Source organism: Labeo rohita, chromosome 14 (assembly GCF_022985175.1).
Source record: "Labeo rohita strain BAU-BD-2019 chromosome 14, IGBB_LRoh.1.0, whole genome shotgun sequence".
Taxonomy (NCBI): Eukaryota; Metazoa; Chordata; class Actinopteri; order Cypriniformes; family Cyprinidae; genus Labeo; species Labeo rohita.
In genome coordinates this window covers 32739639-32853725 of record NC_066882.1, presented here as the reverse complement: position 1 = coordinate 32853725, position 114087 = coordinate 32739639, and the positions used below count along the sequence as shown (strand labels likewise).

The window sequence follows — 114087 nt, the reverse complement described above, 5'->3', positions numbered from 1 at the left end:
TTTTCTATAAAAGTTATAGTAGAACTTTGACCATATTTATATGTCAACTCTAGATTGCCATTATTATTATTATTATTATTATTATTTTTTATCTTTTATTTATTAGAGCTTATATTTTGTGTACCTTTTGGATTGAATATTGTGGTGTAACTAGATGTCTGAAATCTAGGTATATTGTAAATTGTAAAACACCCAGCTATATACACTACCGTTCAAAAGTTTGGGGTCAGTACATTTTTATTGTTTTTTTTTTCTTTTTTTTTTTTTAGAAATTAATACTTTTATTCACCAAGGATGTATTAAGTTAATAATTAAAAGTTTATTAAAAGTTAATAATAAATAATTTACATTGTTATAAAATATTTATATTTTGAATAAACACTGTACTTTTTAAACTTGTTATTCATGAAAGAATCCTGAAAAAAAAAAAAATTACAGGTTCCAAAAAATATTTGGCAGGACAACTGTTGATATTATCCAACATTGATCATTCTAATAATAAATCCGCATATTAGAATGATTTCTGAAGGATCATGTGACACTTAAGACTGGAGTAACAGCTGATAAAAATTCAGCATTTCATCACAGGAATAAATTCTATTTTAAAGTATGTTAAAATAAAAAGCATTATTTTATATTGTAAAAACATTTTGCAATATTACTGTTTTTTTTTTTTTTTTTTTTTTTTAATTAAATAAATGCAGCCTTGATGAGCATAAGACACTACTTTAAAGACTATTACAAGTCTTACTGACCCCAAACTTTTGAACGGTAGTGTACGTGTACAGGTATAATATAATGATACAATAATAGTATATAATATACATAGAGGTAATATGCTGATCATGCTAATTTTGATATTTAGGCATCATACATTATATATATATATATATATATATATATATATATATATATATATATGTGTGTGTGTGTGTGTGTGTGTGTGTGTGTGTGTGTGAATATATAAATATATATAGCAGGACAAAAATTTTAGGCCAGGAAATCTCACACTCATCCAGGCCATCATATTCACTGATAACAAATTCCGAAACCACTGAAAACCCTATTTTTTGTATGGCCATCACATTTAAAAAAAGGTTTAAAATCTTAGGCTTGGGCCGTGCAAAATAATTAAAGGTTCTCTCTTGAACTGCACCTTCATTTGCATTTTCCTTTTGAGTCTCTTCATTTTCCATGATCTCTCTCTGCATCTCACTTTGTGTGTTTACTTTTTTCCACAAATTTTCTTGTAGCTGTCCCTTTTCCCATCAGTCATCTACTGTTATGAACAGAACTGTCTCCACCTTCCTGCAAAACATCCACCTTATTTTATTCGGTTTGCAATAACATAACTTTATTTTAGTTCAGTTTAAGGTATCACATGATGACCATGTGTTGTTTTACCATAGTTTAACTACAGTAATCATGGTTTTCGGTTTAAATTGTCTTAAAGGTTGTGTTGTGCTATCTGCCCATGCTCCCTCTAAATCTATTTTAAAACAATGTCTTATAACATTTGTTTGCTAAATTACTACTGTAACTTTACAGTAGATAATAATGATGTTCTTTAGCATACAGTATTTTGAGTGATGATGGTAATCAATTTTGTTTAGTCTACAGTAGCTATTATTAATCCTCTGGCTACTGCTAAGAGTTGCTAGCACTTAACTAAGTACACAAATACAAAACTACAGTAGCCTATTTACAGATGAAACTGACCTGCACTTAAAGTCCTGAACAGGTCAGTAGTTTTGCCTCTTGATTTTGCCTACTGATTTGATGATTCCTGTGCACAAGCTGGAAATAAATTCATTGTATTCTAAACTTAAATTGGCAATCAATTGTTAAAGGTGTGCTGACCCAAAAATCTTTTAAAAACCTGGGCCAAGTTTAAACCAGTAATCAGGCATCACAGCTGGCAAAGGGGCATGTCTGACTTTGACTTTTATATTGCCATTATTATGTAATCAAAATGAAAATTATTATTGCTGATATGTCATATATGATAATGTCACGTTACTTTAATGTATTTGCACCAAAAAATGATAGGAATTTATGTTGATATCATCCACCAGGGGTGTTCCCAAAGTTTTGGAGGGCAGTGTATGTAAATGTAGACCTTTCTACCTAAGAAAGAATGTTAAACTAAATTAAAAGGACAGAACAAATCATGACATAAGACTGACATCACACACAATGTACCAGTGCGTTACCCCTCATGAACAAATATAACGTCTGATGACATGCATACCAGTGCACCATTATGACATCCTTCAATACATATGATATCTAATGTTTGTATAGGTATACCAACATACCATGCATCAGATATGCAAATATAATTTTAAATACAGCAATTTCATTGGCTGATGTGCATGTTGTCATGTTAACATACAGATCTGGGCCCTTCTGCCTTACACTCCTAAACAGCCAAATGCACACAGTCAGTGTGGTCTAGTAGTGGGTTGGTTCTACATGTTCTTGAATCCCCTCATTATAACAAAGCATAGACACAATGTAAATAAGAGATTCACTGTGTGACAGAAATATGCCAAAATGCCTGAGAAGTCACATAAACATTGATGTAAGCACCGTGTTGTTCTTCACTCATGCACAAGTCATTCCATTTTGCAACTAGTTATATATTCTTTGTTACATTTTAGTTTGTTTTAGTTGTAATAAAGTTACTATGTTATTGATATGTTTTGCAATAATTAATAGTTATATATTCTTTGTTATGGCTCTTTTTTTAATGCATTTTATGTATTAAGTGATAAAATAACAAAAGGTCAGATGGGTCATATAATTGTATTGTAACCGAAAATATTGTTGTTGTGGTTTTTTTTTTTTTTTTTTTTTTTTTTGGGTTACTTCATTTAGAAGCTGCCAGTAAGTCAATAATTTAGATCTCAGCATGTGCCCAAACATACAGAAAAGTATATTTTGTTCCTGTGAATGTTACCTGTGAATACCTGCATATAAACAATGAGACTAGACTGTATAATCTATGTTATCGAATCTCAGCATGATGTAAATTTGCTTTGAAGACTACATACACAAAACACAACTATTTCAAAGGTCCAGACGGAAAGAATCATTGTTTTCAAGTCATAAATAACAGTATAACAATCAGTTAATCACTTTACATGATTGTTAAAAAAAAAAAAAAAAAAAAAAAAAAAAAAAAAAAAAAAAAACTGTTTCATATTGTAGGTTTGAGACTGGGAGTTTCATTGTTCCAGTCCTCCTCTGAGATCCTATTGGTGATTGGAAGTTTGAGAACAAGCATCTCCTCTTCCATAAGCAAAGGAGGAGTTCGACTGCTTAGACTTAGCAAGATGAGAAATGAAGAGATGAGACATGAACACAAACCCGCTCAGAGGACAGAAAGATGTGAGCTCTCTGCAGGAGCTCTGAGGAAGCGCGTGCTGCTGACACACTCTCGTCTCATCTGATCTCCGGTCAGAATGCAGCCGACTCACGCGCTCTCTGCGGATGCTTCGGGGAAAAGTTGCAAGAAGATGAAGGTGGAAAATATGAAGAATGAGAAGTTGCAATGCGTCTCTGAATATGACAGAGATGCACCGACAACAACTTCCATCGACACACAGGGTTAGTGTAGCAAAACCGAAAGGAAGAAAAAAAAATTGCAATGTTCGACAACTGTTTTAAGTATTTGTGTTGCATTGCCATTTATGTAATCCATGTCATTTTGATGACTTGTGAAGATCAGCGAAAAGACAAGAGGAAAAAAAGCGTCAAGTCAAGAAGGCCTGCAAGCAGAGAATGTGAAGCTGCGAGAGAAGTTCGAGTCGATCTTCAAGGATCTGACCTGTGGAAGAGTTTTCATGAGATCGGCACAGAGATGATCATCACCAAAGCTGGAAGGTAGATGACAATAAAAATCAATCTATTTAACAATTTAACTTTGCAGCAAATTACAATTACTACAGCTAGCCTACTAGAAACAATAAACTCGTGACCAATCAGAAGAAAAAAAAAAGTTCTGTTGTGAGGATTTAAAAGACGTCGTTCAACAAACTGGATCTGAAGAATGTGTGATGAAACAAGTGTGTAGCGCTAGTTTGGATAATGTTAGCCTACAGTTGTGTTGACCTCAGGTATGTTTACCTTTAAGGCTAGATTACACTAAAATGAGGCTTTTTGTTTGTTTGTTTGTTTCTGTGAGAGTCTGTTGTGTTTAGAATGACAGTCTGTTAGTATGTGATTCTTGCTTAATGTAGGGGAGACGGGGATTGCTGGTTAGTTGTAACACTGTCAGTCAGAAAGGAGCTGTGGTGATGTACCACATATCACACACTCCATTCACATCTTTAATGTTACAGGAGAAGTGGCATGTGAATGTGAGCAACATTGTAGATTTACGTCCAGCATTTTTTTTTTTGTGTGTGTAATATATATATATATATATAGTATAATGTTTTTGCCACTTTAAATGGTTTACTTTATTAAAAAAAAAAAAAAAAAAAAAAAAAAAAAAAGATTATTCTTTGTTTTGTTCTTCAATCAAGTTTTTGCATAAATTGGAAGTGTGGGTCTTATTTCAGCAAATTACTTCCCACTGTAACATCTGTCTCCAGCCTGTGTTACAACTCACACCAGTAGTGGGGTCGGTTGTAACAACGGAACTCTTTGTATTTGACATTAACTCACATAATCTGTGATTATGCAGTACACATCCAAGTGAGATTTATTTGTAGTAGACAAATGTGGCTGCCATATATCAAAGTTGGAGAGATCTAGCACAAACAAACACTGAGCTACTGATGCTCAAACAAATAAGTGTTATTTCAATCCCCAGTCTCCCCTACAATGCCCAGTTTTTCTCTTTAATTATTTACAAAATTGGCAAGCATATGATGCCTACTGCAAAATCTGCGTTTAGATTTTCAAAGTTGCATAGTGTATTCCAGCCTTGTTATCCTTTGACTGAATTAACTCTGAAGCAAAAAGAAAAAGAAGGAAAAAAAAACTGACTGCCCAAAAATCTTTTGGCAACTAGCATCAGCTTGGCAGCCTGAAGTTTATGTAGCAACTATTAGAACTATGCTAATTATATTAGACTATTCCGTATGTTTACCTGTAACTAGCCAAACTGCAGTAATGATGTTCTAAAGCGTTGGTTGTGTATCTGTCATCTCTTCAGGAGAATGTTCCCCTCTGTCCGAGTCAAGGTGCACAATCTGGATCCCGTCCAGCAATACTCCATTGCCATGGACATCATGCCTGTGGACTCAATGAGATACAGGTGGACTCAAATATAAATACATAGTGAATTACATTTGTAGAAAAAAATAAAAAATAAATAAATCAAAACTAGAGATAAGGTAAATCCTTGCTTCAAATGATGTATTGAGTTTAAGTTATTGTTATTATCATCTGTGTCAGGTATGTGTACCACAGCTCTCAGTGGATGGTGGCTGGAAACACGGATCATTCGTGTGTCCCTCCTCATCTGTACGTCCACCCGGACTCGCCGTGTTCGGGAGAGACCTGGATGAGACAGGTGATCAGCTTTGATCGTGTCAAACTCACCAACAATGAGATGGATGACAAAGGCCATGTGAGTCCCCTTTTTTGACATGACTACCTCGACACTACAACATAAAACAACAACAGTTACGATATATATGTAATGTGTTTAATGTGATTTGAAATTCAGATAATCCTGAAGTCCATGCACAAGTACAGGCCACGCATACACGTTATTCTGCATAGTCCTCTTGAACGCCTGTCACAGACTCTCGTGTCACTGCCGGCGGATGACGTCTACACCACCTCCTTCCCTGAGACTCAGTTCACCACTGTCACAGCATACCAGAACCAACAGGTAACTCATCTCAACAGTTAACTCTTTATTTGATCTTGGATTCATTGGAAATAGTTTTTTTTTTTCTTACTGCATTTATGTTGGAAAATTTGACACAGAGTGGGTAAAAGCCTGGATTTCCATACTGAAATTTTTGAGTTTTCTTTTTTTCCTTAAACCTTAAAAATAAACAGAAGTTTTAGAATTGTGTAATATGTGTATGACATATACGTATTTTCTACATTTCGAAGAGACTGACCCAGATGTAGAACGCTGATGAGTACAAATAATTATTTGTAGATTACATAATAAAATGAAGTTTTTTGTTTGTTTGTTTGTTTGTTTGTTTTTTTGCCATTAGTCATGTGGCAGTGTAAAATTATATATGTGTATGGAGAAACATATATTGACTGACAGTGAATTTTCTGGTATCTTTAAGATAACAAAACTGAAGATCGACAGGAATCCTTTTGCCAAGGGCTTCAGGGAACGAAATGGGTAATAAAAGTTATTGTCTGTATGACTGCCAAACTATAAAACATTTTATTGCCCTGACGTAACATTAGCAGAATAATCTGAAATAAGCACATAATAGATGATGATTTTTATGACTCTTGATGATGTTGTACATTTGTTAGCAGATTTCTGAAAACTCATCCTCTCATTCTTCTGCAATGCATTTCAGAGGCGTGTTGGATGGGATGCTGGAGTCGTACTCGTGGCACAGTCCCTTTAACCTCGATTTCAAATCTTTTGCTACGGAGCTACAAGGTTAAAAAAAATATCTTTAAATCTGTTATTTCAGTCTTAATAGTTTTAGCTGAAATGCTCATTATCAGAATAAAGTTCCGGTAAAAGTCATCATGTATTCATTTAATCTGACTGCAGGCAGATGTTATGGACCTCCGGCAAGTTTCGGTATCACCTCATCAGTGCCATCCTTCTTGCCCAGCTCCTTCTCTCCAGCAGCCCTTCCCATCACATTCACAAGCCCTCAATGCTGCAACATACTCCCTTCAAACAGTTTTCTCACATACAGAGCGTACTGCAGCATTTGCCTGAGCAAACTCAGTAGTTGCACTGCTCTGCGACCCGTGTTAGATCTGCCCTTCATGACGGCTCTGCAGGTAAAGAAAGGAGACAGCTGTAGGAGTCGCTGGCTCCAGGATTCTACCACCAGAAGTACTTCTGAGCATCCGGTCCACAGCATTTCAGCTGGATGGGACTCTGGAGACTATCAAGCTCAGAAAGACAACAGAGAGCCAGCCTTTGTGTCATCCTACAACTACAGTTTCCCCTTGAGCCATCACTTCCCCTTGAGCATGTTTACCAAATGCCCATGATCTGCTCTATCAGTTTCTGCCCCGACACCAAACATGTCAAAACAGGAACTCTAGTGCTCCAATACAGCATGATCTCATGAGCACACCTACATTTACTTACGTTTACACAGACGCTAAACTATAAATATTGACAGCATGTGAATAGTACCATTTTTGTACGATCAGCTTTAGAGAGATACAAATGTTTATGAATCCTTTTTGAATCTATGAATATTAAATTCATGGAATTAACCAGTTGTATTTGTATTATCAATTGTATTGTATTTATTATCAGTTAGATTAATAATGTTTTTAATGCTGTTTAAAAAAAACAAAAACAAACAAAAAAAAGATTGCATATTGCAACTATAATGTTTTGGTGCTACATTCAAAACACACTTTTAAACATGACTCATTCCTAAAATGAATCAAAATGAATCTTATCATGAATTTTTCATTTCTTTGATGTGGGACACAAAATGAGTTTTCTGAATATGCACTGGTCCAATAAACTGTCTATAAAATACACAGCACAAAACACTTTTCATAAAAGTAATTATTTTATATTTGTGGAACTGGTTGTGGCATGCCGTTATAGTAGAATTAGTAGAAGCTCAAAGGCTGGATACTGTCAGGAGTTAGCAGCCCTGCTCCTGGACGGCACCTTCCTGCAGACTTCAGTTCCAACAGTGTTCCCACCTGCCTGTTATTGTGAAGTAATCATGACAGTCTCAATCCAGACTGTCCTTCTCCAGCCACGCACAGATCACTCTCGCTGGACATTAATCTCCCGCACCTGTCAACAATTACAATCAAGGGCAGCTTCCAAAATCACCCCAGTCATTTTCTGCTCTCCGTCTTCAGCGCACAGACCTCCCTGATCCCTGTAGGTATATTTAAGTAACTCCCGTGATCATCTTCATCATCATGCCTGGATGAGAGTGTTCAAATCTTGAGATTTCTTTAACCCTGTGTCTGCTTCAACACCTGCTTAACCCTTACAAAAAATAAGTTTATTCAAGTGTGCTATTAGTATACTTCTTTTAAACTAAACATAGGAAAGTGTACTTGTAGTCTTCTTTTTATGTACTTCTCATAAATATACTTAAAATGACATTTAAGTATACTTAGAAAAAAGTACACTTAGAAAAAGTCTAAATATATTTAAGCAATATTGTTCTCTGGGAATCCATGTTTGCATTGTTATATGGTAGGGGGCGCTATTACACATCTTCTGTACAGAATTTCCAAAACAAGCAAAAAAAAAAAAAAAAAACAGATGCTTCCACACGTTTTTAACACAATCGTCATAAAACAGCATCAAAACTGTAACGTTATGGAATAAAATGTGACCCATTAAGAGGTAATAATGACTGTCAAGCTTTGGGGTTTTGATCAACTCTCTGAATACAGTTCATAGTCTTTTTTCATCTTTTTGTTTAAAATGTTGTTTATTTATTTATTATGATTTATGAAACTTACCCACATTCAAGTGTTTATAAAAAAGAATGCATGAAGCTAGAATAAAATGTTTTTGTTTACAAGCAGATACCCTCTTCTTTCTTTTGATATTTTGTATGTTCAGATATTCATATATACAAATTAATACCTAATAGGGACACAGTAGTATACTTAAAGTATGATGTAAAGTTCACTTAAAGGAACGCTCCACTTTTTTTGAAAATAGGCTCATTGTCCAACTCCCCCTAGAGTTAAACAGTTGAGTTTTACCATTTTCGAATCCATTCAGCCGATCTCGGCGTCTAGCGGAAGCACTTTTAGCATAGCTTAGCATAGACCATTGAATCTGGTTAGACCGTTAGCATCTCACTCAAAAGTGACCAAAGAGTTTCGATATTTTTCCTTTTTAAAACTTTTAATATCATTGCGCCTGCTGCACCCATGGTACGACATTATTATTCCGCCGGAATGAGAGTGTAGTTCCGAGTCATAACGGTCTAGAAAATCGCAACTTTTCATTTTCCGTCAGTCTTAGTACACGATGTAACTACAGAAGGGTCAAGTTTTAAATAGGAAAAATATCGAAACTCTTTGGTCATTTTTGAGTGAGGTGCTATCGGTCTGATCAGATTCGATGATCTCTGCTAAGCTATGCTAACAGTGCTACCGCCAGACCCGGAGATCGGCTGAATGGATTCGAAAACGATAAAACTCAACTGTTCAACTCTAGGGGAGTTGGAAAATTAGTCTATTTTCAAAAAAAAGCAGAGTCTTCCTTTATAGAAAACTTACGAGTATACTTGCAGTATAAAGCTACTAAACTAGTAGTTTACTGAAACTATACTTCAAAGTGAACTAAAAATGCTACAAGTATTTAATTAGTAAACTATCAGTATATCTATAAGTTCACTTTTAGTATAGTTGCAGTAATAACTAAAGCATAGTTAAAAACTAGTTGTGTACTCAAAGTTTACTACTGTTATACTTAAAGTATACTTAAATGTATGCTTTTATAATTGGGCCAAAGAGTATTGAAATAGTACACTTACAAGTATACTATTAGTACACTGATATTTGTATACTTACTACATAAGGTATACTTAATAATATACTTGAACTACTTAAGTATACTTAATGAAACAAACTTGAAGTATACTTCTTTTTGGTAAGGGAAGGCATACTGCTGTAAAGCTCCCACATCTGAGTTCACCATCTGAGTCTGGTTCTTCAGGATCACATTTTTACAGCTTAAAGTATTTATAGAGTGTTTTCGTGATGCGTCATCTATCGACCATATAGAGATTTATCATGTTACATCTTCAATCCAGAAGTCGACAATTGTGGCAGCACTGAACGTAAATGATGCCATTGAAGTGAATGGAACTTGTGCATGGGCTTGGCGAAAAAAAAACCAAAAACAAAAGTAATTCACTATGTTGGGATAAGAAACAGAAGGAAGAATATTGAAAGTAACTCCTAAATAATGAATTGGGGGTAGGAGTTTAAATGAACTATGTGTTTGCAGAAAAGTTTACATGTTGTCTTCTTTTCATCTAGCATATAATGCATTATAAAGCAGTGTTAATAAGCGTAGCACAGCTTTGTGTACACTAACGCTGCTTACCCTTACCAAAAAGAAGTATACTTCAAGTTTATTTGTAAACTTGTAAGTCAAGTTCAAGTATATTTTAAGTATACTTTATGTAGTAAGTATACAAATATCAGTGTACTAGTAGTACTATTTCTATACTCTTTGGGACTAAATTGGCCCACTTCCTAGTATATAAAAGTATACTTTAACTCTAACAGTAGTAAACTTTAAGTACACAACTAGTTTACATCAATGTTTTAAGCTTGCACTGCAAGTATACGAAAAGTGAACTTATAGGTATACTGATAGTTTACTAATTAATATTTGTGTGCATTTTTAATACACTTTGATGTATAATCTCAGTAAACTACTAGTTTGGTAGTTTTATACTGCAAGTATACTCATAAGTTTTCTATAAGTGAACTTTACATCATACTTTAGGTATACTACTATGTCCATATTAATTTGTATATATATGTTGTTTCATGTCTGACGAGTGTGTTTGATTACATGTGGAAGCATCTGTTGTTTCGGTGTCTTCTTCGCTTTTTTTTTTTTTGTAAATTCTGTACAGAATATGTGTAATAGTGAAAGTAATAAGTGCAAACCCTCTATCGTGTTCGTTAAATATTAATTTAAAGTGCCCTGAACAGTATAATATATCATAGTCTGTGCATTTATTCTTGCATTTAATTACAGCTCTCACAAGATGTAAGATATAACCATAATATTTGTTCATTTTGTTACATGTGATGGTGAATTGCAGCATGCATTTGTGGGAACCTTTGATGCTTTTACCTCAATGAGAGTGAAAACAGTCTGAATCAGAAGCCACAGTTGTGTTATTTATTTCATCTCGTCTGCTCCACTCCCCAGTACAGCAACACTTTTTCAGCAGTTTTAAAAGCTGTGCTAAAGTGCTAAAACAGTGGGTTTCATGACCCCATCTTCATGCCTTATAGTAAGGTTTCGAGCTAGATTTGAGATTAGATTTGCCATATAGTATATTTTGCTTGATGTGAATGTACTGTATGCATGTAGATAAAGCTGGATGTACTATGTATATGTCGCTTGCTGATAATAAAGTTGCAACAATATTAAGCAGCTGAGATTTTCTATATAGTATGTATAGCTTGACGTGAGCGTACTGTACGTATGTGAGTTTGTATTTGATGATGTGTATCACTGACACAGGTAAATGAGGCATAAGGGTAAGATTTTGATCATATCATCCCTAAGTAGTTTAACTGATGAGTTCATTCAAGTCATGGCATGATACTTTTACACATAGTAGTAAACTAAAAGTCCTGTTTAGTCCCCAAATGTGAAAGCCAAAGGAGACTGTGGCAAGAAATGAAAAACTTAATTTGATTTTGGATAATGAAAATAAAAAAACCTCAAGGTGGCAAGTTCCCAGATATAATGTTGGTAATCAAGTCGATATGTTACTACACTGATTGAGCTGTAAGATGAGATCTTAAGATCCACCCAGAATTAAACAGCAGAGTGCAGACTGAGTGTTTGTATTGTTTGTCATATTGATATTGCTTCGCTGTTGTGGATAAAAGGAAAATGATTTTCTGAGGGCACCTCGGCCCAGGAGTGCCTTTAGCCAGTTTATCCAGAGTCTGTCCGCTTCCTGTGTGTGACATTTATCCATTTGATCCATCCGATCCGCGTCGCTCTCGCTGGAAGATCGTGGGCCTCGGGATCAGGTGGCTGAGCCAAACAGGTGATTTAGAGCCGCTGCTCTTTGAAGCTCGTCTGTGAGGTCAGTGGCGTCAGGTGCCTGCAGATGCTGCTGTCCGTCTGAAAGCTGACATACAGGATGTGTTCAGCATGTCTCCAGCACCCCGTCCCCCCTGTGCAGGTAATTGATTTCAGGGCACATGCCCCCTCCCACCTCGTCCGTTGAGTGTTTAGAGTCCACAGCCCGGCCTGTGGTGTGCTGTCAACGCTAATTCAATTAGAGACGCAGGACTGTGACTAACTGCAACCTGCCAAGCATCTTTCCATATGTGTGCTTATACCCCTCTCTCTCTCTCACACACACACACACACACTCATGCTGAAATACCTTTGCATGCCACACTTATGCAGTGCTGAACATCTTGTCTTTTGTGGACTTTTTGCTTTGTGACATTATTTTTGACAAGTAAGCAAACCTTTAAGTGTTTTGTTTGTTTGTTTTTTATGAAATTTGACCCATACATTTATTCTTGCGATTCATCCAGTTGATTTTCACCTGACATCTGACATGAAATGCTATCATGGCCTGCTCTTTAATATCAGTGAATCTGCATGGGTTTAACAAGGAGCATCAATATGGCCTACAAAATGGTACATCTGGATTAGAATAATCTGGATTTGGAAATCCTGTGTTTTGCTATTTTTGTTTGGATTTGACACTTTTTCAGATGACCAAATCCAGAGGATTAGTTTACTTTAGATTAATTTACTTTCAAATAGTTTAAAACTGAAATTAAAATGACTAAAAACTAGAAATATAAAAAAATAACTAATACAAATGACATATATATATATGTGTGTGTGTGTGTGTGTGTGTGTGTGTATACACTGCCGCTCAAAAGTTTGGGATTAGTAAAACTTGTAATGTGTTTTTTTTTTTTTTCTTTTTTTTTTTTTGTTTTAAGAAGTCTCTTATGCTCATCAAGGCTGCATTTATTTGATCAAAAAAACAGGGGAAAAAGCTGTAATATTGCAAAATATTATGATATCAAATAATGGTTTTTATTTTAACATACTTTAAAATACAATTTATTCCTGTGATGCAAAGCTGAATTTTCATCAGCTGTTACTCCAGTCTTCAGTGTCACATGATCCTTCAGAAATCATTCTAATATGCTGATTTATTATTAGAATTATCAATGTTGGAAACAGTTGTGCTGACAAATATTTGTTTGGAACCTGTGATTTTTTTTTTTTTTCTTTTTTTTTTTTTTTTCAAAATTCTTTGATGAATAACAAGTTAGAAAGAACAGCATTTATTCAAAATATAAATCTTTTCTAACAATGTAAATCTATGCTGTCACTTTTTATTAATTTAACACATCCTTGCTGAATAAAACAATTTTTTTTTTCCCAAAAAAAAGAAAGAATAAAAATACTGACCACAAATTTTTGAACAGTAGTGTATATTGGGAGAAAACCTTTCTATTTTAAATAAATGCTGTTCTTTTTAACCTTTTATTGATCAAAGAATCCTAAAAAAAAGTATCACAGGTTCCAAAAAATATTAAGTAGCACAACCGTTTTCAACATTGATAATAAATAAGCGTATTAGAATGATTTCTGAAAGATCATGTGACACTGAAGACTGGAGTAATGATGCTAAAAAAAATTACATTTACATTTATTACATTTTTTTTTCTTTCTGTATTTTGATCATATAAATGCAGCCTTGATGAGCAAAAGTAACGTAAATTGACATATACATGTAAAAATTGACTTGTAAATTTAAAACAATTAAACCACTTTTGAGCGGCAGTATATAATAATACATATAATAAACTAAAAATAAACTATATGTGTGTATACCTGGGTAAACATATCAATGATATTAAAATAACACTGCTATGGGCTACGTATCACACATATTAGCTATGTAAAAGGCAACAGGTAGAATAGTCAGCATGGGGTGACTAAGTGTTTTTATTTGTAGAGATTAAAAACAACAATAAAACAAATCAATCAGTTTCTTAAACAGTCAGACCCCACATCTAACACAACTAAAAACAAATAATATCTGATGGAGTTATTAGAAACTTCTGGTTCATCTCTGATGATTGTGTCATTGTAATTAAAATACTAATTAAATATTGTTATTGATAGCTGTTTGAAAGGTTTTATGGGGACAAAACGTTTTTTTTCTTTGCTGTACTGAAAGGCTTAATAGGAGTCCTAATGCACTACATCTATTCTCAATCCACACTTCTCCTGGGATCTCTGATACACATACCCATGATTTGTTCCAAATCAAAACCAACATTGGATTATGATGTAATTCAGTTTCAGAATCCTTTTTTCTGTCTTTTCAACAACCCATTGTCAAGATTTGATCCAATCCAATAGCCGAAACCCGATCAGATTACTCCTGAACAGACACACAGACACCATCTTCCCATCAGACGTGCTCTCTGTCTGTCAGTGATACGACGGCGATGGGTTACCACCGTTATATAACCAGACTGTAGAGTAGGAATACAGAAAAGTTTAACCACAGTTACTGTAGGATGCATAAACTCTCATTCACACACAGATCCAGTGCATTCTGAAGTCAGTTCCAAACTATCAGACAACGCTACATTATTAAAGTTGAAAATATTGTGTTTGTTCTTATAAGTTGAATTCAAAGTCCCTTCAGTCTGGATGAGTGTGAGGCTTGCATTTGATGAAGTTTCTCTCTCTGAGCATGTGAGAGAGCAGGACGAGAGCTCAGCTCTTTAGCTGTGGACTCCAGACGCTTTGAAAGCGGGAAAGTGATGGGGCCAGCTGCAAAATGCAATAAAAACAAATTAGAAGCATTAGCACATATGTGAGGAAACACTGGCTTTGGCAGATGACAGTTTGTGTGTGTGAATGATGGAGGTTGGGGAAAGACTTTTATGGCGCTGATTGGACACACATGCCCCGGCAGATCAAGCAGAACCAATGCGCTCCGCTTCCTGCTCGTCTGACAGCCGTCAGCCTCAAGAAAATTGAACGCTTCAACAAGGGGGAGCAGGAACATGAGGATTCAAACCATCTGCCAGCAGGACAGCTGTATCATCAGACAGTACAAACACTTAGTAAGAAAGTATAACATTCGCCCCTGTGTTCAGTATCACACAGTTCATCCGTGCTGGCTCAAGCGTTAAATATGCACTGTTTGCAGAGCTTTCACAGCCAGATCATACACAACGATCTTTCTAAAGAGAACATACAAATACTATGTTGTCACAATTCTAAGTAAAGATTAAGCACATTCTTTCTGGTCCGCATGCCAGTGAAGTGCACAAAACGCTTAAACAGGCTTAAACAAACTAGCATTTCATCTGCTATGTGGATGATTGCAGTCCAGCAGAGAAGAAGTGATCACTGCTCTGATCAAGCCAAGCCCAGGGCACAGCTGTTCAAAAGATTTAATCTGGTTTTGCTGTCCAGGATCAGGTCATTTTTTGTGCTGGTTTTTCAAACCAGCTTTGGAGTGTATCAGCCTAAAATAGACAGAGACTCATTCAGAGTGCTCTACATGGGATCGCATATCAGCTATGTGGAAAAACAGCAGGTAAAGCAGTCAGCACAGGGTCTTACTCATCTCTGATGAATACATCATTATAATTAATGTACAGCAATAAATGTCCCTTAAAATCAAACTTTTACAATTGATTTTGACAGACATTTCAGGGATTATATTAGAGGGTAAATATTTATTCAGTTATTTAGTGAACTGCTAGATTTAATAGATCACCTAATGTCACTGTTCGGCAAATTAAATGCAAACCAGTTTGACCAATTTAAAGTTGTAACACTTTATTCCTGAAATCCTCCCTCAAGCCCCAGCTTTTTGCCCTGGATTAGATCAAATCTTGAAAGAAAGAAAGAAAGAAAGAAAAGAGGAAAAAAAGAGATTCTGAAACTGGACATTAAACATAATTCAGTCTTGGTTTTGATCTGAATCAAAAACTTGGTACTGGGATACATTTGAAAGAAACAAACAAAGAAGAAGAAAAAGAACATATCTGAATCCCCGGGTGATTCAGGTTAAAATACTGGTGCAAAATGTAATAAAAATGTTTAAGGTTCATTCCACGAAATCTGTTCATTTTCCACTTGGAAAAAATAAAAAATAAATTTTTTTTTTTGAATATCCATGAAATGAAGACACCTTAAAATGACAAGAAATTGTATTGTGCCATCTCAGGCTCAAATTTATCATTTGCCGACTATTTTTATACCTCATTTTTCAGTATTTTTTGTCAACCCTGTTACAGACAAAAGCGTTACTATATATTATAATTTTAATTAGAATTATGTGATAGTTTTTACATATATGAGCAGCATTTTAGTCCCTCTTTTCACTGGGATTGATTGACATTTTGCCTTTTTTAAATATTTTTACATTTATCATTAAGATGACCAAGAACATACTAATTTTAGACAGTGACCGCATGTCACTTAAGGAACGTTTATATTAAAATATAGAGATATTTTAAAAAAACGGGCTTTTTCCAAAATAAAATGTTGTTGAAGTTACAATGGAAAAACCTGGAAGGTTGTATCAAATATAATTTTCACAATTTTCACAATTTTTATGAAATGAATGACAGCAACAAGATTGACATCATAATCACAGGACTGACCAGAGTAACAGGGATGACAAGACACACATTCTTCAGCACACTGCACATGTTTGTTTACATAAAACTGTAAAGTATTACCATTTTAAATTGCATTATATTGTTTTGCACCTACTTGGCACAGTTGTATTAGTCAAGTCATGTATTTATTTATTTAGTGTGTTATACTGTACAAGACAGATTGTGTCAATATAATGTTAAACAGGAAAATAGTGCCAATAATGTGGGAGGACAATAGTAAACAGTCCATTTTTCATTTAAATGGGGGGGGGGGGGTAATAATAATAATAATAATAATAAAATGTTTTATTGAGACTGATCATCTTATCTAGGTCATTAACAACAACTATAGCAATAGTAACAATACCAGTTAACACTAATTAAAAACGTAACTGATGTTCACATGCCACAGGCATTAGCTCAATAATACACCCAGAGTGACCTTTACAATGTTTGAGTTTTACACAGACAATCATTAAAAACAGGGTGGCACCTAATCCATGTCATCCCTGTTACTCTGAAAAGTAACAGGGCTGACAGTAACAGATTTGATGCTAGCTAATAGTCATGTTCACAAAAGCTCTGTTTAAGTCTGGAATCCTGGTCAGCACCGATTGCCCAGTGGTTAGTGTGACGACATACAGCACAGCTGTGCTCCTGGTACCCGAGTTCAATTCCAGTCTCGAGGTCCTTTGCTTATTTCAAATAATATTTAATTGACTTTAATTTGATGTAATATTGATGAAAGCATACATAGTATTGTATCACAAATTATTTGTTATATTAATTCTATGTTTGATGATTTCTTAGGCAAAAGGCACTAATTTCATGGAATAACACTTAAATAGGTTAAGTACTAAAGTGAACATTTTAATAAACTAAACAAAACATTACAAATAAGCTTACTGTTTATATCATGTAGCATATATACACATTAACAATTTGTGCTTGATTTATCTTGATTTGACAGAAATAAAAAATGATTAATCCTTTCAGTACAAAAAAAAAAAAAAAGGAAGCACGACTTAAAATGGATAACCCTGTCCTGGACATCAAAACATAGGATTTCCTAATCTGAAATATTCTGATTCAGATTAGACTAGTGCCAGGATATTTTTCCCCCAATGTATTTATTTATTATGATCAAATGTCTTCCAATCTTACTAAAACATTTTGATCAACACGTACTGAAGGCATGAATCAGTACCAGTGCCAAGACTGAACTGCATTATCTAATTCCATTTCAGAACCCTTTTCTTAAAAAAAACAAAACAAAAAAAACAAAAAAAACAAATCTGATTAAATTAGTTTTGAACAACTGAACTTTGCATAACAACAGTTAACAAACTCATCACAGCGAAGTATCAGCTCATGCATCGGTCAGGGACTTTTGATTGTAATTACAAAAAAGAGGTTTTCTGGGAGCAGGAGGTTGTGTTTGTGTCCTGGCAGCACACAGGCAGCAGCTGAAATTGGTAGCAGATAGCACATAACGGTAATGAAGGCTTGGCATGCAAAAGACAGCTTCCGTCCTAGATGGGATGTTTGATTTTCATCTGTTTCTTATTGAGGAGCTGGAACTGAGGAAGGAAGGAACGAACAACAACTGTTATCAAATCTGACCATTTCAGTTCCTCAGATTTGTGAGAACAGATATATAATAAGTAAAATAATGCTACATGTCAGAAACAAATTCAAATTAGCATTCAGTGTTAGAAATACATATGCAGTATTTTTTATTGTTGTTGTTTTTTACAGTGGGTTTTCTGCGGATAAGCAACATAAAAAAAGGCAAACATACATTGCATACATTTAATAACATAAAAGAACGTGTGACAGTAAAACAAATTAAAAACTGATTTACTGAGTAGAGAAAAACCTGTCTGACTCTGCTCCATAATTCTGTAAGATTTAAAGTCTACAGCACCATCATGAGGCAAAAGGGACCATCTGCACACGTCTGTTGAGGTTTAGCACATTTCACATTCATATGGCACAGGCTTTTGATGCAAACACACAAAACATACAAATGTCTTTAAAAAGCGAACTCAACAACAAACAGTAAATTACAAAAAGCATGTGTTTGTGACTACTCTTTAAAAACACTGTGTACTTTAACATGATCACACTCTACTTCTGAAATGTATCTCAAGGGGTCTTTTGATAAATGTTGCAGATTCACTAACTCTTGCTTAGAAAAACAGCGACTAATTTGTAATATCTTAAGTGCCTTTGAAGACTCGGCCATGTGCATGAGTCACTGCAGCACTGATGCAACACTACAAATGCAATATAGCTAGACCTAAATCTGGAGGATCACTCATAGCATCGTTATATATTGTCATAGTACTTTACCACAGGGCAAGTTTTAAGATTGGGCAATAAGACAATATAGACAGCCTGACTTTCTGTAAAGATGCTTTGAAATATTGTCTATTATGAAAAATGTTCCATACATATACATATAAATATACATCATACATAATTTCCTATGCACACATCAGAATTTGTGCACCATTTGCACATTCTGGACCATACACTCATTCACCAACTTATTCTCACTTTCCAGACAACACAAACTAAAGTGTGGTCAAGCATCTTGCACAGCACTTTTCACATGCTAAAGGTGTGCTAGCCATCCCTATAATATAAAATTCTACAAAACTCTTGTTTTGCATATTTATTTTACAAAAGGTATTTGTGTCAGGAGCCCAGAAACCTCTTGTCCCTTTTATCTATTATAGGCATGTTTTCTTTTTAATTAACTTTTAGTGCAAGTATTCATTCATCCAGTCACCAAACCACTTCATCTCTGAAGGGTCGTGGAGATATCCCAGCGTCTTGGGCTTCATTTCACCCCAGCTTTTACATGTTCACCTGTACCACCTGTTCCACACACATTCATAAGGTTTTAAGTGTGGATGTGGATTCAGCCCCAGGCTCACATGTTCTTTCAATGTAGCCTGTGGACAGTAACGTGTACATAGGTGGAATTAAATGCATTGGGACAAAGTTATTTTTTTTAATTGGCCTTTTTTTCAGATAGGACAGTGGAGAGATGACAGGAAAGTATTAGGTAGAGAGAGGGGACCTCGAGACGGGAATCGAACTCGGGTCGCGTGAGCGTGCGTATATGTCGGCACACTAACCACAAGGCTATCGGCACCGACGGATTGGGACTTTTTGTCTGAGACAGTTTTTTCACAGTTTTTGAGTCAGTTTTTTCACTTGAATTAAAATTAAGAAAGACTGGTTGAACCTATACTCGTAATGCATGCACTCTGTTTAGCATGCGGTAAATAGCTCATTTCTGCTATAAATGCAAACAACTCAATGGAAAGTTGTTACAAAACATACAGTATTTTAACTTATCACCTAACATGAGTGCATAATACAATAAAATGACGATGAAGAGACAATGTCTATGTTGTCCATGGCCATGGAAATCCTGAGTGGAATCTGCCATACCCTTTTCAACCCTATTGACTTTTCTCAAAAGAAGAGAAACAACACCAAGAAAACAAAACAAAACATCACAATAACCTGATATGCAGATCACACAAGATACTTTAAATATGATGAAGATTGAAAACTACATATCCTGCCGATGAAAAAAGTAAAACTGCATTTTGTATGAATACTAAATAGACACTAAATAGACATTGCCTAGCTTTCTTTTATTCAGTCTACAGTATAATGAAAGTTAAAGAGTAAAAATCAAATTTACTTGTACCACAACCAAAAATAATGGTTGGAGGAACATATCATTCACCATGGGTCTAACAGCTAAGCAGACCATAGTCACCAAAGCATCGCAACTGAAAAAAATCACTGCACGTCCAAAGCACCCTCAGCTGGCCGTTTTCAGAAGAGTGCCTGGAATTTTTTAGCTGGTTAAACAAGGTAGAAATGACATGCTGAAGTACAGTTACAGTAATTTACTCACAGTAAAACTATAAATGCTGTAATAACAAAAAAATAAGCACATTTATCTCATTCAAAAGGCACATCCCAAACTTTAGCATGCTATCGTTGATCACAAGACATACTACATCCAATAACTCATCAAAGCTGACATAGGCTTCTTCAGGCAGCAGTTGTTTTATTTGAGAGTTGTAGCAGATGAGACAGTGATCCGATTTGGACCTGTTTCTGACACAAAGCAATTGTCTGGCCTTGAAGGACTTGAAATAGTTGTAATTTGAGATTTGTACCTGCCAATTTTAAACTGTGTTTTTATAGTGTGATGGTATTGGATCGGGTTAGGTGCACAAAATGTCTAATAGAATCTCAAAGAAATAAAATTTCTGTGGCTGTTCAAAATGAAGATCATTCCCCAATGATGTCATAATGACAAAGTGATACCCCATTATCTAATTTCAAGTTGATAAATTTCCCAAGCCATGTCTTTGCTTTGACAGAAAAACATTTTTTTTTTTTTAAATGGATGTGGAAACTATAGTGCCTTGTAAATCTCAGCTTGTAAATTATTTAGATGGGTTGTCTATGTACTGGTTAAACATAAGCATAAACAGAACCAATTGGCATGCTAAGCTAACATAGCATAGGACAACAAACACAGAATGTTAAACATGTAAATATCAAAAATCTCTTCAGTCTTTTCTGTGCAGCTCAGTTCATCAAGTTTATCTGAGCATTTGTTTGGACAACAAGCAGAAAATAAAATGTTTTTATACACTTAAATAAGGCCGATGAGAAAAAAAATGTTGTAAAATGTCAAATGAGATATAATTATAAAGTTATAAACTTTTTATTTAATCCTTACATCATCTACATGTGTCTTCGAACATTTCAGGTACACTGAGGATAAGCTGCCGCTGGTGTATACCAACTTCTGTGCTGATACACCAAAGTGTCTTAAAAATTTAGCAATTTACGATCATGGTGCTGATTAAGTGTACCAAGTTTCAAATCAATTGATCAAAGTATTATTGAGCTATAGAATCTAATTTCATTTGGGGTTGGATCATCTGAGACCATTTTGGTAAAAATCTGACAAAATTAAAAAAAGGAGTTAAATGTTGGAGGGTCAAGTTATGTTTTTATAATAAATATAAGAAAACAAGTAGCTAAAATAGAAATAGAATATGGAGGGCTAGTGTTATAGAAGGTAAAGTATTCTTTATAATACATAAAAATAAAACAAGTAGACAGAATACAAGCAGAATAGAGAGTGCTAGTGTTTGAGGGTGAAGTGTAGATGGAAGAGATGTAATCTTGAAATGGCTAAAGACCTAGCTGCTCAGATTGAGTTGGGCAGATCATTCCACCAGGAGGGAATAGTAAAAGGTAAAAGTGATTTTGTGCCTCTTTGGAATGGCACTATAATGTGATCTTATAGTGCCTGATCTTCCTGATGATGAAGCAAATCTGTAGGACCGGGCAGTTCTACCAATGTGGTCTGTGAAATTCAGCTGGTCATCAATCACAACTCCAAGGTTCCTGGCTGTCCTTTAAGAAGTTATGGTTGATGCCCCTGTCTGTGATAAAGTAATGGGTTGGCTGAAACCACAATCAGTTCTGTCTTGGCAAGGTTGAGCTGAAGGGGATGGTTCTTCATCCGGCAAGAAATGTCTGTTATACAAGCCGAGATGTGAGCAGCTATCAGCTATCATCGGGACAGAATGAGAGGTAGAGTTGAGTGTCATCAGTGATAGCAGTGATATGATAAGCCATGTTTCTGAATGTCAGAACAGACAGTGAAGAGAAGCGGTCCAAGAACTGAGCCCTGAGGCACCCCAGTATTTAGATGTTGCGACTTGGACACTTCACTTCTCCAAGATACCTTGAAGGACCTATCTAAAAGGTTAGACTCAAAGTCCAGTTCCTGAGATGCCCATTGGCAACAGGGCTGACAGGAGGATCTGGTGGTTAACCGTGTCAAAAGCAGCGGACAGATCCGGCCAGATAAGCATTGAAGATTTGGAAGCCACTCTTGCCAGTCTTAGTTTTTCTTTGTGAGAAAGACAGAGACTCAGTTAAACACAACATGTTCAAGTGTTTTTGCAATGAAAGGATTTTGTCTCAAGATGCACACCAGTAATGTTTTTTCTAAAGCATGTTTAAAAAAAATTACTTTAATGCCCTAATTGAACTATGGCCTAATCCTGGCTTAGTCTAAGCCCTGTCTGTGAAACCAGCCCTAAATGAAATAAATACAGACTGATCCTTATTAAAGCTACAAGTTAATAAAACAAGAGAATGAAGGAATTTCTCTTATTATTCTTTGATTAACATTCCAATCACTTTAAGATTTAATGCACTGATCCAATACACCGACACAAATCTAAAGTGTACAGAATGTGTGATGACTTTTCTTAGCATAGCATGTATCCACTGATACATTGTTTGTCACAATTATTAGATCCATTTTTCTGAAGTCTAATAGAAGACAGGACTGGAATTTTACAAATGGAGAGCTTGATTGTATCACTTTAAAAGCAAGAATAAAAAGCCTACACTTAAAGGAAGTTGTGAGTATAAATCTGCAATGCATCATTTCTAAAATGTCCATTTTATGATATAATTTTATAATATATATTATGATATAACTACCTCTGCACATACAAAGCAGTGTGTCATACTGGTGTTAGAAACACATTGCTCACTGTACTGAATACTGTACCAGCACACAAACACTTCTTAACCCTTGCAGCAGATCCAGTGTAATATCCAGTATAATATAATCTGGTTCTTTTCAGCAGGGAAGTTGCTCTTATATGAGCTTAAGGAAGATGACAATGTGCACACAGGGGGGAAAAAAGCTATATTTATATGACTTTTATTAATATACATTTATAAATTATACAGCATCTAATTTGGCCAAGCAGTCTTTCAAAAGTGCCTAGTCAGGTACAGCAACATAGGCGTGTTTCTTTGTTCATTTGTGCATGTTCCATCAAATTTACACTTCTGCAATCAAATAATATTTTGGTGAAGTTTTTCATAAACAAAGTTGTTACCTAAACTACTCATAGGTGATGTATTAATCACACGACATTATGCTTTTCATATGAATGAATCTTACTATAAATAAATTCGACTATAATTAGCAGAGAACAAAAGCAATCTTTTGTTTATGACTCTTTATGCTTGTGCAAAGCAAGACCAGAGTAATATTCTTTAAAACATTTATTTAAATAATTCTCAAACAAAAGCTTTGTGAGAGCTAAGGGCTTATGACTACAAAGAGATGGCATTTTAAAGGTTAACTGAGCTTTTTAATAATTTTAATACGCCCATTTACACAGATTGTAAACAAAACCCAGTCCTCTCACAGGCATTCTTATAACCCCGCCGAATTACACCGTCAGTACTGGAGTGCCAATTGCGCTTCCTCGATTGCCATTACTAGTTTTTTTTTTAATCAGAAACGCTTGTTTTGGTTTCACCGAGCAAAATCCAGCAGATACGTAACATCCGCGTCATCGACGGCGTCCTCCGTGACATCACGCGCATTTGGGCGGGAGCTCAGCGAAAGCTCAGGCGCCAACAAGACATTTTTAATATACTGTGCTGGAGTCCATTTAGGTACGAGCGTAGTGACGTCGGATTTATTTATGGAAATTCGCAAATCGCCATCATCTACTGAGAGCGCTTGGCTGAAGCACTCCTAATGTCCAGCAAAACGTAGCCATAAGTCATTAAAGATTACTGTTAGTGGAGAGGGAAGATGTAGATATAACCAATTTACAGGCTAGGCTACATATAAAACTCTTAGCAGTTTTTAAAGAAGAAAAAAAAAGTACAGTCTGTTTCGTTCCAGTATTACACATTGGAGTGTTTGGTCAGGCTGTAATCTATACTCTGGTGGGCTGGTTATGTCTAGAAATGTAACTAAACTAGAGTCTCGGTGAGGAGTGTCTAATACATTGGACATGACAAGTCTGCCCGGGCTTTCACTGCAGAGATCTATCCTTGACGTGTACCGGAGGGAGGGGTTGATTGATGCTCGGTTTTGCGTCTCTACATCATGAGAGCAAGAGAGGGATGAGTCACTAACTGGCTGATATAACATAGCACTGCAGCGCCTGTGCGGAGCATCCTCGAAGATCACTGCCAGTAAAGAGCCTCACACTACACGCATCTGTGTGAGCAATGAAACATCTACACTGGGCACATTCATCTGTTACGCACATTTGACCACATGATTCATATTAAACTATATTAACGGTAGTTATTATTTCAGATTTTAGCTGAAAATAAAGTGGGGGATGTTATGTTATATTGCAGAATAATCAATGACAGCGTGGGTATTACGAATCAGCTTTGTAAAACAATATCTAATTACATGTTTACAGTTAAAGATATCCTCCGAATTCCCTGAACATTTTACCTGTGTAATCATCTCTAGTTGCGCACAAGTCACCGAGGCTTGTCTTACTGCAAAATAATATTTACTTGACACAACAACCGCCTTCGCGCACTTACAAATGTAAACTTTGATTCCTCTTTGTCCTAGATATATATTTGTATATATTTTTCACAGGCCTAAGGACATAGTGGTCACCTGCTTTTATTTTAATGGACTTTTTTTTTTTTTTTTTTTTTTAAAAAAAGCCAGAGTCTCCTTAGTTAAAGACGCACTATCTCAAATGTCATTTTCGCTCAACGACACAACATGCACATACGTGTGCGCGCACTTGACACCTGTTAACTCTCGCTCCGCGGGCTTTTGATATGTGCCATTGTTGTGACTCGCACTACGTGGACTACCTCAAAACTCTGACGCCAGGTCGCCATGGAAACTGCTTTAAGCTCCGGGCTCTGAGAGAGCAGAAGGTGTGGGATATTTAAGAGTTTCAGAACCACGATCTGCCTGAACAGCGATCGGCTCCTGCAGCACTTCCCAGCTTTGGAATTCAGCCTAATGAACCCTAAACGATTGACCCAGCGACCAAATCACTGTCGGATTAACCCTGGAGATCAGCACTGACGCGCCGCCACTCTAACGTTTCTGCTCATCCAGCGGTGAGTTGAAGAGGTCCCATCTTTGTGTGGACTTGAACTCATTCGAATCGGCTTCTAATACCACCACATGACTAGATAAATCATTGTCATTTAGTGATGCATTAGCGACTGTCAAGTTTGAATTACAGTGCACTGTGTTCATTGGCAAAGTTTGAAAAACCCTCGAATGATTTTGGACTAGCAACGCAACTCTGATGTATGGAAATACCAGTCAAACAGTAAGTCAGTACTTTTAGGAGAGCCGAGTGATGACGACACCATGTTTACTAATACATTGTATACACGGAACATTTTTAATAAACACCGACACAAACACATAATAAAAACAATGTGCTAATCGCCGGAGCTGTTTGGTTTAACGCTTATGTTATCCATTAGTGTGTCACGCGCGTGAACTCCTCATGTCTGCTTTGCTTCCGACTGATCTGAACTTTAAATGTACTTGGTGTACATGGCGAACAAAGAGATGCTATATTCAGCACAATACAGGCAAACTGCGACTCAGTAGTTAAGTTTAAAATGTACCATACGCGTTAAAATGCACGAAGAGGCATTATGCATTAGGAAGAGTCTGCTTTTTTTCTGGAAGCTGCTGGCGTGTAGCTGTGAATGGATGAGCAGAAGTACTTGGATGACTCACAGCGGTTTATTTGCGGGAGAGTGCGCGCATGAGGGGCGGGGGAGGAAAACATCATCGTGCTGCAGCGTCACAGCCAGTGTCCACATTTATGTTTGTGTCTGAGAACAGATGGCACCAAAAATACGAATAAAGCTCTTTTGCAGAAGAGAAGTATAATGGGAAAAGCTATTTGCGATATCTGACTTTATATCTCCGTGGGATTGAACTGCCGTGACGTGTCGTTAATGACGTCATAGACACCGGGCCGGCGTCACGACGCCCCCTCACCCGGTCTATCCCGCCCACTCAGTCAAGATGAATTGCCAAGTTCGTTGGCTGTCTGGTGTAAACCGGCTACAGAAGCACATTTCAGTTATGGCCAGTTGGTTTTATTTTGATTGCTTGTCTGGTTAAGTATGTTCCCACACATTAGGATACACTGAACTTCCTGTGCCACTGTGACTGCAGCTCTGTAGAGCATTTCAAGGAGGTAAACAATGACGAAGAAACTACAGTGCTACTGCGCATGTCTGGTCCTGAACATTTTGGTTGTGGTGTTTTTTTATAACCCAGAATCAACTTGATAAGTTGTGATGTTAGGGTCCAAGCCTCTACTCGTTTCAAATAAGAATCTGGTTATGAGCACTGCTTAGGCTGTACACACATTTAAACTAAGCTTTTATAAAGTCTTTCAGATTTTTACAGTGGTATTACAGCACATTCTAGTTTATTTTATTTTATTTTGGCATCTGCTAGAACATTTTAACTTGGCAACAGTGACATCAGACTTAACAAGTGGATAAGGATGGCGAGGACGATTCATTTCAGCAAACTGGTTGTTTCTGTGGGTTAGTAAAAAGAAAAAAAAAACGATGATGACACTCATATGTTGTTTTCATTCACTTAAGTTACTGGTGTTTGTTGTCACAGTTTCGTTCTGTGATCCTGGCAGTCAACATCTTAAACAAGTTTTTGCACCTGTCGTAATACAGCACCATCCGGATATTGATGCACAAACGTGGGTATGTTCTACAATTCTAACCTTATAAATCTGCTTGATTTAGCTGAACAACTTTAAATATATTATGCATGCCTGACAAACTACAGTAACTATTATTTACATCTTTCAACAAAAAGGTTTTTAAATGTTTCAGTAAAAGTTCATTTAATAATACTAGTCATAAGCATATTTCCAGTACGCACCTCAGGCTCACATGTGCATAGCATCAACAACTTACTTCTCAGACTCCTTGAAAACATTGATATTTAGCAGCTCATTCAGTTCTTTTTGAAAAGGCTTGATTCGTTCATTTCAAACCAGTTCATTGGTTCAGTAACTAGTCTAGTGAGAGCTATGTTGTAACCTGCCTGTAAGAGTCCAGCTCATTCATTGTGAATTCTCAGGCTCATGGCAGCACACAGAGGCTCAGCGTTGCTGATACACCAATGATTTTTTAATGTCCTTTAAACAAAATCAGTCTTGTGGCATCCAGGAACAACGATGTCACTTTCCAAACCGATGAACACCATTGCTGGCCCAAGTGTTTAAGCGTCCGCAAGTGTGTGTAGAACTTTTGATTAACCAATGGGTCACACTTACAACTTCAAAAAGCAAGTAAAGTGCTGTAAAGTTTTACAGAGCTTTATTTACACATTTTTAATATTTTGTCCTTATATAAATAAACTTCTTAATGTCTGTTCGGTAGTTCCAGATGACACAGTTTAATTGTGCTACTTCTATTTAAGTGATTAAAAGCATTTTACATAACATTTTACAAAATGTGCATACTCATCTCTGCACTAATAGAATGTGAAACACCCATGTTTTACTACTAAATTACATCTAATTCAACAGGAAAGCTTTTCTTGAAATCTTGCCATTTGAGATAGTCTTGCAAACACACTTCTTGCCTTGTGCATTGCGCTCTCTAGTGGTCAAGATTGAAAGTGTGGGTATTGGGACAGGTCCTATAAAATGGTCTAAAACAGGGGTGGGCAATTCTGGCCCTTCAGATCCACTTTCCTATAGAGTTTAGCTCCAACTCTAATGAAACAACCCTAATCAAGTTTTATTTACAGCACATTTGTTTACAGCCAATCAAACATGTTGAGGAATGGGCCACATGTTTTGTTTTTTTTTTTTTTTTTTTTTTTTTTTTTTTTTTTTCCTAGCTGGGAATTCTTTGCATAACGTGACTAAACGTTTACATGACCCCCTGACTGAAACAAATCAATACACTTGAATGTATGTAAAATCACACTTGAATGCATATGTAATTTGTTGCTGTCTTCTACATTATAGTTTAAGATTTTTATTTAGTTTAGTTTAACATTGTGCTGCTGCAGGTGAATAAAGTAGGCAGAAAAAAGAACAGAGCTCCTGCATGTTCTGATGAAAAACTCACCGCCGAGGAAAGAGGAAAGGGAGAATGTGAGGTGACATTACTGCTGCGGTGCTGAAGAAAATAAAAGGCAGAAAAATATAAAGAGCACTCCTGCTGCAGCAGAGGAAGAGTTAACTATTACAGGAGCGAGGAAATGTAGAAAAAAAAAGAGAGAAACAGAGCTCTGATGGGAGTGGAGGGAGAGATCAACACTGAAGTAGTGATGAAATTAAAGATGAGAGAGAGAGAGAAAACTCCCATGGGACCATCAGGAGAGTTCACTACTGCTGAAATGACAAAATTAAAGACAGAAGAGAAAAAGAGAATGAGCACTCCTGCAGGAGTGGAGGAAGAGTTTACGAATGTAGTAGTAATGAAGTTAAAGATAGAAGAGAAGAATAGAAAGAGCCCTCCAGGTTGAAAGTAAAAGTGGTAGAAAAAAAGAGGCTGTAGTGGGAGAGAATAAAGCTTTTTACTGTAAACAGGCATGTTAGTCAGTTGCTATAAATAGAGTTTGTTGACTATAGACTCCTTTAACTCAGGTCATTAGAAGATTATGGCCTAAGCCTACTTATGAATCATAAGGATAATGCTCAAATGACCAAGCTGCTGTTTAAAGAGGAATCGATTATAGTTGTTGACGTCTTAGTCAGTGTTATTTCAATTACGTAAGATAGAACAGGGTTAGATGAAGTTTGAATTCTCACAATCTCACACTCTTAGCTAGTGAAGTGTGGAAGTTTAGCTTCCCAAACAATAAGCCACAAGCAGGCTACCTCTTGAAAGCAGTTAAGTTAGACTAAGGGCCAGATTCAGATTTACTAACAGCTTGTGTCAGCGCAAAACCTCCTTTAGTGTTAAAAAACTACTGTCAAGATTTACTAAAGATGCCCACTGACCTTACTGCATATGCATTTGTAGGAGTGTCCCTTTCAGATGCAACATTTAATGGGAGGAGAGTATTTAAATAAATCATGCAACATGATTTACTAAGGTTTCCTGTAGTCTGGTACTGTACCAGTACTGGTAGTCGCACCATTATTTACCACTCAAAGAAGCACACCTTAACCCACTTTACGCTTGACATGGCTGCGGTTGTTGCTGCCAGGAGAAGGTGACGCAGAGAACAGAGAGCACGCTGTAGAAGGGAGAGAATTCATTCCACTCGTATTAATTCATTTGGAATGCCAGAGAATGATCCAAATATCCTTATGATAATTTGTGCTGCTCTTAGTAGATTGTGTTGATCATCATGGAAATGAGGTGTTGCATCTGTGTTCTTTGATTTGCACATTGTCAGTAGCTCAACCGCAAAACTTTCCACTCCCATCGATGCACTCTCGGGCTAATTTACCTTGTTTAGTAAATCTAGCCCTATGTGTAGTACCCGACTATGTCAAAGCCGTTTAATGAAGCACTATTTCTGAGATCTTCTACCTAGTTCCAAGAGACCCACTGTCCTACAAATTTTATTTCCAACCTGCTTTAACACACCTGCCTGTGATTTTTCAAGCAGTCCTAAAGAACTTGATTAGCCAGTTTATTTGTATTTATTAGGGTTGGACCCAAACTCTGCAGGACAGTGAGTCTCCAGGAGCAGGGTTGCAGACCTCTGTAATAGCTTGTTAAATATAATAAGGTCTGGTAAAAAGGCTCTTGAAACTCATTATTTGGATGTAAAACTTCATTTGTGGTTAAGCACACATTAAGTGCTATTGTCTATGTGTGTGTATATATATTATAGCGGGCTCTTGCCATCTCTGGGCCCCAGACGCTTGCCTACATTGCCAATAGGACAAACAACTTTGGAAAACATTCAGGGCTGGCAGCTGAAATTATCTTTAGATTAACGCCAGAGATATATAAATACTGGATATGTCTTGGGTACAACCATTCCTGGAAGCAATGACGCCATATCTGTGGGTTGCCAGACCAGTCACCGCAGTGACAAGGGAGTCCCATCTCCCTTATGGCAAAGAGGACTCCTGTTATCAGAGAACTGGGGTTATGACAGTAATCTGAAATTCACTTTCTAACATGCTTGGTATCTTGCTATGGGCTATAGCCAACTCCCATATCGTCAGGTTAGGTTTATTTGTGTAGCATTTTTCACAATACACATAGTTTCAGGGGGAGATCCACCGGGGGGGTTGGGGTGCATGGTGCATGGAAAAAGTCTTGCCGCCCAATCTACCACCCTAGAATTATTCCAGCATGAAACACCAGTGTAAGCACCTTTTTTATGTACCTCTTTTCAGCAGCATTGCTTTAATGTGATGCCATAAAAATGGAGTTTGCAAAATAATGGCAAATAAGCTGTCATAGAATAATTAATCTAAAATAATTCTATCTGCACATGCATTTTTAAGGTAATACATAAGGATGTAAAAAAAAAAAGTGTGCATTGCATATGGTCATTCGGATTGATTACCATTAGTATAACCACAGGTTTGATACAAATGCCATAATTAAGCTATGTTTGGAGTAGTAAAACCATGGTTAAATTGTGGTTACTTTAGTTTAATTTTTTTTTAAAAAAATAAAAAAATGCATTTGTTGCATTTTAACTTTCTTATGCAGATTTGAGCTGTTTTGTCAAACCGTAGTTTCACGGGGTCAGTACCGGAGCTCTTCATCACTCAAGTGCAACGGCGTATTGCATGAGCTACCACTGGAAAACTCCTGCATATGAAGCTGTATATGTGACGACAATGTTCAAAAGTATCAGCTGTCAAATCGTGCAAGATGTTAAAATTGTCATAACATAATATTCTGAAAGTGTGTAAAAAATGGGCTTTATTAATCAAAACTCTATACCTTGTGTGAAAAGGAATAAAAGTTTTCATCATTTTACTGCCTCTAATGTTAATTTCAACTGGAACGTGCAGTACATATAGGCACTTTTTTTCAGTTTTTCAGAGCCTATGTTGTGTATTTCTCAGAGGATTTTACAGTTTGCCAAAAAAACAGTAGGTAATGTGCTCTGGAATTATTACAGATTAGGACAGGACTAAATTCGCAAAGTACATTTGTAAAAAACAAATTTCTCTAATGTTGCCCTGTAAAACAAGTCCTGTCCGAATAAGGCTTAAATGTCAGTGTCTAGAGACAATAAAGATTTTTTAAAAAATGGTATGGTATTGGTTAAACAATTTGAATGGTAACTCACACTCTGTTTGATGCAGTGTCTGAAGCACGTGTCCTAAACACCTGTAGTACACATCATAAGTTTCAGGAGCCGTCTTCAGTACCACTGTGGACAAACACCCAGATAGTGCTTTATTGGTATCTAGCCAAGAACAGCTGGATGTGGTTGAGTAGAGCAAAGATGTTATGAGTGAGCCCTCCTAGCCTGCCTGCCCCGTATATGAAGAGCTGTTAAATGTTTTGGCCCGTGCCACAGACAGACTACACTGACCTTGGTGGTGCGAGATACGGGAGTTCACCTGTGGAAGGCCTGATGAGCGATAACTGTCCTGCTCCTGTGAGTCTTCTGTTTTTCCCTGATCTCCACACTGAGGTAGAGAGATTGTGGAAGAAACCATATTTAGCTCACATTTATCCTTTTCAGCACACAGATTATGTGAAAGTGGAGGGACTCTGCCATCCAAGCTCTTACATATGACATCAAGTTTGAATGGCAGGGCACATGCGGCAAGATTTTGATCAGGGCCAGGGTTAACCCCAGTCTTGCCTGCAGAACTTTTTAAGTGACTGTAACATTGTCTACACACCAGCTGGCGTAAGACTGCCAATGTGTGGTTTTCGTTGGAAGTATTAGAGTCAATTGGAGACATGCTTGCAAACAGGCTCTAATCAGTGTTTTCAAACAAGTCACAAAAGGAACATTAACACTGTTTAAATTAGTTTTAGTGCATATCCGTCCTTGTTTGGATTCTTTACAGCTTGAGCTGTGTTGTCATAAAGTTAAGACTATGAAACTGTTTAAAGTCTTACTCACAAAAGATTACTGAACAGTTTGCCCTTCAAGAGAAAATATATGAACCAGTGTCTCAATCTCCCGCAGACCTGTTTTTGTACATCATGTGAAATATTGTACCAATGAAATTATGTGTATTTATACACTGGATGTATATATGTTGTTCTGTACCTGAACACATTTAATTTAGCATGGAGATAATTACTTAAAAAGACAACAAACAAATATGGACACTATATTGTATTATAGTGTAACATAACTAGAATGTTATATATGTTGTTCATCTTTAATCATTTTTTTTTTTTTTTGTCTGTATTCTTCACAGATATTGCGAACATAATAGAGATGGAAGATGACCGCCGGTTTCACAAACTGACACAAGAACAGGTGGAGACTTTAGACCAAGTTCTTACAGAGGTCATTCCCATTCATGGTAGGGGTAATTTCCCAACCCTTGAAATCAAGCCTAAAGACATAATCCATGTGGTTAGAGACAGACTGATTTTGAAGAAAATCAAGGTGAGAGATGTTCGTCTTAATGGCTCTACAGCCAGTCATGTGCTGGTCAAAGAGAATGGCACCAGCTACAAAGACTTGGATATCATCTTTGGTGTGGAGCTTCCCAAACCAGAGGACTTCCAGATTATCAAGGAGGTGGTTTTGGGCTGTCTGCTGGACTTTCTACCTAAAGGTGTCAACAAAGATAAGATTACAGCTCTCACCATGAAAGAGGCATATGTACAAAAAATGGTCAAAGTGTTCACTGAGCATGACCGTTGGAGCCTTATCTCCCTCTCAAACAATAGCGGTAAGAACGTGGAGCTCAAGTTTGTCAACTCTCTACGACGCCAGTTTGAATTCAGTGTGGATTCCTTTCAGATCATCCTGGACAGTATGCTACAATCTTATTTGGATGCTGAAAGGAGGAAGATTTTGGAAGGGCAAGAGGGCCGGGACTCTTCTTTAGCTTCGAGTCAAGGAATTCAGACAGCCCTAATGAATGAACCATTCCTCAGCTCGTGTGACACAGGGCATCACCAAGAAAGTGACACTGACATGTCCTGCAAAGCCGATGACATTCAGACTTTCTGTGACTCTCAGTGTTATTGTAAAATGAGTCAGAAAGAGCAGTCTAAATATTCAGATCAAGAACCACCTCTTGAAACAGACAATGATGCTGAAACAGAGATGGTTCAAACTACAGCTACGCCTATGGAACAAGTATCAGAGCACTCTGTAATGGTGCATGTGGAGGAAAAGAATGAACTTAATGAAAATGTGTCTTTGCCAACGGAGACGCTGCTCGAAGTAAATGCAAATGAAACAGGTGTTGACTCAGGGGAGGGAAATGAACTAGTTGGGGTAAAAACTATATCTGTTAAGGAAACAAGTCCTACCGTTAAAACATATATTAATGAAGCAGATTCTGACAAAACAGAATACATGTTAAGCATAGAGCCAGTTAAATCGCAACCATGGCTTGAAATGGTACATGCAGACTTTTCTTGTCTTTCAACAACAGGGACCTTTGGTGAGCGATGCACATTCCAACCTGCTCCTATTACATTTCTTTCACAATCAGCACTAGAATCATATGCGGAGTATCCTTTACCACCCCCTGCCAAGAAAAACAGCCAAAATTCACAAATGGTTGTTCTCAAGCATTCCTCACCCAAACCTCCTCGGAAAATGTCCAAAAAGACAACCCTTGTACCGTGTTCACCAGAAAAATCAGCGTCAGATAATTCAGATGTTAACACTTGTCAGGTTTTGCATCCACCTAAAGCTTACCCAAAAGAATCATTACCTATGCAGGTTAAATTGTCAGGTCTTACCACAAAAAGCTTTGAATTATCCAGTGCCTCAGAAAATGACTCTAAAGAGTCTAAAGAACTAGCCAATCGTACCGGAGCGTTTACTGTTGCTGCGCCAGAGAATGGTATGCATTCAGAAGAGACATTGTACACGAGTCTGTCACCAGAGGAAAGCCTTCAAAGTCAAGTGCAAACTTCAGAACCAGAAACTGGTGAAGCTACTCACGTCACTATTCTAATTCCTACGCCCAATCCCAGTAATCTCCCCAAAGATCAAAACAGGATAAACCAGCCTTTTAATGAAAGTGTTCAGACAGCACCGTGTCAGGCAACGGTACCTCTTATTAATGTGAATTCTGAGCCTTTACTTCAGGCAAATGACAGTCATGACCTCAACTCAGCCTCTCCCAAAAAGAAAGATACCGAGCCTTGTGCTCAAGTGGATGATGCCACATCGCCAAAATATCTTACTGAACCCTCAGAATCAGTCACTATGGCAACAAATTGTGCCTCTCAAATGTTAAAACCACTGTCTGCAGACCTTACTATTGACTCACACATGGTAGGGACTAATTCTGCAGGCTCCGAACATGTTATATCACCTCAAGTTCACAACTACCCCGTGTCCACTCTGCAGACTCAGGAACTTCTTGTGCCAAGTCCACCGACTGATGAAGCCCCAGAACTATTACCCCTTGTCTCTTTACCAGAAGTTCAAAGCCTCACAGAACCTTACCTAGAACCTTCCATATCCTCGACAGCAAATCTAGAATCTCCCACAGTCTCAGAGCCTATTTTAGAACCATCAGTTATGTCTCTGGACGTCATAGACCCCTCTGAAGTATTCTCTGAAGTTACAGAACCATCCGAATCACTTTCACAAGGTTTGCAACCTTCTTCGGTATCTATGTCACATGTCACATTAGAAACGTCCATGTCATCGGTAAGTGAGGAGGTGGTTTGTAAGATATCAGGCCCATCAGCCTTAGACATTAACGAGCCCATACGCGCTTCAAAAGAGCTGCCTTGTGTTATAGTGTTGGCTGAGAGCATGTATGGTGACTTTGAGCAGGCTATGGACCACCTGCGTTACAGGCTAATAGCAACACGTAACCCTGAGGAGATCAGGGGTGGAGGCCTGCTCAAGTACAGTAATCTGCTTGTCCGGGACTTCAAACCTGCCTGCGAAACAGAAATTAAGACGCTTGAGCGCTACATGTGTTCACGTTTTTTTATCGACTTCCCTGATGTGAATGAGCAGCAGCGCAAGATCGAATCATACCTGCGCAACCACTTTATCGGAGAGGAGAAAAGTAAATACGATTACTTGATGACCCTTCGGAGAGTGGTCAACGAGAGTACTGTGTGCTTGATGGGGCATGAGCGGCGTCAGACTCTCAATATGATTACCATTCTAGCACTTAAAGTCCTGGGTGAGCAAAACATCATTCCCAATGCCAATAATGTTACCTGCTATTACCAGCCTGCACCATACATGACAGACCACAACTTCAGCAACTATTACATTTCAAATGGCCAGTCCCCACTTATATACCACCCCTACCCGCTACACATACACATGCAGTCTGGATTAGTTTAGGTATAGTACGTAACATAGATGAGAAAATGCACAGGGAAATCTCTTAATCTTGCAACCTAAAATATCATCCACATATGATTTACCCTTGAGCATGTGTCCCAACACTTAACTGAAAAAAAAAAAAAAAAAAAAAAAAGGTAATTACCTAGGTGTTGAAGTGTTGAGTGTAAGATCTGGTTTGACTACAAACATTGGAGCCATTGCACTAGCAATATGAAGGTTAAAACAAAAAATGTGTCACATGCATTTACTTGAAAAAGACAATGGCAAGAAAAACAGTATGACGGAAAAGATGATATTTATATATATAGTAAAATAAACTATAAAATTAATTTTGACCTGCTCTTAAAATAGACCTGTTCTTGTCTCATCGGAGGTAGCTGAAAGTCCTGTTGTAACAAAGAAACAAACAAAACATTAGAAGCTTAGAAACACTATTTTCAATAATTTAATGCTTTATTGGCATGACAAAGAAGTGCAAGAGAAATAATCAGCATGCAGCCAATGCTTTTTACATAGTAAGATACTTTTGTTGTCTGAAACAATTAAACTGATTGTTCCCGTCTTGTTCTAAGAAAGTTCAGTAAGGTCAGTGTTCCATTCCTTTTTTCTGATTTCTGTTTGAATTAAGTATTTTATATGTTGTGATATTTCTTGGTACATCTACTGGGTGTCTGTATTTTTATTTATAATATATGCTTATTAGTAGATTATGAATGATGATTCCAGGGGTGTCCAGTCGTGCTCCTGGAGGGCCACTGTCCTGCAGCGTTTAGCTCCGACACACCTGCCTGGAAGTTTCTAGTGATCCTGAAGATGATTAGGTGGTTCAGGCGTGTTGAATCAGGACTAGATTGCCTTCCAGGAGCAGGATTGGAAAGCCTTGATGTATTCAATATTTTACAAAAATCATACGTCTTCAGAATACAAAAAAAAAAAAAAAAAAAAAAAAAAAAAAACTCCATTACTCATCGTATGATTAAATCCGAGATTTCAGGAAAAACTGTCTGCAGTGATCTACAAATGTCTGTTTAACCAAAATGTACAACATGGAATGTACTGAACTGATAAAAACAAATCTCAAATTTGACAGGTTTCTACCAAACTTGAACAAATACAAAAAAAGCAAACAAACCAACCAACTACAAAAGAAGAAAAAAAGGGCGTTTACTGGTGTCTTTTGTGTATCTATGGCGCACAATGTTGATTTTGTGTGGAGAGTAACAAGCAGTCTTCTTTAGTTTTCTTTTTCTTATATACTGTAAATGTAGCCTCAAACAATCCATGTGAGGACATTAGATGATGTTATTTAATATTTCTTTGTATTTAACAGAACCATCAGTGGTGCTGAAGACTTAAATACATTTCCACCCTTTTTTTACATCTTTGTGACAAAAATGCATATATTTTTCCAAGAACTTATGTGTAGAACTGTATTATAGCGTACATGAAAGATTGCACCAGCCACACATACAGTATACACAGATTCAACATGAAAAGAAACTGTAAAGGTCAGGACCAAATATATAATAATGTATATCGTTGGACATCAATATGGCATGAATTGAATCGAACTGAACTGTTGTCTTCGGTTGAGTGATTATTATCGCAAAATGTATTGAAGTGATTTGCCTAAAGTAATACATTTTTCAGAAGCAAGAGAAAAACACACACAACTTGTATGACACGTTGGCTTCACTGAAATTGTATACAGAAATTTTATTTTTAGGTTATCTTGAGAACATAGCAAAAGTATTAGCAAATGTCTGACCTTGACCTTAATAAAATGCAAACGTTTAATAGATCTTACAGAGATCTCATCACTGGTATAGTTATTCAATCTTGTGGAGTTCCTTTTTCCTGTGCAGACCTACAGTTTTGTAAAGTATCGGCTTGATTGTATGATGATTTCTAGTCTAACATTCTGTTTTCCTCTTATGTAATTGTCTACCTATGAAATGCAGCCAAAACCTGTAGTAACACTGTGGTTAGAAATAGGTTTAGACTGAAATTGTTTACCAAGATGATGTACACCCATCATGAAATACTTAAAGCCGTTTATATGACCAAAATTATTTTTGCAGGAAAACATCAGTGCCTCAATGAGCAGGAGAAAGCTGTAAAGAAGGTGACAGAAAGGACAATGCTCCTGCAAATGCAGCAGTCACTTTTTATTTTCAGGTGTACATTTTCTCCTCTTCTCATGCTATTTGTGTTGATGTCAGATGTAGTTCTTTGCTGTGGCTAGTTTTGTTCATTTAATAAAAAGAACAGAAAAAGACAGACCCATTTCATTGCAAATGAGTATTGATGTTCTGCTTATGTTAAATAAAAGATTATCAGTGTTGGGGGTGACGCATTACAAGTGATGTGAGTTACATAATAATATCACTTTTTTTCAAGTAACTAGAAAAGTAACGCATTACTTTTGAATATCTAAGAAAAGTATCTGAGTTACTTTTTTCCCCATTTATTGATTGACAAGTCTCCTGTCTGGAATTTGTGAGTAAACATGATGTTACTGTATTCTAGACTAAATGTGAATATGCTTTAATTCATCTCACTCACAAAAAAAACAGATTCAGTATTCCTCAAAATGAATAAAAACAGTGAAATACAAACTCAGAATATGATGCAACCCTGCAATAATTAACCAAAATGTAGGACCTAATGGTTAGAGAGTCGGGCTTGTAACCCAAAGGTCGCTGGTTCGATTTCTGCACGAGCAGGAATTGAAGGTGGGGATTGTGAATAAACAACACTATTTCAACCTTCAATACCATGACTGAAGTGTCCTTGAGCAAGGCACTGAACCCCCAATAGCTCCCCGGTGCTGGAGCAATGGCCACTGCTCTGGGTGTGTGTTCACAGTGTGTGTGTGTGTGTGTTCACTTCTCACTGCTGTGTGTGTGCACTCGACAATACGTTGTCACTTTCACTTTTCACTTTCAATAATTAAATATGTTAAATAACACAAATATCCTTTATGTATTTATTCCCATTTTATTAACCAGTGTCTTTGCTGCTGACCTGCGATGATGCAATTCAACCATACTAATAAGCAAAAATTACTTAAGATAAATTAACATTTGTGCTTCATTTTTTATAACTGAAGAGTGATCTCCTGCATAAATGTACTTTTCTTTCAGCCTGAGGTGAATTTATTTCACTTTTGGTGTAAAAGGGAAACAAGCCCCGCCCATTTAAAAAGTAACATAACACATTACTTTTCATAAAAAGTAACTAAGTAACATAATTAGCTACTTTTTTAGGGAGTAACGCAAAATTGTAATGCATTACTTTTAAAAGTAACTTTCCCCAACACTGAAGATAATGTGTGTGTGTGTGGCTCAGTTATACACTATGTTAAGGGGACAAACGTCCCCATAAAGATGACAATATCCAAAATGTTTGGATATTGTGGGGACATTTATGGCAGCTTATAAATCATGCAGAATTTAAAAAGGATTCACATTTAATTGTACTTAACTATTTAAAAGTAAACACTTTTCTTAGCTTTTTGAAAGACTTTTGAGAGACAGCGATCACAAAGATTTTCTCATTTTAGTATTTTTATCGCAAAACCTTTGTAAAGAAACCTGTCCAAACCATATCATTCTTTCTTATTGTTCTGTGTAAGACTCTAAAAGACATCAGGTATTCACATGTATACAGACTTAGATTTCCCAAAGTAATACGTAATGACTTTACCATCAGTCAAACTTGTAGCACTAATGCTATTACTCAAAAACTTCAAACCTCAGCCTTAGCAGATCCACCTGTCATATTCCTGCTGTTTCAAGGGCTGTGTCACAGCTTTTAAGATGGTGTCATTGGGATCTTTTCCGGATATGTGTATTTTTCCCTTTTCATCACAGAATTAGCAAATTGTGACCTATACAGGGATTTGAGGACAAGCTTAAGAAAATAAAAAAATACACCCACAACACTGACTGAGCTCACAGGACTCCCTATATGCATCAGAAGCACGTACCATGAAGCCAGCTAAACAAATGAAGTGTTACAGGATGGTTTTTAGTTTGATGAAACCAATAATGTACAAGTATGTGCACACGTACAGTAAGTTTGACGTGTGCCGCAAGTCGGATGAAAGAATAATATCCAAACAGCAAAACAAACTCAGACCATAGTTAAAAGTCCTCAGTGACGGGAGGATTTCAAACACTGAGGAAATTTCCTTTACATAACACCAGGATCATGTGGTTGAAATTTGTCACTTTATTTTATAAACTGCTATGAGCACATTGGAGATTACACGTCAGTGGTACGAGTACATAATGCTTTTGTTTGTTTCTTTTTAATTAATTATCATGTGAACTCAATACAATCTAATTTGTTAAATTCAATCAAGAGGTTCACAACATTTATCCTTATTTTAACTTTGTTACGCATTTTAATTCGCCTCAAAAGACTAAGATAACTTCAGTACACCTGCCACTGATTTGGACATAAATTGGACATGGATTATTAAAGTGGTTAACAGACAGACATTCTGTGCAACTGGGAATTCACATGGACTCGAATTCATCAATGCGCTGTTTGGTGTTTCCTTGTCGGATTTGCCGTAAGGTCTTGTATTTGTCCCTCCCTAACCTTACGTTCTCAGCATGGATCAGATCATTCGCAGTCTTCTTGCTTTCATCACGAGCATCTGCCAGCTCAGAGCTCAGAGCCTGCAAGGACATAAAGAAACAAATCATATTCATCATTTTAGTGGAGTTTGGAATTTGAATGTGTCCTTGGTCTAACGCATCATTTTTCTGCTTATGAACTGATCCGCTGTATTTGATTAGGAAGACACACAAAATGTGCAGTGTTAAGAGGGTATTGGAACAACCCAATGACAACTCCTTTCTATAAACATGACTGTCTCTTTTACTCACCTGCAGGCGCTTCTGCAGACGTTCATTTTTCTCTGTTTCTGTTACGCGCTGCTCTTCACTGCGGTCTCGATATGTTCCGGTGGACGTGAGCTCCGCGCTGGCCTCGGCACTGCTCTCGTCATTTTCATCATGGTCATTCTCCGTCTGGGATATTTCCTGGATGTGGACCCCAACTAGCTTAGTCTTCAACTCTTCTTTTGTCTTCTCCAGGTCTACCTCAACCATAATCGCCTGCCAAGACACTCATACAGAGAATGCTCAGTGAACTATCATGAGACTGCTAACGTGTTTGCTTCAGGCTAACCATATGAACCAGATGCAACAGTACATTTAAACTCTTACCCTTCTCTGCCATTTCCTGGCTTCATCCTCTTTCTTCTTTTTGGCATCTTCCAAAAGATTGATCTTGGATGTCAGCTCGGCCAACTCTGTCGCCTTTAAAGACATAAATGTTAATTCTGTGTAACTAAAACAAAGTGTTTCAGACAGAAGGTAAAAAGAGGTTCTGCAGCAAAGTGCAGTATGAGAAAAATAAGATGCATTTTGAACTTTATAATAATGTATATATTCATAATATATTCTAGGTGACTCCTAAATAAAACAATTAACTCATGAATGGGCACAATATGGACACTTCAAGACTGAAATTTGGAGTTGACCTCATCCATCCCCATTATATGGAAAAGAGAACAGTCTCCTTTAGAGGAAATAAAGATAGTCTTAAGTGTTTGGAATGTCGTGAGGGTGAGTAAATGAATGAACCATTTAAGATCATGAAGTATTCATATTCATATAAGATACATATTCCTTAATACCAGATTCTCCTGGTTCTTCATCTGGTTCTCAGATTGCTGCAGTAATGCTGACTTAACTTCTTCTGCAATCCTGCGGTCCTTGTCCAGTCGCTCAGCTTCCTCCTGAGCAAATTTCCTCTCCCGCTCCAGCTCCAATGCTCGCTTGGTCTGCTCTTCCAGTTCTGGATGAAACAACTATAATGTTATACAAATAAACTTTTCTAAAAAGTAAAACATGATAGAAATATTTAAGGTGTCTCTGTTCATTTGAACATCCAGCCTTACATGGCAACAATGGCTCAACCAATAGCTTCAGTGTGTGGTTGGATTATGTGACTAATCGCAGGACAGGTGGTGTATTTAGGAAACCTATTCAACAATAGCTACTATTTTTCCAATTTTATTTGGTAAAACTACACACTTTACTAAACCCATACACTATTAATGTGACATTTGTAGTTCTAGGTAGACATTTGTTGTTCCAACCCTCTTGAGCTTTTTTGGTCTGCTCTTCAATTTGTCGAAGTCTTTCCATGAGCTCCAACGTCTCTCTTGCAATCTTCTCAGTTTCTTTCTCTGCATTTTCTCTTCGTTTTTTCTCATTTTCCAGAAGCGCTCTAAAATTAAAATGCATTAAAACATTGTCACCTCTAGAAGAACATTATGCTCTGTTCCAAAATCTAGTGAGCTGTCTTTTTTCTAAACGTCCTTTCATGTTGAATACAAATATTACTTCCAAAAAGATTTTGATTTAAAATGTCTTGGTTACATATGTAACCCTGGTTCCTTGAGTAGGAAATGAGACTCTGCATCAGTAACTGACACTATAGGAACGCCCTAAACATCTGAAGCCCGAATATGACCATACCAGTTCATAGGCTGATGGCACTAGCACCATCCTCTAAGAACACACAACAAGAATCACACCTCATATTTCCATAAAGAAAGTCAAAACAGTAACTAAAAAGTATGGCCAAATTAAACAACATTCCCTACTCAGGGAACCAGGATAACATATGTAAGTGAGACATTACCTTTCATAGGTTCACTCAGTGCTGCATAGTAGGCATGTGGCTCCTATATAAAGTTCCTATAGCTCCTTCTGTCTCCTTCAAAAACACACATTTGGCAGAAATTTCCACACTGTCAAGTGAACTATTTATCTCCCTACTGGTTGTGGCACATAGAAAGTGCAGGCTAGCAGCCACAAGCTTCACACCTTCCTACATCTACCCACTCTTATGAGTCTACATAGATCCTCCAACCACCCCAGCTGACAGTGACAATGGAGGGGAGCATCTGTAATACACATTACATCACATACATCAGTTTAGGTGGGTTGCCCCAGCACACAGTGTAATTTAATGGATTAAGCGTTCCAGTGGTTCCAGAATCGGCCTTCCCAGCATGAGTTCTGCTGGTGTCTGTCCAGTGGTTTCTATTGGGCAGTGTTGATGGCATAATGGAATTCTGGTAGCCACTGGCCCCAGGTTTGATGTCGTTAACTCAAATTTTCACTATTTTCTGTGTCATGGGAACATTTCCACCCACTAAGTGTAATAATAAACAATGACAACAAGGAAAGTGTTGTGTTTTTAACTGCTGGAGAATGGACTCATTAGGTCCATCCCTAAAGTGTGTCCAGGCTCAGTGATCTGTGAGCTCTGCAAAAGTCCAGATGGTTTTGTATTGTTGGGTTTGTATTTCTGGCATACCTCACAGCATTTCTAATGGATGGGCACCATGCTACCTCTTAGATTTTCAGCAAGGTTTTCAAAAGCACCACTGACACTGTGTTCTTTGCTTGTTCTCTCTATATAAGTTATTCATTGTTTGAATAAACATGGAAATTAAATTAACAGGCCTAACTTACAATGTTTTTATTAAATTGTGATCACTTTAAATACAGTGCCGTCGTATTATAATCATTTCATGACATGACACCTGTTATCTGGTACTTGCCTAAAAAGACAGGTTTGACAGGTGATATGCATTGTTAACAGATTACACTAACATAAGGTTACTGGAATTGGGTCCAGCTCCACCTATGGAGAGAGAAAAAAGTTTCATACCCTGCCTCCCGGTAATGCGTCCACACAACCAGAGCTAGGCATTCTCTTTCAGAAGTAGTATAGTTATTTTCTGCTCCTGTTAAGGTCACATAAGCATATGCCACCACCTTTCACCCTCCTCAGAATGCTGAGTGAGGATGGCTCCCAGTCCTACATCACTCGCTTTAGTGTGGACCTGAAAGGGTTTATTGATGTAGGGTTGAATCAGTACAGGTGAGTCTTGTAAAGCTTGTTTAAGTGCATCCTTGTTATCCTGACACTTTGGAGTCCACTCCCACTTGACTTCGTTTTTGAGGTGGTTCAATGGAGCGGCAATGTCATTGAAATTATGATACCAGCCCACTAGGCCCAAAAAACGTTACAAGGCTTTAAGATCTTGAGGTGGGGGAAACACTACAAAGGCCCTGGACTTCTCTCAGTCAATCTCACACTCCTCTCAGAGACTACATGGCTGAGGAATTTGAGCTATCACTTGAAGAAGTTGCATTTCTTCATATTAGTGGGTTCTCTTGAGCAACACAACAAGATCTGGCATCCACAGCTGGTTTGGCCAATCTTGAACTATAAGCAGGACTCTGGCTTGTGACTCTTGAATCTTGGCCAGTAATGGTAGCGGAAGTGAAAAAGGGGGACAGGCATAAAGAAGGCCCAGAGGCCAATTCTATGCTATGGCATCTACCCCATTGTTCCCCTTGGGCCCACCACTTGAAACAGCCAATTTAGCCACGTGCCCCCAAAAGCTAATACATCATTATTCTTTACCTTGAATAATTCTGATCCCAAAAGGCCTCCTGCTGGCCTGGCTTTTAAAACCACCACATTATGGCTGAGATACACTCTGGATCCTTTGGCAAAATTCTCTGACCGTCTTCATGTGCATTCACTCTGCTACTTCTGAACCACTGTCGTAAAGGGGCCCCATGTGGAGTAGACCTAGTGGCACTACCTCAGAGGTTGCTGCCATAAGACCAAGAAGCCTCCGTCCACGCTTTACTGATTTTTAAGATTATCCCATTACATGGGATATCTTCTCCTCAGCAACAGAAACATCAGGACAAGTCTGAGTCTTTATCGCTTCTCACCTGCTGTTTGGCTAGGGCAAGGGCAACAGTCAGTCATCCAAGTAATTCATGAAGTACATTAAGCGCTTCACAACTTTGTAAAACTACAAGTAGCTAGAGACAGCCACAGGGAAGAACCTTGTACTATGACCTCATTTGCTTTCATCGATCTAAAAAGACATGAAAAATCTAGTCACCTACTTCAAACATTCTGGGCTGCAAGTTAAGCTGATTAAGGCTCTAAAATAGTCACAAGATGGAATTCTAACTCTGAAATGCTAGATTCTGTTTCAACAGTAATTGCAGCAAACCTGTTGGATACTAAACAGTACGACAAAGAAGGGTGCATCAACAAGATTCCTTAACTGTGTCAGTTACAGATGATTGATGATAATAAAAGGCAATCTGTGATCCATGCTGTCAGTGTGCTAGTTGATGAGTTGGGGTTTGATGAAGAAAACACAGAGGGAAACCTACAGCTGCCACCAGGAAAATAAAAAGGCTGCTTACAATGTATTTTACATTTCAGCAGGAGAGTGCTTTCAGTAGCTGTAGTGCACATGCCAGAGCAGAGACACATTAATCTAACTCCCTCATCTGTGAATGACATCACTGAATGACATGGACACATTAAGTAGGCCAACACACACACACACACACACACACACACACACACACATATATATATATATATATATATATATATATATATATATTGAAGGTAGGCCTGTTTTGTTATTAGGGCATATGAATAGTTATTGTTTAATGTTTGGATAGGCATGGCTAAAGGCAAATAGCCTCTATGTATATTCTTAAATTGTATATAGTTAAGGGCTTTTCTGTTACTAAAAGTTAAAGTGATAATTAATCATTTATTTTTGTTCTTAGTTTCTTTTTTATTTTATTTAACATGGCAACAAGTGGAAATGGAAAGGAGAACTGGCAGAAGTAAAAGGATCCTGAAGAATCAAGCCTATACATTTAGCTGTTAACTTTTGTGGGTGGAAGTGGGATAAAACGTGAATGTCATAGGTGGTAGTAGGAGAACGCAACATATTTTTGCAGAAGCAGGACTGAACAAGCCTAGAGAAAAATTAAGATGACCAGTGAGCACAATAACCTCAATTTTAATTGAAGACCAATGTCTTTTTATCTTTACAGATGGTCTTGAGGCACATCAGTGCAGTAGTTGTAGTTATCCTGGCAGAAATTTCTTGCCTGGACCTTTTATCAGAGACAATCACTTCTAGGTACTTGAAGCTCTGCACAGACTTGAGTGTTTGCCTGTGGACTCTAATGTCAGTATTAATGACAGTGATGTTACAGATCATCACTTTTTCACTGCACCATTTTATAGGCTCGGGAGAGGAGGAAGTGGAGATTTTTCAGTTGAAAAATGTTGAGCATGTACCACTGGCATTGATGTGACTCTCAAAGTTGACTCTCTTGTAACATCTTTTGTTACTAAAGGCATACTGAGTGGCCATTGTTGAATAAATAATAATAATTACAAATTAAAGAGAACACAGAAGAATTTATGAAAATTTAGTACTTAACATCTATGCACCACTGCTGATATCTGCTTGCATGATTTTCCAAGCCACCTTTTGAAATTTTAAGAAAAGTTTCAATAGCTCCTTACAGCTGAAAAGAAATGTCATCGAGGCCATCCTTGCTACAGCAACCTGCCCATTCTTCAAGTTAAGTTGATTGCATCCCATACTCTGTGGAGAGAATGGTGCTCTGGCTATGGATGCCTGATATGACACTATGTCAGTATTAATGCCATTGATGTTATAGATCATCACTTTTTCACTGCACCATTTTATAGGCTTGGGAGATTGCAGATGGCATGTTGCTGAAAGCAATTTATGGCTGTGAGACCTGAAAAAACACAGTGCCCATTGCCCACAAGTTGGACGTGTTCCTCCAGTGCTGCCTCAGATGGGGTAGTAGGGTAGAAGCCACATGCTGTGGCTGTGAAGGGCAAGGCAAGCAGGCACTGGCTCCAGGATGGGCAAGGCAGCAGGCAGTTCCACTGAAGGCTTGTGTGCTGGCTCTAGGTACATGGTGGGCTTGTGCACTATATCTAATAGATCATCTGTTGTAAAATAAGTAATCTGTTAAACTCTACTGCACCTGGATCACACACATGGATCGTCAGGAGGAACAAATGTTAGTGACAGGTTGGACCGTGCAAGCCTTGGTAGCGCAAGTGTCCGAGCTCACTAAACAACTGCAGCAGCTGGGATCTCCCATTGCGCCACCCCCACCACCAGTTCCCTCCCCTTCAATGAACATCGGACATCAGCACGAGCCTGAGGAGATGAGACGGGTCTTTTAATGCGTGGGCCACGAGACTGCACGCATGTTGGCCGATCTACGGCAGGAGAACAGGACCTTCTCAGACTACTCCATCGAGTTCCAGACATTGGCAGCTGAGTGCAAGTGGAACGAGGAGGCGCAGTGGGACATCTTTAGGTTGGTTAGATTTTCACTATTGAATTACTCACAGATTTTGATGGACTCATCGGATTGGTGATCAGCTGATCGTGTTGATGCACGTCTACAGATCAGCTAGCCCGCCACACTCTAGTGTCGGAACTCCCTGTGATTTCTGCCACCAATTCCTGCAATACGGTCAGTCCAACATCTGATTATGAACCCATCCAGGTGGGTAGAGCTCAGCTTTCCTGGGAGGACAGGGACCATCGGAGAGCAAAGGGACTTTGCTTGTATTGTGGCATTGTGGGCCACTTCCTGGTTGACTGTCCAGTAAAAAGTCAAGCCCGACAGTAGAACTGAGGTTACTGGCAGGTGGGTTATCCTTGGAGAAATCCACATCCACAACTCTCCTCCCAGTCATACTGCAATGGGCAGCCGGAGTCCACAACTGCCAGGCCCTGCTGGATTCCGGAGCTGAAGGTAATTTTATGGATATTAACCTGGCACAACACCTTCAGATTCCCATAGTTCCTCTCATCCATAAGATCTCTTTCAGTGCACTCAATGGACAGTCTCTTCCCAACATAACACACACCACTGGCCCGGAAATCCTTATCACTTCAGCAAATCACACTGAGAAGCTCACACTCCTGCTCACGGCATCCCTGCTGGCTCCTATTGTTCTTGGACATCCCTGGCTTGTTCACCACAATCCTAAGGTGGACTGGGGTCATAATTCTATCTCGGCTTGGAGTGACTTGTGTTATGCCTCCTGTGTTATGCCTGCTTGTTCGTCTGCGTCTTGTTCTTTGTTGCAGAATGAGCCGGTGAACCTGTCTAATGTGCCTAAGAAGTACCTTGACCTGAAGGAAGTGTTCAGTAAGTCCAGGGCTGCTTCTCTTCCTCCACATTGCCCCCTATGACTGCGCTATATATCGATTGCCATGTACGTCTCCGCCTAAGGGCAAGTTATTCTTGCTTTCTGCTCCAGAAAGGGAGGCCATGGAGAAATATATTTCAGATTCTCTAGCAGCCGGGCTCATTCATCCTTCCTCTTCTCCTGCTGGGGCAGGTTTTTTTTTTTCGTGGGAAAGAAGGATGGTTCCCCGTGACCATGCATTGATTACAGAGGGTTGTACAACATCACGGTAAAGAATACTTATTCTTTGCCGTTGATGTCTTCAGCTTTTGAGCGGTTGCAGGGAGCATCCATTTTCACCAAATTGGATTTGCGTAACGCTTATTATTTGGTCTGCATAAGGGAGGGGATGAGTTGAAAACCGCATTTAATACCCCCAGGGGGCACATTTAATATCTGGTTATGCCCTTAAGGGCTGTCCAACTCTCCAGCGGTTTTCCAAACACTCGTTAATGATTTGCTGAGAGACATGGCTGATCAGTTCATATATGTCTACCTGGATGACATATTGATATTTTCTTCTTCTCTCCAGGAACATGTTCAACACGTAAGGCGGGTGCTTCAGAGGTTGCTTGAGAATGGGCTTTTTGTTGAGGCGGAGAAATGCTTGTTCCATGCACAGTCAATTCCGTTTTTGGAGTACATTGTCTTGTCCTACGGAATGCGCATGGATCCCGATAAGGTTGAGGCTGTGGAGGATTGGCCAACCCCAGATTCCTGCAAGGCCCTGCAGAGGTTCCTGGGGTTTGCCAATTTATACCAGTGTTTTATTCACAATTTCAGCCAACTGGCCACTTCTCTGACTGCCTTGACCTCAACCAGAAAGATGTTCAGGTGGTCCAGTGCAACCTCAAGAGCTGCTTTATTTCAGCTCCCATTCTCTTAGCCCCTGATCCCACACGTCAGTTTGTGGTAGAGGCCGACGCATCAGAGGTGGGGGTAGGTGTGGTTCTTTCCCAGTGTTCTTCTTCTGAACATAGCTACGATATTGGTAACAGAGAGTTGCTGGCAGTTAAGTTGGCACTGGAGGAGTGGCGTCATTGGTTAGAGGGTTCGGGCATACCCTTTATTGTCTGGAACAATCATAAGAACCGCCATAAAATCATTAGATCCGCCAAATGACTCAACTCCAGGCAGGCTTGGTGGGTACTTTTTTTTCGGTCATTTTGATTTTTCCATTTCCTACCGTCCAGGTTCCAAGAACATCAAACCCGATGCTTTATCTTGTATTTTTGACCATTCTGAGGGCCCGTCCACTCCTGATTGCATAATACCTGAGAGTTGTCTCTACACTCACATGGGAGGTCGAGTCAAAGATCCGCACAGCCTTAGAAGGGGTAACGCCTTTGCCCGGGTGCCTACTGCCTCGGTTATTTGTGCCGGAGCGATTACGATCCAACAATATTCGATGGGGTCATTGTTCCAACATGGCTTGTCATCCAGAAGTGAATCGTACTAGTTTTCTTGTTAAAAAGTGATTCTGGTGGCGTTCAATGGCACATAACATCCGGGATTTTGTTTTGGCCTGCTTGGTTTGTGCTCGTGGTAAGACTTCTAATCGACCCCTGGATAGGTTACTTCAACTGTTGTCTGTCCCTTCGAGACCCTGGTACCACATCACGCTCGATTTCATTACTGCCCTCCCAGGGCAATATGGTTGTTTTGACCGTAGTGAACCGATTCTCGAAGTTGGCCCGTTTCATTCCCTTGCCCAAATTACCCTCTGCCAAGGAGACAGCGGTTACTGTTGTTGATCACATCTTTCACATTCATGGCCTCCTGATGGACGTTGTCTCCAAAAGGGGACCCCAGTTTGTTTCCAAATTTTGGAAGGAGTTTTGTCATTTACTGGGGGTAAGTGTCAGTCCTTGGTTTTGATCTGCAGAGCAACGGCCGAACCGAACGGGCCAACCAGGACCTTAAGAGAATATAGCAATGTTTGGTGACACAGAATCCTTCCTCCTGGAGTCAGCAGCACTCATGGGTTGAGTACGCACATAACTCATTACCAGTGTCGTCCACGGGCCTCTCTCCATTTAAATGTAGTTTAGGTTACCAGCCACCTATTTTTCCAAGTCTGGAATCTGAACTCACGGTCCACTTTGCTTACGCCGTCACAAGAGCCCCACTCCTCCAGGTGGAAGCATGCACTAAGGCTCAGGCCGATCACCACTGGTTAATTGACAAAGGGCTAATTATATATGTCAGATGATGAGGTCTAAACTGGACACAGGTGTGGGAAATCAATAAACATTATAAACACAGGAGAAAACATGGAATATGATACAGATACAAGTAAACAGAAATGGGTGAACCATGACAGTAAGCTGTAAGGCACAATAGGGATCGCAATGGGATCGCTTGGGGTCCTAATGAAAACCTGAGGTGAATCTCATTCAACTTCAAGTGTTCTGCAAAGTGGACTTCACAGTGTATTCCACAATGTTTAGTGAGATTCCAATCTGAAGATGGAAGGGCACTGCACACCACACAGGGAGTAAGGGAACATCAATAAATCACTTCACAGGAAGTGTAGAGGGAAATTTACCCAGTTGGTCATTGATATTACTCTAGTACTCTTGACTAAAATAAATGCAATAAAACTTATTTGAGGCTCTAATTATTAATTTTAATTAGTCCCTGAACTGTTAGAGAAAGCATAATGCTTCATTAGTCACAATCACATATCGTGATGTAATTTGCTGTGAAAGTGCTATGACGGTCAATCACTGTTTGCGAATACCTTAGAAATAAATAAGAAGTGCCATAAACTGAATCCTATACCTGTCAAAAAAAAAAAAAAATGTCATCAGTGTTTTTTTGTTTTTGTTTGTTTTCTCTCTCTCTCTCTCTCTCTCTCTCTATCTCTTTCTCTCTCTCTCTCTCTCTGTCCCAGTAAACTCGAAAAATAGACAAATCCAAAATGAATGTCGAAAAAATAAATCTAATGCTACTGCCTAACTTATGGAACAGCCTTGACATTAGGAGCATTTCCACAATACTTTAAAAAGCTGTCTAGCTAGGCAGCTCACTGAGTTTTAGAGCAGAGCTATTGTGTTAATGATTTACTTTGTCTGTGCTGTGTTATTAATGTTGTCACCTCTCCTGTTGTCTCTTGTTCTTCTCCTCTCTGGCCTGCGCTTTCATCTGCTGCACCTCGATGGTGTCTGGCTTGCGGCGTCGCATGTACAGATCATGGTTTCCCATGCACAGAGCCAGGATACGCTTGTTAATGCGCAGACGAGGTGCATAGAACACAAAGTCCTGTGGTTGAGCAAAGAACATGTAATACAGCAGGTGAAAGACTATAAATTAATGAATTGAGGGTTGAATTTATGATTTAATTACTGGTGACTTTTTGTCTATGGGCTTAATGACAAATTTCTTGTCATTGAAAGAAATGTTCCGTATCTCACTCCAAGGGAATCCGATCTTAGGTGTCAGCCTGTCGAAAAATAGAAATGCTAATGTGGCACGGTCCATTGCAAAGAATTTACAGCGAATCTAATTAGTTGTATTACATTTACAAATAAAATATAGATGGAGATGTACTTGTCTGAACGTTCGTATATGTTGAGTCCCAAAGCATCAACGCCCAACCACAACTCTGATCCTTTTTTGTTTTTGATGCTGAAATAGTTCACTCCATACATCTCCAGATCCTGGGCGATCTTCAAGTATTCTATCATGGCATCCTCTCTGTGGAAATAAAGCTTTACTGACCTTGTGCTCAAACATCTAGTTTTAGGTTTAGAAGTTGTGAAGTTTTACCTGATTATGCCTTTGTGCTGCTGATGCCACACCTGAATTCGTTCTTCCCACTGCTCTTTACTCAATTTGTGTTGTTCTAGAACTCTAGAAGAAGGTATTTGAATGTAAAACAGCACCTTTCAAAGCAAGATACCATAATGCAATCTTAGCTGGTGTAAAAGAATATAGAAACACCTTTGTGGCAGCAGTTTGTCTCTGCACAAATATCCCGGCACATGATATTCGTTGCTGTAGTCACCGTATTTCATCTGCACGGCATATGAGGCCAGGAGAACAGCCGACTCAGGTGGACAGTAGATATCATCGTTCAAGATTCCCTCTTTCACCTGGAGGAAGAAAAGACGCTGCGTAGCTTCCTGAATTAGCTCTTCGGCTACGTCTTCAGGGTAGAACTTTGCTCGGAATTTAATCAGCAATGGGTTTTCCTTTCTGACATCTTGAGCGGTCACCTAATGCAAATGCATTGTTAGATGTGTTTGAATATGTTTTTAATGCTATCAAAGTGCCATTAAAGTGATGCAAAGAAACACAGTATTCACAGAAATACAAATACTACTACACATTAAGATCGTTTCTTGTTTTTGCCTTTCTTCGTAACATAACTGAGTGAGATTTTGATGACAATTTAAATGATAGGCTAAATCAATTATTATAATATTTTTAACAAAAGAGTGGACGTGGCCATTTTAAACTCGAATGTGTGAGGCTTCTGGTGTCGCTTCCAGATATTTTATCTGTGCAGAAACAGTTTATTATGCTGCTTGATCTTGCAAACTAGTACAGTATGTTATCATATGATTTTCATTAGTTATCGTTATCATAAACACACTAGTTTGTAGCACAACAGTTTTACAGTTTCCTGAACTTTAAGCGAGTTGCACACTAGATGTGATACACTGTAGCAAGGCTAATGAAAAAAAAAAAAAAAAAAAAAAAAAAAAGCCTATTTCAATAGCTTACTGCATGTAGAAATGCAGCTCCTAGGACTGTGGTTCTGAAACTGCAGCCTCGTGTATTGCAGGTTCATGCTACTTAGTAAAACACTGGGCAGTGTTATGAAAAAAGCTCTTATGGGTGATTGAAATTTTTGACGTCTGGCAACCACAAACATAAAAACTTGTTAAGGTCTATATTTTTTGTACACATTTTTGTTAAAGAGAATATAAATATTATATAGACAATATAGAATATGGATTATGGATATAGACGTTTTTTGTTTTTTAATCTACATTTAGTCTTGTCTTTTTTTGTTAAAAATATTGCATGCTGATATAGTCGCAGTTAGTGTTTAATGATGACTACTAATCATAGGGTGCATCATATACATTTTATCATGTACATAATATTGGGCAGTGCATTAAACGCACCTCTGTCTAATTGATTGAAGTTGCTTTGTGATTGTCTCAGTCATATAGCAAGTACATTATTATATTGATTCAATGATCAATGATTATAGCAAATCATTCTGCTAACTGGTTAAAATACTACAAATAATGTTTGATTTTGTTTTTAATTTATGCTGTAAATTAAGAAAAATTATTTCTTTTTTCCATTTAATGGTTCAGAGCCTTCGTTATAAGACAGATTGCTTATGGCACAAAAAAAAAAAAAAAAAAAAAAAAAGTTTAACCCGCTTGTTGAGTTTCAGCCATGTAGAGAAACCCTTGCTGTCCTGATACTGCAGTCCAAAGTACCAGATCTCTCGGAGTCCGATAGTCTTCACTACCTTCAAGAGGACAAGTCCACAGATGTCACTGATTGCTCACTCTTTATGGTCTACTGTCAATGTTGAATTGAATGACTTTTGTCTAAAGTCCATGCAAAATACATACTTGGTCAAAGAGTTGTTTACCAGTTGTACTGGGCTGAATGGCAAACTCCAGCTCAGCATCCATTGTAGTAACTCGTACGTTTATCTGAAAATACACAACGTGCAATAACACATTGAATTGTTAAAACTAATGTAAAAGCACCTGTGGATAGGGTCAGCTGCATTTTGAACAACGCAGTATAGCACCACCATTTCTTGACAAGAAACCCCAGAATCAAAGATAACTTCAGAACAAATGGGGGCCTTTGAGATGACAGATGGGCGTCAAAGTCACATGAAGTTGAAGCTAAATAAAACACTAGTATTCAGAAGAAGCGGAACAGATCTAGGACGTTTAGATACAGTCACATTTTAAAGGGTTAAAAGCAGGTTTTTGAAACAAAGTTATCCCAGCTTTAAGCACAGTGTAAAAAGCTCAAAGGATTATGATTTTAACTTTGTTTTAAAATAAACTGACAAGTTCTTCACAACAACATCCAAATTAACTAAAATGTTTGCAGTAGGCAGAAGTCCCAAGCTCTGAAAAAAAGCTGTGAACCACCACATTTCATTCAATTCAACGCAAATAACAAAATGCTTCAATAATTATGTTTTAAATAAGAGTATTTGAAAAAGATAAAGGTTGTATTAAAAAAAAAAAAAGTACCACATAGCCTCATATGTATTTCATTATTTTTTAGATTTTTGAATAGGAAAAAAATGATCTGTGTTAATGAATCTGCAATAATGAATGAATTAATCTGCATTAATATAATCAGTACTCACAGACATTTGACTATATTTTTCTTGTTCTTCACTGTTGTCTTCTTGTAATGGTCTGCTCTCGTCAGAGTCATATGAAAGGACTTGCAATATTCACCAGGATTACCCTAGTTAATGTGCTCCATTGTGCCTCTAATCCAATGGCAGCCCTGGAGTCTTTTTTTCAGATTAAAACCTGCTGTAGGAATTTAACCTCAAGAAGAAATCAACATTTATACAACGCTTACAATATGCACTTATTCATGAGGAAGTACACTGGTAGACATGGACTAAGTTAAAGAATAGTCAGCTGTTGGTAGCATTTTGTGTGCAAGTATGTGTAATCAAAATAGTTAAACACTGGAACTCAAAGGCCCAAAGATCACAGCAGAAATAGAGTGCAGAATGTAGACGATCATTCTAATCATTTAGACAAAATATATAGCAGCTTAACTGTTTCAAACATTGGTAATAATATCAGCATATTAGAATGATTTCTGAAGACGGGAGTAATGATGCTGAAAGTTCAGCTTTGATCACAGGAATAAATTATATTTAAAAGTATATTAGGTCCCACTTTATATTAGGTGGCCTCATCTATATGATTGTATTGCAGAACACTTTTGCTGTTATTGAGGTGGGATACGGGTAAGGTTACGGACAGGTTTGGTGGTATGGGTAGGTTTAAGAGTGGGTTAAGGACGGTGTAAGGGATGGGTCAACAGTGTAATTATAAATGTAATGGCAAAAATTAATTACATATGTAATTACATGCAGAATGTTTTTTTAAAATATAAGTGCAATGTAAAAGCATGTATCAACTGATTAATTTAAATGTAATTACATAGTAGTTAAGGCCACCTAATATAAGGTGGGACAGTATATTAAATAGAAAAGTGTTGTTTTAAATTGTAATATTATTTCTGAATATTGCTGTTGTTACTGTATTGTCTGTCAAAAAAATGCAGCCTTGATGAGCAGACAAAAAAAATCAAAATAAAATCTTACTGATCTTAAACTTTTGAACGGTAGCATATGTGGATTCATTAGCAGTGTTTCCATGGGCTGAATCACCAGTGCTGCAGTGACTGTACGATACCCAGGACCTTTCATTTACATTAACAGTGATTTTGGTCAAATATATATAGCTATTCTTTTTTTTCTTTTTCTATTAGAATGGCATCATGTCATCAGAACAGTCAAGGTGATTATAAAAAGGCAACAATTTCTTAACATTTTTGTTTAGCCGGAGGTTTCAGAATTCTAAGAGAGTAAGAAAACAAAAAAAACTGTTGAACATTTGTCTCTCAGGCTTTAGGTACATCAGCAGCTGACGTCATCTAGAGCTCCTGACAGCGCAACAGCTGCGACTGTGGAAAGCAAAGGAAATGACCATTAGCATGACAAAGGTACAAGATGAGATTATAACACAGTCTTAATGGCTTCAACTTTGTTGTTTGCAAACGTTTTCAGTGGCTATCGTGCGTGTATTGATGGCGTTCCAGTGAGGCTGTGATCTTACACTAACAGCTCATGTTGTCTGTGCTTGTCACAGGTCTATCACCTTTCTAATTATAACTCCATTCCTCTGGCCCTCCAAGAATGGAAGTTTGGGCTGGTCCATTTGTGGCCTAAACTTAGCCGCGTGTCTGCTCAGATCTGTCTGTGTCACACTGACCCTCAGCGCTACAGAGCCTTCATGTGTTTCTCTCTGTGGATACTTCACACTCCACAGGTAAGCTTCAATTACAGGAGAAATGGGGCTTTATTACAGCAGAAACATGGCACAACAAGCTGCATTAACTAAAGGGCCTCCAAACTTCTTTTGGTGGACTGATACTATACATGTGTTTGTTTGTTATTAGAATACTTACAGCAACAGCAACTGTTGTTAATGATGACATTTGGCAGAGTGTGATTTCACTTAAAATATAACATGGACAAATAAGAATTTACAGTGACTTACACTGGATTAAATGTTTAATTTGCAGACTTCTGTTGATAGGCGGCATTTGCTGTGACTTGAACACATGCTAAATATAGTGAACACCAGTTAGATAAAGTTGTCATTGGACTATATCTCAGTAAATCTATGGTTTTGGGTCTAACGTTCAGTTACACAAATGCTTTGTTCGCTTTAGCAGCGACTTTCAGGACCTAGTATTAAATTACGTTAATTTTGTCATTTCAGTGCACCAAATGAAAATCCATGTAAAATGAAGGTAGATCTGAATTGAAAAGTAAATTGTAAGTGAACTGGGTTCTCAGGACAAAAATATCATTCGTTAATGTCAGATGTCATCTGTCGTAAATATTGATATTTTGAGATATTTATTAATTACATGATCCACTGGCAAACAATACTTTATTTTTTATAATTTTACACATTTTAGCGCTTTCTTAAATTGCTTTGTACTTCATAAATGGGAGGGGAAAAGTTAAAATGTGTTACAACTAAACCGACCCCCACACATGAAAATATTTTGTTTATAAACAAAGCTTGTGCTGGAATATCTATAAGCAGGAGCTGTGAACGTTCATTAGATATATGGCAGACAGAGCACAGTTGTAACAGGCTAAAGACTACTGTAATGTGTGTGTTCTAGAGGGTTATGTTTTAAATTTACTTCCTTTATTTTTATAGTGAGTTAATTGTTATTCTTGATAAAGAACTGTGTGTATTGTAAATGTTCATATGTTGTTAAATTAACATGATTTTTTGGGGGGTATGCTAGTTTGTTAGGTTTCATGTTAGGTAATATCCAGTGTGCTCAGCTGTAATGCTATGTTATAATATAAGCTTACATTATTTTTATTTATTTTTTTTTTGTTACAAGTAATCAGTGTTAAATAAACAAACAAACAAACAAATGATATGTGCCAGCATATTTCATTTAAACGTTTAAAAACAATATCTTATTTAGCACATTAAAACTGTACTAGGGTCTTTGTCTTCATCCATTAATTGTGGAAAATAGAAATTCTATATGTAGAAAAACAATCCATGTTTATTCTGGTCAGTATAAAAGGCATAAATGTTTCAACTGTACTCAGTCAATATATTCAACAGTACGTATCAAATCGGTAACACTTTAGATGAATAACCACTATTCACTATTAATTATCTGCTCATTAGCATGCATATTGCTAGAATATTAGCTGCTTATTTGTACTTACAAAACACATATGTGACCCTGAAGCACAAAACCAGTCTTAAGTATCACGGGTATATCTGTAGCAATAGTCATCAATACATTGTATGAGTCAGAATTATCTATTTTTCTTTTATGCCAAAGATTCTATCGAAGATCATTTGTAAATGTCCAACTATAAATATATCAAAACCTCATTTTTGTAATTAGTAATATGCATTGCTAAGAACTTCATTTGGACATTTGTAAAGGCGATTTTGTAAATATTTAGATTTTTTTTTCTTTGCACCCTCAGATTCCAGATCGTCAAATAGTTGTATCTCGATCAATTATTATTATACCTATCCTAACAAACCATACATCAATGGAAATGAATTTATTCAGACTGTAGATGATGTATTAATCAGAGACTGTTTTTTGACACTTATGACTGGTTTTGTGTTCCAGGGTCACATATTAATGCATGACTATATTCTAGATCCTTTAACCCTACCCAATACCTAAACATATCAGCCTTACTTACTATCAATAAACAGTAAGTGTTCCCTAATCTAAAGTGTTGCTTTGTTGTGCCACCAGTGGTTGAGAACAGGTGACAGTCACTCCAGGAATTTACTCAAAAACACTCATTCACTGAAACAGAGACTTTGTGGTTTAGAGACGTGCATCCTGTTTAATTTGGAAATAAAGTCAAAAGTAACTGGCAGTATAGTGTCTAAAAAGTAAGCTACTAAAATATGAACTCTATTAAAGTGATATGTGACCCTAGACCACAGAACCAGTCTTATGTTGCACAGGTATATTTGTAGCAATAGACAAAAATACATTGGATGGGTCAAAATTATCGATTTTCCTTTTATGGCAAAAATCATTAGGATTTTATGTAAAGATAATGTTCAATGAAGATATTTTGTAAATTTTCCACCCTAAATATATCAAAACTTAATTTTTGATTAGTAATATGCATTGCTAAGAACTTTACTTGGACAACTTTAAAGGCGATTTTCTCAATATTTTGATTTTTTTGCACCCTCAGATTCCAGATTTTCAAATAGTATTGTCCTTTCCTAATGAACCATACGTCAATGGAAAGCTTATTTATTCCGTTTTCAGATGATGTATAAATCTTATGACTGGTTTTGTGGTCCAGGGTCACATATCATGTTCATAATCATACTGATGGTCTGATTATCAGGCTATTACCTGTGGGCTGTGAGACTGGAAACAGAAATTAATGAATTAAATGCAAAAACAATGTTTCTTTTTTTATGTTGTAAAACTTTGTAATTAATGAATGAATTCTTTCTTTTTTGCTGACTAATCAAATGGAGACCTGAGCAGTTTGGAGCAGTCCACCAGCATGAGTTTGATGGACATATCTAAGATCTTTTCTCTTCTCCAACCCAAAGAGGATGAGGAGGAAGACACCAGCTGCAGTCAGGAACTCAATCAGGCCGTGTTTAAGGATGACGACAAACTCCTGTCTGATCTCCTGTCTCAGGAAAAGTACAGGAGGTGCATCAACCACCGCAGCGGCTGGGGCGTCCCGGTCACTCCGCTGCGTACGGCCGCCTCTCAGGGTCACCTGCGCTGTCTGGAGGTGCTGCTGGCTCACGGGGCAGAGGTCGACAGCCTGGACGTCAAAGCTCAGACTCCACTTTTCACGGCCGTCGCCGGCAAACACCTGGACTGTGTTGTCGCGTTATTGAAAGCTGGCGCCGACCCTAACGGCAGCCCGTATAACAACTGCTCTCCTGTGCTCACCGCGGCCAGAGAGGGCGACCTGGACATCCTGAGGGAGCTCCTGCGACACAAAGCCGATGTAGACGTCAAGCCCAAAATGCCCGACTGGGCCTCGAACGCCACGGCCTGCCGAGGGCCGCTCTACATTTCAGCTTGTTACGGCCATCTGGAGTGCTTCAAACTGTTACTGCAGCATGGAGCAAACCCAGACTACAACTGCACTGAAGAAAAGATGCTGAGCCGGATCAAACAGCCTAAAACTGTGCTGGAGATGTGTCTTAAATACGGCTGCGGGCCCCAATACATTCAGCTGCTCATAGACTTTGGAGCAAATGTCTATCTGCCCACTTCAGTCGCAGATAAAACAACCAGACAGAATGAAGCAGTGATGCTTCTGCTCAAAGAGAGAGGTAAGTCTGCAAAACATTTGTCACAGCTACACTTGTATTTAGACTGGTTATTTCAACAACGGAGCTGTTCATAAGAAATCCTTTTTTTGCATTCAGTCTGCACTTAAATCTACTGACGTTAACGTGTCTGTGAGGGGGAGGTTTGGGTTTAGTGCATGACCTCAGTTTGCGGGGAGGTCATGCGCTATATATATATATATATATACATACATATTTTCAGATGCAAAATATTTAATGCACTATTGCAATTATTTAAGTAATGCAATTAAGTAATTTAATGCACAAACAACAAACAACAAATAAATAAATGCTTACTTACTTTTCCTTAAAACTGTTTGCATACTGAAGCTAAATCTGCTTTGATGGTTTGTAGACTACAGCAGCTTGTGGTAGCTTGTGGAATAAATGGATGTTCAACTTCTAGTGAGCTGAAAGTATGTGATAGCTCAGTATAAAAGCCACTGAATCTGTGGGAGGTGCACACTAATACAGCTTCACAGGTGTGTGTGTGTGTGTGTGTGTGTGTGTGGTCTTGTTTTTATATCCTGGTGGGGACCTAAACCTGAATACACACAGACTCATGGAGACTCGTGTCACTGTGGGGACCTAAATTGAGGTCCCCATGGGGAAACGAGCTTATAAATCATACAGAATGATGTATAAAAAAAAAAAAAAAAAAATTAGGGTTAGGGTAAGGGGATAGAAAATACAGTGTGGACAGTATAAAAACCATTGCGCCTATGGAGAGTCCCTACAAGGATAATAAACCAGACGTGTGTGTGTGTGTGTGTGTGCGCTGCTTTCATGCTGTCATTTATTCCTATGTGATTTTTAACATCAAATCCTCTCTATACGCAGTTTGTCCAAAAACACTGATGTCTCAGGCGCGACTTTCTTTATGGAAGTTCCTTCCAGTGGAAAACAAAATGTGCTGCATAGATTGCCTGGATATTCCCAAAATACTGAAGGACTATTTGAACCATGTATCTTAATTTTTCTGTTTTTCATATTTTTTCCTTCTTTTTCTCATCTCTTCTCTTTTGTGAAAAATATATCTTAAGATTTGACTAATTTAATTTTCCCTTTTTGTAAAATGTTGTATTATGTATATTATAAAATGGTCTGTATTACAAACTCTAAATGCTACAGATAATGTAGCATTTAATGGAATATTTTATTATTTTTTAATAAAATATTAATGAATATGTGGTTAATGCAACAGTGCAGTAGGTTATGTTCTTCTTTGGTTGATGTGATGTAGAGTGAATAAGGGAGGAAGATCAGCTCTGCCCTCTAATGGTTGAAAACATTACCAAAGTCTGCAGCTGAACTGCCGTCCTGCGGATCTTCAACAAAATGATTTATTTCCTGTAGTCACATCCCTGACCCGCTCTGAAGGATGAACAGCATTTTAGAAGATCTCAGAAAAAATAGTAAACCAGACTGAAATATATTTATAAAGTATATTATTCATGTGATCTTGCTGGAGTATAGGCTACTACATGTCAAATTGTTATATGCAGTTTAGTTGAATGGTGTAATAATTTAAGATGGGGAATTCTGCCTCTAGAATGTCTTCCAGTTGCCTTTTATGCTTAAACATCACTTAAAATACTTTTTTTCCCCCCCAATCATTTTGTCCTTTAACAAACATTTACTACATGATGTGCAATTTTGTTGCAGCTCCAAATATAAATGAATAAATGAATGAATAATAATAATAAAAAAAACTATTTGTTATAATAGTCAAGTCCACTTAATTATACAGTGCTTTCCACAATTCACATTGTTAATGTGACATCTGTGAGGTGTAGTGACAGCCTAATTATTTTTATTTTATTTTATTGTATTTTACTTAGTTTAGATCTATTTTCCTCAAAAAGTGCCTCATTTCCGTATTGCCAGCAGAGGTCTCTGTTACCACAGCAGTGATCATTATTTACCATAGTAACTCTGATCAGTTGATTGTTAAATACGCTGCTCTTCCTCTCACATGCATTATTGAAATCTGTTAACAGTTCATTTTCCTTTGTGTCTATACCACTTTATTACTGTATTATGTGTATTATATACAAGTGTCCCATATGTCATGCATTGTGAAGGATACATGTTTGCCATTAAAACATTAATCTTGGTTTCATCTAACTTGGTATTTGTCAGACAACAATAAGATGCTGTTTTATAAAAGAAAATCATTTCAGCACTTCTCAGTCATTTCTTTGGTTGAAATGAGTTTGATGTTGTGTTTTATTCAATGGCCGAGGTATGGAGGCTGGGACATCCCATGATAAGAACATCTCTGATAATATGAAGTCTGGTATGAAAGAAATCCAGTGGCCTGCAAAAGCAGACACCAACACCGGTGGGAAGAAATGAACTGCTTGACCCCAAGCCAGGGCCCATCGTCTGACAGCAGTGCACTTCTTTCTTGTTTCTGCTTCCATGTTTCGAGATCTAGTGGGAAGACTTTCCAGAAAAACGGAAGCTGTTACAGAAGCAGAAATGTTCACTAAGAGGTTCACTCAGTACACAGTCAGTAAATCATTTCTACATGAACATCACACAGGGGTGTTAAATCATGGATGAGGAGACGGAGAGTCCAGGGTGGAGATGGAAAGTCTTATTAATGTCATTAATGACATTTGTCATTTTGGAACAGAAGATGACCCTCCTCAGAAAGTTACAATTCTGTAAAATGTCACTGAACAGTGATGCATTCAGTGATTTTGCCCTCAGCTGAAATACTGGAGTATCCTGTTCATCAGAAGATGGTGTCAATAGTGTAGCAGCTGTGTGGAATGCTAATGCTATGGATTTATGTCAGTTTGTTTCTTCTCTCTTTGGAGAACCATGTCTATGTAGTAGCAGTATCAGTTTAGCCATATGGATGATGCTGCATTTCAGATTTAATAGACATCTGGCAGCAATGGTGATGGTAGGCAATCTTGGCCCCTGGATTATAGTTAGTAAGATCAAGACATAGTTGTAGCTACAGATGTGCCTGAAGCTGAATACCTACCCACTGAATGATAGGAAAAAATAACACAGTCAGTATTGGTGTCAGCTAGATAACAGATGAGTCAGAGGACATACAATATTATTGTCACACCCCTGGACTATTAGTGTTGGTTTTTCCCTCATGTGTCCATATATGGTTGTTCCTGTTCCTGTCCTCGTCAAGTCATTATTAGTTAATCACCATCACCTCTTTGTGTGTCATTAGCACCCTTTGGAAGTTGTTTGAGCTCAATGCTTTGTGTCCGGTCTCGTCAATGTGCGTGTGTTTCTACCCTCCTGTTGTGGATTTACCTGTGGATTATAATAAAGACTTTATCTTTGACCTTCGTCTTCGTTCGCCCCTTTCTCACACGTTACGTGACAATTATACATAAAATTTGAAAATAAATACGCAACAAGTCTGTGAAGTGAATGAATGTAAACTATGAATGAAATGAGTGCATATCACATACTTATTAGCTGTCTAATACTAATACTAAATTATTAGTTATCTTTACTTAGTAGTTATACTTACTAGGTTTTATTAAGTTACAGCTAATTTCAAGGCAAATAAAACAATTTACTTACTGCTTTAGTGACACTTACTTAAAATATTCAAGTATCCACAAAGGAACCAATGACATTAATACACCAGTGAGAGGCAGCGGTGCACTAAAATGCTGCTAATGTGCAACATAACAATAGAAGAAGAAAAGGGGGAAAAAAGAAAAGGTTTTGAGGAGGGGCAATTCTTAGTCTTTTTATGCATTTCCTCCACTTCAGAAGTCATCTTTTTCTAGTTGCATTTACTCGTTTCCCAAAGTCATCTTGAATGTTGAATTGTCAATAGGACTGACAAATCTGCGAGAACATCTAAATTCCTAAAATATTTTTTTGTTTGAACTCACCATTATAGTGGTTAGTGATCCCTTTGATCGGGCACTTGGAACTTCATTAAAAAATGTTATAATTCTCTTTCTATTGATGCAACGGTGCAATATGAAATCACAGTTATTAGGTTTCAAAAAAAGAGAAAAAAATAAATGGATTGTTTCTAAAAGGTGATTTAATATTTTATTAATTAATTAGCTAGTGTATTTTCTGTGTTGATTAATGAGTTTTTATGATTGTATTGCTTTTCATAAACACTTCATTAAACTTTTAATTGGGTTGATATAATCCTTTAATATTTGTGGCAATATCCTGCAATCAAACAAACTTGAGTTTCTCACAGACATAGATTCAATTTTATTTATTTTTATTAACTGTAACAATAAACATTTTATTTGCTCTTGTTGTGCTACTACTGACTCTCAGTGTTCCTCAGATCACAGATTCAATTAAAGGGGTCATCGGATGCTCATTTTCCACAAGTTGCTATGATTCTTCAGGGTCTTAATGAAAAGTCTATAATATACTTTGGTTAAAAATTCCCAACGGTTGTGTAAAACAACACCCTTTTTACCTTGTCAAAATCAGCTCCGCAATAATCATCTCATTCTGGTCGAGGCTGCTTTAAATGCAAATGAGCTCTACTCGTCCCGCCCCTCTCTTCTCTCTGTGGAGTGACGAGCCTGTTTACTTTAGCCGCGTTTAGCCGCTAAACTTGCACATTATTAGGAAAGGCAGTCGCAAAGATTCATAAAAAAACCCCTTATACTCACGTCTGCTGTAAGTGAAGCTGGATCACGAATGATTCGCGTGAACATAGACGGATATATGTAGATCGGGAGGCGCATTCCCTTCACAAACAAACGTAATCCACTGCATCTTCAGCTGCTCAGATGTCGGGAGTAAATGACGACCACTATGTTCATTATTACATCCAGTAACACAACACCTCAATCGCTCAATTCTTGTCTAACTTACATCCCTGCTCCGGCATCGAAACAAAAGAGGTCGGACTGTTACAGCTGATCTGAGGTAAGAGCTCATGTCAATCAACTATGGTGGGAGTGGCCTCTGCTGGTGTGACAGCACAATGACAGGCATCTGAGAACGGCTCGATTTGAAAAAGGGGATATTATTTTTACAGATTAATTAAAAACCACTGCATGGATTTTCATCATTATAGCGTAGATTTGTACATACACTGACAACACACATTAATGTTCAAACAACATGAAAAAGTGAACTTAGCATCCGATGACCCCTTTAAGTTAAAAAAAAAAAACTTAAATTGTGTAAATTGAACTCAAAAAAAGTAAGAAATACTTTTAATATATTAGTAGATTTAATTAAATTACGCTTAATACAATTAAGTTAAGATTACTTAATTGAATTAAGGCAACAAGTTAATTTAATTTAAGTTCATTTAACAATTTAAGTAAACTTAACAAATGACTTTTTACAGTGTACAAGGCATATTTGTTACATGAAAACAATGAAGGGAACAGAATTACATTTAAAAACATGATGTAATTTGATGAGCTCCCGCCCATTTCCACTTTTTCTCCAAATAGATATAAAAATAATTTTGAGATTACCACAGATACAGATACTGGCTCTGCTGCAAACCCCTAGCATGTGATTTAAACAGCTGATTTAATGATGATTCCTTTGATCTTAATTGAACTTTAAATTTATAAAACTGAAAGTGCATTAGATAAAGAGCAAGAGAGCAGGAAATGGACTGGCATCACAGAACAACACAACCTCCCACTGCAACAATAAACAACACAAATCATATCCTGCTGTAAAAAAAAACCTTGGTTAGTAGTCCTTGGTTTACTGACATTACAACCTCGTTTGTGTCCCACAATGCCAAATTTAAAAAAATAATAGACTGATTAGAGCAAAGCTGAAGTTTCAACAGCTCCAGTCTGTAAATGTTCTTTCCAGCCAATTTTACCAAGCACTGGACATTATGATGAATGAATGCACATGTCAGGAGAATTCAAATTTTGTTAAGTTGTCAGACATAAGAGCGAGAATGTATAAATACCTTTCAAAAAGAATCAAGATTAAGATCTGTCACCATATAATATGAGTATTTTCATTTCTACTATTTATAGCACTTGATAGTCTTTTAACTCCATCATAGGACAATTACTGGTGAAACGGTTTGAGGTTTTCTGTTGTTGTTGAGGCTGCACTATCAGACTTCTGATCTGTGTCACAGGAAACTAAGGAAGAAGGCAATTGTTCTACAAGATAAAAAGTGATGACATCACACGAGGTGCTTTCTGAACAGCAGTTTGAAACAGAGAGATTATACAGAACAAACATCAACACGCTAGTTAAGAGAATGTGTTTTAATTTCGACTCGTGATAACTGTCCCGCTGTCTCACCCTCTTCCCCTTTTCCCAACTCATTCGCATCAGAGTTTAGTCTTGCCTTTGGTTTTGAAAAACAAAAAGTAAAGGAGGGCTTTCTTATCCAGGATGTGCATTGTGACAGAAATGGATAGCAGGAAAGCTGCCTGCTCATGCACAGGAAGTGGGCTGAACGTGAGGCGCTTGGAGAATGTTTTATGGTCTTTCATCTTCCTTAGGTAAAAACGCTCGTGAAGGAGAGTCGATGCCAATAAAAGGCCTTTGAATGCGTGATATGTACGTTCGATACGTATGCGGCGCGCCAGCGACACGTTTCAGAGGATGAAATGGCTATTGTGGCCGTGTCGTGTTGACAAACTGGAGCGTACTGACTCACAAGGGGAAAGAAAACCCAATTGTCTTTCCCTCACAATGGTGCAGCACAGACAGAAGGGAAAGAGTGTACGGGGCAGATATTTACATGCTGTCAGCCAGGCTTCCTGTCTTTGTCAAGCTTAAAGCATTTTTTCAGTCACTTGTGTAAGATCCTCTCTTTCCTGTGTAGAGCAGGAAAATGCCATGTGATTACAGTAGTACCAAAACAGGACAAAAAGGAAGTGTTTAAAATAGGCCCTCAAACTTTGACCCCACGTTTTGTGTATTGTGTCCATTTACCATGTAGACTGCGACGCTCGTCCCCGCACCGACAAACTTATTTGCCATTGAATTCGGTTTAAAGTGATTTCAAATTCACGTTCGATTCCTAATGTAAAAACGACTGACACAGCTCAATATCGAGCTCCATTTGGAGCTGGAGCCTTTGTAGTTGCAGTGGACGAGTGGCAGAAATAACTGGATCATGACTTCAAACTTAATGAGAGGAACTGGGCGTGTGTGTATGTGGCGTCTGCTCGGTCTCTGTGGGGCATCAGGCTGCGAAAAACCCTCTCCTGCTCCTGAAGAATGCTGTGGATTAACAGTCGGACAAATCGTTTTACTGGATATCCATTTCTGATGTCAAAGGATTCACACAGAATGTTTTCTGTTCATTTATGAGACAAACACTCTACTTTGGTAAGTGTTTTTTTTTTTTTTTTTTTTTTTTGGGGGGGGGGACCAATTCTCACTATTAACTTTTGACTTGTTAAACTCCTAATTTTCTGTTTATTAATAGTTAGTAAGGTAGTTGTTACGTTTAGGTAAGCAGCGGATTAAGGGATCTAAAATATAGTCAAGCAGAATAAGACATCAATATATACTTTTAAAGTACTAAGCAACAGTCAATGTACTAGTAATACGCATGCTAATAAGTAAATAGATAATAGTGAGTATTGGTTCTTAAAAAAGTGTTACCGAAAATTTGAATAGAACTAGGGTTTGAAATCACACTTCTTTATGTTAGCCATAATTTCTTTTATATTCAATTTGTAGTCAGTAATATATATATATATATATATATTATGTTCACCAAGGTTGCACTTATTTTAATCAAAAGTACAGTCAAAAACTTTAATATTTTGAAATGTTTTGGAATTTTTGGAATTTTTTGGTCCCACTTTATATTAAGTTGCCTTAACTACTAGGTGCTTACACTGAAATTAATCATTTGATACAATGCACTTATTGCGTACATAAATATATTTACATTGTACTTAGATTTTAAAAACACCTGCATGTAATTACATCTGTAATTAATTTCTGTAATTACATTTATAATTACACTGTTGACTCATCCTTTAGACCTTAACTCACCCTTAAACCTACCCATACCACCAAACCTGTCCCTAACCTTACCCATATCCCACCTCAATAGCAACAAAATTGTTTTGCAATCCAATATGAACACATTAAGTACATTGTACTTATTTTTGATGTATGTACATAATAGTTAAGGCCACTTAATAGTGAGACCAGAATTTTTAATTGGTTTTAGTTATTTATTTATTTATGTATTTATTTTATTTATTTGTTCACATCTGAAAACAGTTCATGAATAGTATAACACTGTGTTTCTTAATGAATAATGTAATACTTGATACAGTGTGTGATTTTTTCAGGATTCTTCAATGAACAGAAACTTTGAAGAACAGCATTTATTTCAAATTGAAATGTTTGTAACATTGTACTATACATGTCACTTAAATGTGTCCTTGCTGAATAAAAGTAGCAATTTCTTTCCAAAAAAAAAAAATAAATAAAAATAAAATACAAAAAAAATCTTACTGACCACAAGCATTTGAACAGTAGTGTATTGCTTGTTTGTGTGTGGGTGGCTGAGTGTAATTAAGCTACATAGTTGTCTATGTAATTAAAACTAGAGACTTTCAGTTATCAGCTACCAGTCTATTTATAAATGATGCAGGAGAAAGTAAACATGATCCATGGTAGGCAGACTGCTGCATTTAATTCATTGTGGACATGGTTTTGGAACAAGTGAAGTATTTGTGTTTGTCTTTAATGTGACTTTATTAGACTAGAGAGTCTACCTATCTTTTGGGGCAGTCATGGCCTATTGGTTAGAGAGTCAGATTTGTAACCCCAAGATCACAGGTTTGAGTCCTGGTTCCAGCAAAGACTGTAGGTGGGGGAAGTGAAAAAATGGCTGCTCTGGGTGTGTGTTCACTGTGTGTGTGTTAGTTCAGTCCTCACTGCTGTATGTGTGTGTGTGCATTTGAATGGGTGAAATGGAGAGCACAAATTCTGAGTATGGGACACTATATTTGGCCACACGTCTTGTTTTTTCCTTTCCTTCCTCTCCCATTAGACATGATTGAATGCCATCTGAATGTAAAACAGTAAATAGATCATTTGCTAAATAACTTAGGTTACATTAGACACATTAATTTTCCATAGCATGTGTTTTTGTTTTATCACAGATTTTCTCCATGACACTAAAAATGATGCTACCTAAGCTGGACACGTGACATCTTGTTTTAAAATGCAAGAGGATGGATAGCGCAACCAGCCCCGCGTCAGAGACTGGTCTTTCCAATGGATTTGTCAATAGCGTGTTCAACGTTTCGGTTGACGAAGACAGCAAAACTGAGATCTCATGGATTCCGGAGTGCAATTCCTCCGACTCCATTATTCCCTGTCAGACCCTCAGGAGAGAAAAACAGGAACCCATCCGGCGCTCCAGGACGGCGGCCATCTGGAGGATCCTGCAGCGCCGCAAGGCCCCCTCTGACCTGGACAGGCGACCTCACTCCGTCATCCTCCCAGGTGAAGCGTCCTTTCTCAAACTGTCGATCACAAACAAGGTGAGGTCCTTCAAGAAATTAAAGTCCCCGTCTGTTTTTAGAGGCAAAGCTAGTAAGACTTCTGATTCCAAGTTCAACATTGACCTGAAAGACGAGGCCGATGATGTGTACATGTGCAAGGACTCTCCTTCTTCGGAGTTCAAGCACGTGTTTAAGAATAAAGCCAAGAGACATTCATTCGCAGGACACACCGCAGACTTCTACTGTTCGTTTGAGGAAATCGACCCCGCTGGAACCCCAGAGAACGTCCAGCAGGAGACCAAGGACACCGTTAGCAACCAAAATGGGTGCAGGCTGTCAGAAAGGGTCGTTTATACAAAGAAATCTCACCCCAACTTTTCAAACTACAACAATTTGTCTGCGACGGAACAGGACGACTCCTGTGGGAAGCAAAGCCTCAAGATACCTCAAAGAAGACGATGGTCCAGGGGGGGAGATGTTTTGAACTACTTGAGAAGAATTTCCCTTAAGGGAAAAGGAGGTCAGACTTTGGCAGAGAGTAGTTTTGAGTCGATGAATACCTTGGACAAAACCATTGATTCTGACTACGGCTCGGTCAACTTCGAACTGGTCAAAGATTTGAACTCTGCGCCTGAACAAACAGGGATTGATAACAAAAGCAGCCATTTCCGAGGCCTTCTCCGATTTTTCAACACGGTGGCTGAGACGGCAATGAAATGGAGAAACTCGTCCCGCTCATTCTCCCCCCCTGAAGACCAGCAGTCGCCTGTCGCTTTGAGAAAGACGCAGCAGTCAGGAGAGTTCGTGCCTTTGACAGTCAGGAGCGAGCAGAAAGCCGATACCTCAGTTCACGGTAAACCTACATTATCTACGGACATGTGCAAGGCGGTCTCGCCTGTCAACGACATGGTGGAGTGCTCTCCTCGTGTGGTGCTGAAGGCCTGGAGAACATGCCCAGACTCTCCGAGAGATAGCAACTCGCTGTGCAATAACTCGGATGAATCGCAGTCTCAGATCAGCTCGACTCACATCTCTCTAGCCACCATTGAGAGCCACCCGAGATGTGAAGAACCAGAGCCACTAAAGGAGACACAGTCTGACTTTGAAAACACAGCGATCCCGAATCACTTATCTAGCAAAGCTGTTGATGGAAACCAAGATGTTTGCACGGATAGGAAAAAAATGAACTGCCCGGAGGATATATTTAAGGTAATATAAGCTGGTTTGAATGGTGACTTTTTGAGTGCTTTCAACATCCAAGTTGTTTAATCATAAAGTAAACAAGAAATGACTTCACAACCCATATTACCATATTCCCATATTGTCCATTGATAGCTGACTGGATGGTGAAACATGGTTTCTGTGTCAGGTGATTAGACAGGGTTGACAATTGGTTCAGCTGAAAAGTCTTTTCTTGGAAAGTCAACAAAAAATGTCTTTTTGATTTCGTGTTGACTTTAAAGAAGCATTTCAAAAGAAGAATATCCAAAATACTGCTGAGTGCTTATTGTCATTCTAAAAAGGTTAGATTGCTATTAAATCACTACTAACTTGTTTGCACAACTCTATAATATTGCAGCCAATAAAAGATGTGTTTTAAAAGGTGATCATAACAATGGTAAAGATTTGGCCATATTATTATTATTATTATTATTATTATTAATAATAATAATAGCTGTACCAGATTTGTGTAGAGCAGGAATAGCTCCAGTCCTGGAGGGCCACTGTCCTACTCCAACTTTAATTGAAAACAAATCTAATCAAAATCTTCAGGATTACTTGAAAATCACAAGCTGGTGTGTTTGACTAAGAATGGCGTTAAACTGTGGAGGACAGTGGCCCTGGAGGACTTGCCTATTTATAATGTAGAGTGCGTTAATCCTAAACCAACCCAAGTAATAATCTCATGCAGAATTACCTGTGGCATCTTCCGCTTGTAACTTTACATTAGTAATTGATTAACGACTAGTTGACTAGTTTTGTGTAAATCCAGCAGTGGCAGCCTAGTAGTGAGTCACGGGTCTGCATTTTCTAGTTGGTTTTAGTGAGTGTGGCATTGTCTTTGTTCATTCTGCAGGGGAAATCTGACTAAATCTGACTGATGTTTTCGACCAATTGTTCAAACTTCAAGTTCTAATTATAATAACTACTATGAGACATTAGCAATGGATCTTTATTCTTCTTATGAGGGCAGTTTGGTCCGGGTCCGTTTTCATGGTTTGTCTAAATTTAAAGTTAAACTAGAAAATGGCACTTTTTGAGCCTAAATATTCGATTTCAACATGTGGACGGGACTGCAATATCCCCTATTCTGCTAATTCTTTAAACAAAGATCAGCCCATGCTACCATCAGATCTTCAGTTCTGTGATACAGAATAATGGAAAACGCTTCAGTGTTATAATCAAGAAGTGTCCATCCATATGCTAATAATATACATCTCAACATACTAAAATACACATGGTTAGTTAAAGGTATTTATTCCGTTATTCACAAAATGATTTAATGCTCTTCAGTATATTATTAATCCAGTGATTGCAGCTTGTGATTGCAATGATTACAATATAAGGACACTATCTAGCAGTTGTGTTTATCCATCAAGAAATGGCATTATCTGAAGTCTGAAGTGAGGCTGGATCCAAACTCCAGTGACCTCAGGACGGGCCTCTCCAGACAGAAATAGTAAAGCAAAAGGAGATAACCATAGCCGCTGTTCATATATCGATATTTCATTTGGTTATGTAATTTTGTATATTTTCTCCAAAGCACACCTATATGCATACAGAATACTGCATCAAACAGATTCATAAACAAAAAATGTAAATACCAAATCAGCATTATAGTGGGTCAAGAGTTTAGTACGCTCATTAGTGGGTTCTGGCGGTAGTGGTCACTCGTGCAATGTAATCAATGACACACATCCGAGTCAACAAGACAGGGGAAGTTAGTGAGGGAAGGGCATAAAAAAAGTGGAACGCAGCCCAGAAACACATGGGTCAGATAAGGGAGGTTGGTGTTCCTCCGGGAACAGGGTTGGAAAACACTGACTTAATGAAAAAACAAAATTACGATGATGTTATATTCAAAATGGAGTGTCTATTCACATTAACGCCACCCACCATTGTCTGGTTGAGCCAGACTAAAATAAAAACTGGGACAAGGGGTTTAACTTTTTTTCACCCCACCCACCATGAATACGCCTTTTCCCTACCTCACTCTACTACCTTTCCCATTAAATATCTTTTTTTATATATAAAATTGAAGAAAACATTGGAAAAATGGAAATAAATTGCCTAATGCATATTTAATAGTGCTATAAACAATAACGTTGTTTAACAGTTAATTTAATAGGCCTGTAACTGAAATTGGAAGTGCTGTCCAACACGACAGATGATGAGAAAAACACATCAAATCTGATCTGATTGTTTAGAATGAGATGCATTCATAACATCTTATTTTAATCAAATTTCAGCCCACCTCTAGAGTGCTTGTACAGCAGGATTTCATGTTTTCCTGTTTAGACTTTTTGTTTTTGCCTGTGTGAACAATAGCCCGACGTAGTTCCATTACCCATTCTCTGTTGACTGTTTTCAGATGCTGGCTAACCCCACTCCACTATTGATATACCACTATAGGAGATGCTCTAGATGCAGTATAATGTGAAAATGTGTTGTTTTAAGGTTACCTGACTTTGATTTTCAGATGCTCTCGCGGCCCCCAGGCCAGTCGCCTGCAGATCCTCCTCTTAAAGCTCTGCTCCAGCGGTGTCGCTCTCTGCCGCTGCCGACCACGCTGTCCGCACTGGAGCCCATTGCCCTGACACACGTGCTCACTCCTCCAGGTACAGTGCAAGCCAAAACCACAGCTGAATAATGGGTCATATACACACATACGGTACAGCACGGACTGCGGCTGATCAATGCATATTGTTTAAAGTTAGCTTTATACTCTCTGAAAGTCCTGATTACACTTTCATGTTGTGGCAAGAACTGTAATATCATTTTAAATAGAGCACTTAAGCTAATTCTAGTGATCTGTCCTGCAGCTAAAACCATGGCTAAATCAGTCGTTCTCCGCATGAGGAACAGCAGCACAGGATCCAACAGACGGAAGCTGTTTAGACCAGGATCTGGACCGCTGCACGTCAACATGGTGAGTGATCCGCCTCTGTCCTGTCCTTCATCTGGTGTTCATCTGATTTGGATTGTTTAATGTTGTTCATGTTAAGGAAGTATTACAGGACAAATGAGTGGTACTGCATTAACTATCGAGTTACTACTGTTAAAGGTTTAGTTCACTGTAATATGCAATTATCATCATCATTTACTGAACCTCATGTCATTCCAAACCCACAGGATTTCTTGATTCATCTACAAAACACAAAAGAAGACATATTTAATGAAACCTGAGAGATTTCTGTCCCGCTCTGAATGTAAATGCAGCGAAACTTTGATGCTTTAAAAATCCATTTGAATCTTTTTCAACCCGTGTTAAGCCTCACCTAATTTCTCAAATGTTACCTAGTTAGCATATGCAGAAAGTATTAGTGATCACCATTTTAAATGTTTCAGAATGTTTCTATGTTAAAATAACACGACTCACTCCACTCACGTCTGCAGAGTAACTAGGAAACACTTGAGCAATTAGTGATGCAATTAAGTAATTTGACTTAGACACATGCTGTGATTAGTAATTAATTGGTTCTTTATAACTGGTCATAGTTAGTTAATAGTTCTTAATTAAGCCAATCTCATCTGGTAATTATTGGTTATAAGCAGCTCAGTCCAATAGTAGCTGAAGTGTTGATGTAGTACTGTTAATTTGTCCTGCAAATGAACTTCCTATTAAAGGGTAATTTTAGCTATTTTAACTAGCTTTGTATTATTTATGTCATTAGTACATGTAAACGTGTGCTCTGGCTCTTGAACGTGCACTGAGATATCCCGGATTATTAGTCAGCAGAAGTCTGCAGGATGACATGTTTTTGTTTTACTTTTGACAGCTCCAGGGATTTTGTTAAAACTATAAATCATACTTTCTCATGTTTTTTTTTTTTGTATCCCTGCTCACAAATTGAGTCCAGTACATCATGGGAGTTAAAGTTTTCCTATAAAAGGGGACATCCCAGTCCTTTTTCTCTGTTTTCTCTAGCACCAATATAAAAGCTTTCTTTAGACAGTCAAGCTATATTAAAAACCCCTCTTGGCAGTGGTGAATTACCAGTTTCCACTGTGTTGCTGTGAAATCAGCTGTATACATAACCTTGACAATGAAAGAATGGGTACTGTAGGTAATCTGTAGATCACATCATATAGAAAAGATATGAGATATGAGTTTTAATGAGTTAGCTACTGTGATACTGTAGTTGCCCTGATCATGTTACAACCTTAAAAATAAAGGTGTTTCACAATGCCATAGAAGAACCTTTTTTGTCTAAATGGTTCCATAAAGAATCTTTAACATCTGAAGAACCTTTCTGTTCATAAAAGTTACTTTATGGTGAAAGAAGGTTCTTCAGATTAAAAAAGGTAAGAAAGAGATGTTTCTTTAAAGAACCTTTGACTGAATGGTTCTTTGTGGAACCAAAAATGGTTCTTCTGTGGCATCGCTGTGAGGAACCTTTTAAAGCACCTTTATTTTTAAGAGTGCATTCTGATTATCATTCATAAAATAAAACCAAAAGAGCACTTTTCATCCCTTGTACCACGTCTTCCTGCACGCTAGATGTGAGTGCCGTGGATTAGTGTGTGGTTCTGGCACCCGTCTCTGAGTGTTGGTTCAGCGTGAGCTCAGACGCTGTCTGCTTAAGATCACGTTTGCAGAGCATCGCCGTAAACCGGGGAGTGAAATCTCACCCGCTCAGTTAATTTGGCATCACTATTAAAATTGTCTCCCCGCTTGCATTATGTAATGGATATATTTAAGGAAATGAGTCATCGAGTCATGCAAAGCATGCTGTGAATCCGAGATTAACTTTTTTCAATCTGGTTTCATTTCACATTCAGATTCTATAATCCTTATCACTTCTCATGCAAGACTGTGGTACTTTACTTGACGAATGCTGTCAGCGCTGCAATTTGAGTAAAGAATTAAGTGCTTTTATTTTGTTATATAATAGCTTCTTTAATAATGTTATACATTAGAAACCAATTTGATTAATTTGTTTATGAAATGTCAAAGATTTATCACTATTTAACCACATCAGTGTATGTGTACCTTTTGTGTTCATCTGTTGTTGTTTAAGTGTTTCACTTCATTTTGCGTTCCTTCAGAAACTCACAGACTTACAATTATGAAGATTGTGCTGATGATGTGTGATTATGTTTGATATAGACAACCGGTTAATGGTGATTTAATTGCAATGGCAGGTGCATAATGTATCACCATTAGCTTAGAAAACGCTGCAAATATGCATAATTCATGATCAATTGTAATTGCAGTGCAATTAGCGCAGATTATGTTTGCAAGACCGCGCACCAGCAGACGCTGTAAGGCAAGAGTTCACGGCTCCGTTTGTGGATGTGGAAATATTCCCTGACCCCGTGTTGTTTAAGGAATGTATTATTCATGCTGTAATGATGATGATGATGGGTTGTTATCGAGGAGAATCAGACTCATCAGACGTTAAACCGTGCGGGACATGACAGGTCAATCCGGCTCTGTTTTGAACAGATCGTTTGTGGTCCACCAGCGCTGCAGCTGCGTGAGGGATTTTCCGGTTATGTAATAGTGTGTTCCATATAGGAACAGCAACATTTCTCATTCTCATATGGATGCCGGATAGGGCTGATGCTCACTGAGTTCAATGTGACCTTGAACAATTAATCTAAATTGCTCAGCTTTCAACATTTGAGGCATGAGAGAAGATGTAAAGCTTCTTTTACCATGGCCACTGTTTTCTCAGCAGTGTCTTTGACTATCGAGCAGTGGTCTTGTTTGTTAGGGTGGTCAGCGTTAAAGGCGTTCGGAGAAGAACTGAGCAGCTGGCTGCTGTTACGCACGAGCTCTCAGACAGGAAGTATCATTGTTTTCTATGTTCGTCAACATTTTGTCCCGTCTGCTGTTGTTTCCTCAAAATGTATGCCTACATGACTTAAAGCCCGTTCACACCAGACCATTAACTATACATACAACTTCATTATCATTCACACTAATATGTGATACCGTTCTGTTTCTGCCGTTTTGTCGTTTGCGGTTTTAAATTTTTGAGCTCATTAAAGTCGAGTGGGTTTGTTGTTTTTGTGATGCCGTGATGTGGACTTCTCTATTCTCAAAGAATTTGAACAGGTATTCAAACTTTACACAGTGAAAGAAAATATATGTGATGCTTGTTCAGTTTACTTACTTAAAATGAGCCACAGCGACACAATTGCTGTACATTGTGTCCTAACTTAATTAAAGGAGAAGTCCACTTCTAGAACAACAATTTACAAATAATGTACTCACCCCCTTGTCATCCAAGATGTTCATGTCTTTTTGTCTTCAGTCGTAAAGAAACTCCATATAATGGACTGATATGGTGCCCCGAGTTTGAGCTTCCAAAATACAGTATAAATGCAGCTTCAAACGATCACAAATGCGGTTGTAAACAATCCCAGCTGAGGAAGAAGAGTCTTATCTAGCGAAACGATCAGTTATTTTCATATCAATAAAATTTATATACTTTTTAATGTCAAACGTTCGTCTTGTCTTGCTCTGCCTGGACTCTGTTTTTGTTCTGGTTCATGTCAGTTAGTGTATGTGGAAAAACTCCCATCTCATGTTCTCCCTCAACTTCAAAATTGTCCTATATCGCTGTTTTACCTTTTTTGTTAAGGGTGTTTGATCTTCTTTGCTTGTTCAATTTGCAAACACTGTGTCTGTTCTTCTGCAGTGATGTAGGATGATTTTGAAATGATTTTTGAAGTTGAGGAAGAAAATACGATCAGAGTTTTTCGACATACACTAACTGTCTTGAGCCAGAATACACAGAGTTCAGGGAGAGAAAGACAAGACGAGCGTTTGACATTAAAAAGTATTTAAATTGTATTTTTTAAATGTAAATAACCAATCGTTTCGCTAGATAAGACCCTTCTTCCTCAGCTGGGATCGTTTACAACCGCATTTGTGATCGTTTGAAGCCTCATTTAAACTGTATTTTGAAAGTTCAAACTCGGGGCACCATATCAGTCCATTATATGGAGAAAAATCCTGAAATGTTTTCCTCAAAAAAATTTCTTTACGACTGAAGAAAGAAAGACATGAACATCTTGGATGACGAGGGAGTGAGTACATTATATGTGAATCTTTGTTTTGGAGGTAGACTTCTCCTTTAATAGTGTTTAATCCATGTAAAACAAGTTTACTTTTTTGTGAATCTTTTTTGATGCATTAACTAAGACTAGGTGGTGGATTGTTAGTTCCCAGCATGCTGTGCACATGTCTGGATCAGGAGAGTAAATGCTGCAAATAAGTATTATTTTATGTGTTTGATCTGTCTGTCTGCCTGTAGGTTAGGCTTTCTCAAACCAACGTCAATATTTGTCTAACTGTTTTTGTTATTTTAAAGCAAAATGTGCATAATGTTTATTAGCATGACATAAGAATTGTAACACCTTCATCAAAATATCAATCATCAATCAAAACTACATGAGCACTTTAATAAAACTTCGTGCAAACAGAATAAATATATTGTTAGCAGTAACATTTAAACCATTCAAAACAGAATTATTCTGTGTTCCACATGAAATTAAATGTGTCTGTAGAAGCTATGAACTCAGCAGCAAAGTGAAAAAGATTTAATTGTAGTGTTCATTAAACTATATAATTACAAGAGTAACAGAAACAAGGGAACTAGGAAAACAAAGGAAACTAAACTAATTATCAAGGCATACATGATCCAAATGACTCTTTTTTTGCTGACAGCTGCAGAGTTTGGCATCTCACCATAAATGTCTGGCCAAATAAACTGAGAGATCTTTGTGTTATAAAAATATAGTGTAAGTTTCAGAACTTAAAACTTGGACTTGAAACCAAGATGGCAAAATGACTCATTAACAGGGTTTTTATTACATAACAGAGATGAATCCAACAGCACGAGAGTGTCTGCAGACACAGACCAACAGCTCTTCGTCTCTCTGACCCTTCAGTGACGCTAGAAGACATACTACAGCATGAGCACTTGATTGAGATGTCTTGGAGATTTCCAATCTTTGTGCAGTTCTTAATTGTGGAAGAACATCATCTCTGCATATCTTCAGAAGGATCCTAACATTTAAACTTCAGCTAAGTGCCTGATCGTGTCCGTAGAGCATAATTATGTCATAACTGGACCTTATTATTGAAAAATTTACAGAATATTCAGTGAATATTCATTCCCTTTATAATCTGTGGAGCTGTCAATCACTGTAGTTCTGCCATCTCGCCAAAACCGTCTACGCTGAAAAATGAATCTCAAACTTACATTGGGTCTACACACATGCTGTTAAAAGAAACCTATGATGGAGTACTGCAAGCATAATACTGTAATCCACACTTTCCACAACTAGTTAAAGGAGAAGTCCACGTCTAGAACAAAGCTTTACAGATAATGTACTCACCCCCTTGTCATCCAAAATGTTCATGTCTTTCTTTCTTCAGTCGTAAAGAAATTATGTTGTTTGAGAAAAACATTTCAGGATTTTTCTCCATATAATGGACTGATATGGTGCCCCGAGTTTGAACTTCCAAAATGCAGTTTAAAATGTGGCTTCAAAGGCTCTAAACAGTCCCAGCCGAGGAAGAAGAGTCTTATCTAGCAAAACCATCGGTTATTTTCATAAAAATAATACAATTTATATACTTTTTAATGTCAAACGCTCGTCTTGTCTTACTCTGCCTGAACTCTGTTTTTGTTCCGGTTCATGACAGTTAGTGTATGTGGAAAAACTCCCATCTCATGTTCCCCCTCAACTTCAGAATCGTCCTGTATCACTGTTTTACCTTTTTTGTTAAGGGTGTTTGATCTTCTTTGCATGTTCACTTTGCAAACACTGTGTCGGTGCTTCTGCAGCGATGTAGGATGATTTTGAAATGATTTTTGAAATTCACTTGAGGGAGAAAATACGATTGGAGTTTTTCGACATACCCTAACTGTCTTGAGCCAGAATACACAGAGTTCAGGGAGAGAAAGACAAGACGAGCGTTTGAGATTAAAAAAGTTTTTAAATTGTATTATTTTTATGAAGAAAGAAAGACATGAACATCTTGGATGACAAGGGGGTGAGTAAATTATCTGTAATTTTTTGTTCTGGAAGTGGACTTCTCCTTTAATCATAACAGCTGTAATCATAATTGTGTTCCAGTGGTTGCTCCTTTATAATACTTATTTCACATGCAAAGATAATTCCCAGTTCTAGCAGTGGGCATTTACACTGAAATCCTATATGCCACTTTCAAATGAGTATTCAAATCAGAGGGTCAAAAACAAGGTAGAAAATGGCCATTTATGCCCAAATTATGACTCCTTTTTATGCAAAATGATCAACTGTAACATGCTGGAGCAAGAAAACATAGACAGAGGCAAGGACCTAACTGCTGGAGTTTTAATGGAAGTTACAATATAAACAAATATCCAGGAACACGGCAGCGAGGGAACAGAAACACAAGCAAACAAGCAACGGTTACATACAACAACTGACAAACAAGGAAAACACAAGGGCTTATAACAAATGAGTCCACTGAGGGCAAGCAGTCTGGACCAATGCACAGTTTCATTAATCCAAACATAAACAAACACAAATAAGTGAAACAAAGACTCACCAACAGCAGGCTACATTTAACAAGGCCAGATACAAGACAATAGGAACATGAGGCCTATATATACACATGGACTAATGACTAACAAGAAACATCTGAAAGCAATGAATCAATAAACCGATCAGAGGTTCCCAAAATCATCGTTAGCCAACTATGGTTGTACGTTCCGTCATTACCAACATAGTTCAACGAATCGGTGTTTCCCAAAACCATTGTTCAAACGAACGTTCGCAAACAGTGTCACAAACTTACGTGGTTGGAACCACAGCTATCAACCTGTGGTTAGAAGCATAGCTCCTTGTTAGAAAGATGCGTGGGCTCAATAAATTATGCTCTTGGGCACAGAAAGCAAGCTAACATGCAGTACAATCTATATCTTTCACTTGATCTAAATATAAATGCATTTTAATCTATGTATTTTTAAGCTTCCTCTGCAAGCAACGTTTTTGAATAGTGCGCATGGGCATAAATGCCAACGGGAGCCCCGGAGTATGACGTAAGAGGGAACCCGCGATGAATCAAACATCAAATAAAGTGAAATGACAGGGAACAAAAAAATAGTAAATTAGTCATCAGGTGCCATATTCAATATAGCTGCATTTTAGAGATCATTAATTAATTAAATAATATAAGTTATTACTCTCTGACCTCATTAACAAAGGGCCTACATTGTTGAACTAAAGTGGTTCAAACAACGGAGATGTGACCATGTTCAGGAAACAGTCGTGACTAGCTAGTTTGTTTCCACAACAATGCATCATACTATGGAGGTTAATCAGCGAGATTGTACAGTCGTTGTACGGGAACCACACCCCAGAACGTGATTCATGAAACCAATGAAAACAAGACACATAAAGCAGGAGAAGCACATGACATGCTCACATGAGGGAAAAGGGAACCACATGACAAAATCAGGTACAAAACTACAAAATAAAAGAAACCAAATCTTGACAGGACTACATAAACACAGACACGGCTATCAGCTAATCAGCTTAACAGGATATGAGACACAACATGAGACAATGAAGATGAATCAACAAGAAAGACTACAAACTGACTACAAAATAGCACAAGGACAGGAAGTAATATAAAAGTCCCAACAGGACAAGAGGAACATGTAACACCAACATTGTATGTGGAGCTCAAGGAACATTATAAAATAATACAAAAATGCAGTTCATGACCCCATTAAGGCACCTTTTGCTGTATGCCAACCACCATAAAATCTCTAGAGGAAGAAGAAGATTCTTTGCTGTGATGTAAGTGAACTATGCGCTGAATACTGTGCTTATGTGCTTCATTTATATTTTTTCAGAGTCAGAGCAAAACAACAGAGCAAAGAACCTGCTGCATCATAATAAATACTCTATGATGCAGTCTTAAATGAATTTCTTCTTAAAAATTAATTTCATTAAAAATATTGTACAGTACTACATATTCATACCAATGGTAATCACACACTTCCCAAGCTTCCCATGCAAAACAGACATATGTAAATGGTAAAGCAGGAGAAACACATTATTTCCCTCCTAAAATAAAACAATTAATGCTGAGATTTTCAGGTTGATCATTGGTTTAAAGTTTAATCTATGTCCGTTTCAGACACTGTTTCACGTGTCCGTGTAGAATAATGTGTGTAGCTCTTAAATCACACAGAATTCTGACAAAGCATGGCTTTGTATTCATGAAACTATTTGTGTCTGTTTGAATTTCAGATGTGACCTTTGTTGTGTAAATGTCAGGATGGGTGGAATCGAGCCGTATGGGAATCTCAGTGTCAGCGTTATGTAACTGTCTGTTCCGCATCGCAAGAGAAGAGCACTTTCAATACATTATACTTCAGATATTTCATAAGAATAATCTCAAGACACAAATAATCAATTTGTCTTCTGCTATACTGTGTGAAAACGACATTTACAATTATCCGTAAAAAGTAAGATGTTGAATATGAATCGGTTTCAACAGTAACTGATACAGTTTTGTTTTGTTTTGTTTTTTTGTTTTTTAGAAAGTATTATTTGAACATCAGTTTATAAAACCCTCAGTATTCAAGTGGAAGGGTTTGAAATCTGTTGTAAATCAATTGTGGGACTGTTACTTGGATATAAAGAATTACATACATTTAAAGTTCTAAACAAAACATATATTACTCAAACTGAGTCACTGAAGAATTTTTTTTCTAAGCATTTCAGTATTAGCATCGTGTCAAAGTGTAAGATTATTTAATTGATGGCAAATTAATATTATTTTTCTAAGATGAGTCTTGTACTATGGACAGAACATTTGTTTAAGAGTTGGTTTACATTTGGACAAGTGTTTAAATGTGACTGCAGAGACTTTCAGGACATTAAACTTCACAGTGAACAGGGAAACTCACCAATTCACTTGATGCTTTCACAGTTTATAATCTCACTTGTGCAAACTTTCAGGGAAAATGTGTTTAAATAAAGACTGAAAGTGCTGTTCAAGCTTAATGGTGGTGACGTTGAAGTCATGTGACCGTGGTGTAGTTAGCTTATAGCCTATGTTTACTGTATTTAGGCTTCAAAATGCATAAAAGTTATGTTCACATGTAAAGGTTAGTGTGATCAACCAAAAGTGTAAGAATCATAAACTTTGTTGGTCACAATTTTCTGCAATAATTGGTATATGTATTGGTACAATATATATAATTGGTACAATAACCAATATTGGTTTGGACTCCAAACATGATCTGTGCAGAGCTTATTGTGTATAAATGTCAAACATTAATGTTTCCGCAGCGAGTGAAATCAGATTTAAATTCATCAGCATGATCACATCAAGCACTGAATGTACTAATAGAGTACAACAGGGAGGATGGATCCTTTTATGCCAAACCCAGAAATGAGTTTGCACTTTAGCGCTTCCAGTTCTGCCGGGGGGGTCAGACAGAAAGTAGCCTATACGCATAATATGGAAAGTTACTTGGAAACATTAAGATGCATTTCTATAGCTCTGACTGCTCTGATTGTAATTTTACGGCCCTGAAGGGGGTCATGCTGACATTTCATGAGCGGTTGATGTAAATACACTACAGCATTTATTCAAACACCTGCATTAGCTTGGATGGAGCAAGAACTACTTTTAAAATGCATGTGGAGATTCAGTCAGGTGATAGAGTTTACCCTCTTCAACTTATTGCTGTTGAACTGAATTTACAGAGATAACTATTTGCTAAAATAACCTTAACATCAACAGCAATGCTGAAATACATGTCAGTCAAATGTGCGTTGCATGTTACACTGTAACAAACGCTGCGTGTTTTCTTTTTCAGGATCATCATTGGCTGGTAGAAAGAAAAAATGTAGATTACAAAAAAGTTTTTACTTGTAAATGAAGATAAAGTTAAGCTATGCGTAATTACATTTTAGACACATTGTCAGTAATTTTGGCAATGAAAATACAAGCCTAGGAGAACTGTTGAGCATTTCTGATCAATACACAGTGGTGTTATTCAGTGATTAATTAATCGGCGCATTATGTACTCAGTTAGCTTAAAAAAAGCTTGACAGCCCTATTAAAAACATAAAAAATACACAAATACCCCCCATGTGCTTTGAATCCACACTCCCTTTTTTTCTTGTTGCTGACAAGTGTTTAAATGTGACTGCAGAGACTTTCGGGACATTAAACATGATTTGGTTTGTAATGTTTGTAATGGTATTTGTAGTGGAAACCAATAGAATTTTCTGTGATGGTTCTGTTGTTTTTTTAAATGCAGGGTAAATGTGACCAAACCTTCATTTCTGGTGGTCATGCATAAGATAAATCAAAAAAATAAAGATTCTCACTTTTATGAGAGTTAGGAAATTCTATTGGTTATGAGACACTATCTGAAGCGGAAAAAAAAGATTTTCGGGTCTAGATGTTGTTCATATGTTTAATTTCTTCTTGAAATTGTTTTGTGTTGCACGTGGATGGTTTTGAACGGCTTGGCTTTATACTTCATTCTTCTTCACTAATAAGATCGGCACAGTCAGAGATGATTCAGATATGAAGGACAGTGCATTGAAGATGGCACAGTTAACTGTATGCACGTTCGCGTGTCGTTCGGTCTTATATAACAGAGTCGGGACGCTTGTTAATGTTAATGACCGTGTTTCCATGGTGAGGGTTCAACATCACGCGCGCCGGCTCGGGTTGGTCGCGCGTCATCTGTGCTGTAGAATAAGCGCTGTGAATAGCGAAATCGGCTGCTGTTCTGACGACGGAAGAAGCCGATGAAGATGATGGTGAGGATGAGGCATATTCATGCGTGTCTTGTCTTACAAGCCACAGAGCTAACCAGAGCTGTCTCTCAAACCCCAGCGAGCTGCCTAGCAACAGCATTACCGGACATCACAGGTGTGCCGTCTAGGTAGGCAGCTCGCTAGGCTTTGAGACGTGGCCGGAGTGTCGTGTTTTTAACCTCTTGCATACACATCTGTGCAGCTGGATGCATTGCTAACTGTACTGATCGCAGGTTTGACAGCGACAGCATCCTCGCGAATCTCGCAGCGCTGCAGCATGACCTTGGACGTGCAAACGGTGGCGGTGTTCACTGTTATCGCCATTCTGCTGCTGGTCAACGTGATTCTGATCTTCTTCATGGGCTCCAGCTAAAGGATCTTCAGCATGACTGACACACAGTCGAACGGGCGCAAAGATCTGTGATCGCTGCTCGAGCTGGAAACATCTCAGGCTGTTTGGCGGCTGCTCGTATCTGTGATTCTGCTCTTTACCGCGGTGGATATGGTAAAAGATATTCTGCACTTACATTGTGAAGTGTGTGCGTGTTTGTTCTCCACCGTCATCTTTCAGTCCTATTGCATTATATAAGCTGATGTGTGGAACTGTATTCTGTTCTGTGTTCTACGGATGGAGCGTTTGTGTGAATGATTTATGAACGTCCATTTAAAATGCTGGTGAATTAATATTCATGGCCAATGCTCTGAATACAGAAAATACCAAATGTCATGCAGTAAGACTCGCAATAATTGCAGTCAAAACAGTCTGTTAAGATATTTATGAAAAGTTCATGAATGTAAAATGGTGCAAAACCCTGCATACAATATGCAAAGCTTATTTAGATCTGAGTGCTTTCAAAATGTAAGGCAACATTAGAATCAGAGGGTTATGAATCTACAGTAGGACGTCATTCTGTATTTAGAGAAACAATTAATTCAGAGCGTCTGTTAATGTCATATGTTTGATCAGAGCTGCGATCACATGCCGGCACACGTGGCGTGGCAAGTTGAGAATTGTCAATTTCCACATCATTACTGTGACAAGCTTGACACCAGAGGAACTGGTTGACAAACTGTGCTTCTGGATGGATGATTCTCAGTCTTCAAAAGGCACATCGTATGTTTCAGATGTTGAGCAGGATGCTTGGTGTTCATGTGTTTGTGTGTGTAAACCTGTCTTTGGCAATCTCGTGTGTCTTTGATTGGCCCTCACTCTCAGGACTCGAGTCCGTTATGTAATATTTTTCTGCTGGCTCTTCAGTGAGGATGCTGGTATTTGGGCTAATGAAATACTCACAGCAAATTTCCATCCCCTGCCTTTCGTGTTGATCCTGTGTATATCTTAAATCCCTTGTCTTTATTCTAATTTGATGTTAATGCAACATCTTTGTAGAAGTTCAGCTCAGTGTGCTTTAGTATTATTGACAAAACGTATCGCTTCTTAAAAGACAAGAAAGTGAATGAATCTGACAGTGAGAAGAGCAGATTGATGTGAAATGACAAATAGAGGACATGTGTTTCTCGTTCTTCTTCTGAGTTTTGACATCTTTGTGTTTTCATACGCACTTGGTGCCAAGTCGAATACATCCATCTCAAGACATACTGTATGCAGAAACATGAGGGGAACAGCGGTCGATTATGTAACAATAATTTCATTACATTCACCGAACCCTGGGACTCCGTAATGAGAGACGACTTCCAAGGTGTCTTATTATTATGATCTCTGCTCAGCGTTGTTCTGTATTTTTTATCTGAACGTGCTTGAAAGATATTTATTGACACTAATCATTCAGAGAATTATGGTGATATGTAGTCTTGTCCAAATATAAAGCAAACGGATCGTGGAAATGGAGTGTGTGTTTCTGATCTTCTTGTAGTTAAGTACCTGCGGTATTTCCATCAGGTCTTCAGCATGTGAAGCCCAGAGAAAGCCTGTGGTGTTTGCGGCTGGAGTCTGAGTGCTGAACCTGTGGCTGCTGAACGCTGCAGGAGTTCAGAGGCAGCCGTCGACAAATGCACTGACAGTGCTCATGCTGAAGGCAACACTCCCAGAGGAGCATATACTGCACACACAGCCAATCAGGAAGGCACTTGCTCAGTGTTTCGCTGTTTGCATCGCATAAGTGGCTCGTTTTGGGAAAGAAATCTGGGCAGTCTGTGTTAAAGAGATCTCAAGATGGAGGCCTAGTTCCCATGTCAGTTTTTTCCAAAGCAACGGCCACATTTGGCTTTCATTTTCTGTAAGACAGAAGCACTACACTGTACAAGTTAAACAAGATTTGGAAATGGTTTGATGAGGTGGTGAGAATAATAAGTGAGTCTTGAGGGCTGGTCACACTACACTTTTCCTTCCAATTGACTTCCAGTCACACACACACAGCTTGGTCAACTCGGACCTGCAGATTCATGTCATGTGAGGACTTGTAACCAATAGAAAACTGGCATGGCCTCTTAGCTGAATTAAAGGAACGCGAACATTAAACTGCAGGATTGCGGCGTTGCAGTAAAGTGAGTGAGGTAGATTACACCTGTACATTATGGATGTATCATATGTAGAATTATTATTATTATTGCTTTGTCAGTATTAATTTCTTGTGCTCAAAGTGTGAACATGGTTTATAATGAGAGCGACCTGCTCCAGCAGATGCCACAGAGGACTAGAAACTGTTGAATTGCATGATTATAAATAAGCCTGTGAGTCACTACAGAACACGTGGTTGAGGCTCGTTTTGATCTTATGGTTCTTTCGTTGGTTCTATGATTCATTTGTTTGATTATATGATATTTATAGTCACAGCGCCTGTGAGAAATAAAGTATATTGAAATAAATGTATTTTCAGGAGGAGCCTGTTCATCCAGTCCTGTCAGTCATTTAATAAGAGTTTATAAGCATGCACATACTCTATTCTGTGACAAACTCCTCCAGCGTCCCTCCTCCTCCTCCTCCTCCTCCTCCTCCATCCGTATTCCAGTTCCTGTTTCTCTAATCCCTGTGAAGATGATCAAAGGCAGCAGTTCTCAGTTCACATTCTGGGTCCCACAGCACATTGGGTATAAACACTATGATTTTAGCTGTCTCTTTCTTTTCTTCTTTTATTTGCATATAGCTATATATTGCAGCAATATTGCCAGCTCTTATCTTAGTCCTTATCTTTTACGTTTGCCATTAACATCTGACTTGTACTCAAAGCTAAAAAACACGTTGTAAATAAAAACCTCTGATGCAGCGGGAGCTGATGCAGTGGAATCAACACCTTTCAGGATTAGCTGTTGTGTTGAATCAGGTGTTTTAAACAAGGGACACAAAGTGTATCTTTAGCTTTTCAGTGCATGCCTCATCTTTGCTACACCAAATAACACCATTGTGCTTTTATGTACTCCTGAAGAGTGCATACTATTTACCTTAAAGGTGTGGGATTTCCCCAAAAATAAAGCATGGAATTATGCAAATACAGTCCCTCTCAATCATTACTTATGATCCAGCATACGTGTGTGGTAGTGTTTGTGCCTACAGAGACATTGTCCTCTGCCGGTGCTTTCTTATTTTAATCTTCAATTGCATTTCTGTGCTGCAACCTTTGGCCAGTAGGTGTGTCATCTGTGTCTGAAGCTCAGAAAGCTCCGCTAAGTTTTTGTGTCTCAACACAAAAGCAGTTTGCTAATGTTGCTGCTGTTTATTCATATAAACAAAACGTTTATGGACTATGATAAACACAGTATTTGAAAATAAGCTTGTAAAACACCTCATCACTCATCTTCCAGCAGCTAGTCCGCTCTGTCTCATGAGATGATTTGCTGTTTGTCTCCTGGCAACTCATATCATGTCAATTGAAGGGGGTGTGGCTTCTGGCAGCGTTGAACCCGCCCTTGAGGAGGAGCTAAGTTTGAACATTGTGTTACAAACAATGATCTCTGTTTTAACGATCCAAGTGCGTGGTCTGAAGTGCATGACACAGGGCATGTCCGAATTCACTTTTGCTTAGTTTAACTACGGAAAAAAACTGTCAGGCGCATGGTCCAAAGGGGTTGTACCTATTCTCTTAATGAGTCTTAATGAGGTGTGTTTTGGGCCAATAAACCATAAACCAATCAGAGTCTCATCTGCCATTCCCTTTAAAGGCCAGTTGGCGAATTCGCTATTTACACGATGGAATTTGCAAGAGCAAAGTCTGAATGCCTCTCTATGTACACAATAATAATCTTTTACACTGCAATCTTTTCATTTTTAAAATTTAGCATGTTTGTGTGCTGCTGCATGTTCCTGTGTTTGCAATAAGTGCGTCGTACACCTGCCTATAACACATACTTTAAATAAATAAATACATTTGTAAAAAATACTATGTCATTGACTTTAGACCAGGTTTTAGTCAATCAGTCATTTCAGTTGTGCAATCAACGTGGTGCTGGATGTGAAAATGATATTTGCGTTAATTTGAAACTAGCAAAAAAATGCTTGCATCGCACCTGGCATCACATTGGGTGTACGATAGGGCCCAATAACTGAATTTCCTGCATAAGGTAATGTGGGTTGATAAGGCACAGAGGTCAAAAAGGGTCAAAAAGTGTTGTAGCCCTACAGCAGGTAATATTTTTGCTCATTCTGTTCTTACAGTGCGAGACTAGAATTGAGATTAAATGGCTGATTAAAGGTGATCACTCTTATTGGAAATTCTTTCTCTTATTACAGCGTGATGAGCAGACGCATTTAAAGATGAACCTAAAAGATTGAGACCGATGTTTGTCCGAGCATGTTGAACGGCCCAACATACTGTGCCCGTGCTGAGCCAATATACAGTATGCCATATGTTTTATGACCAAAAGCAGATGGGAAAGTGTATGAAAGAATGACCAGCATTGTATTTTCCTACAGTTGATCAGCGGCGGTTCGGTGGTCAGCGCAGAGGCAGTATGGGATCACGTGACGATGGCCGAGAGGGAGCTGGCGTTCAAGGCGGGAGACGTCATCAAGGTCCTGGACGCCTCCAATAAAGACTGGTGGTGGGGTCAGATCGACGACGAGGAGGGCTGGTTCCCCGCCAGCTTTGTGAGGGTACGTTCTGCCACATCTTTGATGAACTCAGTCATCTCATCGAACAAGCTCCTAGATCTTATTATTGAATTAAGATGCGGTTCAAGGTCTGAAGTGAAGAACTGAAGTCTTGGACACCGATCGTGATTAGATACGGACTTGGAAACGAGCGCAGTCGGTGTTCAATCAGTGTTGCCAAGCCACTTCCATCTCACTGTTCCATTTCTATTCTTCCACAGCAAGAGTAAATTAAAACCAAGTGTATTTCTGTCATTCTTTCCAAAGGTTGATCCCCACCCTCCTCAACCTTACACAAAACCAGTTTTCTATATCAACCCTATAGCAACTCCAAGGTTCCATAACACAACAGCAAAGGTGCGTTCCCAGCTCCTCAAATCTCATCCAGTGCTGCTGATTTTGTCAACACAGCCGTCTCACAAAGCATTTTAAAGCATCCAACCGAAATCACGCTCCTAGTGTGCTTCATAGCTTTTCAAGTAGATGTAGAACATGAGCATCCAATATGTTTCTTCATTACATGCGCTGCTTTGGATGCCTTTTGTAATAGCCTCCAAACATCGAAATAGATGTTAGTAGTAGTATCTGCTTTGCATTCAGAACCATCTTTCTCGTTTTCGCCAGGCAGCATCCCATTTTATGTTTGCATCTCTGTAGATGCCTAGATTTACCTTCACAATGAGTGAGTATAATAATTCTAGATGGAATTTCAAAGCTGTTGGTCTGTATTCAGTAGTCTTTTGATCAGGGAACATGGTTTTAGACGCTCAAGCAAACGTTCCTGACGGGAAAGAGTTTTGGTAGGCCATGTAACGGTGACTTATGGATGGAGAACTACTGAAAGTGAACTTTTATGTCCCATGAGTTAAATCAAATCCCTCCAAAACACAGGCCAAGACTAGACCCTCAAGACCCAAACACACCAATAGAATTATTTTATTTTCTCCACCATACATTTAAAACAGTAAAGTTGTTGTTCTGTTTTCAGTGTTTCCAATTGTTTCCCAAAAACAGAAATCTTTTTACTGTCATTACTTGAAATTGGACTATCACATAAGTTTCATACATGTTTTCCACCCCTTTACAGTTTTTGTTCCTTTACTTCTTTGAACTAACAAATAAAGTACCACACTACTTTAAAGTGCATTTAGAAACAAAATTGAAAAAAAACCCTATGTTTTTTCTGTAACGTAGGCCTACACAGTGAATGTAACATTCAAGATTGTGATTCATTGTTTCCTAAGACTGCAATTACTGCGTAATTACATTTGTGCCACCATTAGATTTCTGTTCCCCATTTAAACATGAAAAGTCTGCATATATGCCATATCAGAAGCATCTTCTGTGTCATCTTGCAGCACAATTCTGTCTCAACCCAAACGCAGGTTTTTTTGTATTATCAAGACCACGAGAGCAAGACTCATCGTACGTTTGGAATAAGAAGTGTGCAGTCAAAAAAAAAAAAAGGTTAAATAACAACTAATGGTGGAAGTCTGTAGACAGCTAAATTAGTATTTTTGTAACGACTGAATCTTTAATTGCATGGACTACTCAGTCAAACAACTGTTTGTCAGTCTTTATCCCAGTGAGAATTAGGGCTCAAAACTATTCCCCTTTGCAAATCTCACAGCTTGGAGAGATAATGTGTCTCTCTGCCTTTCTTTGCTTTTTGTGTTTTTTTTGCTGTTAGTTGTGGGTTAACCAGGAAAATGCAGCCACAGAATCAGCTGAGGGTGTCAGCGAGGTGCAGAACGGACACACCGACCCCAGCAACGGCTGCCTGTGCATCGGCCAACCACTGCAGAACCGAGACCAGATGAGGGCCAACGTCATCAACGAGATCATGAGCACTGAACGCCACTACATCAAACACCTGAAGGACATATGTGAGGTACTGCTGACAGTATCCGATGACTCTGATTGCTGCCTCTTTGTACCATGAAGAGATTAAAGAGATAGTTCAGCCAGAGAGCGTCATTTCTGTCCTTCCACGCAAATCATTAACGCTTCAAAAACTTCATAAAGACATGATAAAAGAAATACATATAAATGGAGCGGTTGAATCCTTGTGTTCTTAAGAGACATGATCACTTTATACGACGAACAAATTTAATTAAGGCTTTTATTTAACTTATAAACATTGACCAGTGTGCATACATACTTCAAATATGGTACACAAACTGATTGACATGCAGAATAAACCTTGCAAGCTGAGCTTCCGTTTACCGTATTTGATGAGCTCTATGTATGTGTGTTGATCAATGTTTATGTGAAAAGCCTAAATTGCATCATATAAAATGTGTGTGTGTGTCTCTTCAGAAGGCTTAGATTAAACTGCTCAAGGATTTTCTTCATGAACGTTTTGAAGGTTGAATGTTTAATAGAGAGGACTTTCAATGGAAGAATAGAAAAAGAGAAGGCTAGAATCCAAATTATTCATGCAGATTTCTTACATGACTGAACTGGAGCTGTTTCTGTCTGTAGGGCTACTTGAGGCAGTGTCGAAAGAGGATTGACATGTTCAACGATGACCAGCTAAAAGTGATTTTTGGCAACATCGAGGATATCTACAGATTTCAAATGGGATTTGTGCGGGACTTGGAAAAGCAGTACAACATTGAGGAACCCCATCTTAGTGAAATTGGTCCATGTTTTCTGGAACATGTGAGTGCATGACCTTATGGCTCCGTATTAACCTATTGTTTCAAATTATCGCTAATTTTAGGTGCACCTACAAACTAAGAATCTAATCTAAAAGATTTCAAGACGATCTGCTGTATAATGGTTGGCGTGTACCAGCTATTTCAACTGATTCTTGAAAATGTTCTAACACATTCGTTTGATTGAGTTCTAACCTTACTGACCGTCTGCCATACAGCAAGACGGTTTCTGGATCTATTCAGAGTACTGCAACAACCACCTGGACGCCTGCATGGAGCTCTCCAAGCTGATGAAGGACGGCCGCTACCAGCACTTTTTTGAAGCCTGTCGCCTCCTCCAGCAGATGATCGACATCGCCATTGACGGCTTCCTCCTCACCCCTGTGCAGAAGATCTGCAAGTATCCGCTACAGCTGGCCGAGTTACTCAAGTACACAGCACAGGAACACAGGTAACACACACGTGTGCAAACAAAACACTGTACAGAGATCTGAAGCTAATGTACAGGCCAAAGCAGAACGTTACAGAATCGTTTAATTGATGTAGCCAGAAAGAGATATATTCCACACAGATGTTAACTGATTTTTTCAAGCCTCTCTTATCAGTGATCACCCAGTTTCATATTAGTTGAATCATATTGTGTTTGTCTAGAATTGTGACCACATTTTATATATTTATTTATAGTCTGTGGATGTTTTGGTGTTTTTTTCTCACACAGCGATTATCGCTATGTGGCAGCAGCGCTCGCTGTCATGAGGAACGTCACCCAACAAATCAATGAGCGCAAAAGAAGACTGGAGAACATTGACAAGATCGCTCAATGGCAGGCCTCAGTGCTGGATTGGGAGGTGTGTTTGAAGAGTGTCTGTGAAGGCAACGCTCAATAGTATGTCATTGAGGTTACAGTTATCGGCCCACATTCAGTCAGACCCACTTAATTACATTGAACTCTGATGTCATTGTACACCTGGACATAAGCAAAGTGCAAGAGAGATGTTGATTCCTGAGTCCTCTACATCAGTGGTTCTCAAACTTTTTAAACCAAGTACCACCTCAGAAAATATTTGGCTGTCCAAGTACCACCATAATGACCATCATTAAAATACAATAGAGTAGTAGGCCGAACTATTCAGCTACAGCTCTGCACAGTTCAAAAACGAGGCCGTTTTATTCCTAATAAGAATATTTAATATTTTCAATAATACATAATATTGTTGTCAGCCACGTTAACACTGTAAATACACAGTTTGAACATTAACACTGCACAGTGCTTACAAACAGGTAAATAAAAAACTTAATGATTAAATGAAACCCAAAAGTTTAATAAAAACTATACTGTACTTAAATGTAAAAAAAATGATAATAATAATAAATACATTTTACGCAAATAAGATTAAATTAAAATGTATTGTGTTTTAACATTAATTTATATTTAATTTAGTGATTTCTCTGTGTACCACTACATCATGCCTTGTATTTGTTAGTGTCGTATATATAACATTTTGTTTGTTTAATAATTAGGCTTTCAAACTGCCACTGCCAATCCTAGTTTGTCCACTTTGACTCCTGACTGTTTTTATTCTCATTAGGGTGATGATATTCTGGACAGGAGTTCAGAGCTGATCTACACGGGTGAGATGTCGTGGATCTATCAGCCTTATGGCAGGAGTCAGCAGAGAGTCTTCTTCCTGTTTGATCATCAACTGGTCCTGTGCAAGAAGGTATGAGATATTTACAAAAACATATTGTGTTCCTTCAAAAAAAGAAAAAAGGGGGTCGAGATGGTCAGCTGAAGATGTAAGAAATAAAAGTGTGAACACTGATCATAAAAATGCACCCAGACCATAATAAATTCATAAGTGTTACTTTTTTTTACATTGCCAGATTTGGATCTCAAAATCTGACAATAAATTATAAATGTGTCCTAAAGTTAGCACCATCTCACAAGATGCAAGGCTGTAATGTATGGAAAGTTGTTCTAACAGAAAGTTTTGGTGAGTTAACTGGGTTGATGTATTTAACTTCTTAAACAACTTTTTAAATGCTTAAGTTGGACCAGATAGTTAAGTGTCTAAGACCTTTCCCCGCCAAAACAACTCATGAATTGAGTTTTCAGAATGTCAGGAGTATGCAGAGTTGTATTTTTGGGTACAGAATGTATCTTCATTAAAATAACTATGAAATAGCACAAAATAGACATTTGGAAATAAATAGTGAATGTAGCTGCTGCATGGCCGAGGCCAAAACAAACAGCTGTAGATCTTGTTCAAGTAAATTCAGTTGGACAGACTTAGAGTTGGCAACTCTCACACGTTGGAGACACACACTTTTCTCTCTCACGCTCTATTAAATCTCCCAAATAACAAGACAACATAAAATATGTCACTACAAATCTGCTCAGAGGATGCTTTTCTTTCCTTTTTCTGTCTACAACAGATAACATATTTAGCAATCTTTCACATTTTTTCCATGAGAGAGATATATATTATTCATCACCATCTATATTCTTTTGTCCTTGTTTTTCCGTGTTTATACTTTCCCATATAGATTTGCTGCATCAGCATTCTTTCACCACGTCCTTAAATTTGCATCTTTTTCCTTTTGCATTTTGCAGACCATCAAAATGCAATTACACTATTACATTGAAAATTCTGTCATTTATTCATAATCTTCTTGCTCAGAACCATATGACATTTGTTTTTCTGTAAAACTGCAAAGAAATGTATTTTGAAAAATGTGCCAGCTGTTTTTGTCCACGCAATGAAAGACATTGGGGTCTACAACAGCAATGGACTTTACAAACTTTCATTGTTTTGACAAAAACAGTAGGACAGTAAGTGTAAGAAAAGTACTAATATTTAACTATAAAGCATTACTTTATTCCACTCACCTGTCATAAGCTCATTCACAAGAGTTTGTGCATTGTGAAGCTCAGGTAACATAGAAGTTATGGTGTTGCGCTTGTATCAGTGTGGTCAGACCAGCAGGCAACTTAAAGAGAAGATCACTTCATGTCAAAATGTGGGACTTAAAGACACATAATTGCAGGAGAGGTGTGACTCCGTATGGGAGCGGAGCTATGCACTCACACGTGGAATCAGAGAAATGAGCTGAAAGCAGTCGAGAGCGTCCAAAAGTTGAGAAATGCTCAGTTTTATTTCACTAAAATGTTGTGTGGGTGGCAGCCAATCGCTGTGAGGCACAGAAAGTGTCGTCTGTTTCAAAATCTGCCAATTATCCTGGAGTTTCTGCTGGCACAGATCATATTGTTTACATATTACTATATTTCATTCAGATTACTAATGCAGTTTGGACGCTTTCATTGTGACAAGTCTGGCTGAGTTAGCGAATTAGTAGCAAGTGTGAATAATCTATGGTTGTTTTCATTACACTGACAATATAATCATACACAATTACTGTTGGAGAGATGCAAGTTTTATCTGTGAATACCCAAAGAAAAGATGCAGTGTCAGTTTGATACATTTTCATTAACCCAGCATTAGTGACAATGAAGTGTCCAAATATTGTAGTAATAATATGTAAATCAAATGATTTTCTAAATCCAGATTCTTAAACCATTTCTCAATTTTGGACTCTCTTGACAGCTTTTATCCACTGTCACTCTGACAATCTTACTAGCTTTAATGTGTAGATCGGCTCCAATAGGTGTGAACTGAAAGCGCTCCGCTCGCACCAGTGGACACGCATCGTTAGTCTCTGTTTATTCCATTTACACACAGTCGTGTCACGAGCGAAGATGAGTGTGATTGTGCCGTGGTCATTAATAAGCCTCCTTCAGTGAGCACTGCATCTCTTCTCAGGACCTGATTCGCCGGGACATTCTTTACTACAAAGGGCGCATTGACATGGATCGCTATACGGTGAGAGATGCCGTCGATGGACGGGACGACGACTTTAACGTCAGCGTGAAAAATGCGTTCAAGCTGCACAACAGAGACAGCGACGAGATCCACATCTTCCTGGCCAAGAAGCCGGAGGAGAAGATTCGCTGGCTGAGGGCTTTTCACGAGGAGCGCAAGATGGTCCAGGAGGATGAAAAAATTGGTAAACTGCCATTAATTCTCATGTGTTCATTTTATCCATGCTGCTTTAAAATGGTTTCCGTATGTTCTAAATGGCAACCAAATAGAGTGCGGTTTCCATGACCATCCTTCATATCTTATGCTTCTGTTGTTGATTTTGTTCAGGTTTTGAAATTTCTGAATATCAGAAACGACAGGCTGCCATGACCGTGCGTAAAGTGACCAAACAGAAAGGTGAGGCAACAAAGCGATACCAGGTGATTTCAACATTTTTCTATTTTTAACACCTGTCTCCTCATTGTTGCTTTACTCTAGTAAGCCGGTGTAGACAGTGTAAACGTATTCTCTATGGGCTCATTGTTTGGCCAGTATTTATTAACTGAACGACAGTATTCAGCGTTGTGATAATAAGTCGACTCAACACTTTCGGTAATAATAGTGAACTACTTTTTTAAATATCTCTCAGTCCTCAATCCTGTTTACCTTTCAAATGAAGGTGAAAATACACAAAATGTACTTAAAAGAAAAGTCCACTTCCAAAATAAAGATTTACAGATATCCAAGATGTTCATGTCTTTCTTTCTTCAGTTGTAAAGAAATTATGTTTTTTGAGGAAAACATTTCAGAATTTTTCTCCATATAATGGACTGATATGGTGCCCTGAGTTTGAACTTTTTTAAAATACAGTTTAAATGCAGCTTCAAACGATCACAAATGCAATTGTAAATGATCCCAGCCAAGGAAGAAGGGTCTTACCTAGTGAAACGGTTGGTTATTTTCATAAAAATAATACAATTTATATACTTTTTAATCTCAAATGCTCGTCTTGTCTTAAACTCTGTGTATTCTGACTCAAGACAGTTAGTGTATGTCATATTTTCTCCCTCAACTTCAAAAATCATTTCAAAATCATCCTACATCGCTGCAGAAGCACCGACACAGTGTTTACAAAGTGAACATGCAAAGAAGATCAAACACCCCGAACAGTTGAAGGTAAAACAGTGATAGAGGGCGATTTTGATGTTGAGGGGGAACATGAGATGGGAGTTTTTCGACATACACTAACTGACATGAACCAGAACAAAAACAGAGTTCAGGCAGAGCAAGACAAGACGAGTATTTGAGATTAAAAAGTATATAAATTGTATTATTTTTATTAAAATAACCAATCTTTTCGTTAGATAAGACCCTTCTCCCTCAGCTGGGATCGTTTACAACCACATTTGTGATCGTTTGAAGCCGCATTTAAACTGTATTTTGGAAGTTCAAAGTCGGGGCACCATATCAGTCCATTATATGGAGAAAAATCCTGAAATGTTTTCCTCAAAAATCATAATTTCTTTACGACTGAAGAAAGAAAGACATGAACATCTTGGATGACAAGGGGGTGAGTACATTATATGTGAATCTTTGTTTTGGAAGTGGACTTCTCCTTTAAATATTTAAAGGGGTCATGAAATGTTGTTTTTATTATGTTTTTGTATGGTTTGCTTATCCTGTAAGTGTCTTTTGTCCTTGTGTTCATGTGAGCGCATCAGTGCGATGAGTTTTGCTCAGTGCTGTCTTTCGTTCTGCACTCCTGTGAACGCTCTCATCTTAACCAGTAAAGCGCAGACGGAGTGTAAGTGACAGACTGATGGAGTGGTGTTGACAGCCTCATCGATTATAGCGGGTGTTTGGTGACAGTGCAGAACTCACTCGCTGATACACTCACGCTGAACTGAAGTGATTAACAGCTCTGGTGATTATAAACGGAGTGTTGTTTGTCTTAATCAGAATTTCATTGAATATTCTTTGTCTTAATCACAACAGTTGAATATTTGTCTATATTTCTTTAACTGCTGAATTTCATCACAATTCCAATAACAGTTGTTTTTCATGATGCTTAAAGAAACAAATGCTCCTTCTGTGTGATTTGGACGTTTTGTTCTGAAAATTACAGTTTAAATTTTTATAATACTATACAATGACCTCTTATATCTCAAAATATCAAAAGTTGTTTCCACACTTCATGACTCCTTTAAGTACTGCTGTTCGTCATGCAGAATTCAGTTGTGTAGATCAGGGTTATATGCTGGTTATATATTTAGAAAGGTGCTTGATCTTTACGAATCTGGATTCTTCTTCAGTGGGAGAATATTTCTGCCATTAAAGCAAATTATCTAAAAATACATTTAAGCAACAATGAAAAGACATAAAACTCACATGCTGATTAATATTGATGTCTAATGTATGATTTGTAAAACTATGTAAACAGTGTACAGATTTTCTGTTTAAATGACTGCGGTATATTTTGAGGGGCCAAGCACTGAAGGTGTATAGACTCTTACTGTATAGTGTCTAGTGTTAAACGCTGTGATATTTGCCTGGTCTGAAAGGTCCCTAGACCAGTTTTGAGGTTTGTTGCTCAAACTCCATACACCAGCACAATCAATTGGCTTATAACTTCTGACCCATGTGGACTAGTAACATGATGTTATTGCTTTGCTAATGGCAAGTCATAAGTGGTTCATGGTTGCACTGTGCTGTACTACTCTGCCATTGTAAACTGAATTGAATGAACTGAAAATTGTTCACAGTATACAGGCAAAACCATTCAGGGCTGAATAGGAAACTTATTATTGACTAATTTTAATAGCTGATTGTATATAGAGGATACATTGGTAAAACATTAGTAGCCAGTCGCAAAAAACTGGATGAGTAACTGAATCATTTGAGCTTTTTTTTTTTTGCTTTTTGTTTTTTGTGCACATATTCGCTACTGTCTGTACACCTTTTTGAGCACACTGACATGCTGTAACAGTGCCACCTATTGCTCAAAAGTTATAAGTTACTCATATAAGTTATAAGTCTTTTCTGTTAAACCTGTGTTTGTGCTTGGCCCCATAATATCTGCTTTTAGCTTTTGTGTGTGTGTGTGAAAATTTAGTGATTGTACATTTGATTTATAGTGATTAATTTATTGGTTAATATTTTCGTGTCATATTTACACTCTGTTGTGAATCCTCAATGCTTCACTGACAAACGGTGAAGTATGTTCTTGAATTTGCAGATTCATTGATAGATATCATCTTGAGAAAGAGGGCCATTTTATATGGACATGGTATGAAAATGATAAAGGTATTCCCATGAGCGCATAAAGTAGAATTAGTGTTTTTCTACAAAATGCCATGGCAGTCAATTTGAAATGCAACGTTAATAAAGCAATTATTCCACTATATGAAAAAAATAAAAAATACAAATATTGTTAAAATCAGTAAAATAGGACTCTATTATTTAATGAGATTAGGCTAATCTGAAAATTAGTTCATTATTTACTCACACTGCTACAGCCATATCAATCTTTTTCAGAAGATAAAATGAGAAAATGTTCTGCTCATGGTTGTCCATATATTTGTGCTGTAGAAACAAGTGAGCAACTCTTGAATTGTCACATTTCTCGTAATTGTGTCTGGTAATAATATTTAAGACAACAGCTAACTATCACAGTTTCAAGAATGACTGACAGTAAATGTGTGAATACATGAGAGAATAATGAATTGCACATTCACAAAGCGTGTCAAATAATGATCTGACGTGTTAAGCTCACAGGCACATGTAAATAGATTTGCAGTGTCTGATGACAGTATTTGTGTGCATTATTATTTATTTTATTTTTTTGTTCATTTTTTTTATTTGTAATATATCTTGTTTTAATGGTATCACAACATGAAACATGCCACTGACAAACTATAAGACACGATCAGAGAATGATGCCAATTCTATGTTTAGTTTATAATAAGCCTGGGACATTTATGTTGCAGAAAAGAAAGGCCATTCTGCTGTAGAAGAGTGTGAGTGAATTATGACTGAATTGCTATTTTGGGGTGAACTGTGTCTTTAAAATGCTCAGAATACTCAACACAAATAAACTGAAGGAAAAAAGAAAGATTGTGTTTCAAAATGCCATGGAAACTTTTTCTTTTCTTTTGCGCTAGAAAACCAACTGCCTAATTATATCTTTATATATATCTATATTTATATTGGTTCGCTTACATCATGTAGTTGGAACAACTTAATATAGTTTGTATTGCTTAGAATCATGGTATGACTGTAGTTTATACTTAATTTTGTCATGACTATGGTAAATTCTGCCAAAATATCATAGTTACTACAGTTCCATACAGTTGTGTATTATATATAGTGGCCCCGAAAAAGTTTTTGGACACTTGATGACCTGGAGACCAGTTGGTTACAGAAAGTGGCCCAGAAAAGTGACGTTAGTTCTGAGAAAATGTTATCTTTGTAGGTTTGATATTTTGTATCTAAAGCCATTCAGACTTTTAGAGGCCACTGTATATACAGTATATACATGTGTGTGTATGTCTGTAATAAAAAAAAAAAAAAGATAACTTTGTATTATCCAATTTGGCGTGAAAGCAGACGTTCCAGATTTTAAAGCAGTGACTGTATTAACTATGGCATTTATGTGGAAACTGTGGCTTGTTACCATGGTTGGTTTTAAGGGATGTACTGTATGGCGTGAAGCATGATTCATCACAGCTGTGCACTGATTATGTTGCTTTGAGCATTGACAGTCTCTGCCGTCGGCTGCGTTTTCGTCCTGTCTCAAACGTGTCTCTGTCTTCTGACCCGATCGGAGCAGGTGTGAGCCAGAGCAGGTGCGTCTCCCCGTCGGACCCCTCGTCTCCCGGACCCTTCATGCTCTCTGATGACGCTCTACAGTCAGACGTAGTCGAATTCCATGTTTCCAAATCAGGACAGTCTCCATTCTGGCAAAACTTTAATAGGTTGGCATCGTTAAAAAATGGGAAAAAATAGTTCACTCTTTGTCTGAATGCTCCCGACAATGAAGTTCAAGCTCAAGCGTATTTATTATTGACCTTAAAAACACCATGAACCTCTGTCTGGATATCACTGACAATCATAAGGCTGATGTGATCGTACCTGTCAAGAGGCCAAACACACTACAGAGACACGTGTTGTTCACTATTATTGTATCTCCACTTTGAAGGCCAAACTCAGTAGAACTGACCGGCATATGGTGCTCTTTGGCCTGCTGAGACAATGACGGTCATCAAATTGTACACGTTTCGAAGGTTTTGTTGATCAAAGACATTTGCTCGACGGTCCCTCTGTCTGCAGGTTAACGATCAAGATCGCTGACGTGAGGAATCTGGTGTGTACCATACACTACAATAAAGAAGCGGGATGAAACAGGGCAATCAAATCGTCTAAACAGGGTATTGCTTTCTAATTCACAGAGGTGATTTTATCAATCTGAGGAACATGGAGTTTGACAACATGATTATTCCTAGTATTAGTTAAGCAGATTTGTGATAGTGTCACAATCTCGTGTCATGCTGTCCTCAATCAATCACAAACGTTGCATATTGACTGAACTCATTTCATATGATAAATATATATATATATATATATGTTTTTGTATGTCTATAAAGGGTAAAGTAGATTTTTGAATTTGCCTCCAAAGGGGGTTATTTTTGATTGTATTATATAATTACTCTGTAGTAAGCACACTGAAACCATTCATATGCTTTGTATTTGAGTTTTTTTGTTGTTGATGTTGTTCATTTGTAATAGCTACTCGGAATACTATTTATTACTGTAGGTAATGGCAAATAATGAGCAAGATTTTTTAATACATACAGCAATGTGCAGAAGTCGTGGGCCACGAAAAGAAAGAGTAGTCAACATTTGAAGTGGATCGACGTGGACTGAAGCATTGCCAGTTGGTCTAGGACTTGTGTACAATGCTGTGCATAGAGAGTGCACTACACATGTATTCATGTATGCTCATGAACAGAAACTTCTGCTAAATTTACTGTAAATGAATGTGAAAAATGGGACAGCAAAATTCAGCTAATAGTTGTCTTTGTAGTGTTGTAGTGGGAAAGGTGGGAGTGAGTACACTGGGCTAGTACTATGGGGAGGTTTGGTTGTCCACAAGAGAGGTGCTCTATCCTGCTCTCTTGTGGATAACCAGTAGATAGCAGAATACCAGTATGGTCTTCTCCTTTATTTCTGGTGGCATTCCGCGCAATAGAATCCACAACATTTTCCTGCTTTGAATTAAAAGTGCTTTTCAAAAGTGATCTGATCAGGCAGTGGCCCCATGTGGTTTGTTGAAAATTTCATTGCATTTCTATTACTGTAAGTGAGACAACTGACATCCTGAAATGAATGATCATATTTGTTCAGCATCTTTTGCGTTCTAAAAGAAAATCCTGCTGATGTTTTAAACTAGCCTACACCTACATTCATTTATTGATGATTGATGAATGAGCCGGTTACGTTTGGAACAGTGCAAAATAGACAATGTAAGAAAACTTGGGATGTGAAAATGGGTTTGTATGATATGAGCTCATGTCTATAGACACACCTAAGCAGTTATGTGATTAACTCATAACTATATAATCTATTGGTGTTCAGTAATAATGCACTTCCTTATTTACTTTCTTATGAATGTTTAGTATGAATTTACATTTTGTCGGCTGTAACGATGTGCTGTGTTTTAAAGTAAAGAGTGAAAATGAAGTACTTTCTGTTCTGTTTTAATTTGAATGACTTACTACTGGAAATTGTTTCATGAGACAGGTTCAGGTGTAGCTTATAAATTTCTTCTTCTGAATAAAATTTTCAAAGGCCTTTTCTCACTAAACACAGCACGAAAAATCAAACGATTCACTGATGACCTTTGAACATTCTCATGTCAGAAATAAAAGTTTTTAAAAAATTAATCATGTTATGATGTTCAAGTAAAGTAAAATTATTTACTGTTATTTGTATGTTTGAATTTGATCAAAGGTCAACAGCAAAAACACTGGTAAATAAAGTAATATTAAACACCAATTATATCTGCATTATTTATTGTATTATTATTTCTTTTTGGTTAGGTTTACATAAAACACATTGCTTGCATTGTTCTGTGTTTTTATATTTACAGAAATACTTCACATGTGCAGCATAAAGAATAGAGCATACAGCCTAATATTAAATAGCATGTCTGCCAGTTTTGTTCTGACCTACTGAGGAAGAAAAAAAAAGAAAACATTACAATAAATCGTAATAAACCAGTGGTGATTAAATCTAACAAACGCTCATGTCACATCAAACCGTGGCAAATTTTATATTTTATATTGTTATACTTTGTTCTCAAATTGTTAACAACATCAGCATTTCATGACTATATGCTTGTATTTTCACAAAGTACCACTCAAATGAGAAAACATTATTACAATCTTACCGATCTTACCGGGTAAGGAGAAAAACTTTTCTCTTTTGAAAACTGGCTGATTATTTACTTGCTCAAAATTTGATTTCAGATCATTTTTAACCCAAAAAAAAGTTACAAACTGCAGCTTAAAAAAATGGTTTCACAAACACAGGTTATCTACTTATCCAAAAGGGAAGCATCCATTCATTCCCTTTTGGAAGGAAACTCAGTTACCTTGGTAGTTTCCTCCACCTGGAAGATACAGTCTGTCCAAAGCATGTAGGTCTGCCCTGGTTTCTCCCCCCAGGTGAACATGCCTAGAACACTTCCCCTGGAATGTGTCCAGGACATTCTGTCCAAATGTCTGAACCACTTCAGCTGGCTCCTGTCAGTGTGGAGTAAGAGGGGCTCTACTGCTCTACCTCTCAGACACACAAGCTTCTCACCCTCAGCTTAGCACCAACATCCTGTGGATGAAAACTCACTGGGAACAAGCTAGACTTACTACCAAGAATGCAGACACAGCTTTTGTTAGAAAAAGTCTGGAGGACTTAAATGCAGGTCAAACAAAAGAGAAAGTTTATTCTGAACTTCAGAACACAAAGCCAGCAAAAGAGTGAAACACAAAAGTCAGGCGGTGTGGCAATCTCAGCACACACATCCACTGAGACAGAGAGCTGAGAGGAATGACTGGAAAAGTCCAGTTTAGCGCTCCCAATCCAGCCTCACTGCGCACATACGAAATAATGACACATTACAGAAGTGTTAGAGAAGTAAACATAAACAAGCACATCCACGGCAGAAGAACACGTAAGACACGCCAAAAAGAAGACAAGGACAGGAAATAAATAGGCAGTGGAAATGAGTAACAGGTGTGGGCTGATCGAGTTAGCGCTGATTGCTCCACCACGTGAGGGTGACAATGACAGGATCAAAACAAAACCCACGTGCAACTGACAGTGACAGCGCACGGGTACGGCAGGATAAAGTCGGAGAAGGTACCGATCATGACAGCTTCAGCGCAGTTGTATAGGCATTGGATGACAAGCACAAGTGGCAGTGGTATGCTCCCATAATGCCCTCCATTAGACACTCTGTATATTGCAGTTGAAAATCACAAAACACATTTAGACTGGACAAGGAAATGGAATCCACATTTTTTCTCTTCCAGCCCAGGGGGGATGATTGACCAAATTGGTCTCTAGCATAGACCTTCCCAGGCTGGCTGAGAGGTGGGATTCCTCGATAACTGAAACAAAGTCTCCTTTTTTAAAAAACAGGAGCCATGATACCGGTCTGCTGACAAGGATGAAAAGGAGCTGCAGCAAATGCTATCGTCTTAAGGGAGGCTTTAGTCTATACACAACCTGAAGCTCAGAGACAACTTCTGGGCCAGAAGCAAACTTAGGCATAGCCTCCATAGCTGTGATATGATTCAGTAATTAAAACCACCATCTACTGGCAGTTTTAGTTTAATTTTTAAAGTATCTTCTTTTCCGTTATTTAAATCATTTCATGTTCTGTATTCAAAATGTTGTACTCAAAACATTAATCTCAACATGAATTTATGAATCTAACTGCACGTACGCCACCTCTGAGCCTCATTACACATCTGAAAATACACCCACAAGACACTTTTGTGTTTTTCTGTGCACCTCTGTAGTACAAATTATTTTTGTTAATACCGATTTTATTTGATTGGTAGCTTATTCTTATTCTGTTGTTTTAATTAGAAATAGTAACAATAAAAAGGCTTATAAAACATATTTTTTTAAAAACTAAAATTAAAAAAAATGCCATTACAAAGGCAAAAACAAAATTCCCCTCTAATTCACTTTAAGGAGTCTAATATCAGCTCGTAATGGGAAGGCAAATGTTTAATCAGATTTTTTGATTATTGATTAGAAGGTGCTCCTGAAATTTTGACTGTGCTCCTAAATTTTTTAAGTTAGAAGCACAAGTGCTCCTAAAAAGAAAAGTAAGCGTAGAGCCCTGATGGATTTATTGCATTTTGGGGAAAAAAAAAAAAAAAAAATCAGTTTTTATAATAAATCTCTGAAAATTAAAATCTGGATTTGAATTTTTAATGTTATTATAACCTAAAGATGCTATGTGAAAGTTTGAAACACAAAATAGTGGTTTTCATCTTGCCACTTTCTTGGTAAAGAAAACACATTTTTACTTAAATTAATCAAAATGGATTTATAGCGTTTTGGAACCAAACTCTTCACATATACATTAAACCAATGTAAATTTCCTTTTTCACCCAGTTACCACTTAGTGTGATGATGATGATGAAATGAATTGTTAGAATTCTTAGGTAGCTGTAATTGCCCAGATCTGATGTACAGCCCCACTGATGTGAAGCATGGAGGGACTCCCAGCATCTTCTGAGGTGTGAGTCGACTTTACGTTCCACTTTTTCCACTGCTGTAAGTGGGACCTCATACACTCATACACTGAACTTAAAATTTCAGCTTCAAGTTATTGTTGTTATTGCTTATTTGCATTTTTGAAAACTTATGAATAAATTTGCAGCTTTCTCTAACCTACACATGTGACGTGGATCTGATTTTGCATCACACTTGAAGAAACTTCCATCCGGCTAAATTGAAAATTATGTTACAGCATTTTTAACAAGTCTTGACTAGTTTGATGTCTAATTGATATCATGATACTCGCTGGGTAATAAGATTTTAGTTTTAAGGACAAAATTTAGAATTCTAAGGTTCTATCTGTTTTCTGAGCACTTTTGAGATACTGAGCATCAAAGTTTGTGTTCCATAGATTTCTGCACATAGAACCATTTTTGTTCTGTAAAAAAGGGCCAAAATGTACACAGCTTACAAAAGAAACATCACATAATGTAAATAAGTTGTCACCGAATAAGAATATGTGAATAACAAAATTCTGACAAAAATGTCACATAGAACCAACCATCATTGGAAGTATGTGATCACATTTCTGGTTTGAATTTTCCTTCTTCTTCTGCTTTTTCTCTCTTTTTTGATTCATTAAAACATCAAGACTTTGCTATCATTGTGATTTTTTTTTTTCTAAGCTTAAAATAATATTATAAAATGTATAGTTTCGGTCCTTGATTCTAATTAAGCTGCTTTCAAAGCTGTTGTAAATTACTCTACAAACACACACCTTTTTTTCATGTCTGTGTGTTGCTCAGCAACCACTGCAACCACAACCGTCTCTGAGGAACTACACTGTTTGGTGGAAAGATAATGCCTCTTGGCTGTTATAAATTCACTGTGAACAGCTTCTTTGGGCTTATTACTTTAATACAAAATATTATGGGAGTAGTTCACCCAAAAATGAAAATTTGCACAATAAAAACATCACAATAATCCATGAGTAATCCACACCACTTATACATGATGATGTAATACAACACAAAAATATGTTCTGCTTTCCATACACAGATGACAGCAAAAATGTCTGTATAATGTTATATTTGATATTTGATTGTAGGTGGCACAGGTCTGTAATTCTCAGTTCTGCTTCTGGGGAACACATGTTGTGTGTCTCCCTTATTTAACACACCTGATTCAGTTCATCGACTGGTTAGCGGATAGTTCACTTAACTAAACTGAGTCAGATAAGAGACACACGCAACATGTAATTAACTAATAAAAAATGTCATCAGGCACTTTGGGCCCATTAGAAAAGTCCAATATAAAATCAATTTTGTGTTAACATAATTCTGTAGTCCACAAGAGGGCAATACTGATGTGTAGCTGAATTTGACTGTCTAAAGTTGCTCACATTTACAACCTTAGATATCTGTTCCTGTGGATAAAATCAAGCTTTGATCATGCAGTATCTGTAAACACAGAGCTCAGAGAACATGTGGGCAATATTAGTGACCATATTAGAACTGTATGTGGACACGCTAAACACGAGGCTATCGGTGGCAACACAATTACGATGCTTTTACCAAAACCTACACTGTAAGAAAAGGACTAAATACACTGAAGGGATCTTCTGTACTGGTTTTTCATTTTGAATTATGCATCGCATTGTGTAGTGCTTTAGGGTTGAAGGAAATATCTGTAAACTAGTGCAAAATGTAGTGGTAATTTTCTGCCAGGACTTAGGACATTATAATTTCTTTCTTTCTTTCTTTCTTTAGTGATTGATAATAAAACAGTCTGCTAACTAAATACTTACTTAACCAGAGGTACAACAAAAAGAAACATTAAAAAAGGCATATTGCACTTACATAAACGTATGTAAAAGCACTGAGAAAATGTCATTATAGTAACAGCTGTCATTACTAAAACATTACTGTAATCGACAGTTCACCACTTTTTAATTGTCACTTTTTGCATATGTACATCGTCTTATAATATTAACAGCTTTATTAAATTTACAGAGCTGGCACAGACATTTAGGCAAAGACCAAAAACCAATATTATCTACAAATACACTACAGAACAAGCACCACAGCAATAAGATTATCATCAGTCTGAGTAAAACTGACTGCTACTGTCGGCTTCGGTCCAAATACTGCAGTGTCATCCATAGATTCACACACAGTCTCACTACCAGTAAAACAATGGGGAAAACATCTCAACATCACAGAAGAGGTTTCTAGAAAATAGTTTGCAAAAGCACTTTCGGTATGAGTACCAACACAAACATAAAACCAGTCCAGTAAAAAATCAGACACAGAATAAAAAAGGTAAATGCTTAAAATATGACTTCAACACAGCACCAACATCATCTTCTCCAGGCACACTGATCGTATCCATCTGCCACTTCTGGAAATATGAAATCACAACGCTATCAGACATATATAAGTACAACACAGCTTCCCTGCCACCGTTATGCATCATATGTAACATTTCTCCAGCAAAGTCCTCTCTTTGACATCATATTGTAGCTAAAAAAAATGAACTATTTTAATAGACCTGTGGATGCAGTTGTTTGGGTGTGATTTCAGCTTCTTTTATCACAGAAAGTTCTAACGCCCCCTAGTATCAGAAGTTGGTTAAATCTGCAATGTGCCCTGTTGTACCAAATTTTGTTAAATACGAACGGCACATTCTGTCGTCATACACTCACCCTCACGTCTTTCTGCAGAATCTTTCTTCTCACGGTTGACGGATCGATTGTTGTAGTAATAGGGGATCTTGCAAAATGTGCCCCTTTTTATGCTCTCTTAACTGATCGAAGACCGCGACTTAAACTAGCTGTGTAGTTGTGAAATAAAACTGTCTCTGTAAAACATCTCTGGCACTTTTAGCCTAAATCCCCCTGTGATGATCAATGCAATTCAATAACATCTCCACAGTGTTTTTTTCTGTTTCTTCATCTCATTTGTATGTTCTCTGCTTTCTTGTCTTTACCTGTGAAGTCTCGTCCAGCTAAATAAAAATGTCTTCACTTAATCTAATTTAAAGGAGGATCTGGAGGTAAAGATGGGAAACGAGGGGGAAATGCAGTTCTGTTTCTCTGTTTCTATCTGTGTCAACAACATGCACTTCAAGATGCAAACAAAGAGAGAGAAAGAGAGAGACAGGATGTATGTGGTGACAGGGATGCTCTATCACAGGATACATTACCATTTTCCCACCTTGTTCGTTTACAATATTGTCAAACATACAAGAATCTTCAACATTCATCACAGAACCGATGTGCTCCTCATTCACCTGAAGGCTTTTACACGGCTACTGGCCAAAAATAACTGACTTTTTGTTTGCAGAGCTCAAATTGTGGCCTGTTAGATTACTGAAAACACTTCTTTACTGCTTTAACCCTTTGGGCAGAATCTAAGACTTCTAGAAAAATCTATATAATATTGATTCGTTGTGTGGGACTCATGTGTGCAACATAAAGATCTGAAATCAAATGTTACGTACGAACAAGTTCACACACAAAAGGAATGACGCCACGGTGCAGCATTAATTCATAAACTCAAACTTCAGCCGTTCGTCCTGATATCTGACTCCAGATGAGCTAAAACTACATTCTGTAATGTTCAGAGACATTTTGCGTGCTTTTGCTATTGTTGCAGAAATTGTCTTATTTTTTGAAGTGCTTATTTCCTGCCCTGTTTCATCATTTCCTGTTCAAGGGACAAATATCACATGCGTGTAGTAATTGCCTGAGATACAATGCATGCAGCACAATGGAATCGCTTTCTGTTTATCATGGGGCCATCAGCCGAGAGACGTGCGAGATGCGTCTGTGTGAAGCGGGCAAAGACGGGAGCTATTTAATTCGAGACAGCGAGAGCGTTCCCGGGGCCTACTGCCTTTGTGTTCTGTAAGTCCTCAAGAAATCTCTGCATTTTCTTATTTAGGCTCAAATGTGTCTCTCAAGTTAAACAAGCTAGAACAACAACAAAAAAACATTGTTGTGAAAATACTTTTCACTCAGAAATTGCTAGTAAATTCCACAAAAAAGGGAAATAGCACATTAAATGAAATATGACATTTTGAAGTAGAAAAACTGAAAAAATATGTTCATGTACAAAGAAATAATTTTTGTTTTTTTTGTAATGTGTAAATGTAAAACCATTTTTACAGTGTAGCCTGATGTTCAGAGCTTTTGTTTTGACCGGGTTTGATTTGCCGCCACAGGTGTAATGGTTTCGTCTACACGTACCGGCTCCAGAGAGACGCGGCGGGCTCCTGGGCGGCTGAGGTGAGGGACAAACATCAAACATATAAAGACGCAAACCAAAAATAACCCCATACACAACAGCAGATATTGACATTAAAAACACTCTAGCTTTGAATTGTCCTGAAATTGTCTTCTTTGAACTTTTGTATTTCAGGCACTTACATGATTAATAATCAGCCCAATCATAGTAATTAATATCTGTATAATTAAGAAATGGTAGTATTTGTGTGTTTCCTCATTTGTAAGTTAGATATTTGTCTTTTGTAAATTGAATAAAAGCATTTGCTCCAAGAAAGCAAGATTGCGAATGAGTCATTCTCAGGAAGCCATTTGTGCCTGAGATTTTCAGAAAAACAGATTTATTATTATTATTATTATTAATAACATTTGCTCATTATCTGAGTTTGTGATTTTTCTGAGTTTGTGAAAGAAGAGAAAGAAATAGTAAGAGCCCATGACATTTCTCTTGAAAAACGTGCTTTGTGCCTACATTTGACATTGTAGAACAATGCATATATAAAAGGGACACACAAATTGGCTGATATTTTAATGAAAAGCAACCATTTAAAGATCGTTTCTTCTGCATGTGTAACGAAGTTTGATATTGCTTAAATCTATCAGTGATAATTACACCACACAGCTGTGTGTTTCCTGAGAGTGACTCAAATTTATAGAGCTATAGAAATAGATCGTCTGGATGGCTTGAGATTGAAAAGAGCGATTATACCGAGAGAAATCTGTCAGCACTATCATCGCCCTCAGATATGAGCTGTTTTATAAAGCTAACATCTCAACCTGAAACTACATGACACTACAGCTACAGATCTGATACAGATGATGAAAACAATACGGGCAATGTCATGTTCTTACGCTAAACACACAAATTTCGAATTCCATAGAGCTGAAGTGGTTGGAATAATTTTAGTTGATCTGTTCAAGTTCACCAGCTCCTTGCAAACTGATTACATTGATGTTTTTCTACATTCCTACATTTTTACACTGATGGCAACTACTGTTGCTAGCCGAAGTGTTACAACATTGTTGTTTATTTATTCACTTCTATTTTCACAGACAGCACCAGGTCAGACAAAACGCTTGTTCAGAAAAGTCAAGAACTTGATCAGCGCCTTTGAGAAACCGGACCAGGGCATCGCCGTTCCTCTCCTCTACCCCGTCACTGTCCAGAAGCCCTGCTAGAATGTTCCTCGTGAGCATCAGCTGTAACCCTACAAAAACTACAAGCATGTGGACAATCTTACTGTATGATCGTACGTTTAATGCAATTTCATGATCTCACGTGAATTTATGTATATATAAAAGAATTTGTATAAAAGCAAAATCAAAAACCTCATTTTGTAAAGTGTTTTAATGTGGGAAACTGACAACGCTTCATCTATAATGTATTTGATATTGAGATGGAACAAATGAAGATTTTTTTTTTTTCTTTTCTAAAACCATTAGCCCTGTCCTGGGGTTATTCATTTATTCAGGTTTATTGTCATTACTAAACCTGCGTATCATAATTTCATTCACATCTCAACAAGTTTGGACTTCCCTAAAGCATCATTTTAATTTGCATCTGAATAGATAGCTGAATAAATTCTGGTAATGTTATTTTTGTGGTGCCCTTTAATAACTCACACATCATTTATTAGGCTACAAGTTCATTACAATAATTCTCAATAATTATACAGAATGTTTTTTGGTTCAGTGTCTACTCACAAGATGATGCTTAGCTGTAAAAAAGAAGATAACTGTTTAGCTCTGAGTAATTGTAAGTCTTAATTTAGATCAGTGGTTTTCAAACCGATCCTGGAAGCACCCCCGCCCTGTACATTTTGTATGTCTCCCTTATCACAAACACCCAATTCATGTTGTGCAGCCTCTACTAACAAGGTGATGAGCTGAGACATACAAAATGTGCAGGACCAGTTTGAAAACCACTGATTTAGATCATATGAACATGTTTTTTTTGGTTGTTGTTGTTGTTTGTTTGTTTGTTTTGCATGGACAGAGTAAGAACATAAAGAGCTAAAGTGTTTCAAATGCATGTACACAGTTCAGTCAAATGATAATTGTTGCCTTCGTTAACACTGTTAAAATTAAAAGCACACAGTAAACATTAACAACCCTGAAATAAGTGTGAGCAGTTTATCTGTCGGTTGCAAAGTTACATTCATTACTATTCGTGCCTAATAATAGAATATTAGAAATGTATTTCAAATGAAAATAAAGACTCAGCATAAATGTAAGTGCCTGTAGTTTAGTGTGAGGGGTATGTTTCAATTAAAACTATTATGCTTATGGAATAAACCTATAATGATAGGAATACCAGTGTGTGTGTGTGTGTGTGTGTGTGTGTGTGTGTGTAAACCCAGAGCTTATATTGGAGGTTTGCATATTTAATTAGTTCATTATAAATTATTTAACATACTTTAGACATACATAGACATCTTGGGACTATTCTATAAAGCTACTTTGCAACAAAACTTTTAAAAATAAGATGAATATGAAAGTGCAAGTAATTGAAAAGGATATTACAATGGTTAAACTTAATTGATCATGTTTATTAAAAATAAAGATTAATAAAGTATATATATATATATATATTAGTATACTGTTGAATAGAAGTATCACACACTAGCCTGATTCTTTAAAACATGGCAGAAAGGAGGAGCCGATCCATGCTCCATAAAGCCTGAAGATGCAGCCAGTAGAACATAGTCCCAATCTTTTCAATGTGTTTTAACAGCCTATAAACACTAAGGTGGTAAAAGTCCTTGCTTTCTAATACTAAGAAGAGTGTTACCCTCAAAACAAAACACTTTAGTAGGTGCCATTAACAGTGTGTGTTGTTTTTGAGCAACAGTGAACAGATGAGGACAGAATTAGCTTTTTGTGGTTAAAAATACTTTTACAGTAATAGTTAGCTTGTGCTGAGAGGAGTTGAAAACACCAGTATTAAAGTTCAAATGTGTAATTTGGCATAAGGGAAAGTTATATTTTTAGACTACAACCATTTAGACTTTAAAAAAAAGTACAGTACAAATATTCCATTCAGGCTCCAAATGCTAAAGGCTTATGGATGTTTGTTTGTTTTGTTTTTGTTTTGTTTTTTTCCACTTATGGACACATGACATGGTCTTGAAGATGCTATGCTGAACATTTGAGAAAAATTATTTGCGGTTTACAGATGACCCTTTGCTTCTATTTCATTGTTCACGTTTGAGTGCATTGGAAACCAATCAAACCGTAGTAGAGATGCAAAGGTCCACTGAAGCACAGACAAACTCACACAGTCAGCCACATCAGAGTGAAACGAAACAGAACAAACCACCTCTTTCCTGCTCCTTCCATTGTGCTTTGCCTTTTCTGCTGTGGTTGCTTATTTCACATGTTATTAAGCATATTTTCCTTTTCAAAACATATATTTAATCACATGTTCCTAATCCAAAGACCGCAATACCACCTGTCAGCCACCTACTCGCTGTCCTTTCATCTCAAACCAACAGTTTCCCCATTCAATGCGATCACCATCGTGCGCGCGGTGAAACGCTTCTCGGGTGGAAACTGAAGCATCCGACGTCTACACGAAGCCTTTGGGAGTGCTAAAAAACACGACAGTCTCCTGGATAAATAAACTGATTTAGAGAACGCTGGTTTGATGGGGACTTTCCCTGCGATCGGTTGCTTTGAAATGACTAGCATTAAAATGTCAAGCAATGAACTAGGTTTCAAATGAGCAAAGCAGTTTCTAATAACTAAATGCATTTATGGAATGTAAAATCAAAACAAGATTGTGCATTTATACAAACAATAATAAAATGCCAAACAAAACACAAAATATAATAGTCATAACTTGCTTGCAATTGGGTCATTCTGGCGAAACAAAACCATTTATGAGCAATGTGTGTCCTCAGTTTTACTGATATAATGTACAGCATACTGCACTAAATTACATTATCTTACTCTTTGGTCTTCCTCATCTCCTCCTGCCCGATGGCTCCATTCTCAATACTCTTCTCCCTACATACCCTGCATCCCTCCTCTGCACAGTTCCACAACTCTTTTCCCAGCTTTTTCCATCTTTCCAAGGTTTTATTAAACAACCTGGGTAAATCACATTGTTGCCACCTCTTCTAAGCATCTCGATGCCTCCACTGGTATCTGGACCAACCGCCTTTCCACTCTTCATCCTTTTTATAGCTGCTTT

The 114087-nt window shown here is 37.7% G+C and overlaps 6 protein-coding genes across 16 annotated transcripts; 5 read left to right on the top strand and 1 right to left on the bottom strand.

The window, feature by feature from the left end:
• The first annotated feature begins 3404 nt into the window (after positions 1–3404).
• Positions 3405–7298, top strand: tbx22 (T-box transcription factor 22). The gene is made up of 8 exons (XM_051128077.1): positions 3405–3612; positions 3729–3888; positions 5168–5269; positions 5410–5584; positions 5684–5851; positions 6270–6328; positions 6516–6601; positions 6719–7298. Exons 1-8 carry the CDS (start codon positions 3468–3470, stop codon positions 7171–7173), a joined length of 1350 nt encoding a protein of 449 aa, XP_050984034.1. The 5' UTR covers positions 3405–3467; the 3' UTR covers positions 7174–7298.
• Positions 7299–25267: 17969 nt separating this feature from the next.
• LOC127176401 (uncharacterized) lies at positions 25268–38260 on the top strand. The gene is made up of 2 exons (XM_051128052.1): positions 25268–25554; positions 32823–38260. The coding sequence occupies exon 2, from the start codon at positions 32843–32845 to the stop codon at positions 35909–35911; it is 3069 nt and encodes a 1022-aa protein (XP_050984009.1). The 5' UTR covers positions 25268–25554; positions 32823–32842; the 3' UTR covers positions 35912–38260.
• A 1894-nt stretch (positions 38261–40154) lies between these two features.
• Positions 40155–54539, bottom strand: msnb (moesin b). 3 transcript variants are annotated; one of them, XM_051128074.1, is made up of 13 exons: positions 54474–54539; positions 53710–53793; positions 53508–53603; positions 52052–52326; positions 51878–51961; positions 51659–51805; positions 51455–51551; positions 51207–51370; positions 42096–42226; positions 41631–41791; positions 41158–41250; positions 40816–41046; positions 40155–40605 (listed from the first exon to the last, which is right to left on the bottom strand). In XM_051128074.1, the coding sequence occupies exons 1-13, from the start codon at positions 54477–54479 to the stop codon at positions 40441–40443; spliced, it is 1734 nt and encodes a 577-aa protein (XP_050984031.1). In that variant the 5' UTR covers positions 54480–54539; the 3' UTR covers positions 40155–40440. The 3 variants fall into 3 exon arrangements, with proteins under 3 accessions (XP_050984031.1, XP_050984032.1, XP_050984033.1); XM_051128075.1 differs by having other exon boundaries at positions 41688–41791; XM_051128076.1 differs by lacking the exons at positions 52052–52326; positions 53508–53603; positions 54474–54539 and having other exon boundaries at positions 53710–53768.
• Positions 54540–56089: 1550 nt separating this feature from the next.
• Positions 56090–62990, top strand: asb12b (ankyrin repeat and SOCS box-containing 12b). The gene is made up of 3 exons (XM_051128092.1): positions 56090–56184; positions 58933–59754; positions 60613–62990. Exons 2-3 carry the CDS (start codon positions 58962–58964, stop codon positions 60744–60746), a joined length of 927 nt encoding a protein of 308 aa, XP_050984049.1. The 5' UTR covers positions 56090–56184; positions 58933–58961; the 3' UTR covers positions 60747–62990.
• Positions 62991–66666: 3676 nt separating this feature from the next.
• On the top strand, positions 66667–102553 carry arhgef9b (Cdc42 guanine nucleotide exchange factor (GEF) 9b). Of its 9 annotated transcripts, none has more exons than XM_051128047.1 (15): positions 66667–67080; positions 68883–70436; positions 72928–73066; positions 73271–73377; positions 89119–89298; positions 89563–89652; positions 90986–91186; positions 91780–91959; positions 92174–92406; positions 92674–92803; positions 93545–93676; positions 95777–96020; positions 96164–96232; positions 99051–99118; positions 100644–100781. In XM_051128047.1, the coding sequence occupies exons 2-15, from the start codon at positions 68955–68957 to the stop codon at positions 100647–100649; spliced, it is 3261 nt and encodes a 1086-aa protein (XP_050984004.1). In that variant the 5' UTR covers positions 66667–67080; positions 68883–68954; the 3' UTR covers positions 100650–100781. The 9 variants fall into 9 exon arrangements, 8 of the variants coding, with proteins under 8 accessions (XP_050984004.1, XP_050984002.1, XP_050984001.1 ...); XM_051128045.1 differs by having other exon boundaries at positions 96164–96255; positions 99032–99118; XR_007829090.1 differs by having other exon boundaries at positions 66668–67080; positions 96164–96255; positions 100644–100688.
• A 6794-nt stretch (positions 102554–109347) lies between these two features.
• On the top strand, positions 109348–111222 carry sh2d1ab (SH2 domain containing 1A duplicate b). The gene is made up of 3 exons (XM_051128099.1): positions 109348–109514; positions 109832–109895; positions 110946–111222. Exons 1-3 carry the CDS (start codon positions 109378–109380, stop codon positions 111069–111071), a joined length of 327 nt encoding a protein of 108 aa, XP_050984056.1. The 5' UTR covers positions 109348–109377; the 3' UTR covers positions 111072–111222.
• The last annotated feature ends 2865 nt before the right edge of the window (positions 111223–114087 follow it).

Coding starts and splice junctions, on each gene's coding strand:
- asb12b (XM_051128092.1), top strand. CDS start 58,962: ATGAGTTTGATGGACATATCTAAGATCTTTTCTCTTCTCCAACCCAAA. Junction 59,755..60,612: donor GCTTCTGCTCAAAGAGAGAG/GTAAGTCTGCAA, acceptor CTCTATACGCAG/TTTGTCCAAAAACACTGATG.
- sh2d1ab (XM_051128099.1), top strand. CDS start 109,378: ATGGAATCGCTTTCTGTTTATCATGGGGCCATCAGCCGAGAGACGTGC. Junction 109,515..109,831: donor GCCTACTGCCTTTGTGTTCT/GTAAGTCCTCAA, acceptor TTGCCGCCACAG/GTGTAATGGTTTCGTCTACA. Junction 109,896..110,945: donor CGGGCTCCTGGGCGGCTGAG/GTGAGGGACAAA, acceptor CTATTTTCACAG/ACAGCACCAGGTCAGACAAA.
- msnb (XM_051128074.1), bottom strand. Junction 41,792..42,095: donor GACCAAAAAAGCTCAAGAGG/GTTGGAACAACA, acceptor TGTTTCATCCAG/AACTGGAAGAGCAGACCAAG. Junction 41,251..41,630: donor TGAAGAACCAGGAGAATCTG/GTATTAAGGAAT, acceptor ATGTCTTTAAAG/GCGACAGAGTTGGCCGAGCT.
- tbx22 (XM_051128077.1), top strand. CDS start 3,468: ATGCAGCCGACTCACGCGCTCTCTGCGGATGCTTCGGGGAAAAGTTGC. Junction 3,613..3,728: donor AACTTCCATCGACACACAGG/GTTAGTGTAGCA, acceptor TGACTTGTGAAG/ATCAGCGAAAAGACAAGAGG. Junction 3,889..5,167: donor ATCATCACCAAAGCTGGAAG/GTAGATGACAAT, acceptor TCATCTCTTCAG/GAGAATGTTCCCCTCTGTCC.
- arhgef9b (XM_051128044.1), top strand. CDS start 68,955: ATGGATAGCGCAACCAGCCCCGCGTCAGAGACTGGTCTTTCCAATGGA. Junction 73,378..89,118: donor GACCGCTGCACGTCAACATG/GTGAGTGATCCG, acceptor ATTTTCCTACAG/TTGATCAGCGGCGGTTCGGT. Junction 96,021..96,163: donor CCAGGAGGATGAAAAAATTG/GTAAACTGCCAT, acceptor GATTTTGTTCAG/GTTTTGAAATTTCTGAATAT.
- LOC127176401 (XM_051128052.1), top strand. CDS start 32,843: ATGGAAGATGACCGCCGGTTTCACAAACTGACACAAGAACAGGTGGAG.